The 144,179-nt window shown below is 32.8% G+C and overlaps 11 protein-coding genes, 1 long non-coding RNA gene, 1 other non-coding gene and 1 pseudogene across 39 annotated transcripts; 6 read left to right on the top strand and 8 right to left on the bottom strand.

Moving 5' to 3' along the window:
* Window positions 1-13,561: 13,561 nt before the first annotated feature.
* On the bottom strand, window positions 13,562-16,858 carry LOC123903840 (protein YELLOW LEAF 1, choloroplastic-like). The gene is made up of 5 exons (XM_045953492.1): window positions 16,715-16,858; window positions 16,095-16,186; window positions 15,823-15,971; window positions 15,040-15,103; window positions 13,562-14,140 (listed from the first exon to the last, which is right to left on the bottom strand). The coding sequence occupies exons 2-5, from the start codon at window positions 16,144-16,146 to the stop codon at window positions 13,932-13,934; spliced, it is 474 nt and encodes a 157-aa protein (XP_045809448.1). The 5' UTR covers window positions 16,147-16,186; window positions 16,715-16,858; the 3' UTR covers window positions 13,562-13,931.
* Window positions 16,859-18,809: 1,951 nt separating this feature from the next.
* Window positions 18,810-22,090, bottom strand: LOC123903838 (protein DETOXIFICATION 27-like). Its single transcript, XM_045953491.1, has 8 exons — window positions 21,815-22,090; window positions 20,818-21,359; window positions 20,293-20,379; window positions 20,143-20,199; window positions 19,713-19,951; window positions 19,348-19,466; window positions 18,996-19,085; window positions 18,810-18,916 (listed from the first exon to the last, which is right to left on the bottom strand). Exons 1-8 carry the CDS (start codon window positions 22,088-22,090, stop codon window positions 18,857-18,859), a joined length of 1,470 nt encoding a protein of 489 aa, XP_045809447.1. The 3' UTR covers window positions 18,810-18,856.
* Window positions 22,091-29,920: 7,830 nt separating this feature from the next.
* Window positions 29,921-36,168, bottom strand: LOC123903837 (protein DETOXIFICATION 27-like). The gene is made up of 8 exons (XM_045953490.1): window positions 35,708-36,168; window positions 34,410-34,951; window positions 34,119-34,205; window positions 33,812-33,868; window positions 30,930-31,168; window positions 30,644-30,762; window positions 30,459-30,548; window positions 29,921-30,253 (listed from the first exon to the last, which is right to left on the bottom strand). Exons 1-8 carry the CDS (start codon window positions 35,987-35,989, stop codon window positions 30,194-30,196), a joined length of 1,476 nt encoding a protein of 491 aa, XP_045809446.1. The 5' UTR covers window positions 35,990-36,168; the 3' UTR covers window positions 29,921-30,193.
* Window positions 36,169-44,632: 8,464 nt separating this feature from the next.
* Window positions 44,633-47,309, bottom strand: LOC123904320 (annotated as a pseudogene).
* A 2,456-nt stretch (window positions 47,310-49,765) lies between these two features.
* LOC123903836 lies at window positions 49,766-50,893 on the top strand. The gene has a single exon (XM_045953489.1). The coding sequence runs from the start codon at window positions 50,038-50,040 to the stop codon at window positions 50,884-50,886; it is 849 nt and encodes a 282-aa protein (XP_045809445.1). The 5' UTR covers window positions 49,766-50,037; the 3' UTR covers window positions 50,887-50,893.
* Window positions 50,894-56,183: 5,290 nt separating this feature from the next.
* LOC123903835 (classical arabinogalactan protein 4-like) lies at window positions 56,184-57,245 on the bottom strand. The gene has a single exon (XM_045953487.1). The coding sequence runs from the start codon at window positions 56,978-56,980 to the stop codon at window positions 56,534-56,536; it is 447 nt and encodes a 148-aa protein (XP_045809443.1). The 5' UTR covers window positions 56,981-57,245; the 3' UTR covers window positions 56,184-56,533.
* Window positions 57,246-77,663: 20,418 nt separating this feature from the next.
* LOC123903829 (esterase CG5412-like) lies at window positions 77,664-80,067 on the top strand. Its single transcript, XM_045953473.1, has 6 exons — window positions 77,664-77,910; window positions 78,004-78,102; window positions 78,195-78,236; window positions 79,195-79,339; window positions 79,439-79,540; window positions 79,641-80,067. Exons 1-6 carry the CDS (start codon window positions 77,695-77,697, stop codon window positions 79,724-79,726), a joined length of 690 nt encoding a protein of 229 aa, XP_045809429.1. The 5' UTR covers window positions 77,664-77,694; the 3' UTR covers window positions 79,727-80,067.
* Window positions 80,068-82,638: 2,571 nt separating this feature from the next.
* Window positions 82,639-135,830, top strand: LOC123903830 (esterase OVCA2-like). 7 transcript variants are annotated; one of them, XM_045953480.1, is made up of 6 exons: window positions 82,639-82,865; window positions 82,957-83,055; window positions 83,320-83,361; window positions 85,393-85,537; window positions 85,672-85,765; window positions 127,346-127,735. In XM_045953480.1, exons 1-5 carry the CDS (start codon window positions 82,653-82,655, stop codon window positions 85,749-85,751), a joined length of 579 nt encoding a protein of 192 aa, XP_045809436.1. In that variant the 5' UTR covers window positions 82,639-82,652; the 3' UTR covers window positions 85,752-85,765; window positions 127,346-127,735. The 7 variants fall into 7 exon arrangements, with proteins under 7 accessions (XP_045809436.1, XP_045809434.1, XP_045809437.1 ...); XM_045953478.1 differs by having other exon boundaries at window positions 85,664-85,765; XM_045953481.1 differs by lacking the exon at window positions 127,346-127,735 and adding an exon at window positions 85,895-86,941 and having other exon boundaries at window positions 85,708-85,765.
* On the top strand, window positions 87,368-96,928 carry LOC123903826. Of its 5 annotated transcripts, XM_045953470.1 has the most exons (3): window positions 87,368-87,676; window positions 87,750-88,041; window positions 88,998-96,928. In XM_045953470.1, the coding sequence occupies exon 3, from the start codon at window positions 89,042-89,044 to the stop codon at window positions 94,349-94,351; it is 5,310 nt and encodes a 1,769-aa protein (XP_045809426.1). In that variant the 5' UTR covers window positions 87,368-87,676; window positions 87,750-88,041; window positions 88,998-89,041; the 3' UTR covers window positions 94,352-96,928. The 5 variants fall into 5 exon arrangements, 4 of the variants coding, with proteins under 4 accessions (XP_045809426.1, XP_045809424.1, XP_045809425.1 ...); XR_006808187.1 differs by having other exon boundaries at window positions 87,368-96,213; window positions 96,287-96,928; XM_045953468.1 differs by having other exon boundaries at window positions 87,750-96,928.
* LOC123911995 lies at window positions 89,420-89,526 on the bottom strand. Its single transcript, XR_006810850.1, has one exon. It is a non-coding gene; the product is annotated as a small nucleolar RNA R71 (small nucleolar RNA).
* On the bottom strand, window positions 109,852-116,601 carry LOC123903834. Of its 15 annotated transcripts, XR_006808201.1 has the most exons (16): window positions 116,236-116,601; window positions 116,113-116,157; window positions 115,953-116,000; window positions 115,723-115,773; window positions 115,363-115,404; window positions 115,216-115,265; window positions 115,066-115,118; window positions 113,367-113,479; window positions 113,201-113,251; window positions 112,450-112,526; window positions 112,286-112,337; window positions 111,373-111,422; window positions 111,090-111,170; window positions 110,759-110,829; window positions 110,254-110,374; window positions 109,930-110,147 (listed from the first exon to the last, which is right to left on the bottom strand). It is a non-coding gene; the product is annotated as an uncharacterized LOC123903834 (long non-coding RNA). The 15 variants fall into 15 exon arrangements; XR_006808188.1 differs by lacking the exon at window positions 113,201-113,251 and having other exon boundaries at window positions 114,894-115,118; window positions 116,236-116,590; XR_006808192.1 differs by lacking the exon at window positions 113,201-113,251 and having other exon boundaries at window positions 115,066-115,093; window positions 116,236-116,578.
* Window positions 116,700-119,816, top strand: LOC123903832. Its single transcript, XM_045953485.1, has 2 exons — window positions 116,700-117,092; window positions 119,009-119,816. The coding sequence occupies exons 1-2, from the start codon at window positions 116,760-116,762 to the stop codon at window positions 119,243-119,245; spliced, it is 570 nt and encodes a 189-aa protein (XP_045809441.1). The 5' UTR covers window positions 116,700-116,759; the 3' UTR covers window positions 119,246-119,816.
* Window positions 121,438-123,812, bottom strand: LOC123903831. Of its 3 annotated transcripts, none has more exons than XM_045953484.1 (3): window positions 123,481-123,812; window positions 123,141-123,226; window positions 121,438-123,001 (listed from the first exon to the last, which is right to left on the bottom strand). In XM_045953484.1, exon 3 carries the CDS (start codon window positions 122,604-122,606, stop codon window positions 122,034-122,036), a length of 573 nt encoding a protein of 190 aa, XP_045809440.1. In that variant the 5' UTR covers window positions 122,607-123,001; window positions 123,141-123,226; window positions 123,481-123,812; the 3' UTR covers window positions 121,438-122,033. The 3 variants fall into 3 exon arrangements, with proteins under 3 accessions (XP_045809440.1, XP_045809438.1, XP_045809439.1); XM_045953482.1 differs by having other exon boundaries at window positions 121,459-123,001; window positions 123,141-123,163; window positions 123,481-123,696; XM_045953483.1 differs by having other exon boundaries at window positions 121,459-123,001; window positions 123,598-123,613.
* LOC123903828 lies at window positions 130,573-132,422 on the top strand. The gene is made up of 2 exons (XM_045953472.1): window positions 130,573-131,885; window positions 132,167-132,422. The coding sequence occupies exons 1-2, from the start codon at window positions 131,021-131,023 to the stop codon at window positions 132,199-132,201; spliced, it is 900 nt and encodes a 299-aa protein (XP_045809428.1). The 5' UTR covers window positions 130,573-131,020; the 3' UTR covers window positions 132,202-132,422.
* Window positions 135,831-144,179: the final 8,349 nt, after the last annotated feature.

Here is a 144,179-nt window from a genome sequence, read left to right as displayed (position 1 = left end):
AAAGAAAAATAATGTCTCAACCAAATATGAAGAAAAAAAGGATCAATAAACAAGAATTGAGACATTTCAAGTCATATTGTTGTACCCTACAAACTATTTAGTTTTAGTTTGTTTTTCATATATTATATATATTTGCCATTAAAAAAAATGTAGGAAGAGGAAGAAGAATTATCCATGGTCTTTTCGATCATAAAAAAAACGAGTGATATTATATATATGTTTGATATTTTACAGGGGTTTTAGTTTTTATACCCCATGATTTTTTTTATTACTATGAATACTATTATATATAAATAAACACCATTTTATACTTGCCAGAATGAATATTTTCTTTTTTTTGTTACATTTTTTTTTTGTTACAGAATGAATATTTTCTGTTACAGTAGTATTATTTTCTCATAATTAAATTAAGTTAAATGTATTTGTCTTTCTTACAAAAGAAAACATTTTCATGTAAATCTAAAAAATAAAGGTGCTAATAAAAATTATATTAAAAATCGTCTATAAGTGATGGTTCATAAATTCAAAAATACAATTTGAAAATTTAGATCAAAAAATAGATTTAAGACAAATTAACGCGTCATTAGAAAATATTGGAAGTATCTATTTTTTATATTTTAAACATTTTATTTTTTTATTTACATGATGATTTGTAATAGATTTAAATCTTTATAAATATATTTTATCAAACAACTTTTAACTAAGAAATAGCTTTAGAACAAAAAAAAAATAAATTACCAAATAACTTTAACTTTTGTTTTAAAGCACTTACTTTCAACTTTATTTTAAAAGTAACTTTTACACGGTAAAAAAGTCCGGCCAAACGGACCCTACATATACAAATATGCTATATTCCCACCTCTACTAAACAGTGAGACATGACTAAATTAAAATTGCACAATTACGATATTGAAAACTAAAAGTGAGAGCCCATTAAATGCAACAAATAAAAAATAATATACATGGTCAAAATGTGACACTTATTTCGAAATGAAGTACTGGAGATTAAAATAATATGTGGCAAGCAATAAATCTTTGATGCAAGCCTAGTATTATGATTTGCAAATTGGATAATTTCCATCTCTTTTCTCTACATCTTTCTCCTTCCTCTCTATCTCTCTCTTAATTTCAATCTCTCTCCTCATTAAAAAAATGATAAACAAAGTAAGAGAGATGGTGAAATTAAGAGAGAAATAAAGAGGATGAGAGAGATGTAGAGAAAAGAGATGAAGAGGATCGAAGTCTATGATTTGTGTGACAAATGTTTGCAATAGAAAAGACAACTTGTATTATCAATACCGTTACCAATCAGGCAAGTAAGTAACTAAACAAAAAATCAAATTAAACCCATCTGACAGAATCAAAAGCTTGAACATAAAATCAAGGACAAGACGATACTATTGACAACAATGTTATTGGTTTGGTACGTGGGCACTTGGATTTATTATGAGAAAAAGAGTTAGTGCTTAAACTCCACAGTACTTGTGCTCTCCAAAAAAAACATAAGTGGTCATACAACACTACAAAACGACACACTAGGATGGTATTGTTACAATCAATGTCTTGTTGATATCCATACTTTAGGATGTGTTGGCTCGATCAATGGTTCGTGTGTGTTTTTAATTTAGGTAAAGAAATGGGTCAAAAATAATATTGATAAGGATGAGTGGGAAATAAAGTTTGTACATATTTATGTAAAAGAAAATGTTTGATTAAAGATATATGTGGGGATGAGAAATGTGAACCATAGAAGCTATTGTTAAGGTGTCTTTCTCAATATGTTACATTATAATGCATCAACCCGACAATGTGGGACCTTGTATTCTTTCCCTTTCATCCTATAGCTTTGGGGACCTTCTACCACTTCAACTCAATCCGTAGAAATTGGAGTGGGATCCAACAATATCATGCAATTATGGATTCACCGTTATTAATAAATGAGACGGTTTTACACCAATTGATTATGACCGTTAATTTGAGATCGCACGATTTATATGTATGAAATTGAAGTGAGATTATTAGACTAGTCGTTTCTAATATGAAATTTTAAGATGAATCATCTCAAATATGAAATTTTAGAGTTTTTTATTTTTAATTCATACATACTAATATACTCTATGTTCCAACAAATTCTTTTGAAGCTTTTTTTGTTTTGTTTAGAAGTATCAAACGATCAAAATAGATAATTGTCTAGCATTGTTATTAGTTGCAGCCAGCTCAAAACGGATTTTTGAGCATTTATAACGAATATGGATTCCCTGCAAATTAAATAGTGACTATAGGTGAATCACAACCATTGGATCAAATTAATACATTTTAATTTAATTTATTTTATAGTGTTATTATTTTCTAACAAGACAAAATGAGATATATTAACATAAAATAGTCTCCCAGCACAAGACGTACAAAGATAGCCTACAAAAATTTACAAAGGATCAAGTAATCCAAAAATAAAACGGTGTTAAATTTAAATCAAATGATTTCAATTAAATGGTACATAATGAAGTTAATTGCATGACTACACCATTTTATGATTACATAGAATTCATATCCATTTATAACACACAATAACCATCGCACCAATCCACCATATCACATTAGAATTATGTAGTTAAACCTATTTTGAACTAGACTAATGTATATTACAATTGTTGATCTCGTGAAAATACATAAACTTTAGAAAAAGAGACCCTTAAACTCCCCGTTCATTACCCTTTACCCTAGATGTGATTGTGTGACGCAATCCATTGACAATACATTCAGAGAGAGATACTAATATAGTTTGACATAAGTGGTAAATATATATTTGAATCTCTTAACTATTTGATCTAGAGTTTAATCTATGATAAGTTTGTATAGAAAAATACTTTATGAGATTTGTCAATCTCTTAAACAAATATCATTTACCTCAAAAAAATTAATTTTCACAGTTGAATGTGGATGATACTTTAGTTTGAAATTTGAAAATAAAAATAAAAATTAGACAGACTGTATGTTACCAAACAAATTTGGTTCATGTCCCCTTTATGGCTCATAGGCTATGGAGATAGAAATTTCTCTTAATTATTGGATAGATGAGATGATTTCCAATGGGTTATGGGTCCAGAAGAGAAACAAAATTTCTAGCTAATTTGAGATTTGGATTGGCATAATTGCATGAATAAAATGTATTTTCAATTTGACGATTTTTGTGTGATCTATAAATTATTTTGAATAGCATTGTGAAAATAAGTTGAAAAAATTTGGTATATAAATTAAATAATGCATGTCTAAAGTTTTTTTCTTTTTACGAAATATAAATAGTCTACTATTTTAATTTCATACATTCTTGTTATAACATGCAATAGATAAACTTAAATTAACAATTCAAACAAATACATTCAGAGTTGGGCCCAGAATTCTCCCCACTTATAAACACATGGTCATCTTGTAACTGATGTGTGACTTCTTAAGACAGTCGCTCATGTCTAGCACTATTAGGCACGTATGGATTATAGGGTTTGATGCATAGATATAAACAATGGGTGGCCCGATAGCGAAAACCTGATAATAGTGGCCGGGAAGATGCTCTGATATCATCTTAGAATTGAAAGTTGGGTCTAACTGAACTCTACAAAATCGGCTTATAACTTGTAAGGTGAAGATTATCCTCACTTATAAACATACATTCAGGCTATCTTACAACCAATGTGAGACTTATTAACAGTGTTATCATCAACACTAAAAAATAACAAAGCACAATATAATCAATTATTCAATCTGTTTAATTAAAGGATATAACAGATATATTTTATGTTAAGAAAAATATAAAAGATATTTTCATGCATCTAAAGGATAAACTATCGAAAATTTTAAGGGAGAGAATGAGAGATCAATCAGTTAGGAAAGGGCGTCTAATAATCGACGAAAGTGACAGTGCGATCGTGCAAATTGCATTATTTAACAAGACAATATTTTTGCATTATTGCATTCAATCAAAACAAATGAGGTTGAAAAGTCTTGGATTCATAGGACCATGCAACCAACAATTGGCAACAAAGCTTGAAAAATTATAAATTTTTACAACTTTTTTAGGTGTTGAAATTTGACAAATTTGTTTAATTCCCTTAATGGGTAGTTGAATAATTTGTTAGACACCAAAAATTGAAATGACTTGGGTAGTTAATTGTTGAAATTTGGGGGAATTTAGGTGAAAGAATAGGAGAAAATAATAAGTAACAATAAATATTATTGATACTTGTCAATAACCCTAATTACAATATTTACATTACTATTTACATTAATAAAATAGTATGACTACCTTGGTATTTATAACCAAGTGAATAAACTTAAATCTAAACTAAATCCCTTTATTATAGGGCTAAGAATAAACAAACCAAATCATAGAGATATTTTCTCAACAAATAATATAATATTTTCTATATTCTAACACTCCCCCTCAAGCTAAAGCTTACTAAGCTTTAAGCTTGTTACAAAATTAACCCTAAAAATAAATTAAATCCATTGATAGCAAGCCATAAAGAGCAGCAATCAAAGAAGTAGTAAAGCAGCGACCGAAGAGATGAATCCATATCAAATTAAGTAAAAATGTCCGCAGATTAAAGTATCACAAACGGGGTATGCCCGCGGATTAACGTATCACAAACGGGGTATGCCCGCGGATTAAGGGAAAACAAACGGGGTATGCCCGCGGATTAAGGGATCACAAACGGGGTATGCCCGCGGATTAAGGGATAACAAACGGGGTATGCCCGCAAATTAAGGGATCACAAACGGGGTATGCCCGCGGATTAAGGGATAACAAACGGGGTATGCCCGCAAATTAAGGGATCACAAACGGGTAACAAAATAAAAAAAAATTCAATGACGGCTAGGGTTTATATGAAAAAAGGTTAAGTAAAGCATATATGAACAAAAAGGTAAGTAAAACGAAGAATAATCGAGAGTTAAATCTCGGGGAAAATTGCAGCGGAATTATGTTTCAAGGTGGATACCATGACTCTGATACCATGTTGAAATTTGGGGGATTTGGGTGAAAGAATAGGAGAAAATAATAAGTAACAATAAATATTATTGATACTTGTCAATAACCCTAATTACAATATTTACATTACTATTTACATTAATAAAATAGTATGACTACCTTGGTATTTATAACCAAGTGAATAAACTTAAATCTAAACTAAATCCCTTTATTATAGGGCTAAGAATAAACAAACCAAATCATAGAGATATTTTCTCAACAAATAATATAATATTTTCTATATTCTAACATTAATTATCTTGTCCACGAACGAATTATGATGTTACACCCGACATAAACATGTCTAGCTAATTACCATCTCTAATTGAAGTTATCAATTAATGTTAAAAACACAAGTCATGGAATGAAGGAAATCGGGAATCCCTTCACTGATTGTACATATCACATGATAAATAGCGTATTTTGGTTCAGAAGTTGATTCCATATTTCGTAAATACGTGGGTTCAGTTTCTATTATAATTGTTATAACATTTTTTTTATGTAAATCAGATATTCTTTATGTACAATTTCACAGAGCCCAGTGTTATCTCATCTGAATGCTCTTAGATTAAGCATTAGGACTTTGTCAGTGGACAGTAAATAAGTACATTTATATTCACTCTTTAAACCTTGTGACTTTTCGTGGTGAATCATGTGTTGGACTGTAGAGGGGGGAGCCTCACTAGACTGGGTCGGTACATTGGACATTGTGCAACCATACAAGTGACTTTGACACCATACTTTCACTCAAAACCTTAAGGTATTAGGTTTATGGTCGTCTCACTCATAAAGTGATCAACCTCAACTCTTCAAACCAATGTGAGACTTAACTCACATTTGATAGATCTCATCATCTCCCCTCAAGTGTGAGTCTCTCTGTATGCACGATCATTCACCACTCATTTATTGCTCCCCAACCGAGCTCTGATACCACTTTTAGAGTGTAGAGGGGCGAGCCTCACTGAACTATTGATACATTGGACATCGAGCAACCACACAAGTGACTTTGACACTACACTTTCACTCAAAACCTTAAAACATTATATTTATAGGTCATCTTACTTAGAAAATGATCAACTTTAACTCTTCTAATTAATGTGAGACTTAACTCGCACTTATGGAGACTCGTCTCAACTTAAGACATATCACATGGTGCCCAAAGCATATACTGTTGTCAATATATTGATGCACCTTCTTTGAGTTATCACTGTTGTAGAACCCCTCTATGTGACACTTCAATTTTGTGTGCATGCATGATACATACTTACAAATCCTACAAAGCTAAAAGAAACAGTCAATAGTGCATATGGCACGGTTGGCTAGAAGGTGCATATGGACATATATTGTGGTATCTTAGTTGTGCTAATCAAGGGCAACAAGGCAACAACTTTGTTTCTCTATGAGCTGTATCATTCCAATTCCAATGTCACATTATAGAGGACCAGCTCCTGGTCAAATGATATTGGCCATTGATACATTTGCTAGGGTTGTAATACCAATTAAAGAGGTTCATTCATCTTTCTACCAACGTTGGTTGGACTAATTAATTTTTTTTAATTTCTCATCTAGATGAGTCTTGACTATTAGATATATTTCATTCATCTAGATATTTAATTGGTTTAAACTAGTCAAAATGTCACACTTTATAAATTAATTTTAGATATTATTTTTTTTTTAAAAAAAAAAGGCTCAAAATTTTAACTACAAACTGTATATAGAGTTGTTGACTGTGACAATGTAGGGGATATTATACAGTGTTTTGAAAATTTTATCGGCCATCCGTCCGATAAGAATGTCGGGCACTAATAGTACAACATGAAAGAACCGAATTAAATTGATTGACTTTTGGTTAGATCATTTGGTCTATAGTATAAATTAAACTTGTCTTTATATTAAATCGGATGACTCTGATTTTCACCAAATTTGACCGGTTCAAATTCGGTCTAATAGCATAATTGATCAAATATATGGTTTGAATTAATTACCACCCCACCGGTTCTCGATTCTGACCTGCTGGTCCGAGTCGGTTTTTAGGATAATGAGCTCATATCTCATATATAGAATATATTTTGGTGATATGTGTTAAAAAATTATATTAAAGAAGACACACATCTGCAAAACTAAAAAACCCACCACCAACTACAACAAGAGTTTAGTCAATTCGAATTCACCGCAATCAATTTTTGTTATTACATTCATGCATTCAAAACAACTGTAGTCGTTATATTCAGAGCAAATGATATAAACTTCTACAATATAGAGATTTTAATTTTTTAAAATAAAAAAATACAGAACTTAAAATTTAAACAGTTAAATCTCGATTCAACAATCACAATTGTTCCCAAGTTTAGTTTCAATAAATTTTTCCAATAGAGCAAAAAAAATCAAACTTAATTAAGTGACACTTGACTTAATAGAAGGATCTCAACCACATGTCTTGACCCAATTTGGTTATGGAATCTTATACAGTGCCAACATAAATCATCTATCTTTACCATCTTTTTAATCTTGTAGGGTCTCTATGTCTCCTATGGCTGTAGACAAATACTTACAAGAAATTGAAAAGGGAAAAACACATCAGCCGCAGCAAGTGGAAGAGCTTCAATCTAATCTAATCTAACCTTAACAATTTCAATGGCAATTAGCTGCAGTCACTAACTTGCTCTGGCTTGACTGCTCCTTAATTTGTTTTCTTCTTTCTTTTTTAAGTTCTTGTTTCTTAGTGAAATTATACTATTCTTTTTGCTTCTTTCTATGGGCATCGATCATAATCACTTTTTCTTTTTAAAGAGAATCGGGTGTCCTTTGTGTTTGTCTACAGTATATTTAACAATTTCACACATTCATCAATGGGTTATTCCCTTCTCATTACTATTTCTCCTCTTTTAATATTAAAATCTTTATCGTGGATGATGAAGATTTCACTAGACCTCTCATGTCACCGGAGAGGATCCGGTCATTATTCTCTATAGAGACATCACACAAAAATACATATAGCATATTTTTATTTAGGCTTAATTAGTAAAATAGTTTTTTAAAAATATTTTTGGTTTTACATTGGTCCCATAAAGAAAAAGAAGTCTGAATAGGCCCTTTAAAGAAAAAAAATGTCCGAATAGGTCCTTAAAGACATCTCCGTTAATCAGTTTGGTCTTTTCCGTCATTTTTTTTGAGGACCAAACTGATTAACAGAGATGTCTTTAAGGGACCAAACTGATTAATGAAGATGTCTTTAAGGGACATATTCAGACCTTTTTTTTTTTCTTTAAGGGATCTATTCGGTTCTTTTTTTCTTTAAGGGACCAATGTGAAACCAAAAAATATCTTTAAATGACTATTTTACTAATTAAGCCTTTTATTTAACAAAAGAAAAAATTATGGTCAAGGTTCGAATTCGAACCCCGACTCCCTCAGTTGTTTGTATGAATTTATACCGACTTTGTTATTTTGTCTATTTACAAAAAAAAAAAATCTATATATGATAAGATGTGTCAATATATTATTGGTAGTTTTTTTTTTTGAAAACTTTGTATCTGGCCTTGGGACCGACTAATCCAAGGGTACCAATCCCATCTCCCACTTGTGGAGATCCCACCAAAATTGACATCAGGAAGAATCGAACATGTGACCTTGAGATGAGCATAATCCGAGGACCCAAGTCAACATCATTAGACCAACCCCGAGTGGGTTAATATATTATTGGTAGATGACGGCTATCTACAACACAGGGCTTAACAAATAAGGCTCCTCAAATTTTGGATTGTTTAGATATTTCTAAAATATTTATTGACAATATTTAAATATCGATTAATTGAAAAAAAAATTATACACAATGCAACATTAGCCTATTGGTTGTGTCATTTGTGTGAAATCATATGTGTATTTGTGGGTTTGAGTCCTACATATATATGACTTAATTATTAATTGAAAAAATTTAAATGAAATCAATTATATTAATTTTCTGATAAATTATTTGTATTATAAAAGTATGAAAACTAAAATGGAACTAATTTTTCTCAGAGAGATAAGATTACCTTATCTCTAAGTTTTTTCTTCTTTGTCAACCAGAAAGAGGAAGAAGTTGGGTCACTTGTTGACATGATATTATCCATGTCTATCTTTTTCCTCTTTATTTAATATATAAATAGTTTTCACACAGATAATATCTTTCTTTCATATTTTAGTTTATTCGTAGAATTATCATTTTTGTTTTTTTTAACCGTTAAATTTATGTTTGTATTTGATATACTTTATCAATTTACATTAATAAATACTTTTTTTAGTAAAAAAAAATACAAAATTTTAGATATTTTACTAAAATTCAATTACAGGCCTTAGATAGAAAAGTTCTAATATGAATCACCTCTATAAATGGTCCATTGACAATATCATGGACCACTATTTAAAAAATACTTAAATTTTTAACAATGTAGGTATGTACCATGTTCTTTTGAAGTATAAATTATGGTGTTCTTCATAATTATAATTGAAATAAGGAGAAAGCTAACATGTGCCCTAAGAGCACATGCTAAGAAACTAAATATTGGTATTCTTCGTCTAAAAATCCGTGCATTTAATTTTATAAGAGTCAAAATAATATTTTTTTTCAATGCAAATTTTTCACTTATGAGTTTCTTAACATAGACACATGTTAGCAAGATCCTTGAAATAATAACTAATTACATACTTTACCAATTTATTTAATTAAAACAAGAGAAATTAAATATGTAATTCGTATTAAATTGAACTTAACCATGCCGTTAAATCTCTATGTCTTAGAACGGCGGCTATGTTTGTTTATGAAATTGCTTCTTCTGATTATTTTACTAAGGTTAATGACATTGCTACCATGGTCTATAATCGTATAATTTCATAATAGGTAGTTAATTAATTGTTAATTCCTACCCTACCATGCTAATTTTCGTCACAAAATTAATTATTTAAATTGGTAATAAAAAAGTTGTGTTCCTCTTTATAATAGCATTGAACTTGACATTGTTAAAAGAAAAATATGGAAGTTTCTGCTAGCCAGTTCATATATCGTTCCAGTTAATTAGCACTATATTATATTTGAGGTTGATGAAAAGCAAAACTCCTTATTCAATATATTTTAATCATATGGTGTTCACCTTTTATTAGCCCCCAAAGGCCAATGGGCCATACAAAGCAGAAACTAAAACATCACTATTTATCCCAACAACAAAAAATTGTCAAAACGAAAAAAATAAAACTTAACTAAACAATTGATTATGGGATTAATCAGGACGACAACATACATATGTATCCCTGGCCAAATGATCATACCTCTGTATATATTATTTTTAGAGTATTCGTGCATACAAGTCTAACTAAGAATTATTCTCACCAGAAATAGAATCTAGATTCTTTCGAATGATTCGTTTTAAAAGTAGTTTATTAACCAATTGAATTTAATATCTAAATTTACGTCTTAAATCTTTTAGTCCACTATAAAACTAAAATATGTTACGAATGAATTTATATTCTTTTACTGAAGAGAGTCGTATTATAGTGCTATATTTGCATCAGCCTCATATTAACTACTTGAAGTTTAACTATTAATTTGAAGTTAGGAAGAACAACATGATCAATTTAGTGTATAACCCTACATTTGATATATAATCAAATGATTTAATGCTACCTTAGTTACAATCTCGATCCACCGTAATTTCTCAAAAACTTCAAATATTAACTTCAATTTACCTTGCGGTCACACTGCAACTTTTTAAGAATATATAATGATGGAAGGAGGTATTATTAAAAGGTGTTATCTTACCTTTAAAAAAAACAAGGTGTTATCTTACTTTAAAAACTTTCTTCCTAATTGATCATAATATGTTTTGATAATCATTAACTTTCATTGTAACCTCAAAAAAAAAAATTGTAGACTACAATACCATGAATGTTTTGGTCCCTCTCTAGTCTCTACCATGTCCCATTAGGGTGGGCTAGCTAGTACAATTACAAAACAAAACCTAAAATTAAAGATCTTTTAATTAATTGTAGTTGGTAAATTATGAAAAATATGTAAAACTAGGTTCCACAAGTAGTCACACCTTAATCCAAATAAAAAGTTAGTCACCCCCACCATTGATGTGTCCATTGACAAAGATTGGCGTGCATCGCATGGATTAAGCACTATGAATTTGACACGACAAAATATGTTTCAACTTTAGCTCATTATTGACTGAAAAAATACAAAAGGTGATATGCGGATTTTTTATGTGCTTGATTGTATGATTAGTACACTAATCCAATTGATTATCATGTTCCACTTTTTGAAATAAAAAACTGTTGTTTGATTAGAAAATTTGTGTATACCTCAGCTGTCATCATATAACCTACCATTTTGGTGGGCTTGAAATTTATGTATACCTCAGCTGTCATCATATAATCAACAGTAAAAAGTTACAAAGATTTGGAAACGTGTTCCTCAAAAACATCAAGTGCCTACTTGATTTTTGTGTTTTGGAAATCTCAAATTAGTTTAAATAAAAATTTGTCATTTATTGTCTTACTTTTGTCCTAACCATGAAAGAAGTAGATGAAAAGATTGTGAATGTTTTGAAATCATAATTTTGAATACTTTATTTGAAATTCAATTACTATGTATTGAAAAAAAATATCAAAGTCCACATCGCATAAATATAAGGTTTTATTGAAGTTTATAAAAAGTGACACTCATGACATTAGTAGTTTTTGTTCTGCCGCAAATAAAATTAGATAATTTTGATAGCGAAACTTAAGATAGTTACGGTGGAAATAAAGTTCAGGTATGGTGAATCACGGTAAAAAAATACCTACAAAACATGTTAACATTTCAATGTTTAAGCCAATGTGTGCGAGAGAGAGAGAGAGAGGAGAGAGAAAGTAACTAACAAAAGTTTGTCTTTATATAGGGGAAGACGGTTATAACCGTTTGTGTCAGTTGACAACAATCGACACTTGAGATGACAAGGGTTGTTGAGATAGATTCATTGATCCCTTGAGTGTGTAAGGTGCATATTTGCTGCAGATAGTGTAACTAACTAAAGTGTCTACCATTGTTGACGTATAAGAGAAGTTTCCGCAAGGGATTACTTAAATTATTCATATCTTCTTATATATTAAAAAATATGATATCACTTTAGAAGAAAATATATTGCACTTCAATCCATTTTAACGTAAACAAATATTTTATTAGTGATATTCTAATGAGATTGATCTGATTTTATTTTTCACTTTATTCTTCTCGTCCAACCCTTTCCCTTTAGGCTTTATTTACAAGTCAGCAGAGAAGAGGAGGAAGAGGCTTTATTCATATCTTCTTTTTTTCGGTACAGCTTTAAACAGTTTTCTAATTGCCTCTAGTAATTTTTCAATCTTCTATTTACCTTTTACTGCTTCATAATTGACAGTAGGAATTCTAAAATATATGCCAACAATAATATTGTGCATGAATAAAAAAGAGAAGCAAAATGGTTAGCATATTCCAATAGGTAGGTTTTAGAGATTGGGCTCCATATGACAGTAGTAAGGAAAGGCTTTTGTAGTTCATAGAAAACCAAATAGTTGTACAGATTCCAGATGGTTAATGTATGGACAAGACTAGAAAAAACACTGGACCCAACCTAAACAAATGATGAGAAATGGTGGCTTTCTTTCTCAACAAACACACAGACCCACCCATCATGTGAAAATTGTCACTCAGCATTCTCAATATTGGTTTTCTTTAACCATACACATACACTCAACAAATACAAACAAGAAGAGAACCTATTGGTGACACAACAAAACAATGACAAAACATCCTACCAAGAATCTTTTATGCCACACGTGAGGTTTGCCAGGTTCATGCACGATGGTTTGTAATTATATGTTAGATATGGTCCCTTAACTAAAAATTGTTTTTATGTAGTGAACACTAGAATCAATTTTATGTGGACTACGAAACCATGAGGAATAATTAATACAACCAGTTGCTTATTAGAATGGGAGCCACAGATGAATTTGGAATAATGATAGATTTCTAATGATGTAGTAATTCAATTATAGAAAGATGAAATTGTTGATTTCCAAGAGGTCTATGCAAAATCAATTTCTTTCGGAGGAACAGAAGATTTCTAGGAAAGAAATGACATACATGCATGTATGGAGATAAGCTAAAACTAATAGAGTATAAAATTTAAGACCGCTTAAATGAAATGGCGTTGGTCTCTTCTAGATTAACCAAGGTTCTAGGCTCGACTTTTGACTTGGACATGTAGCAACATCTTATGGAGGGTTTGCAGTCCATTTGAGTCCCACAAAACTCAAGGAATTAGCCTTTGCAGTCGCGCGTAAAGGATACATAATTTACGCCAAAAAATAATATTTGAAAATTGCTCTTTAGGCCTCTCATATACTCACATGCCTCCCAAAATTGCTCTTTATATTTGAGGACCTGTAAGCATATGAGGAGGTCTAAAGAGCAATTTCCCCGATATTATTAACCTCGGACCACTGATCAACATGTAATTCAAAAAAAATTGAAACATGTAATTCAAAAAATGCATGGGCATTGTGCTCAACATGAAAACTGAACACTTTTATGACACACTTGCTCTAATATCAACTGCCTCTGCTACAACTTTTTGTGGGTTCTAACAGCCACGTGAATGAATACAAAATTTCACCACAAGAATTAGTATGTCTATTATAAAGTTCATTACATATAACACTAAGAATAAGTGTATGCTTTAAGATATCTCATTATTTAGAACCATATATCACACCCCATTTGGCTTCTATTGAATGCGGTAGAGAAAGGATCAACCCAATTTTCCTGACATTGATAACTAGGTTTGATTGTCCATATTTTGATAAAATATAAGGGATCAAGTAATTTCACTGCCATATGTAAGACCAACTTTCAAGCTTGGTGAAATTTCCAATCTTTGACTTTGTTTTGCACTTCACCCTCTATGTCTTTAAGCATGTCTAGGATACCAAGAATACCCAAAAGGATTAATCCAGCTGAAAAATTACCGCCGCCTCCTCCTCCATTACCACCGTTGCCATCATCTTTGCGAGGTGGCAATCCAGGCCCGTTGTCATCAAGTCTAGGGCTCCTCACTTTTTCTGACATTTCAGAAAAATGATAACAAATTATATTTGTGCAACAAAGACATGGAACATATAACTATTCACAACATAATTAAAGACTAAAAATGCATTAAGGGCGAACAACATTTACATGTACATATTTTGCCAAATACTAATGTTATATATTATTTATTTAAAAGAAACCCAAACATTAAGGGCAAACAACATTTACATGTACATATTTTGCCAAACACTAATGTTATATAATATTTATTTAAAAGAAAGTCAAGTTGCATAATTTTTGTTACATGTTTCCGGCCAAAACATGCATGAGCATGAGAATATAAAATGGACTACAAAACACCATCTACAAAAGGTAACAAGAACAACAAAAAACAACTCCCTTTCTAGTTAAGACTTAAGACATATTTGAAGCTAAAAAGAATAAATTAGTTATTTAAGCCTTCTAATATAATCCTTTATAAATTTACTGTTGTTGCTAATCACCGAAGTTCCTTTTCTCGCTTCTTTGCATTGCAGGTATTAAGCGAGAAACTATCTCTATCTCCTTACCCAACTATATAAACATTCGAGTGTGCATTACCTTAATTATCAAATATTCATATCAGTTTCTCTCATAAAAAACCTACACTTCCACACTGATTTAATTATTATTTTAATAAAGTACGCTGATGTAATGGGAGGAGCGAATAATGAAATTTAAATACATAAACTGTTGACTATTGAATATGAATATGGACATGATGACAAGTATAGAAAATGGAAGAGGCCAACACATTGGGAAGTGCTAAACTGTTTCAGTTTGTCCCAGTGTAAAACAAATAATGGAATTTATTTAGCAATCTAAGCACAATATATATTTTATCTAACAGAATTATTTGGCATAAGTAAATTCTTTGAGTTCGAATTATTACCAGGAGTAATTGTAACTGTCTGAGGCTTGCGGGTTACAGTCTGGGTTGCAACACATGTAGCATTCTGTAGAAAGGAGCACCATTAAGATATCAGAATATTGTACAATGTAGATCAACAAACATTTTTGGATAATTTTTTCTGTTATTGTCAATGATTCACCAATAAAATCCAAAATTTCCATGATTTGGATTGAAAGTTAGGACAGTGTCAAGTTGTCAACACAACATTTACTTACATACTACATCCTATAAGAAATGCCTAGATAAAAATCATTAGAAAATGCAGGGAATCACTCAACAGTCAACATAAAATATAAAACCTCTCTACTTAAAACAAATAACTCAACCTGATGAGCCCTTGTGCATGAGAAGGAGAAGAGGGAGGAATAGTAGACTCAAGAGTGAAGGGCTTAATGAGAAGCTTCATAATTTTCGGCTGTCTGGTGGCCATTGGTTGCAGACTGACTGCTTGTTACAGCAGTCTCTAGGTATCAATCTTTTTTTCCATCTATTTTCCTAATCTATTGGTATTTTCGATCAGGTCTCTTCTATCATATGGTCCCTTCTATCATATGGAGTTGAGTTCCCTTTGCTAGTTAAATAATACTATTCATTATTCAATTAAATTTTTCTTTTGAATCTTCCTTAACTTTTCAAAAAAGACTCATTTGATGTTGCAAATTGCAATAACACAAAACACCGTTTGCAATTTCCAACAAGGATATCATAGCACCAAGAAATCAAACAATCAACATATAACAAATGCCAAGAGAAAAACCTTACCAAAGCACCAGCATATTTGAATCGAGATGACGAACTTCGAAAAGTTCCAGTTTGAAGTTCTCCTTTTTTGATGTTATATGGTGAGCGTTGCATCCTAACAATGTTCGGTCTTGAATACTTAACAAACGCTTTAGGCTGATTTATACTACCTGAATACAAGAAAATAACAAAAAATAAATATCTCCATGAATTATGTAACTTCAAATACCCATCTTTCAAAACCTTATGTTGCTAAACCATCAAAACTACTGTGATGCATAAAATCATCGTACCTGGATATAGTAGAGGTGAAGAGCCAACACAACTTTGCATTGATGTCAACATCTTAATCTTCTTTATTATGAGCAAATGTTAACAATGCTAGCTGTTAGCATAACAAGAAAAACAAAAAATTATGAGTTTCAAAAACAGTTACTTAATCCAATTTACATTTAGGCCACTCTTGCAACAGATTCATTGCAAGAGTACAGTTTAATTCATGACTTGATTGCAATTTTGGTCCCCTATTTTCACCATTATGCGGATTTGGTCCCATATTATAAAATTTCACCGTAATTTAGACCAAATAATTGATGGAGGATCAAAACCGTCAAATTAAAATGACCAATTAAGCCTTACTCCTACTTCTTTATTGAATTATAATTGAATTCTTGAATTTTAACTTAATTTCCTTTGTTAAGATGATTTAAATTCAATATCTGCATACACAACAAATTAAATTGATAAAATTCTACCTAATTAAAAACATTATATGTAAACAATCCCCTCTTTAGGGCGCAATTGCGGAATCGTAACCGCGCAATCGGAGAATAGTTGAATTCCACGGTGGCGGCGATAGGAGAGGCGAAGAAAAATCCGAAAAAAAAAATAATAATGAAAAAAGAAAGAAAACCTGAATTGAATTCGTCGATGTTTCTGGCGAACGACGACACCAACACTGTTGCCTTTTACGGCGGCGAATTGAGTTTGAGTGCAACTCCGACCGACTTGTTTTTTATACGATGCTAAAATTGTGTGTATTGTTAATAGAGTTGGGTATGCGTGCTAGCCCGTCCCATTTAACTCATCCCGTTTAACCCGCCTCGCATAAACTTGCATATTAAACGGGGTGAACAAGCCCGTCAATAAATATAAACGAGTTATAATATTAAGTCTGAGTCTGGTTTGCATAAACCAGCGGGTTAAACGGTTAACTCGCGGACTATTACCAAAAAAATAAAAGATCACTTTTTTCAAAAAAAAAAATTAAATTAGTAAAATATTGATATAATGAAAGCTTAAAAAAATATATTATTAATAATTTTATGTTATAACACATAAATTGTAACTAACAAATATAAAAATAAATAAAGTTTGTGATATCATTGAGTTTATCTATCTTCTCTTTGTAAGTAATGTAACTAAAATGAAATTCAACTGATTCTTATCGTCATTTTTGTACCGTTTATTTTAGTGAGAAAAACTTTCTACATGTACCCAAAAAAGCATAAAAAGATTAACAGATTCAACTTAACTAAATCATATCAAGGTAACCAAATTATTCAAAACATAATAGTGGAAAATACCCCCAAGAAAAATAAATACTCATTTAGACATGTATCTTTTAAATACTAGCAAATGTATATACAGCTAAGACAAAGTAAAAGATATTAAAAAAGAACAAAAGATTATAAGTAAAAGAACATGTCAGAAACCTAATGTTTTGTGTTGTTGTCTACTTGATTAAAATTGGAGTGTATTGTTGCTTTTTATAATTAGGGTTTAGACTAAGTTTTGTTTTTTTTTTTTTTTGTGGTTAAAAAAGTTGAATTTGGACATCGACCAAGTTATTTATATCTGATAAATTTTGTAATTAATTATATAAAAAAAGACGGCGGGCCACGGGCTAGCCCGCGAACCCGCATAACCCGCGATTTTAACGATCCAACTCACACGGGCAAAAATGTAAACGGGCCAAAAAAATTTGGTCTTAAGTCCGTGTGGGATGCGGGTTAAAAGGGTCGGGGCGTGGACCTTGGTCCGTATACCCGGCTCTAATTGATAAGATATTTTCTCTCCCCACCCCGTGAATCTTTTATCCTTGAATTTTCAATTTTGCCCTTGAAAAAATTTTGGTTTTTTGAAAATAAATTTTGATTTCTAAAAACCGAAATTTACTCTGAATTTGCAATAGTAAAAATTCGGTTTCTACGAACCGAATTTTTCTGCAAGGGCAAAATTGAAATATTGGGGATATAAAAGATTCACGGGAGATGGGGAGAGAAAACATCGTTTTTATCTCTAGTGAATGATCAAAATGGGCCTCTTCAAAAGGAATTGGATTGGGCTTGTATTTGGAAGTTTTTTTTTTCTCTGAGAAATTCTTTTCGTGTCCCCGGCTTTTCTCGCGCGCCTCTGAAATTTTTAAAATACCTCCTTGCTACTTAAGTAACGAGTGTTAAAGAGGCCAACAATATGAAAAAATACGATTCATTCATTAAGTAGCAAACTTAGAGGGTGCAAAATCTGAAAAATTACAGTTTGCTACTTAAGTAGCAAATCTAATATTTTTGTCCCCCTTACTCTTTTATCACCCTCTATGAAAATGTTTTTTTAAGATTCGTTGTTCGGTACTTATGTTTTGAACTGTGTCTTTCCAAATATTGCAGACTTCAACGCACGCTACCTAATTAGCGAGGAGAGTAAAATTGGCAACTTATAGGGCGCGAAAAGAAAAAACCTTTTCTAAAAACTTGTTTGTTTTAACATTTTTTTTCATATAACAATACACAACTCTCCAAGTACAAAGAGTGTAAAGACGAAGTTCTTTAACAATTAAAAAATAATAATAAAACTATGATGTATTTAATGAAAATAGATTTAACAGAAAATTGCATAAATTGAATATATGTAGGTATAAAATCTTATAGTCAATAGTAATTTGGCTGTATTTAAAAAAATTACATATTTGTAATAGTTTGCCGATGAAAAAAATACTCATAAGCCCACTTGTTCTTCTCTTGTCCACCTCAACTATTTGTATGTTCAAAATGCGTCAATTTGGTACATGATTTGGTCCTCCCCATTTACTCAAATGCAATTTTGCTGTTTCAGCCTGTAAATTGTTAACAATTAAATTAGACTTATATAACTTAAATGCAAAGATATAAAAACAAGAATGAATTTTTATTTACCTCTTTATTCCAATCACAACGAATGGTAACCCAAGCTAGGATCAAAGTTTGAAGTGCTGGTCCGCCACAAATTAACCCCGCCCAGAGTCCCTAATGACAAATTTATATGACTAATTAACATCACCATTATGTTCGAAAACAAAACAAATCCAAGTGTTGAACTTATTATAATGTAATATCTCAAAGTTTGAATGTACTATGTACACATCAAAGTTTTTTTTTTTTTTTTTTTTTTTTGACGAATTAAAGAATGTTATATCATCTAAAATTGTATTTCTAAAAACATGGGAGAATTTTTCAGAAATGTGAGTTGAAAAGTAGCACATAAGATAAAGAAATGTACACAACATACCTGAACTCCAAGCTGATACACAAAGGCCAGCAAAAACCCAAGAGGAATCCCAATAAGATAGTAGCAACCCAAGTCCACATAGGCCACATATTTCTGCCACCCAGCTCCAATAGCCACCCCTATTTGATATATCATTGAAAGATATAAACATTCATTACTAAAGTCAAATAATTGAAGCCTGTAAGACTTAGTTCAACAGACAATAGTCGATATATTAGCTTGAACACCTTCATCAGGATTTGAACCTATGATCTCACAGTTGTTGTGTGTGTAAATTTTTAGGGTAATTGTTATCTTATCTACGAACTAAATAAATAAAAATCAAATGACTTAAAATTGATAGTAAAATTTGGATTATATAGTACCTGAGAGAACAGGTTGAACACTATTGAGAAGAACAGTGAAGCCTAAGAGAGGTGACAACTTATTTACTTCTTCAATGACAAGTTCACTTGAAGTAAACATATAGCCCAATTGACTACGAAAGATCATAATCAATAGCCAAAAGAAAACACTAATTATAATTGATGTCACCACTGAAACTTGTGAAGCAAACTTGGCTGCTTCACCATTGCCTGCTCCTAGCTCATTTGCTACCCTTACTCTGCACCATCAAACATTGTTCAACAAGGTCAATACACAAATGTTAAATCTTCTTTGTTAGGCCGGACGCCATAATCGGAGTTCGAACCCTGATTCACTCACTTGTGTATGTGAGTTTATGATGATTTTGCAATTTCATCTATGTACCAACAAAAAAAAAAGCAACGAGGGAAAGTTATGAAGCATTGTTACCCGGTTGCAGCAAGGAATGCCAAGGGAAACATCATCTCCCAATTATTTATGGTCAAGCTGCCACATCAAACAAAGCAACAATGAAAAACAACAGAAAATCGGAACAAGAATAGTCCATATGAATTGTTATATAATCTCACTATTGCTTACCATACTGTTAAAGCCTCTACAACAGTTTTTGCATTATGTAGATTTCCAGTCATCATCACGAGTACTTTGTCATACCAAACTTCCAAGCTGTAAAAGAATTTCCAGGAACTCGTGAGGAAAATTCAATTAAAAAAGAGACCATATAATAATTTAATCAATTATGTAAAGTACTAAAGTTGCAAAACATGAAACTATACTTGAGGCCCTTAAATTAAGTGGTTGGACTCAATCAAAGGGTAAATGAATTAGGAGTACTCGAAATCAAAATCTGGCTAAAAAAATAATTAGTTGGATTTTTTTACCTTCGATCGAATTCTGAGTTATTAGGACATCTTTCCTCTAAGAGGGTTAAGATAAAAAAAAATAAAATGTTTGAGGCCGTAAACATATATATTTTTCTTTGTGAGCGCAATGTAATAGAAATTGAGCCCGATCAGTCATATTTGACTATAATTCTCCGCAATATCAAAAATCATGATACGGTTGCAAATTAAAATCTCAATGAGAAGATGCGAAATTGCTTACCATAGCATAACCCCGGAAGCAGCAGAGAGTTTAGCAAATCCCCAAAGATCAGAGAAAGCCCTCATAGAAAAACCAGTCCAAGTGTAGGGACAACCACCCAAAACAACATACCCAAAAAAACCAAACACCAAAACAAACCAAGCCACATTTCCAGAAGCAACAAGAGCAATAACACCAAGCTTAAGCTTGACAACAACCAACCAACAAAGAAAAGAATGGACCAATAAAGAAACAAGAGTAACCCAACTAATGATGTTATTCTTGAGTTGACTTTGCAAGAAGAAATGAAAAGGAAAATAAAATGCATAAGCTATGTGAGTTGGTATTAGCCACATTGAAATCACTCCAGCTAGCTCAGATATCTCTTGTGGTTGTCCTAAAAATTTTAAGATTGGTGTTGCAAAGATGAAAATAGGTAAAAGAAGAATTCCTGTGATGAAAAGAACAATCCATGAACGTTGCATGTAAATTCCTAACATGTTGTATTGTTTGGCTCCAAATGCTTGTCCACATAGTGTTTCCAATGCGCTTGACATGCCCAGCTGATGCAATGCAAAAACAAAATTAAATGATTATAATCAATAATCAACATCATTACCAATAGAAGAAATATATGAAATTAAATGAGTAACATGTACAAAACTAAAAACATTTTGTATTAATTGTGTGTTTGGTTTTTTAGAGAAAACAGTGATAAAATTTGTCAAACCAAGAAATTTCCGCGTAAATGCAAAAAATTAATACACCAAGATAGCTGAGATTTATCTAAGAGGTTAACTTCTACTAACATATATTTTTTTCATATACATTGGCTAGAAATCGAACTTCTAACCAAATGGTTAAACGGCTTAAGCATCTACTATCACTTATGTAGTTGTGTCAGACCCTGTTAGACATCCTTTTTAAGTTGTGACGATATATCAACTAAATAGCACAAAGTTAAAAAAAAATGTTGAGATTCATCTATTTCTCTTGAAAATTAAAACATTAAACTTACCATAATGCCCAAGTCAAGGCCAAGAATGACATTCATAGCAATGGAAGTAGCAGCCAATTCCATGTCACCAAGATGGCCAGCAAAGACTTGAGTCATAACAAACATGCTAGTATTTCCAACACGGTTGAAGATTGCAGGCCCTGCTACCTGCCAAAGCTTCTTTGACTCAATCCATACTCTTCTTACTAAATGCTCATTTTCATCTTCATCAATATTATTTTCCAACAATGGTATTTTTTCTTCCTCTAATCCTGTTGATGCCTCCATGTTTAACATTTTTTTGGACAGGTCTAGTTGAGTGATCATTTTCTTGGGATCAAGACAAAAAATACAGTGTCAATTGTCAATATATATAATGGATTAACTCTATCAATATTTTTGTTTTTATTTTGTCTGCAGACAAAATGAAAAATATTATATATTAAAACTCACACAACTATAAATTTTTAAGTTCGAACTCAAGTGAGAAGATAGTCAGCCTAGTAATATATCAACATTATTAGTTGAGCTAGAACTTATGAACGGACAACCCTATCAATATTTTAGTTGTCTAAATTTTGATTAGTACAATATTTTTCTGAAAATATTAAACATAACCCACGCAAGTAATGAAATGAAAGGATAATTTATTAATTTACCTGTGTCTCTATGGTGTTTTCCCTTCAGTCTCTAAGAAATTTTGTTACGCTCTTCTACTTGTATAACTCACAAACAACAATAACACAATCTTATAGTCTTCTTGTTCTCTGAATCACTCTTGATGAGGTTGTATTTGCAAACAGTTAATTGCTCGTTATATTTTAATCGAGGGCTTAAATATACATATTATTAAATACATTCCTATTTGATTCTTTTTATTTTTTAGTCAAAATTCCTATTAAATAGATTTCTATTACTAAGTATTATATTTGACCCGGCCCGTTGACTAAATTACAAAAATTAAGAAAGTTGATTGTAATAATAAATTTATTGATAGTGAATGTTGTTTTTATTCGTTATCTCTCAAGAGAGAGTTTATTTACATTATTATCATAGCATTTGTTTTACATTGTAGAAAAAAAATAAAAATAATTAAGTGTATGTCTTACAAAAGCGAAAATAAGAACTCGTGAACTTAGCTCATTTGGGACGTCGCATTATATATATGCAGAGATTGATGTTCAAACTCCAAACATCCTACATATTCACCTAAAGGGTGAGATTTCTAGCCACTGAACTACTTGACAAAAAAAAAAATTATAAAAGGTTCTTATATTTACGAATGGGGTAGTATCTAATAATTGTAGACATATTAGAAAAATTAGTCAACATATTCAATTTTTTTATTATTTATTTTTTAATAAAAAAAATTATAGAAAATAAATACAAGAAAATTAGGAAATAAATACAAAAACTTTACTCATTTTTCGTCAAAAAAAAAAAATTACTCATTTAAAATACCATTTTTAATGTACCAAAAAAATACCATTTTTCCCCTTCCAAATCGGTTTAGTATGCATATGCATGTAGTACTTAAGTATACATGCATGTATTATTAAAAAAAAAAAAAGTATACATGCATGTATATATACAATATTTTATACAAATAAAAAGAATAATTATAAATTAATTTCTTACCTATAATATCATTATTGCTGTAAATGTAATGATTAAATTATCATTTATTTTGACCAAAACATTTTTTATCATCTCTTATAAATTGTGTTCATTGAACCGATATAAATGTTCATGGTGTATTCAGCTCGGTGGTAAGAGGTTGACATTATAATTTTAAAAACAAAATTCAAATTCTATTGAAAACAATTGTAAAATAATTAATAATATCACTTTAATTTATTAATAATAATTTTTTTTATGCATCTATTACTAATATATTAAAATTGATTACCACCAAATTTCCTAAATTATCCTTATGACTTTTAACCACGTTGCAAATTTTATATCCTTCGTTGTAATTTCACTAAAAAAATAAAAAAAAAATATATAGAAAGAATATAAGATAAATACAAAAAAAAAATAGAAAAATATAAGATAAATACAAATATATATATATAATTAAGATAAATACAAAAAAAAGGATATGCTTAAAAATATGAAAAAAAATTATTGATAGAAACAAAACAGAAAAAATCTATACGCATAAAAATAGGAAGAAAAAAAAATCATTATAGAAAGTTTAGTGACGGTGGTTCTGCAAGTGCACAGAATCGCTACCAAGTAATAAAGTGATAAGTGTATCGTTCTCCACATGGATTGTGTCAAGGTTACTAGTTTCACTTAGGAATATAGTAGTTGTCTTCGCTTCGTTTGTTTGAAAAGGTATCTTTGCGGGTAATTTAGTAAAATGCAGGAAATAAAATACTGAATTTAAATGATAGAAAATAAAAGGTGTGTGTGACCACACAGGGTGGTTAAGTGTGGTCGGATCCCTCCCTTACTCCTGCTTGGTTGTTCAATTTTTTCCCTCTATTAGGATTTAGACTGTTAAAAATAGGTTTGAAGCAATATATGTTCCTATTTCTATTACAAGCTGTACAGAGCCTAGTTAAAGGTTACCCTTACTTTATTTAAGCATCATCGCCCCAAAGTTCCACTTTTTCGTATAAACTTTGGTAACATTACCCCGGTGACTCTGTGTGTCATAAGCTGTCATGTGTGCCTAAAACTAACCACTTACCCAGAAGCAACTCTGTATGGTAGAAATTATCGTGCGTTCCAATCATATATTAAGACCTCATATACTGAATTTAATGGTCTCATGTTGGCCCTAGCATACCGTCCTTCGTTCCGGATTACTAGCTTCGTTTCCTATGCGATATTCACTAGGTCCTTAGATTTTATTCTAATGTGAACAAATATTAAAATAAATATAATATCAGACGATAAAAGAGTTAGCAATAAGAAAGCAATTGAATTATACCCAAATTGTATAAATTACAAAACCAAGCATTCGTAAGGGAGTTCCTCGACTCCACCTAACCTAGGAAAAATAAATTACAAAAGCAGAAAGAAAAGAACCTTGTTGGCCTTGAAGTTCCTTGGCCTCCTTGCCTTCTCCTTAGAGTTCTCCTACTTTAGAGTGAATATTGAACAAGTCTCAATATTTCTGAATGAATAATAGTGGAGGAATGAAGCTCTATTTATAGTTTTTCAGCTGAGTTTGAGCTTTTTCTGCGCATCAATCGCACCCATCGTGGTGGCGTGTATTTTCGCCTCATCGTGGCCACGATGGATCTTATCGTGGTGCGATGGAAGATCTTCCCAGGATTTTCTGCGTATTTTTCAAGTCATCATCGTGCCACGATGACAAGCCATCGTGCCACGATGAAAAAGATTTTCTGCAGATTTTCTTCAATTAAACCGCCTTCTCATTGCGCCACGCCGAGACTCATCGTGGGTACGATGGTTGCGCTGCCTTATTACATTTTTGCCCTTTTTTGCTGCTTTTTCCACTTTTCTTGCTTCTGGGTCTTGTGATTTCACTTTTCCCGGTATTTGCTTGCTTTTGGGCTTCAATTACTATTAAAACTACTCTAATTTACTAGTAAAAACATCATATAATTGGCTATCATCATTTAGTAAAAAAAATTTATAGAAACAATATAGAAAAAATTACACACGGGGTCATTATTTATTTACAAAAAAAAAACACAATAATTCCACTTATATTTTTTTGGTACATAACTCTAAATAAATATTCTACCTTAATATAATAACAAACTTAAATATCAAATAAAAATAAATGGACTCATGCGAATGCACGGGTCTTTAAACTAGTTTTATGTAAAAAAAAAAGGATTAATAATAAATACTTTCTCCGTTTCAAATGACTTGACTTTTTAGAAAAAAAACAAGAAATTAAGAAAGTTTATTTTTGCACATTCTTTTCCTATTATACCCTTATTTTAATTCATCAATATATTTTTTTTTGCACACACTTTCTCTTTCCAATAAATTTAATATTTTATGTATCAATTTTTTTTAAACAAATTATACAAAGAAGTTTAGTAAAAAAAAACAGATGCAATAAAAAGATTTAAAGTAAGGAGGATATAATGGACAAAATATAACATAAATTATCAAAAAGACAAGTAATTTGAAAAAAAAAAAAAAGTTTCTAAAAAGTCAAGTAATTTGAAACGGAAAGAGTAATAGAATAAAGGGTGCATTAAATTTAGGGTGAAGTATATTTTTAGTCCTTATAAATATCTTCAATTTTATTTTTAGTCCCTATAAAAAATTTCAGCAAGGTTTGGTCCCACAAATTTTTTTGTCTCTACTTTTCATCAACTTGTATATATCATTTGAATTTTTTTTTTAAAAAAATCACGATTATGTTTAGTACATCATATGAATCTTTTTTGCAAAAGTTTAATATTTTGTGACAAAGGCTTAATTAAATATGAACATTTTAGTTTTTTGTGCTTAAAAATTAATAAATAATTCATTTTATGTTAAAAAAATTCTAAATATTTGTTGCAGAGGTTTCTTATAATGTTATATACATGAATACAAAAAAATCATTCAAAAATGTGAAAATACACAAGAGTTGATTTAAAAGTATGGACCAAAAGCTGTGATAGAAAATATTTGAGGGACCAAAAGTGGCTAAAAAACTTTATAGGGACTAAAAACAGAACTTAAGATATGTATAGGGACTAAAAATTTATTTAACCCTTAAATTTAATTACCATTTATTTAATTAATTATGCTTAGTTATTTAATAAGTTGTGGATAATGAATTGATTCAAATGATAATGAACTTGGGCTCTAGAGAGGAGAGAACTAGAGTTGAGTAAGCGGGTTAGGCAATGGGCTCTCTGTTTAACTCGCTCTGCATAAACTCCCATGTTAAATGGTCTGAATTGGTCTGTTCACAAATAAAAATGAGTTATGATACGTTTCAAGTAGAAAGATTTTTCACAAGAAAGAGTTTACCTTTTATACACAACTCTGCACCATTTAAAATTATCTCTATCCCCGTCTCCAATCCTCGCTTCGAAGAGTATTCTTCCCCCATCCCCATCCGCACGGATCCCCACAGTTCTCGCAGGGATCCATCAACATTAAAAAAAGTTATCAAATTTCTATTAATTTCAATCAAGTTAGTTGCGAAAAAAGTTTATAATCATAAAACAAATAGAAAATTAAAACACTATTGTGAGTGTTGTGAATTTTGATAATAATAATAAACATCACATAAAAATAAATTTATGCAGACATTGTGTGAAAATATAAATAAATAAATATAACATATAAAGTATTTAAATATATACATATAAATGTTATTTTAATAAAGTATTCGGGTACGGAGGCTTTGTGGGAAAGGGGATAAAATTCCATCACCATCTATCGACATATCTGCTGAAAAAAAATTCACGTCTTCGATCCCCAAACGGGGAAATCCCCATGGGAATCTCCATTTATAGATCAAATTGACATCCCTAGATCCATTAAAGATATATGTTCAAGCTTGATCCATCCGATGACCTTTGATGAAATCGCGGCTTGCATGGTTGAACCCTAGGATGACAAGGATGAAGTCGAAGTATTTAATTTATAAGATCCTTAGTTTCATTTGTTAAATTGTTACAACGTAAAAGCAAATTAATTTTATAAATTAGATAGAAAAATCACATCAGCTTATACACTTTGTCAAGTGTTTCAACTTCAAAATTAAATTAATATAAGAACGGGGACAGTGAATGAAATCTTCCTGAGGAAAATTAGACATTAGATATTAGACAAAAAAATTACATCAAATTTAATTAAATTAACAATAAGGACCATAAAGGGGAGCACGTTTCTCCTGCCAACGTTTATCAACGTCCTGCTCAGCATTCTCTACAGGTTTTGTTTTTGGTCCTTTAGGTGGCCACTTAGCTACTACCACATATCAGTTTAGCAGCACGGGACAGTCTCATTTGTGCGTGGGAAGACACTATTTGAATAGTCTTTGTTTCAATTAGTCATATTGTTCCCACTTTGGACACAAAAACTCCTTCGTCGATTACCATATCGCTCTCATCCATGCGACTAAAGAACACCGATGAAAGCAATATGACTAACCGACGATGGACTATGCGGCCATTTACACACGAAATGATAAAAACTAACAAAAACTAAACTAACTAAAATGGAAAAACAAAAGAAAGAAGGGAAGAGGAGTGAATGACAGATTATAAGAGAAAGGGATAGGTTTTTTGTTTTTAATAGAAATTTAGATTGTCTCCCATTGAGTATTGACCAATGCTATGGACACACAAATGGCTAATTAAAATTGGCCACCGACTGATCCGCTACTTAAGTAGTATACGACAGTTGCAAAATTTCTTAGAATTTCTCATATTTTAATGACCTTTATTTAAGTAGCAGAATGGTAAAATTAGAAACAAGCATAACGCATGAGAAGCACATGACACCAAAATAAATTCTCACATAATAGTACAGGTTTACTCAAGCTCCAACAGATTATAAAAAAAAAATAAAAATACTCACGCTCCAACAAGTTCATTTAAGAATGGCCTTGCTTTTTTTTTTTTTGAAGGAAAGAATGGCCTTGCTTAATTACCCATTAAATCTTATATTGGATTAAAAGTTTGATAGTCGCTATTCTTTTCTGCCTTGTTCACACTGGAAGAAACAATATATCTCCAGACATTGTGAAAATATATAATTTGGTATTATTTATACTATATTTTTCAGTAAAATTTAAACAATAGAAAATATCTCCCAATAATTTTTGCACACCATCAGAAAATTCTCCCGATTAATTGGAAAATACTATATATATAAGGAGATTATGATTAAGTTAAGTGGAATAGAGAGCAAACTATCCAAAAATTTAAATGAACTAGGTTGCATACGCTCGCTAAAAAATCAGAATAAACTCCAATGTTAATAGAACACCTACAAGATTAAGACAAAAAAAAAAAAAATTATAGTGGAAAGAGATGAAAGAGGATTTGATGCAGCTATTGCGTCGATGCACTAATTGCTTCTGACCATTTATTTAATTAAAAATAATGATTAAAATTAAATTTTATAGAAAATTATCCAAATTAATTAAATAAATCAGAAACGTTTGATTTTTTTTGTGCGATTGAGATCGTCTACTTCGTGAAACAGTTACAACTGATTATTTAGGAAAAAAATGGTTATTATTACGTGAAATTCAGTTATAAATTAACTATGTCTTGTATTATACATAGTGACAAGTATCATGTGACTGATAATCGAAATGGTATATGGAAAGTTGAAGCCTCGCACAAAGCATGCCATTTACTTTGGCGTTTACGTAGATAGGGATGACAATTTGACTCATACCAAGAGGGTACGTACCCGCAAAAATTACCCACATCGGGTAGGGTAAAAACCCGCATTTTGGGTACGGGCACGTGTATGAGTAATTACCCGCAAAAATGAACGGGTATGGGTGCGGATACGGGTACCTTAGTACTCATCCCGCCCCATACCCACATAATATATATTTATTTATTTTATTTATATTAGTATATTATAATATATGTAAATCAATTTAAAACAATACAACTCTACTAAACTATTACATATTTTTAATAAAAATGTTTATGTATAACATAATATAAAAATAATGTGAATATTTAACATAAATATGAACTTTAACATAAGGTTAGTAATAATTTTGTTTATAATTTTCATTAGTCAATATTAAAATCTTAAAAAAAATTTTAATTCTATTAAAATTATATGATATTTTATAATTGATCAATTTATTTTTAGTAAAAATGCGGGTAACGGGTATGGGTATGGGTACCTAGGTACCCATAGGGTATGGGGACGGGGGAAAAAATTGTTACCCACGCGGGTATGGGGATGGGTACGAGTATTTTTTCAATCCGCGGATATGGGGATGAGTACTATAGTAGGGGTATGAACCAATACCTCATATTGGATTTAAATAAACAACAATATAATGAGGCTAAGACGACATTTTTTTTTTTATAGTGGAACTCAAAATCAAACTCATAAACTTTAGTATATTACTCGTTTTTTTTTTACGCAACTTTAGTATATTACTTAAACTCCTCATCATTAAGCCAAATCTAATGGCTTTAAGACAATAAATTTAAGAGAATTATATAATTTATTGAAGAATGAATAATCATAATTATATACTAATTTGGATGAATATAGCCCCAGTGTACAAATAGTAATAATAAAAAGCCCGGTACAAATTAATACCAATTCCTATCAATTTTGGTTACCAAGAGACAAGCCCATAAAAGAATTGACGAACCAAGAAGTTCTTCAACTTTTATCTCTTCTATTTTTTACCAAAAACTTTTATCTCTTAAATAAAAGGTACAAATTAATTTTACACTGATATTCAATATTTATCTATCTAAGTTGTTGTTTTCGATCCGACCACTTTGTTATGTGCAGTTTTGCTTTCTCTGCCTGCAATTTCAGCCAACACAATAATGAAATCAAAATTATATTTATCAAAAGTCAAAACCAATACCACTAGCTAGTAAAGTGTCGAAGAAACGATACTAATCAATTTTACACTAACATCTAATAATATAACAATGTTGTAAGTTTTGATCATACGTTAGATGTCAGTATAAAACTCATTTATATCGATGATCAGTTAGGTAATTACCTCTTTGTCCCAATCGCACCGAAGTGTAATCCAACACAATATCAATGTTTGAGTGGCTGTTCCTCCAAAAATCATCCCTGCCCAGATTCCCTGATTGGTCAATTTCATTACCATTAGTTCACATTTTAAATTCATAGAAGTTTAGAAACTAAGACAATAAAAAAAGTAAAAAATATTAAACATACCATAACTCCTTGATTAAAGACCCAACCCATTATAAATCCAAGAGGAACCCCAATAATATAGTAGCAACCCAAATTTATGTAAGCAACATATGATTGCCACCCCGATCCGACAGCCACTCCTGTTAATATTATCGGTCAATAATAATCGTCAGATCATTGAATATAGTTACTTCCAAAGTCACGGTTATGAGTTGATTGTAATATGTTGACGGTGTAAATTTTATTATACCGACAGTGTATCAAAATTAAACTATATATTATATGTATATATTTGAGATTTAAATACCTGATAGAACTGGTTGAACACTGTTGAGAAGAATTGTGAAGGCTAATAGAAGAGAAAGCTTGCCTACTTCATCAAGAACAGCTTTACTAGTGGTGAATATGTAGCCAAATTTATTGTGCAATATCAAAATCAACATCCAGAAGAAAAGTCCTATTATTAATGATGTTATCACAGAAACTATAGTAGCAAATTTTGCTGCTTTCCCATTTCCAGCTCCAAGTTCATTTGCAACCCTCACTCTGCATATTGCATTGTAACTTTCATTGTTACTACTTGTATTTTCACCACATGAATATCATATGATATCAGTGATAAGAAATAAAAATAAAACAATTTTTTTCTTTAACGACATTCTTAAATGTTACTCTTCCACAATGATTGAACGCTTCTTAACCATGTGAATCACACTTAATGTGTAACACTAGTATTAGGTACAAAATATTATCTATAACGATATATAAAAAAGATAATATATAAAAAGCATAAGTGAGTTTGGGTTGGATTTTTTATATTGTCCAAATTACCCTTCATTTTAAATTCAAATTTTAAATTCAAATAACACAATGATTCTTTCGTATTAAGGTCTTCCAACTATCACAATTCTTACAGAAATTTAAATAAGGTACATTTTTTAATTGAAAAATTTTATTAATCTCTGATTTTTAATTTCATAACATAAGAGTTTTTTTTTGACATAAGTTAAACACAGGCAGGCGCGGAACGCGCCTGTCTGGCCCGCTAGTATAAGATAAGCTGGCTGATAGCTTATGGTTAATGGCTGATAGCTCCTAGTTGATAACCTGATTGAAGTGTTTGGTAAAATTAGCGGTTCAACTGACTGATAAATGTAAAATGACATAAAAGGATATTTTTAATTCAATAATTTTTTTTATTAAATTAATACTATTTAAGATACTTAGAATTTAATATTTCAAGTTTATTTTATTTTTTTTAACAATATTTTTAAGTTTATTAATTCAATAAATATATCTTTCAAATATTATTATTAAACTAATTTTTATATGCTGAATTTTTTTAAAAAAAAATATTTTCCTTTCAGTTGATATACTTTATGAAAAAATAACAGAATATATTCACAATATAGTATAATGGATAATTATACTAAGATACGTTGTTTCAAAAAGATTATAGAACCTATGAATTGATAAAAAAAATAATATGCTTTAGCCTTCATATTTGAAAATAGATAATAAGGCAACGTTAAAACATACTATATACATGTGATTTTAAAAGAAGTAACGTTAAAACATGCATTTACTTATTTTATTTTAAATTCTAATGATAATAAATTATAAAGGGTAAATATGAATTTTAGTTAAAATAATAAGGGTAAAAGAGGAAGAAAAAATGAAAAGCTATAGAAGCTATAAGCTCAGAAGCTACTTGAAATTATAAATCAGTAAAATAAGTTAAAAACTCTTTCTAAAAAGATTGTCTCAAACATGTCTTTTAACTTATAAGTCATAAGACAAAAGCTAAAACCTAATTTCTTTTTATCTTGCAAAATATTCAGGTAATTGATTGAGGGGTACCTGGAAAAGGGGTACATGGAAAATCCTTTAAATAATTAAGGAAAATGCTAAACAATGCCCGAGACACTGTTTAAGGAACCAAATATAGTAATATGACATTAAAGTTTGTGCAGTCAACGTCTCGAAAGTGTAAACAATGTTATTTTTAATTTTAAAATTTCCTTTTTTAGTTTTCTTAACCAGTGTCCTGGGGGCACCGGTTAGCATGACCCAATAATTAATTATTTAATTTAAATCAACTATTGATATTGTATGACGTGATTTGGAGAGGAAAAACAGAGAAGCACAATATTGAATGGGCCATGTCTCTCTCTGTATAATTATAGTAAAGTCAGTTAGTTGTCTTTATTTCTAGTACTATTTTATGGTAATAACATTGAATGTCAAATTAATAACAAAATTATTGATGGCATCATGAAAACATAGACGTAGCCATCAAGTATACAGATTATAGTGACCAAACCAAACATTTGTTCTTAGTCTTCCCATATGATTCACTGAATTTATATTTGAGCCATCAAAATACAATAATATAGTATAAATTTGTCCTAGTCACAAAAAGTAGCCTAGAGTATTTAAAGAGTGAAGATTCTCTTCCAATTTTCTCTACATTTAATTTAATCTCTAATAAAAAATAATATTTAAATTAATCTCTCAAATTTTTATACTCAGACAAATTAGTTCTTGTATTATAATAAATCAAATATTAATTTGTTCTATATAAAGATGATATATAGATTAATGTTCACTCTCCCTTTTTTTTGTACAAAGTATAAATAATCTATGGAATTCAAACACGCAAGAAATATTTGTCGTATTTTATTTGTATTATTATGAGGCTATGATAGTGCCTTTACAGCCAAAATCTAGAGACAACAATACTAATTCATATTTCATACAAGCTCTATGTTTAAGCTCCACGACAAATTTCATTAGCATAATGCAAAATCTTGTTTGACTAGGAACCAATTGTTTTCTATGGCTACTATATTATGTTTTTTTTTAGTGGTAAATAGTATACATTAACATTGTCATAGATTACGTGTGTTATTTTTATTTTTCTTCATAACGTCTAAAGAACTCAATCACTCACCACCGCAATTTAATTTTGGCCTATAGTAGTATTTTATTTGTTAGATAATTATTGGGTATGTCATGTTAATCATCTAACCCAATAAGATTTTGCTTTGGCCTCATCATGTTTTAATATTAGCCCTGAGTTTTATGAGGCCTTCGTTTTTCTCTTGTGAAGAAAAACTAAAATAAAACAAGAAGTGTACAAATTTTGGAATCAAGCATGTGAAAATTAAAATAAGACAAGTATGTTACCCTGTGGCTGCAAAGAATGCCAGTGGAATCATCATCTCCATACCATTTATTGTCATACTGCCAAAACAAAACAAATATATAGTGTGGATCAGCATAAAAACAATCATAACAAAACAAGAAAAAATTTAAAAATATATAATATAATTCTTTTTGAGTTTTTTGAGGTAACTATAAATATATTGTCAGTATAAAAAATTAACATCTTAATATAAAATTAAGTATAGTATTCATATCATTAATACCTTAATTGACTCGAATAAAATAAATAATATTGTTGTACCCAATAAATAAATAAATAAATAATTACCATATGGACAAAGCATCTACTGCAATCTCTGCATTTGGTAGGTTTCCAGTCATCAATATCAAAATTCTGTAATACCAATTCTCCAAACTGCAAACACAAAAATTTAAAACAAAAAAAATCCCAAAACCAAAACAAACATGACAAAATACAAAGAAAATTCATTTTTTAGGTTGATTGCATAATTAATGTATTTGATCTATAATGAACTTTAAAATGTGAATTTTTGCTTATATTTCATCACAAAGAGAGTAAAATCTAAAAATATGAACAACAATAAAAAGTTATGATTACCATAGCATAACTCCAGAAGCAGCAGAGAGTTTAACAAATTCCCAAAGTCCGGAAAAAGCCTCCATGGAAAAGCCTTTCCATGTTAAAGGACACCCACCCCAAACAGTGTAACCAAAAAGCCCAAAAGTAAGAGCCCACCAAGAAAAATTGAGAGTAGCAGCAGTTCCAATAACACCAAACTGAAACTTAAACACAAACAACCAACTAACAAAAACATGCACCAATAATGAAAAGAGAGAAACCCAAGCTATAGCACCGGTTTTAAGTTGACTCTGTAAGAATCTATTGAGAGGAAATTGAAACGCAAATGCAAAGTGCAATGGTATCATCCAGATTGAAACTTGTCCTGATAATACTGCTAAATCTTCTGGTTGTCCCAATAGTCTTAAAACTGGTGTTGCGAAAAGGTATATTGGGAGAAGGAAAATACAGCATATGAAAAGTACTATCCATGATCTTTGCATGTACACTCCTAACATGTAATATTGTTTTGCACCAAATGCTTGTCCACATAGTGTTTCTAATGCACTTGCCATTCCCAACTGAAAAATTACACAACAAAAATGATTAATTCATTACTAGAAAAAAAAAATATTAAATCATTAATACAAATTAAAAATTTGAGGCAAAATTTTCCGTGAATAAAACTCAGTTGATACAGATATCATATTATATATAATATATCCAGAGGTCGAAGTTTGAATCTGAGATTCTTCACTTATTCACTTCAAAGAATAAATTTTTAACCACTAAACTCAAAAAATAAAATGAGGCACAAAAATATTGATCTTCAATTACAATCTCTCTTAGCACTTATGGTGGAAACTTTGGACAAATTTTGTGTGTGTCAAATTGAACATTTTTATGTAGTACAATAAGTTAATTAAAATAAAACATAAACAAGATGTTGTTTTGCCAACTCATGATTAGTTTCATAACAAACTAGTGTAAGCCACAAGGATACCTCGAGGCGCTAGCTAATAGTGAGTTAAAGACAAATTATGACTGCCTGTAGTCACTAATTTCCCCATTTACGCAAGAACATATCAGTGGTTATTAGATGTAATCAGACCAGACAAGATTCCAAGCTCGTTATTTGATTTTGAACTTAAAAATCAAAATTAAAATCTTGACCGTCCAATTTTAATCCAACAATCACCGATATATCAATTGTGTGAATGTGGAGATTGTCGACTCTAGACAATCAAAATTTGTCAAAGACTCTAATTACGGTGGAATAGGAAAAACAAATTATACGAAAACGAAGCACGAAAGAGAATAGTGTTATGTAAATGTACCAAGAGGCCAAAATCAAAGCCAACAACAACATTATTGGCAATGGAGATAGCTGCAAGTTCAAGATCACCAAGATGACCAGCAAAAGCTTGAGTGATGACCAACATAGAATAGGATGCAATACGGCTGAAAATTGCAGGACCTACAATATGCCATAGTTTCTTTGATTCAATCCAAACCTTTCTTGTAAGATCTTGTTCTTCTTCATCTTCATTTGTTGTTGGTGGTAATAATAATGGAACCTTTGCTTCTCCTAATGGTGAAGTTAGCTCCTTGTTGGACATAGCTAGCTAGCTATTGGTGCTTTGAGGCACAAAGGGTGAAGTTTGTTTGGTTTATGAAAAAACCAAAATTGAAAGAAAAAATAAAGATGAGAATTGTGAAGAGATGTTTGAGAGGTTCAAGTTGAATTGTGTGAAGTGGCTTTTAAACAAAAGTGGTATTTGTCGGATTCTTTTAATTTAGTTTTTCGTAAATTAAAATAAGGATTTTATTTATTTTTTAATAAGATAAGTACAGTATCATTCATTTGATTGTTCAGTTTCATTTTTATTACTCAAAATTTTTAGAAAAAAGAACCATAATAATTTAAAGTTTCATCGGAAAGTAAAAGTAAAATCGACAAAATAATTAATTATTCTACCTTATTTTTAAGAAAATTAACTATTCTACTTGAAAGTCAATGATAATATGTACGTATAATTATTTCCTCTTTTTTTACTAAAATAAAATATTCATTCATTTAAATTGATAGATACATCAGATACAAACACAAATTCAATGTTGCTAAAAACGTAAAGGATGAATCTGCGAACAAACTCACAGTATCCAAGTTAATAGCATAAAACGACATGTTTAAGCCTACAAATAATGTGACAAAATAAAAGTAACCGAAATACCCATGTCTTCAGATCTTCATCGTTGATGACCTTGTCATTGATTGAATCAGTAGTTGATCAAAGTTGATCTGACAATCTGAACCAAACGAACGCCGCAAAAAACAAGAAAGCAAAGAAGCACCGCACGAAGACGGAGATCAAACAAACACCGCACGAAGACGGGACGCACTGAGGCAAAGAAATCACAAAATAAAACAGGAAACTCTAATCTATGTGAAATTTCACTTATTTAAATAAAAGCAAATATAAAACGATCAAGAGGGGTGATTTTGGATCAAAATTGACCCTAAACCACCCATCTTTAGAAGATAAACAGGAAGAGAAGGCAAGAAGAATTGTTGTTGTGCGGCGGCGGCGGCTAAAATTATAATTAATTATTTCCTCTTATTCTACTTGTTATTTGCCAATTTGGGTGGACTAATTTACCTTTTTTTAAAAAAAAATATAAATAAATATTCATTTTTTAGATTCATTGAATAACTGATTTATTTCAATTATATTATGAACTCGGTACATCAGATATTCAATGAATCTAAAAAAATGAATATTTATTTATATTTTTTTTTAAAAAAAAAGTAAATTAGTCCACCCAAATTGGCAAATAACTGGTAGAATAAGAGGAAATAATTATACGTACATATTATCATTGACTTTCAAATAGAATAGTTAATTTATTATGAACTCAGTACATCAGATATTCAATGAATCTAAAAAAATATATTTATTTATATGAAATCAGAGGAAGTATACTATAAACAATAATTTCAGCATCGTGCAATGAATTGATTATGTCTCTTAAATAAAAGGTCATAAATTTAACTCTTGACTTTTGATCCTCGATGGTCAGAAATTTGATTTATGACCCCTAAATATAAAAAGAATTCAGTTGAAAGAAAAAAAATCTATGTATTTCACAAATTCTTCAATGAAAACTAATTATTACTAAATGCAGTAAAAACTTAGCTTTTATTTCATAATAACAAAAAAATAAAATCTCAAGCAAAAGATAAGAACTTTAAATTTTACATTTGTCTATAGTAAAAAGTTCAATAATGATAGGGTTGAGCCCTTGCGGAACTAAGTATAAGGTTGAGGAGAGTCGCGGTCCATACCAAATTTTTATTTTAAATTGGTATATATACATATTTTTGTTAACTATTATGGTATATATACATGTAACTATTAGTTTTTATCATAACATTGCATATGCCCTGGTGGTAAGGTAGTGTTGCCAATAACTTAGATAATTTATGTCATATAGATGATAGATAATTTATGTACAATTTATGTACCCAAAAAAAAATGATGCACAATTTTAAAGAAATATAAAATAATTTAATGTTATTAAAATCCGTCAAAAGATTAACAATTTTATGCATTTTTAGTCTCAAATAAAAAAATTAAAGTTCCGTTGCAGCCCATCCTGACATTTTAGTCTAACTCCACTACTGGGTAACTTACTTTAAATTTTTAGTAGTTAAAAATTAGTTGTAACTTGTACCAAAAAAAAAAAATAGTTACAACTAATTAAGAATAATGATTAATGGTGGCTTGTTAAAAAAAAATACTACGTACAAATGTAGTATCATGATAACTGACGAGTGGTTCTGCAAGTACACAGAATCGAATCCACTTGGATTGGTGCATTGGTATTGACTTGGGACCTGAGAGTGTGCTCTTCTTGAGGTCTGAGGTTCGATTATCTCTGTGCCAATTTGGGTGGGCTAATTTAACTTATTCAAAAAAAAAAAGTGCACAGAATCCCTACCAAATAATAAAGTGATAAGTTTATCGTTCCCACAGGGATTGTGCCAAAGTTACTAGTTTCGCTTATGAATTAGATAGATTTGCATTTGCTTTGTTCGTTTAGAGATAGTTGTGTGGTAAGAGTAAATTTCAGGAAAGTAAATGACAGGAAAGTAAATAAAAATAAATGACAGTGTGTGTGTGTCCACGCGAGGTGGTTAAGTGTGGTCGAATCTCTCCCTTACTCCTGCTTGGTGGTTAATAATTCCTTGTTCCCCTCTATCAGGATTAGTCTTCTAAAATAGGTTCGGAAGCACTCGTTCCCTATTTCTATTACAAACTGTTCAGAGCCTAGTTTAGATATTCTTACTCTGCTTAAATATCATAACACCAGCCGGCTCCACTTACTCGTTTAAACTTTGGTATCATAACTTTTAAGGCTCAATGTGTCACAAGCTGTCATGTGTGCCTAAACTAGTCCTAACTCTGTCTCAGGTAGACTTTATCGTTCTTAACTAAGCTTTTAATCCAATACTAAGACCTCAGATACTGAATTTAATGGTCTCATGTTGGACTTTAGCACATCGTCCTTCGTTCGGGATAACTAGCTTCGTTTCCTATCCGATATCCACTAGCTCCTTAGATTTTATTCTAATGTGATCAGTATTAAAATAAATATATAACAAGACGATAAAAGAGTTTGAAAGTAGAAACAATTGAATTTATACTCAAATTATACAAAACCAAACATTCGTAATGGAGTTCAATGACTCCACCTAACCTAGGAAAAATAAATTACAAAGGCAGGAAAGAAACAAACCTTAATGGCCTTAGAGCTATAGTTGTCCATCCTTGTCTCCTCCTTAGAGTTCTCCTAACTCTAGACTGAATATTCAATATTTCTGAATATTTTGGAATGAATTAGAATGCATAATAGTGGAGAAGGGAGACTCTATTTATAGTTTTTCAGCTGGGTTTGGGCTTTTTCTGCGCGTCCATCGCACCCATCGTGGTCACGATGAATCATATCGTGGTACGATGGAAGATTTCCTCAAGATTTTCTGCGTGCTTTTGCCGTCATCGTCGTGCCACGATGACAAGTCATCGTGGTACGATGGAAAAGATTTGTTGCAGATTTTCTTCAATTTAAACCGCCTTCTCATCGCGCTACGCTGGATCTCATCATAGGTACGATGGCTTGCACTGTTTATGACGTTTTTGCCCTTTTTTTGATGTTTTTTCACTTTCCTTGCTTCTAGGCCAAATATCTTCACTTTTCCAGATATTTGCTTAGGCTTCAATTGCTATTAGAACTATCCTAATTTACTACTAAAAATATCATATAATTGACTGTCATCAATAACGAAAAAACTAATGCTAACAAATGTTTTTTAGACATTTTGTTAAGAATTTTATGTTAAGAATATATTTTTAAAAGTATTTTCTTAAAAATTGAATAAGCAACATCTTATTTATAAAAAAAAATAAAATAAGCAACATCTTAAAATTCAACTTTTTTTTAATACATAATTTTTCTTTTATTTATTTTTTATTAGCATGACTAACAAAAAATAATCACATTTTTTAGTCTACAAAATTACTCGTGTTTCTACTAGTATATGCTTAGGTCAGGTGGGACAAGGGAGGTTCTGTTGTCTTGTTCACATAACTCGAACGTAGTTGTAAACACCCATGAATAGGGAGTATTCAAGTGGGTCAAGGATCAGAAGTGTCACAAGAAAAGGCTGAGACTGTCACATTCTGTTGCCCACAAAGCCCTTTCCCATTGAGTCATTGCTTACGCACGTTCCTTTTACTATATGAATCAATAAATAATGGAGTAGTATTATCAAAAAAAAATAATAATGGAGTAGTAGTAGTACCAGTAGTATTTGACCTAGTGGACAAATATTTTTGAATTAAACACAGTAAGTTTTTGGGACCATGCTAATTTTTTTATTTTTTTGGGACCATGCTAATTTTTTTATTTTTTTATTATTTAACGAATTTTTTTGTACACAAAAGATAAATGTTTTATAGAAATATTATAATAACTTTAGCATTTTTAAAAATATTTATGAGTTTTTAAATTTTTATTATATCAATTTTATCGTATCAAGTCATAGAAATTTATTTTCCTTTATAATCACATAAAATCTGCAACGAACATAGTGCAAATATTTAACAGATTTAGTCTAAATGGGTTGTTTTAGAGAAGAAAATTTGAGACATTGAAATGTGTTTTTCTCAAGATTTTTGATTCAAATTATTTTGATATCATTTTTTATTGGGTTTAGTCAATATAAAAACAAAACTATGACTTTAAATGATCCCCGCTAATGGACAGTGGGATTGTTGTCGATTAAACTGGGATTGTTGTCGATTAAACTGGATAACAGGATGATAAAAGAACCGGAGCAGATCCTTACTCTATAATATTACTGTAATAAGTTACGGAGGGAGTATAAAATCAAGATGTTGATAGTGGACACCCTTTACTGATTTTTTGACGGAGACAATCCTCTCCCTACAAATATTGTGTTGGGACCATTCTTGCTTGCTTTTGTAAAACTGGAAACTGTGGTGTGACTAAATAAGAAGAATCACAAAAATTCACGTGCCATTTATGGAGGTGCAGGTACATTAGTTAGAACAAGCACATATGTGGTTTTTGGACCCCAAAGACACCCTCTTTGTAAGAGCACATGGATTCTTGAAAATAAAGATTCGCGGGCTGACTCGTTTAACACGCAGCCCGTACGGATTTAAGATTAATTTTTTTTATCTGTTTATATTTTTGTCCGTGTGGGTTGGACCGTTAAAACCGCGGATTATGCGGGCTAAATCTGCGGGTTAGCCCGTGACCCGCCTTATTTTGTTTTTTTTGTTTTCACCCTCTGGTTCCTAGGGTAAGGAGCTCTAGTAGTCCGGAGTTCGCGACGAGTTCTGGCATCAAGTGGTTACAACCCCCTCCCAAATGCAGTTGCGTTGCGGTGATCGAACCGTGGTCATCCCTACCAAGTTCAGCGCCAATCACCCGCCTTATTTTTATACATATAATTAATTACAAAGTTTATCACTTATAAATAACTTGGTCCATGTCCAAATCCAACATTTTTAACAAAAAAAAATAAAAACTTAATCTAAACATAATCTCTTATTCTCTTATATAGAGAAGATAGATAAACTTAATGATATCACAAATTTTAGCTATTTAACAAAATAAAAAAATTAGGAGCCTTAATTGATTAAATGATCAAATAAAATTAAAAGACTAATTAGATTTCTATTTAGAATTAATTAAGTAATTAATTTATTGGATATGAGGTCAATATATGAGTGGATGTCAGAATGTTCGGAATAATGGGAACCCTAATTGGCAATCACCTTATATATATATGCTATGGTCCCCAATATACCATATATGAGCAAATAATCTTTTCTCCCCATCTGAAGAGAATTCAAGGTATTAGGGTACCGGTTGAGGAAGAACCATACAAGCCGTCAAACTTTCCTTTGTGTTTCAGATTACTGTTGAGAGACTAGAATTAATTCTTGGATTCGAAACAAATGAACACTGCATCTAGACGAGAAAACAAAATACATCGTACCAAAATAAGAAACTAAGATGAGAAATCAAAATAAATATATAAAAATTACACTTATTTAACTAAATGACAAAGAAAAAAAATTGAAAGAATGATTCTAGACTAAAATTGACTTTAAATTGTCCATCTCTAATTTCTAATAGACTAAAAGAAGAGAAAAGTAATATGGTTAAATTAAAAAGGAAAAAAAAAATAAAAACTCATCAAGTCTCAAATATGATAACTCATCAAGTTGCCAATACTACAAAAATAAGTTTTGATAGCACTTTTTAAAAGCGCTATTAAAAGCTGACCCGGAGCCCATTTAATAGTACATTTTGGTGAAATCGCTATTAAAGGTGTGAATGTGGATCACTATTACAACACTTCTTGGAAAAACGCTATTAAAGCTAATACTAATAGCGCTTTTGACATAAGCGCTATAATAGGGAAAATGAATAAAAGAAATTTGTTGTTGTTGGGTATCGAACCTTTGATCCTTTGGTTGTTGAATAAAAAATTAAATTAAAAAAAAAATCAAATTTTAAAAAAAAATAGACCAATCCCTGATCTCTTACTTTCCTTCGTTTATATACTCTCCATCTTTTTCACTCTCAATCATTCCTCACCCTCCATCAAATTTAAAAGAAAAATAGATCAGTCCTTGTTTTTTTTTTTTTTTTTGTTGATAGTCGAAATGACAAAGTCATTGAAAACTCACACACACAAAGTGGAGTGACCGGGATTCGAACCACGGTCCTTACGTCCGACACTAGCCAAATTTAGTAATTAGTTATTAGTGTTAATTTTTTCACCTCACCAAGACTTGAACCCTAAATTTTTACTCCCTAACCCCTTTCACCCTTAGCTAAAACCAGTTGTTAATCTTCAACTTAATAGAAATGTTAATCAAATGGCTAAATAGTTGAATGAGAGAATAGTTTAAAGACTTTTAAATTAATTTTAAATAACTGTTTTAAGGACTAAATTGATAAGAGTAATATTGTTTAGGGAATAAGTTAAGTGTTTATTCAATATTATTGTATCTCTACTTGTAAACTGAGCAAAATGAGAAAGTCCTGGTGTTTTGGCACGGATGAACAAGGCCGGTATTTCTCGTGACATTTTCAACTATAGGATTTGTAGAAACTCTTACGCTGCAAGATCTGATCTTATCAATATGAAGAAATGGAACGGCAAAACCATGTATGATCAGATTGGCCAAAAATTGTTTTTGTTAGGAATCGAATGAATTGTTCTTATTAGGAATCAAATTCAGCCTCTTCCAAACTATTCGTTTCATTAGGAGTTCATTAACCACTTGAACCCAACATCTTAATTTATTTCAACCTATGTTTACGTGAAATTGATTCTGTTTGAAACGCAACTTATTCATGATAAAACCACCTCTGAGTAGTCCACTCTAAAATTTCGCTAATTTTGTACTTGGTCACTTTGAAAAAGTTGAAATTTGTCAAAAGAAAAGAAGTTGAAATTGATTAAATTTACATCTCCATATAGTTAAGTCATTTTAAGACTTTTTTTTTTTTTTTTTTGACAAAACAGAGTTAATTCAATATTATGAAGAACCACTTTTTTAAAATGAAAAGAAAGAATGCAAAGGCATCACAGAGGAAACAAATAATTTCAACTTAGATTGACACCCTATGTACAACAACTGCATTGATAATAATAAGCCAAATGTGTGTCAAAAAAAAATAAATAATAAGCCAAAAATGTTAAATATAACTACATACTGAAAAATTTAGGAACTTAATCTTAGGAAAACCACTCAACCAGACACAGTACAGTTCATTGGTCATAGCACACTTTCTATAGTAAAAAGGCCTTTAATGGTGAAAGCAATGGATCTTAGCCAAGAGTAGGCTGCATCCGGATCAAGGTATAGATCACGACCGATTCACAAAACATTTGTCATTCTTCCTCGACAAATTCCTTGCGCCACGCCAACCACCACAGCCGCACAAACTGCAATATGATGTGATAATAAAATCATTAAACAAAGAAACAAAAGCCAGACTTTGTTATGTAAATTAATATTCTTCGAAACTCCAATGCAGAACTGGTGCAAAGTTGAATAAAAAATTCAAAATGTAAACAGGTTAATAGGCTCATTTTATTCAAAAGGAACTTAATGAATAATTAACAAGTAAACCTGAAAACCGATATACCTGTAACAAACTGAATAGCTCGGTCGATGAGCATGTCATAGTGCTGCTGCTTGCGGGTTTTTCCAGCTTCTGTTTCTGGAACGCATAAATGAGGATGCACAGCAGCAGTTACAATTCGGCGGAATGCACTATTCAAATCACCTAACTTCACACTGATTGGTATAGGAGCCTCCACTCCCATGGCCTGACTAACCTATAAAACACATTGGCATGTCAACAGTTGATCCAGGAGGATAAAGCATTTGCTTGAAAATTGCTTGAAAGCTTAACAAAGCAACCACAGAGATAATCTCTAGAACTGCATCAAACTTCCAAAATCTCATTTACAAAAATAATCCAGAAAAATGTAAATGCGCAAAAAAATGTAACAAATCCAACAAGAAAAATTAAGGATAAGTTACCCTAGGGTAGATCAAGTATCATTTACCCTAGAAATATCATCAATAGCATTTCTAGGGATGATATTTCTAGGGTAAATGTATAATGAACTTTAGTATCAGTGGTCACCTATCATGAACAAAAACTGCAACATCACATGAGGCCAAAGACTCCTTATTGGCCAGCAGCTTTGTGACTCCATCTTTAGAAATCTCTTTCAACACAAGAAATTTTTTGTTTTCCTGCAAACACAATAATAAGCCATGAATTGGAAGATACAAATGCCAAGACAATACATCAAATGAAAACTTTGGTGCGGGAAAAGGCTAAAGAACTGAAATGTTTTTCTCTGTCACAGTAAGAAGCTATTAAAAAATGTCAATCAAGTATCATTTACCCTAGAAATATCATCAATAGCATTTACAGCATAGTGATCCTCGTCGGTTGGATTGTACGCATCAGAATATGACCTGCATTATGAATTCAACAACAATAAGATGATGCTCAATAATTAAAGGAAGGGAAACATTTTTAAGAGAGAACTCACAAATTGCTTGATGCCAAAATGCCAAGTACAAGAAGTTATTTATAGGTATAACTCTAGAATCATTTCTAGGATCTTCCTAATGAAAACCTACTTCTAGATTAAATGAAGTACTTTTAGAGTTTTACATAGAAATCACAAGTAGTTCAAGATTTCTCTAATTTCAAATTATTCATCTGAAGTTTTCTTCTTCATTCCAAGTTTTGATATCAATCTTTGAATGTCTTCAAACTTTTCAGTGGCTTTCTGAAAATGTCTGCAAAGTTATATTATATGTTACCAGGAATATTTAAGGTAACAATCAAAATACCTTCTGATGAAAGAATTCAATAATGCAGATTTTCCGGCCTTCCTAGGCCCAAAAATGAAGCACTGCAATACATTTCTTTCTGAATGTTGTTTCCTGCGATCCACATGTCGCCTCCTAGTCACACGGATAGCAGTTGACGGATCACCAGGGTAACCAATGTACATCAGGTTCTTCACACTAGAGGTTGGGTTTAGAAGTGTCATGAGTGCCCACTGTCCAGGAAACATATAATATATATTATAAAAATCAATGAAAAATCAATGGTAATGCAAATTAAATGTTATTCGCAATGAAAAGATACACAGACTAGACATACAGTCATACATCAGGTAAAACTTAGGCAACCTTGATTCTCAAAACAATTTCCAAATAAAACTATCCATAGAAGCCCACCACTCTTCTACAAACATTGTTCAATAAAATACAAGAGGGACTAGAGACAAAGATAAAAAGACTTGTGCACCTTTGACAAAAATGCATCAAGTGATACTCCTCCAAATGCATTCCTTTCTACAGCATCCTCCCATGGGACTTCAATTAAAAATCATAAAATATCAAATAACCTTGTAAAAAGCCTCATTGACATTCAGACTTAGACGAAATTCATGAAAACAATGCAAATAAATCTACGATTAAATGGGATAATATAGTGAACTTATCTAGGCACAAAATATGAGGAAAGCAGTCTACCTATCTGGGGCAGTAGAAAATAATTCTTCAAGTTCACAAGGTTGCAATATTCCATCCTGGAGGAAGGAAAAGATATGGTTAATTTGCAAATTGTATAACGATAAAGTCAGTTGAGAAAATGTCAAAAATTGAATAGAGAGCAGCATGAAAAAATGATTTGTTGACATACAAAATCACCATCAAATCTATCAAAAATTGCCTCCAAGAAATCAATTGCTTTATTTGTCAATTCAACGCTCTGCAAACATTAAATCCAATGTGAATAGAATAAGATATAAGTTTCCTATTGTCAACAAATTGAATACAAACAGATTTACAATTCATTTGGAAAAAATACCTGATCAGGTGCACGTTTCAAATGTAGAATTAAATCATCAGCAAGCTTGATATCATCATTATATCCAAACTTCCGGAGCACAGTCCATGTTGTCTCAAGAGGCCCTTCTTGTATGAAACGGATCGGACATGAAGAAATAGAAATCCTGGCAAAGTAACTCCCCGTTCATTCACACCGTCAGACAATACTTTTTGCAAAGCCTTCTTTAATCTGAAGATTTCATATGGTTGCAAAGGAGCATTGAAACATTTAATCTCGCAGAACTGTTGCGTTATTAGTGATGCCGCCTGTTCTTGGCTGACCAGCTGATTTTCATATCGAAGATCAACCATACAACCAACCACTATAACTGGAACTTTGACCTGTTCATGAAGTTCAAATATCTATGTCAATCACACATTCTCTGAAAATGAAAATACAAACATTAAACATATCGTGTGAATTCTATATTGATAAAGTGTCCAATTAACAAATGTACACAACTTACAAGCATGTGCATATGAATAAAAATTTTACACAAAAGATTAGCATAAGCAAAAACAAGAAAAGGAGAGATCAAAACCTCTAATTTGCGAAGACAGGGGAGCCAAAATGTACTTAGACTTTCAAATGTGTTAGGCCGATCACATGCATAAGTGAGGACAATTGCATCAGCTCGTAGTAGCTCATCGTAAACTCGATCTCTGTCCCCCTTACTGCAACAAGAATAACAATAACAAGCACAAGAAGAATAATGTAAAATGAAGGTATTCAAATTAGGTTAAACAATTTCCAAGAAATAGCATGGATAAAAACATAAGCATGATATCTCATTTCAAGGTAAGATTGCGGTCTGTAAACTTTTACATACTTTCTTATAGGCAAATTGGAAACATAAAATAAACTATAAAGCACACAAACATCGAACATACCAGTAATCATAATGATAACTTGAAAAAATGGAGGTTAAATTGCACTTTAGCCCCTTTTGCAAAAGGTCGGTTCCCACTGATTTTGGCCAAGTCAAACGTGGAGAGTGACTCGCATGTCACATCAGCAAATCAACGTACATGTGGGCATTGACTGACGTGGTGACATGGCACGTGAGCATTGACTCGGTCAAAATCGAGTCAACCTTTGGCAAAAGAGATTAGGGGACCAAGAATACTAGCTAGTATGAGAGTTGGGGGCCAAAATCGGTGACTTGGTCAAACTCGGTGGGGAGTCAACCTTTTGCAAAAGGGGTTAGAGACCAAAAATGCTATTATGAGAGTTAGGGGCCAAAATCGGGGGCCAAAAAAGCACATTAGTGAAAAATGGAAGAAATTGAAAGTAACTATACATGTCATTGTTGTGTCTGACACTTAAATGTGTCAAACGTGTCAGACACGAACAATAGAAGTGTGTCGCAACATCACATAAAAACATAATTTAACATAATGTAATTATACAGCTCAAATAAAACCCTAAGCATTCACGACAATCACACCAACAACCATAAAAAGTAACCTCAACTCTGAATTTTAAGCCTGCGAAAAATTAACACTAGCCAAAATGACTCGCGTGTGCATACATTATTCAAATTTTAAAACGCGGCTACTTAACTAAAAAATGAATTCGCCCTTTCTGTTTTTGGAATTGGATTTCCTGACACAGTTACGGTTTTCAGCCGTCCAATTTAAATCGATGGCTGAGACGATTTGACTGTGTGATTTGTCTTTGTGATTTAGACCGTCCGAAGTATAACAACAGGCAATAATGATCCGTGTTTTTTATTTTGGTAAACCAAATGTATCATCCGCGCATAACTGCAGAGACTAATGTAGTGATTCTATTGATGATGAAGGTGGCAATTGAGACATATAAGCAAGCCTATAATTAGAAACTTGGTCAAACCTAAAATGCCAAGGTGCATAAAAGGGAATCACAGAAGTTTGAATAACTACATTATTAATGGATTTAGACAAAGGTTGTGAGGTAGCTTGAGAAGCACGAAATGGTGCATATCTATATGCAATCTATATATAGAGACCTTCAACTTGATTACCCAAACCAATTATTTTCATGGTATTCGATCAAGTCCTATAACAAGCATTTCTTATCAGAAAATTAAATGGAACAATGCAAACTGTGACACAATTTTGAAGCTGATGTGGTTGGGATGAAAGTCTAAGTGAATATAACACATTATGGAGATATACTGAGGGTGGAAGAGAAACATTACTAGTGTAATTTTGCCTAAAATATATGTATCATGTATGTATTTTGCTTTAGTTTGGATCAATTTAGAAAAATCAATCCAAAATTTCATCAAATCTAGCAATTTTAACAAAATGACATTAAAAAATATTAATTTTGTGTGGTTTTCAATATTTTTAAAAATAAATTGAGATTTAAACATCCATACCTCAAAGTAATTTACTTTAACGATAAGTGATTAAGGCAGAATTTCTAGTGCAATTGAAAGGTTTTCCCCAAATTAAAACACATTGAAATATTTGTACGTTGGACCTCTAGCAAAGTAATTTACTTTGATGATAAGTGATTAAGGCAGAATTGTAAGGGTTGAGTACACTTTATATTTCTTATAATTCAATTTTGATTATAAAAAAAAAACCTATTATTACTTTTGATTAAAAAATTCTATAATTATTAATTTACTTAACCATAGTCATAGTACAGTATAAAAAATTACGCCGGTAACCACACGGAATCCACTTAATTAGTAAAGTTAATTGTAAGCAGGATAACTTATTGTTGATCAGATCCCAAATTGATTGCAATAATACAAATTCTTGTTGGGGGCATCTATTTGGCTATACTGGCTAGCTAGTACGTGCTTGCTGATTATATTTTTTAAAAAAATCTGATCTTAGATGTCAATTTGCCAAGGAATTGAATCTATTGTCATATCAAATTAAATAAAACTTCATATAATAGCATTCAAAAGAGAAGATGAGGGTACTCACTTTGACTATATTATTAAATTAGTCTAAATCATTTTCTGTTTTTAAAATAGTTTTGGGACTATTTCAATATCCCAAGTTAGTTTTTTTTTTTTTTTAACAGCCCAAGTTAGTTTATTGTCTCCGTTAAAATGAGTAGTAATTCACTTAACTTATTTGAGAACCAGTTATAAATATAGAGAACAATTTAGTGGCTTACTCTAAAGAATTATAATTTCATTTGATTCTTATAAAATGAGTAATTCACTTCAAATGAGTAATATCTATCATTAATTAAAAAAGTTAAATATATTAACAAATTAAAAAGCATAAAAATGAGCACAATGTATTGGTACCTTGGTCAACCTCTAAATTAAACAAAATAATCATCTCATAGAAGGGTTGAGAAGTAATTCAAATGAAATTAGATACTACTTCTGATCTTGTTAGACGGATATCTTGCAATTAATTGCATTATATCAAATAGCTGTAAATTAGCATACTACATGGAATTAATTTTGCAGATCATATCAATCTTCATTAAACCAATTAGCTGTAAATTAGCATGCACTAGGAATTGATTTTGCTGAACTCATGTATATATGTGTGTATTCTGCTTGTATCAGAGATATAGAAAAATACACTCTTCTTCACAAAGAGTTGTTTTTCGTGTTATGGTACCAGAGCACTTTCTGGGAACCTAAGATCAACACCCTTCTGCTGCCATGAGTCACGAAGGCGAAAAGAGTGTTGATGATGAGCAGAAAAACATTAACGAAGAAGGAAAGAAGAAAACTGTTGGTGATGTAAAAGGGACGAGACGGACCATCTCTCCCTATGATATTACTCCCAACGACAATCCTGGAAGCTTGCTAACGCAAGTGCAATTGAAAGGAGAGAACTATGACGAGTGGTCACGTTCTCTCAGAACCGCGTTACGAGCACGAAAAAAATTTGGGTTCGTCGACGGAACGATCGAACGCCCAGAGAAGGGATCGGCAGATCTCGAAGATTGGTGGACCAATAACTCATTGTTGGTGTCTTGGATAATGAATACAATAGAACCATCACTGCGTTCAACCATGTCTCATATGGAAGTTGCGCAAGAACTATGGGAGGATATTGAAGAGCGTTTTTCAGTGGTCAATGGACCAAGAATACAACAGTTAAAGGCTGAACTTGCTGAATGCAAGCAAAAAGGATTGACAATAGTTGCTTACTTTGGAAAGCTGAAGAAACTGTGGGAAGAGCTGGCCAATTATGAGCAATTTCCGGTGTGTAAATGTGGAAAATGCACCTGTAATCTTGGCGTAGCTTTTGAAAAGAAACGTGAAGAAGAAAAGGTTCATCAGTTCCTCATGGGACTTGATGACGTAGTGTATGGGATGGTAAGATCAAATCTTCTTGCTCAAGATCCGCTGCCAAATCTCAATAAAACTTATTCAACACTTGTGCAAGAAGAAAGGGTGCGGACAATGGTTCGAGGCAAAGAACAACAAAGCGAAGCTATGAGTTTTGCTGTGCAAGCTGTTAAATCTCGCAGCAAAATTGACGGAAAGGAAAAGAATGATTGATGTAACCACTGCAACCGCTCAGGCCATGATGTGAAAGATTGTTTTGAAGTAAATGGCTATCCAGAATGGTGGGGTGATCGACCTCGTAGAACTGGGCGAGGAGCTGCAAACGGAAAAGCAATACAACAAGGTTCTTCATTGAACAAGGGGAGCAGAGGATTCATCAAAGCAAATACTGCTCATGCTCTTGTCAACAAGAGTAACATGTCCTCAGAAGGAGAACAAAGTGAAGTTGCTGGCCTTAGTGATGAGCAATGGAAAACACTGTTGCATCTCTTGAATAGCGCCACAACAGGCTCCGCCGAAAAACTATCAGGTATGCAATGGATTATTGACACAGGTGCGTCACGTCACATGACCGGAAGATTGGATTGTCTCTCTGATTTGAAGAATATAGCTCACTGTCAAGTTGGACTTCCAAATGGAAATCAAATAGCAGCCACAAGAGAGGGAACTTTGGTTCTCAGTGAAAAATTAAAACTGGCCCAAGTTCTTTATGTGCCAAACTTACAGTGCAATTTGATTTCGGTGTCCCAATTAATTGATGAGTTCAATTACACTGTTCAGTTCACTAATAAATTTTGCATTATTCAGGACCTCACTTCGAAGATGGTGATTGGAGCGGGTGAACAACGAGAAGGGCTCTATTACTTCAAGCATGTGGCTGTAGCGGCAACAGCGACAACAATAAATACTCCAAATTATCTCACTTTGTGGCATCAACGTTTGGGACATGCATCATTTCAAGTCATGAAAAAGATTCCAAATCTCTGGAATGATAAACAAAATAATTCTTGTACTAAAACATGTGATGTCTGCCTTCGAGCAAAACAAATAAGAGATGTATTTCCCATTAGTAATAATAAAGCAATGCAAAATTTTCAATTGATCCATTGTGATGTGTGGGGTCCTTATCGAACTCTTGCAATGTGTGGTGCGAGATATTTTTTGACTATTGTTGATGATCACTCTAGGGCGGTCTGGGTTTACTTGTTAAATGATAAGAAAGAAGTCTCTGTACACTTACGTCAATTCCTTATCATGGTAGAACGTCAGTTTGATATGCGTGTCAAAACTATACGTAGTGACAACGGTACTGAATTTACCTGTCTCGGACATTATTTTCGTGAGCATGGAATTCTTCATGAGACATCTTGCCCAGGTACGCCGCAACAAAATGGGCGAGTTGAGCGAAAACATAGGCACATCCTCAATGTAGCGCGTGCATTGCGATTTCAAGCAAATCTTCCAATTGATTTTTGGGGAGAGTGCATCTTGGCTGCCGGATATTTGATCAATCGAACTCCATCCTCAATTTTGAATGGAAAGACACCATTTGAATTGTTGTATGGAAAATCTCCACCACTCACTCATCTAAGAGTGTTCGGATGTCTTTGTTATGTCCACAACCAAGACCGTCGAGGAGACAAATTTGAAAGTCGAAGTCGCAGGTGTATCTTCGTGGGATATCCTTATGGTAAGAAAGGTTGGCGTGTTTATGATCTAGAAACAAGCGCATTCTTAATTTCTCGAGATGTTGTGTTTTGTGAAGACACATTTCCCTTTCACAAGTCTCTTAACCACCCTATGTCACAACCTTCCACCGCTGATATGTGGACCTATGATTGTGATAATAATGAACATTTGATTGACGGAAATAACAGTTCAAATGAGACGCATTTGTTTGTAGATGGAGTTGGAGACTCGGTTAACACAGGGACTGAGTTGTCTGACGTAAATGATGGCCAAAATTCTGCAGCAACCAGTGCTGGAAGTAACATAAATAATGAAGACAAGGGGGGATCTGAAAATATAAACGGTGAAGAAAAATTGGGACGTGGTCACCGAATTAAGATGTCGTCAACTAAATTGAAAGGTTTTGTCACTCATGCCGTATGTAATTTGAGCCCTTCTACGAGTTCACTTCCTCCCTCACAATCTTCAGGTACACCTTATCCGATAGCTCATTTTGTGAATAGCAGTAATTTTTCTCCCAAATATCAGTATTTTTTGGCAGCTATAACTGCAGGAAATGAACCTCGTACTTTTGCTGAAGCGGTCAAATACAAACAATGGCGTACAGCCATGCAACTTGAAATACAAGCTTTGGAAAATAACAATACATGGACTGTTGAAACTCTTCCTCATGGAAAGAAATCGATCGGTTGCAAATGGGTTTATAAGATCAAATATCACTCTAATGGATCAATTGAAAGATACAAGGCTAGACTTGTGATCTTAGGAAACAATCAAGTTGAAGGGTTGGATTACAATGAAACATTTGCCCCTGTTGCAAAAATGGTCACAGTTCGCACCTTTCTTGCTGTTGCAGCTGCGCGCAAATGGGAACTTCATCAAATGGATGTTCACAACGCCTTCTTGCATGGTGATCTTGAGGAAGAAATTTACATGAAATTGCCGCCAGGATTTCACTCTTCAGCACCGAATCAGGCATGCCGCCTTCGCAAGTCATTGTATGGACTGAAGCAAGCACCTAGGTGTTGGTTTGCTAAATTATCTGCTGCCTTGAAAAAATATGGATTCAAACAATCCGGATCTGACTACTCTTTGTTTACTTTGCACAAAGGTCATGTGCAACTCAATGTTTTGGTTTATGTTGATGATTTAATAGTCTCTGGGAATGATACCAGTGCTATACAAAGCTTCAAAAATTATTTGAGCACATGTTTTTATATGAAAGATCTTGGCATGTTAAGGTATTTCTTGGGTATTGAAGTGGCACGAAACTCTACTGGCATTTTCTTGTGTCAGCGAAAATATGCCCTTGATATCATCTCAGAAGTTGGAATGTTAGGAGCTAAACCTGCTCAAATACCTATGGATCAGAACCATCATCTTTCACTAGTTGATGGACCTCTTCTATCTGAACCAGAAAAATACCGTAGATTGGTGGGACGCTTGATATATCTTTCTGTCACTCGACCTGAGCTATCTTACTGCGTCCATATGCTGGCACAATTTATGCAGCAACCTCGGTTGCCACATTGGGAAGCAGCTCTTCGTGTTGTGAAATACTTGAAAGGAAATCCGGGCCAAGGTATTTTTTTGCGTGCAGATTCTGATCTCCAATTGTACGCTTGGTGTGATTCTGACTGGGCTAGTTGTCCTTTAACTAGGCGTTCTCTTACTGGATGGTTAATCCTTCTTGGTAACTCTCCTATTTCTTGGAAAACCAAGAAACAACATACCGTATCTCGTTCATCTGCAGAAGCTGAATATAGGTCTTTGGCTACTACCACATGTGAACTTAAATGGCTTAAGGAATTGCTCTCCTTTCTTGGAGTTTCTCATCAACGTCCCATGAAGGTTTATTGTGACAGTCAAGCAGCCATGCATATTGCTGCAAATCCAGTTTTTCACGAACGTACAAAGCACATAGAAGTCGACTGCCATTTTGTGCGTGATGAGCTCTTGTGTGGGAACATCTCCACTCATTATGTGTCGACACGTACTCAGTTAGCTGACATCTTTACCAAAGCATTGGGCAAACAACAGTTTGATTACTTCCTTGGCAAGTTGGGCATTCAAAATTTACATGCTCCAACTTGAGGGGGGGTGTTAGACGGATATCTTGCAATTAATTGCATTATATCAAATAGCTGTAAATTAGCATACTACATGGAATTAATTTTGCAGATCATATCAATCTTCATTAAACCAATTAGCTGTAAATTAGCATGCACTAGGAATTGATTTTGCTGAACTCATGTATATATGTGTGTATTCTGCTTGTATCAGAGATATAGAAAAATACACTCTTCTTCACAAAGAGTTGTTTTTCGTGTTAGATCTAAATATAAAATAAAATTAGATAAACAAATATTAATATATATATTATTACAATTTTAGATACTTTCAATCCTAAACAATTTAAAGATTGATTAATTCGAAACAATTCAATTCGTTTTTCTCTTTTCCTTTTCATAAAACAAAAATCCTTTTAACCTTGTTGTATCGCCAAGATAGGAACTCAACTCAAAAATATTAAGTTAGAAAAAACCTGCAATGCGCTTTATCATCTAAACTCTCTTGGATAATTTTTTTTCTCTTAATAAAATCTCTATTTCTTAGTAAAATTGAAAAGATACCAACTCGTTAATTAATAGCCAATTAAGATATATTGCATGCACTATCATCTTCCTTTTTTGTTTGGTGGAATTACCCATATCTAATCTCGATCCCTTGTCACCATTTGTTCCACTTAGTCTAATTGCAATAACAAAATCACACATTTAAGCTACCCTCATTAGTCAACAACTATTAACTTGTGCCATAATTATGATCCCCTATTTTGATCGACTCATCCATCCAACCCCTATCACCATTTACCCACCACCATTGGACCACTGCCATCTTCTTATACTCTAGATGCAACATCAATGATAAATAAAAAATCAAGCTCTATCAATATCTAACTTTGTACGTAGAATATATATATAGCAAACATTTATAAATAAAAAAAAAAAAAAAACAGAGAGAGAGAGAGTATATTGTGAACAAAGTTAAATAATTGTGTATACACATTATTTGGGGTCGTGGTAGTCAGTAGTCACACCAACAATTATTATTGAATGATATGAGAACAACCGATTGAAACAGATTTTCACATCTAACTTTGACAATTCTTCAAACAAGATTGAGGATAATTGTAAGTTTGCCTAAAAGGCCACCTTAGTTGCTCAACAATGTCATGGTTTTTTTTCTTTCCTTTCTAAGTTTCCTCTACTAATGTTATCTTATTCGAAGCACTCTAAGACATTAAATATGAACATCCCGCTTAACAAAGAATTTGTATTTTAATGTCTCATTCCCTTGGACCCATATCCTCCTTGGCTAACTATGTCAATATTTTTAGAACCTTCAATTCTAGAGTAATTAGCAAGAAAAATTATAAATTTCACACTAAATCTAATTAATGACATAAATTCCAAAGAGATTTTATCTTGTTTTCTAAGTACCTATTTTTTGTAGAAATTTTTTCTAATACACACTTTAATGTGTTATTTCAATAGTAAGAACTAAACCTTATAATTTTAAAATCAAGTTCAAATCTCATCAGGAACCGTTGTAGAATGATGCCACTTGAAATAATAAAAAAGTCATTTTTTCTAACAGTGTTATGAGATCATATCCATGATTCAAAATTTTAAAACCTATACTATAAATTGATCTACTCCATATATAAAAAGCTATCTCCATTCATGTAATACAAAGTAATTTAGCATATCCAATAAATAATTCAGACTAAAAAAATAACATAATTTCATACAAAATTATAGTAAAAAGAATGACAAACAGTTTTATTCTATGAATTAATGGATGTACAATGAAATCATCATCACGGTCATATACATACACGTGTGAACACCAAAACAAATTAAATCACAAAATAAATCATCATCATAATCATGAAGATCAATCTCGTCCGTCGAATCAACAAACACATCAACGAAAAGTATAAATAGAGAAATAATAATAACACATCAAGACGAAAATTAACAAAAAATAAAATACTAACTCAAATTAAAATAAAAAACCAGAGGATAATAAATCAAATAGATCCCGTCCGTCCGTCCGTCAATGAAAAGTAAGATCAAGGGCCAAAAAGCCTCCACATGGACAAATCTTAGAAAGCGATGGCGAAAAGAGCTGCAGAGAGAGCAGTTGCAGCAATGATGGGTTTGCTGTAGGAAAATGCTGCAGAGGGAGAAGGTGGGGTATCAGCTCCGCTGGGTCCGGGTCCTAGAGAGTCAGGAGTGGGTGCAGGAGGAGAGCCAGCAGTGGAAGGAGTGGGTGCTGTAGATGGGGTAGAAGCTGGAGTTGGTGCTGGAGGGGAAGTTGCTGGAGAGGAAGCAGGTGCAGGTGGTGTTGCTGTAGGTGGTGTTGCTGCTGCAGGTGGTGTTGCTGTAGGTGGAGTTGCTGTTGGTGGTGTTGCTGCTGCAGGTGGTTGAGCTTTTGGTGCTGGGGTTGCTGTTGGTGGTTTTGTTGGTGCAGCAGTTGGGGCTTGTGCTAAACAAGAAGTGGCTAAAAGACCCAAGATGAGAAAAATTTGTACTGCTGCAGAGGAAGCCATTTTAGGATGGAGAGAGATTTAGAATTTAGAAAGGAAAGTGGTGTGTGTGAAGGAGAGAAAAGATTAGAAAGAGAGAGTAGTGAAAAATGAATGAAAAAGAAGAGAATATATAAAAAGAGGGGTAAGGTTTGGAAGTGGGGGACTTCAAACAAAGAAGTGGACGGACAGCTATGAATGCATCAAAATAATAATGGCTTAAGATTCCTTCTCATTTTGGGTTTTAAAAAATTGAAATGCTACCTATTTTTTTATGCTCCTATGGAAATGGTTAAAAGCATCTAGTAAGTATTATATTCTAGTTCTAGAAATAAAAGAAAGAAAAAGTATTCTAGTTCTAGAAATAAAAGCTTTTTATCTTTTTTACAATAATTGAAAGCTTTTCATTAAAAAAAAATACTATAGTATTGAGATAATTATATTCTTCCTTTTAGTTAGCCCTAAAAAAATTTCTTCTATGGTTGTTGATCCTCTCCATTAGAAAATTCTTCTAATTTTTTCTTCAATGATCTCTACAAATTAATTCAATCTTTTTGCTTATCAAAAAAATAATGTTGCGCTAAAAATACGACATGGTATTCTATTTACTCATAATACGGTTATCAAAACATACAAATAATATTAAAAAAAACTAAAAATGTACTTTTGTTGTATTTTTGTTAAAAAGATATGTTTAAATAACATTTTTCATATGTTTTGATGAAAGGTTTTAGAAAAGAGGGATGAGAGAATGATCATTTATTATATTATTTTTTGAATTTTTTTTAACTACTAAATATATTTTAAAATATAGATTTAATCCTCCGAAATTCTTTTACAACTTCTTTAAAGAATGACAACGCAAAAATTAAGTATTGAACATCTCATTTTACGGTGAAAAATGCATCGCATGCAAAAATTGTTTGCATTGACAAAAATTACATAGCTTTATTACAAAAATTTATGAAATTACAATGATTAGTTAATTTCATTGGAAATCTATCTGAACACACTTTGAATTTTGTTTTTGAGACAATATGAACTTCATTAAAGAATGCTGTTATAAGGGTTATGTCTTTCGGTGTCAATGTTACCCCATGACTTAAATTAATTGCTTCTATACGCGCATATGCAATTTATTACTATTTACTTGCCCAATAATTTGCCATATGCAAGCAAAACACTACCACTTAAATTATGTTGCCCCCACATGTGCGCCAACCTTCTTTGGTTCGTGGACTTACGCTGGCCGGTGTGATGTATAGGTCAACACCCAATACAAAATTTACAAATAGTACAATTTATTTTTTCTTCATTTCATTTTTTCTTAAATCTTCGATAAGTTGAATACATATATTAAAATTTGGGAGGCTTATACTCAATCGCAGAAGCTAGCTTAAAATTTGAAGTTTGCAACAACAACAGCTGGCCCAAATATGAGAGGTCTCCACAAAACAATAACTCGATCTAGGATAAGCTCTGATATCATATTAGAATTTGAAAGGCATATACTCAATCACAAAAATTAATTTGAGAGTTGAAGTTTGCATTACCCTTATAAATGTTATCTATTCCATATATCTAGCTAATATGGGACTTCTAACAATATATTTAGTTTATGTTCGGTATCATGGTGAATATATCAGAATTATGGTAAGTTATTATGATGGTGTTTATGTCAAAATCACCGTGAAACATACATTTATTTGGATAGAAATATGTTTCAAGACTCAAATAACCCTTACAAAATTATTTACATATCGTTATAACCGAATCATCGTGTGACATATCAATGTCTTTCCTAGGTGCAAAGGGACAAATTTATTTATTTACATTGCCATTACATTACAGCAATTACTAGCTGGCAGATGTTGAGTGGTGTCTAAATTGGGTATTTCATATTTTGGCAACGGGCATTATGGTTTTTATGAATGTACTTATTTGTCTCGTTGTTTATTTGTAGTTGTTGAATATTACCTGAACCACCCTTTGGATCACGGACATGTGTCGGTTCTAAGTTAAGGGTTAGTGAGCAGTCGTTGTCTTACGGCACTACTATTGTGTGCAGTAATTTTCCAGCCACTTTCCTAATCTTATTTTTATCAACAACGTTCCCCACATTGTCTTCTTCGTTAGTGTACGTTCTTTTAACTCAAATTTACTACTTTTTACATCACTTTAGCAACCTAAACCAACTATGGTCATGTTCTAAGAATTAAGATCTAGGCCTCACACGTGGTTGTCATGTTCTAGCAAACGTTTGATGTGTTTGTTCTTGTCATTGTCAATATTGCATAAGACAAGATAACGTCTCCTTTTCTAACACCTTTTACATCACTTTAGCTTAGGATACTTTTGCATTAGTGTGTTTAAGACGAATTAGGTTCCTAGTAATGAAGTGAGGTCTTCAACACATCATTTTATTTTTCTTGGATCAAGAACGGACGTCATCTATATCTCAAATGCATAAATGTATGATTCCTAAATTTGTTCATCAAGACAATTTTATTTTTTTTTTAGAAAACCCAAGAGAAATGTAGATAGCTAAAACGTAAAATTTATCTTTAGTTTATAGTAGTAAAACTTACCTCTAGTTTAGCAACATAGTGTGACACAAGTGGTAGATACTTGAGTCCCTTAATCATTTGATTTTGGGTTCTGTAACACCCTAACCCATACTATCCTTAAAAACGTAATTTTAAAAACTTTTCAACAAGTGTAAAGGCAGAGTGCCACGCGGTAATTAAAACACAAGCATACACACAGAGCATCATGAAATTTAACATGAAAAGCAACAGCGGATTCAAATCAAACCAAGCATGCATATATATACATATATACATACATAAGCCATATTCATCCCTAAGGATGTCACTTATACAAGAACTAGCATATCAAAAGGTAACACCGATATACGATGAAATCCAAGCGTAATCCCCGACTCGATGTTACATTACCAGAGCATTCACTATTTACAAACTCTAGTCAAAAGCTAGTACTAAGAGGAGTAACTTCAACACCACGCTAGAACAGCAGTCTAAACGTCGGCACAATCCTCAGCCTGAATATCTGAACCCCCAAAGGTCCAGCAAATAACACAAAGCAGAGAGTTAGAAAACATAATCGCATATCATACGAGTATAAGAAAAGCCTTACACTTTCGAACTATCATACATATTCTAACTCACGCCAAAACATTGTACTAAACAATTATCAATTAATAAGGTTCAACACATTTCAACCAACTGATGTCACATACCATTTACCAAATATATGCGCATTTACCCTAAGGTATCTAATGCCAATTAATTCACTGTCATGCCATCCCTAGACATAACTAAATGCATGTGGTACCAAGGTATCTCACCAACGGTGGATCAAGAACAGTTTTATATCATGCTGGATATGTCGGAACTTACCGAACCATCTTATCTCCCTTGGATAAGCCAAAACAGTTTTATATCCTGTTGGATAGCAGCTCCGGACTCATGGATTCATCTAATCCGATCCTCGGCTTCATTATGGACACATAATCCATTTTCGTTATTGGAACCCAAGTTTCCAATGTTCACATACAATCATGAATGCATGATTACTTTTAAACACATCAAATACATAACGCTATCTAGCTCGAAGCTATTCATTCACTGATGCGGAAACACAATTCCAACATCTAACGCATTAGGATAACACAATATCCTATCACTCAATTCATAATTATTCACATGATAATTAGCTGCATACTCATTTTTATACACACAAGGTTTCATTTACACTTATGTCATAAAACATACATCATTCTCTTATCATTGCAAATTAATGCCAAAACATATACATTGTTCACTTTAAGCTACAACTTATTGCATACACGTTTATCAATCATATAACGATTAACAATAAGCATTAACAGTATCAACATGTATCAACAATCATGTAAGGATACTCTTAAACCATGTTACAAGTGCCTAATCACACTTACAAACATTAACAAAAGTTGCAGGTTCAGTACTGTTCGCTAAGCGAATCCAAAGCGAACAGGTAGCGAACTTATTCGCTAAGCGAATCTCAATTCGCTGTAGCGAACTACATCAGAGGATTACAGGTACATGGCGAACAGGTAGCGAACTTGTAGCGAGCTTATTCGCTGTAGCGAACTCCTGTTCGCTAAGCGAACTACACCAGAAAGAAAATCTGTTCTTGAGTTATCTAAGGCGGTTTAACACTAAATCAACTCAAAAATTCATCCAAACATGTTATAAATTCATATAAACAGCCATTCCAAACATATATGGTATCAAGGAACATTAATCATCCCTTCCAAACATCCAAATACCTCTAATAATCAAAATCATGGCAATTTCTTGGGTTTTAAGTAACTTTCATAAACTTTCCAAAAATGATCCAAACACATACATATTCATCATGGAATCAAGCTAGTGATTAACACATACAAAGTGATGATGAAGAACATCACACTCACATACAAAAGCTTATCAAAAGTCTAAAAGAAATTGAGTGGGAGAGTTCGGGAACGGAGACATAGACAATCTCCCCTCTCCTTGCCACTCAAGAATCATGAATTCTAATCTCTTACCTTAAGCAAAGATGATGATCCAAGCCTTCTCTTGCTCAAGCTTTCTCTTAGCCAAAACCCTAGCTCTTGCTCTATCTTGCTTCTACTCACTCAACTCAAAGAAATGAATTTATGATACTATTCATATGTTTGACTTGCTACTTATACTACTTCTCATGTCATGAACCAAGCCCAAATGGCTTAGGCCCATGCCTCTCACGCCCCCTTTAAGCCCAAAACAAGGTTCTCGCGCCTAATAACTTACGATCGGCTAAATAATTATTCGTCGCTCACTAAAATAATAAAAGCCAATTAATAAATAAAATAACATTTAATAAAATATACGAATACGAAAAACGGGTCGTTACAATCCTACCCCCCTTAAAAGAATTTCGCCCTCGAAATTACCTAGAAACAGATCGGGATAAGAATCTCTCATCTTGCTTTCCAACTCCCACGTCGCATTCTCACCAGCCGGTCCTCCCCACACGACTTTCACGGATGCAATCTCTTTGTTTCTCAACCTCTTCACTTCTCTCCCTTCGATCCTCAAAGGCACAGTCTCAATGGTCAAGTCATCTCTCACTTGAACATCGTCCGATTCAATCACGTGTGTCGGATCAGACACATACTTGCGCAACTGTGATACATGGAAAACATCGTGCAAATTCGCCAATGATGGCGGTAATGCAATCCTATACGCAACTTTCCCAACTCGCTTCAAAATCTCAAACGGCCCAATAAACCTCGACGTCAACTTCCTTGACTTCAACGCACGTCCTACTCCAGTAGTCGATGTAACTCGTAGGAATACATGATCTCCCTCTTGGAATTCAATGTCCTTCCTCCTCTTATCATGATAACTCTTCTGTCGACTCTGAGATGTTTTCATCTTCTCACGAATCATCCGAATCTTCTCTGTTGTTTCTTGTACAATCTCTGGTCCAAGAATTGCACCTTCTCCAGTTTCATACCAACACAGAGGTGTCCTACACCTTCTCCCATACAAAGCCTCAAACGGTGCCATTCCGATACTAGAATGGTAACTGTTGTTGTATGTAAACTCTACCAACGGCAAACAAGAATCCCAATTCACGTTTTGCTCCAAAACACAAACCCTCAACAAATCCTCTAAGGATTGTATCGTTCTCTCCGACTGACCATCTGTCTGAGGATGATAAGCTGAACTCAACCTCAACTTCGTTCCTAAAGCTTCTTGCAAGCTTTCCCAAAATCTAGAAGTAAATCTCGGATCTCTATCCGAAATAATACTTGTTGGTATACCATGTAGTTTCACAATCTGCTCCACATAAATCTCGGCCAACTTAGGCACCAAAGTACCTTTCCTGATAGCAATGAAGTGAGCACACTTCGTCAGACGATCTACCACTACCCAAATCACCTCGTTACCTTTCTTGGTCTTTGGTAAACCTCCCACAAAATCCATTGCAATGCTATCCCATTTCCATTCGGGTATAAACATTGGTTGCAACAAACCAAACGGCTTCTGATGTTCAATCTTCGATTTCTGACAAGTTAAGCATGAATAAACAAATTCAGAAATTTGCCTCTTCATTCCCGGCCACCAAAACAACTTCCTCAAATCCTGATACATCTTGGTTACTCCAGGATGAATACTCAAACCACTTCTGTGACCTTCTTCCATGATCATTCTCTTTAATTCGGGTACATCCGGTACACAAACTCTTCCGTGAAATCTCATGACTCCACTTTCGTCAATCTTGATATTGGTCTCCTTGCCTTCATTGATGAGTACCATCTTCTCCATCAATCTCTTATCCGATTTCTGACGTTCTTTAATATCTTCAAGAAAAGGATTCGTCGGTCTTAACATTCCAAGCTTCACACTTGAAGAAGTAACCTCGCACACAAGACTCAAGTCTCGGAATTCTTCAATCAACTCTAACTCTTTCACCATCAATGATGACATATGCAAAGTTTTCCTACTTAATGCATCGGCCACTACATTGGCTTTTCCAGGGTGATAACTCAATTCAAAATCGTAGTCCTTTAAGAATTCGAGCCATCTTCGTTGCCTCATATTCAACTCCTTCTGGTCGAATAAGTATCTCAGACTCTTGTGATCACTAAACACTTCAAACTTCGATCCATACAAGTAGTGTCTCCACACTTTCAAAGTAAACACCACTGCGGCTAACTCCAAATCATGCGTTGGATAGTTCCTCTCGTGAACCTTCAGTTGCCTTGAAGCATATGCTACCACGTTACCCCCTTGCATAAGCACTCCACCAAGTCCTAACTTCGAAGCATCGCAATACACGATGAACGACTCTTTGGCATCAGGTAAAATCAACACGGGTGCAGTAGTCAATCTTCTCTTGAGCTCTTGGAAACTCTTCTCACAAATACCATCCCAAACAAACGCTTGATCTTTCCTCGTCAACTTGGTTAACGGTAAAGCCAACTTCGAAAAACCTTCGATGAATCTTCTATAATAACCGGCTAAACCAAGAAAACTTCTAATCTCTGAAACAGATTCCGGCGTTCCCCACTGTGACACAGCGTCAACCTTCGCAGGATCTACCGCGATTCCTCCACTTGAAATTATATGCCCTAAGAAACTCACCTCTTTCATCCAAAATTCACACTTCGACAACTTGGCATACAACTTCTTCTCCTTCAAGACTTGCAAAACAATCCTCAAGTGCTCTTCGTGCTCTTCCTCGGATTTTGAGTAAATCAAAATGTCGTCGATGAACACCACCACGAATCTATCCAAAAATGAATGGAAAATTCGGTTCATATACTCCATGAAAACTCCAGGTGCATTGGTCACACCAAACGGCATAACTGAATACTCGTAGTGCCCATACCTCGTCCTAAATGCAGTCTTAGGTATGTCTTCCGTCTTTACTCTAATCTGATGGTATCCAGATCTCAAATCGATCTTACTAAACACACAAGCTCCAACTAGTTGATCCATCAAATCATCTATCCTCGGAAGTGGATATTTATTCTTGATCGTCACTTTGTTCAACTGACGATAGTCTATACATAATCTCATGCTTCCATCTTTCTTCTTCACAAGCAATACTGGCGCTCCCCATGGCGAAACACTCGGTCGAACAAACCTCTTCTCAAGCAGCTCTTCAAGTTGCTTCTTCAACTCATTCAACTCTGACGCTGACATTCGATACGGCGCCATCGATATCGGACTAGTTCCAGGTACTAGGTCGATAGAAAACTCTACCTCTCGCTTTGGAGGCACGTCAGATATATCATCCGGAAACACATCTGGGAATTCACAAACGATTGGTAACTCTTCTATCTTAACTCCTCCTTCGAGTTTCAATGATGCAAACATCATGAACATCTCGGCATGTTCTTTCAACGCTTCCGATACTTCCTTCCCGTTCATCAAATGCAAGTTCTCCTCCGGCTTCGGAAAAACAACGGCCTTCTCACGACAGTTGATATGAATCCGATTAAAGATTAACCAATTCATACCAAAAATTACATCCATACCACTAAGTGGAATACATACTAAATCCATACCAAAATGCTTATCAAAAATGGTTACGGGGCAATTACGACATACTTGTCGAGTAATTACTGAACCATTAGCAGGAGTTTCTATTTCCATCCTACCCATCATATCCGTTAAAGGAATACTAAGACGCTTCGCACAATCCAAAGAAATAAAAGAATGCGTCGCTCCCGTATCTATAATCGCAATTAAAGGAGTGTTATAGATGAAACACGTACCTCTAATGAGATTGTCCTCAAGGCTAGCATCCTCTCCACTCAAAGCAAACACCTTGCCCATCACCTTCTTGGGCTTCTTACAAGTCGGACTCTTGTGGCCTTCCTCACCACAGTTGAAACACACCACTTTTGTCCTACACACTTCGGTCTTGTGGCCCAGCTTTCCACAATTCTTACACCTATCTCCTCTCTTCGGGCAATCATAAGACATATGACCCCTTTCTCCACAGTTGTAACAATTTCCATTATTTGGTTTCCTACTTCCACTTGTATTCCCCTTACCGCGGTTGTCATAAGGTTTTCCGCGCTCTTGCCCTTTCCCTTTTCGGTCATTCGCAGCCTTGTAGTAGTTCACCTTGGCCCTACCATCTTCATCACAAATCCTACTCTTGTTCACAAGGGTCGCAAAATCCCTTATCTGCGAAAATCCAATCATATGCTTAATGTCTGGACGTAGACCACTTTCAAACTTCACGCACTTGTCGTTCTCCGCTTCCATAGTGTTGTAATGCGGACTAAACGCACACAAAGTCTCAAACTTGACGGCATAGTCAGCCACCGTCATATTCCCCTGTTTCAGTTCCATGAATTCCACCACCTTCTTGTTCTTCACATCCACAGGAAAATACTTAACCAAAAATTCTCTTTTAAACATTGCCCATGGTATAGCCATACCACCGGGTCCTAGCCTCAACTTGGCGTTCTTCCACCACACGTTCGCTTCCTCACGCAACACATATGTCCCAAGGGTTGTCTTCCCTTCCTCGGAACAATCCATTGCTTCAAAGATTATTTCAAGTTCCTCCAGCCACTTGTGAGCTCCATCCGGGTTGTAACCTCCGGTAAATGTTGGCGGTTTCTGCTTCATGAACCTTTCCAACCTCATCTCTACCTCTCTTCCAGGTTGATGATCTCTAACCACAATGTTGGTGAGTGCGGCCAAAGCCTCCGCAATCTGAGCATTCGTTCTCGCAGCAGCCATGATTCCTGAACGAATCACAACTAGACGTTAGAAAGTACTAACAGTGTTCCCTACACATGTTCATACGGGGAAAAGAAAAGTCCTAATTGGTTCACACGAACCGACCTGCTCTGATACCACTATTGTAACACCCTAACCCATACTACCCTTAAAAACGTAATTTTAAAAACTTTTCAACAAGTGTAAAGGCAGAGTGCCACGCGGTAATTAAAACACAAGCATACACACAGAGCATCATGAAATTTAACATGAAAAGCAACAGCGGATTCAAATCAAACCAAGCATGCATATATATACATATATACATACATAAGCCATATTCATCCCTAAGGATGTCACTTATACAAGAACTAGCATATCAAAAGGTAACACCGATATACGATGAAATCCAAGCGTAATCCCCGACTCGATGTTACATTACCAGAGCATTCACTATTTACAAACTCTAGTCAAAAGCTAGTACTAAGAGGAGTAACTTCAACACCACGCTAGAACAGCAGTCTAAACGTCGGCACAATCCTCAGCCTGAATATCTGAACCCCCAAAGGTCCAGCAAATAACACAAAGCAGAGAGTTAGAAAACATAATCGCATATCATACGAGTATAAGAAAAGCCTTACACTTTCGAACTATCATACATATTCTAACTCACGCCAAAACATTGTACTAAACAATTATCAATTAATAAGGTTCAACACATTTCAACCAACTGATGTCACATACCATTTACCAAATATATGCGCATTTACCCTAAGGTATCTAATGCCAATTAATTCACTGTCATGCCATCCCTAGACATAACTAAATGCATGTGGTACCAAGGTATCTCACCAACGGTGGATCAAGAACAGTTTTATATCATGCTGGATATGTCGGAACTTACCGAACCATCTTATCTCCCTTGGATAAGCCAAAACAGTTTTATATCCTGTTGGATAGCAGCTCCGGACTCATGGATTCATCTAATCCGATCCTCGGCTTCATTATGGACACATAATCCATTTTCGTTATTGGAACCCAAGTTTCCAATGTTCACATACAATCATGAATGCATGATTACTTTTAAACACATCAAATACATAACGCTATCTAGCTCGAAGCTATTCATTCACTGATGCGGAAACACAATTCCAACATCTAACGCATTAGGATAACACAATATCCTATCACTCAATTCATAATTATTCACATGATAATTAGCTGCATACTCATTTTTATACACACAAGGTTTCATTTACACTTATGTCATAAAACATACATCATTCTCTTATCATTGCAAATTAATGCCAAAACATATACATTGTTCACTTTAAGCTACAACTTATTGCATACACGTTTATCAATCATATAACGATTAACAATAAGCATTAACAGTATCAACATGTATCAACAATCATGTAAGGATACTCTTAAACCATGTTACAAGTGCCTAATCACACTTACAAACATTAACAAAAGTTGCAGGTTCAGTACTGTTCGCTAAGCGAATCCAAAGCGAACAGGTAGCGAACTTATTCGCTAAGCGAATCTCAATTCGTTGTAGCGAACTACATCAGAGGATTACAGGTACATGGCAAACAGGTAGCGAACTTGTAGCGAGCTTATTCGCTGTAGCGAACTCCTGTTCGCTAAGCGAACTACACCAGAAAGAAAATCTGTTCTTGAGTTATCTAAGGCGGTTTAACACTAAATCAACTCAAAAATTCATCCAAACATGTTATAAATTCATATAAACAGCCATTCCAAACATATATGGTATCAAGGAACATTAATCATCCCTTCCAAACATCCAAATACCTCTAATAATCAAAATCATGGCAATTTTTTGGGTTTTAAGTAACTTTCATAAACTTTCCAAAAATGATCCAAACACATACATATTCATCATGGAATCAAGCTAGTGATTAACACATACAAAGTGATGATGAAGAACATCACACTCACATACAAAAGCTTATCAAAAGTCTAAAAGAAATTGAGTGGGAGAGTTCGGGAACGGAGACATAGACAATCTCCCCTCTCCTTGCCACTCAAGAATCATGAATTCTAATCTCTTACCTTAAGCAAAGATGATGATCCAAGCCTTCTCTTGCTCAAGCTTTCTCTTAGCCAAAACCCTAGCTCTTGCTCTATCTTGCTTCTACTCACTCAACTCAAAGAAATGAATTTATGATACTATTCATATGTTTGACTTGCTACTTATACTACTTCTCATGTCATGAACCAAGCCCAAATGGCTTAGGCCCATGCCTCTCACGCCCCCTTTAAGCCCAAAACAAGGTTCTCGCGCCTAATAACTTACGATCGGCTAAATAATTATTCGTCGCTCACTAAAATAATAAAAGCCAATTAATAAATAAAATAACATTTAATAAAATATACGAATACGAAAAACGGGTCGTTACAGGTTCGATCTCCGGCCGGTGCGTATGGAGAAACATTTGTTGGGAGAGGTCAACCCCTTAAATGGATCACAGTCACCTCGAGGGGATTAGTCTCTGCAGTTGTGCGCAGAGTATACATTTGATTTACCAAAAAAAAATTTACCTCTAGGTTGTAATTAGAGCAATTAATTGTGCTCTTTTAAATTATAAGAGTTTTTAAGAGTTGAGTACATTTTATTCTTCTTATAATTCAAATTTTATTTATTAAAAAAAAAATCAAGAGATCAATGTACGTAGATAGTTAGAACGTGAAATTTATCCTTAAGTTTGTCACAAAATTTTGTGATACAGAAATACAAAGTGTGACTTAATTTTATTGTTTTTCATTACAAATTTTGTTCAATAATTATTTCTAGTAGTGAATCAACATCGTCAATCACAAATTCCTTTGCGTATCTTCCTCCCCATGTTCATCAAGTCTTCCTAATATTGTTGACCCATAGGTGTTAAAAGGTTTATGATGGAGGATGATGTAGACAAGCCTTTATATTGGTTTATGTTTGGATTAGTACTCTCATTGTCATGTTGCCCTTGTCTATAGTGCCACACCTTTGTGACACTCCCTTCTTTTTTAGTACCGAACCTAGATTTGAGAAAGTTGGATCAATTCGAGTGACATTAAAAAGAATTGAGTTTATACTCGACCCAACTTGAAAAAAAAAGACAATTGATCAAGTGGTGGATCAATTTCATTATTTCCGAGTCGAGGAAGGAGAGGCCGAAAACAAGAACTTTAGTAGTTTTATCCTTTAGCCGGCCATGACAACTCTATTTTAGTATGAGTAGTTAATTTTGACTAGACCAAAATTTTATACTCCCTTCGGTTCTAAATATAAGAGAAAGTCTATTTTTTAGATTCATTAAAAATATAATGCATTTGATTCACAATATGGACTAGATACATTAGATTCTTAATGAATTTAAAAAGTAAACTTCCTCTTATATTTAGAATCGGGGGGAGTATTTGTATAAGAGTATTACCATAAACATGCATAATTCACTCAAAATAATTACATGGTGTGCTACTTTAACTCATATTAGGGTATTAGGGTAAACGTAGGATTGGTCGGGTTAACTTGAAGTACAAGTAAAATAAAATTATAAATATTTAGTACATGTCCAAAAATCATGCAAAGATTTTTGCATAAACAAATGTAGTAAATATAATATACAAATTAACATTCTTGAGAAGTGGCGTTTTACTTCATTATGATTTAGTAAAAAAAAAAACATTATATAATTTTACATATATGATTTTTTTATTTTTGGTCAAAAAATTAATTTATTTTTACAAACAAATTAAAATATAGTTGACAATTCGAGAAATACGTCTTTTTTTTTTTTGTCATAGCCTAATGACTATAATTTTACCGTTAAGATGAATAAGTAGTGGATTCCTACATTTTACATACAATATCTCTACTATTTGGATCGTATTCACAGGACAAAAAACGTTAAGATTTATGTTAAGTATTAGATTAAAAGAATGAAAAAATGTTAATTAAAATTATGCGCGCATAGGTGACGAACCACCTGACTTGAAAGTTAAGCTCAAGTTGTTCCCAACTCAATAATATGACTTTTTTTTTTGGCTTAAATGCAGTTTTGCCCCCCCTGTTTTGATTAAATCAGAATTTTACCCCCCTGTTTTAAAACGCGGACTTTTACCCCCCTGTTTTATAATTTTTTGGATTTTGCCCCCCTAAAATTCTGCTTTCGAGTCACAACTTCAAAGCTTCGCACACAACTCAATTTGAATCAATAATTCACCAAACGGATATCAAAATGACCGTAATCGAGTAATCTTTCCACAGAATCAAACCCCACTAAATTTGGAGTTACAAAAAGAGATTAATTACCGTTTTAGTGAAGGTATGTCCCCCAAATATTCTGCACAAAATCTGCTTTCGAGTCACAACTTCAAAACTTCGCACAGAATTCCATTTGGATCCATAATTCACCAAAATGGTACCGAAATGACCGCGATCGAGTTAGTTTTCCACAGAATCAAACTCCACTAAATTTAGAGTTACAGAGAGAGATTAATTATCATTTTAGTGAAGGTCTGTCCAAATCAACCAATGTATGGAACTACTACTGGTATTTTTGTCATGTCTCTCACCCTGTAGCTCATTTTTCAATATTATTTACATTTCCGGAAAGCTAATGAAATTACTCTTGTTTTCATTTAAATTTCGCCAAAGTTGGAGTTACGATGTGTTTGGTAGACGATGTTGAATTTGAAGGTCATAAGTAGATTTCTGCAAAATTAGTAATTGGACAGACCTTCACTAAAACTGTAATTAATCTCTCTTTGTAACTCCAAATTTAGTGGGGTTTGATCCTGTGGAAAGCTAACTCGATTATGGTCATATCGGTATCCGTTTGGTGAATTATTGATCCAAATTGAGTTGTGTGCGAAGCTTTGAAGTTGTGACTCGAAAGCAGATTTTGTGCAGAATTTTAGGGGACATACCTTCACTAAAACGGTAATTAATCTCTCTTTGTAACTCCAAATTTAGTGGGGTTTGATTCTGTGGAAAGATAACTCGATTACGGTCATTTCGATATCCGTTTGGTGAATTATTAATCCAAATTGAGTTGTGTGCAAAACTTTGAAGTTGTGACTCGAAAGCAGAATTTTAGGGGGGCAAAATCCAAAAAATTGTAAAACGGGAAGTAAAATTCCGATTTAATCAAAATAGGGAGGGCAAAACTGCATTTAAGCCTTTTTTTTTTTCATTTGGTATGATATAATATGACTTTTTCTTTTGTTATGTATATGAAAAGAATGTTAATCTAGGATAAAATAAAAATTAAACTCGTAACATCAGTCATATTATTGTTATTATATGAATAATAAATAATGATTACCCTTTCGTGAAATACTAACTTTCCGGCAAATGAAAAAGTCCTCTTCTTTATTTTGAAAATTTGACCTTTTCTCACAATTTTAATCGTCACATCATTTTATTAGGTGGTTTACATTTTTTTATCAACAAATTGGATTATTTATGTTATTATAATATTGGGGAAAGAAAGAGACAAATCATATTTAAATTAACAGTTGCTAGTGGAAAACAACTAACATGTTATATGTTCATCATCCAATTCAACCATATGAAATATATATAATCTAATACTTTAGGAGAAATTACTATTGTACATATGGTGGGTGCATAAGTTTTGTTGTCGTATTACAATGCTATTGTGAACAATTTAGTGTATACATCTCAAACTCAATTTTAATAAAGTAGAATGAAATATTTTGCCTATAAAATAGATTATAACTTGAAATTAGAATTTAATGACGAATAAACATTTTGCCTATAAAAATTTATTAATTTTTGTTAACACATACCTCTCAAATGTGACAACAAGACACGTTGTGATAGATGTCCATGTGAGAAAATAACTATTGTGGTTTTTTCTTCTTCTGAAAATTAAATTTTAATGATGAATAGGAGCTGGCAAAAGCTGGCAATTATTGAAAATCTTATAATAATGTAAGTTTGGCTGGATTTTTGAAATTCTTTATGTTTGTCCGATTCGTTGTAAAATGTGGAAAGGAGAAATGTGGAGTTAACAAGTCCAGTTTCAATGATCATGGGTTAAAGCACAAACATCTTGTGATTAGGCCAGCTACAGTTGAGGTGATTAATGTAACCAACAACACACTGCACTGGTATGTATTACGGAGGAAAACTGGATTATTAGGGAAAAAAATAAATTAAATAATATAATATAATATAATATAATATAATATAATATAATATAATATAATATAATATAATATAATATAATATAATATAATATAATATAATATAATATAATATAATACACCAAGAGTAGGGGCTGAAGTGAACAAGGTGTCTAGGTGGTTGAATGGGCTGAAATTTTACTCTAAACCTAGTTCTGACTTCTGAGGGTGAATAAGTTGTTCATAATCTTTAGTCTTATAATTTTAAAGTCTTTTTTCAAAAAAAAAAACCGTAAATCATGGGTGCAGAGGAATCACCTTCTACAATACCTTAAAATATTTAGTAAAAAAACACCTTAAAATATTAATAGAAATAAAAAAAATATAAAAAGAGGGGAGACATAACCAAAATTCTCGAGAAAAAAAAAACAGAAAATAAAAGATAAAAATATAAAAAAAAAACTTGATAAATGTAGGAGGAATAACTTCCCTCCAATTAACTAGCAGTTGAAAGCACTTACCTTAAACTCTTTACTAGTCTCAGCTTGTTGCCACTTATGCTTGTTCTATTTTTTTTAGCCCACCAATTGAAATTGTTGATTTGTGTTTCAAACCGAATCGGTAATCTCTTCATTTTGAGACATGTTAGCCCAAAAATTACTCAGAAAATCCATACTTTGTTGGGTTGCAGTAGGAGCAATTAGAAGCCCTAAAACCAGGGGCGACCCTGAGGGGGGGGGTGCAGGGTGCCCTAGCGCGCTAGGCCTCCAATTTTAAAGGCCTAAAAAAATTATGGGGTAGTAGTATTAGTAACATTAGGGGTGTAAAACTTAATATATTACTGCAACCCAATTGCCAGGCCCAAGTGACAATAAAAAAATACTGTTTTTTTTACAGCCCAATTGGAATGTATTTTATTGTTATTGACAGAATATGAATCTTTTTTGTGTTAATTATAAGACGATTATTTTCTATGTTATTTGCAATTTAAAATTGATAATGATTTTTTTAAAATTGTATTTATTTTTTATTATAAGAGCCAACTTTTAAAATTTGCATGTGGCCTCTAAAAACTCGGGACCGGACCTAAAACTTACATGTCATGAATAACATTTGCACTAAAGTTTGACAAATTAGATTATGGCACCGCTATGGACGTATCCTGGTTTTCCAAAGGAATTGAGTCTGCTACCACTTCCTCTTCCTCGTGCTCTTCACCAAACACTTTATTCTCAAGATTCATGACATCTCCAACAATAGGGGAAATCATGTCACTCAAAGATAAGGTATCTTGAACACAAACAGGAATTACTTCAACAAAAATAAAAGGAATATATTTCTCATGATTAAGACGTCTCCCACAATAATAGAAGTCGTGACCTCTTTAGACCTTATGATATCATCAACAAAATGGTCTACAACAATTTTACTACAATATGCAACAATATTTGGGACTAAACCTTCAAGTGGCTTCTCAACATTTGAATTTTGAAGTATTAGCAATAGGTCACGATTTGTGTTTGTTCATAGTTGTAGAACTTATAGTAGCTTTAAGAGTCTGATACTTGCAGTTCTTAAAAGAATGTCCAATAATTTGACATGAGTTACAAAAAAGGGAAAGCTTCTCATACTCAACGTCCACATAAAAATCAAAATCATTCATTTCAACAAGACTTCTTTCGCATAGATCAAAATTAATATCAACCTCAATTAAAACTTTGACAAAATGACTGAAAGTTCTCTTCATAGTTGTCTCATCAAGTGCCAAAGGAATGCCTAGAGCCCCTGCAATTTCAAACAATATTTTGGGTCGCCAATATTCACGAGCAAGACCATGAATGTGTATCCATGTTTGAGCGATGGTGTGCTGCACAATGTGAGGGTTGAAGTCAGCCGTCCAAGCAAAGGTTCGAATAAAATTGTGTGAATTTTGTAAAATTTGTATTCGTTATAAAGTTATTGACACGTGGTACATCATGCACCACTTGTCTAACTCTTTCATTTTAGCCAAAGCCCGAGTATTAACCTATTAATCCTTAATTCATGTATAAAAATATAACTCATTTATTTTAGAGTTTTCTTCTCCTTTAAGAGAAAAGCAGGCCAAACAATCTTTTCTAAAAGTTCTTAATAAAAAAAGCTTATATTTAACGTATAAAATTGAGAATTAAGGAACTTTGAAAGAAGGAGATATAATGAACTTTTTAAAGTATAGGGAGCTTATCGTGTTCCAGGCTACAAATTCCATCGGCAACATTTTGATGATTTATTTTATTCTATTATTTCACTTCTTTTTTTAATCTTTATTTGCTTTCTTCGTGAATCTATTTTTTTTTTCTTCTTTGAGATTTGGTGAATGTAAATTTTTTTTTGGTTACCATGATATTGGTACAAAGTTTTCATCGCCTTTAGGGATGACTGATCTCCGTTAGAAAACTTGTGAGGTATATAAGGTGAGTTATTCCCTTCCAATCAAAATTCTTTCATATGCATAAGCCAAGAATCGAACCCCCTGACCACATATTTATGGAGATTAAGATCCTTACCACTTAGACCAATTCATTAAATGCATTTTTTTTTCTTCTTCTTACGGAATTAGCATTTTTTTTTTCTTTTCAAACAAGCATATTTGTTAGTATTTATTTATTTATGCAGTTACAATGTTTTTCGATTTTATCATTTTTTTATTCAAAAAATATATTTATCATTTATTTAGGAAATGCCCGAGATCTTAGACTCTGGATACAACTTGTTGTGTAAAGAAGGTTTCTCAATTGTTATTTACACACCACAATACCTACTTATAGGCATTACACAAAGATATTTTCTCTCCCGACTCCTAGTGTTTCTTTTATACCCCTTGAATTTCCAATTTTGCCCTCGAAAAAACCTCGGTTTGTAGAAATCGAAGTTTTTTTTGCCTTGAAAACAAATTTCAGTTTCTAAAAACCGAAATTTACTTTGAATTTGCACTAGAAAAAATTCGATTTTTGCTAACCGAATTTTTCTGTAAGAGGAAAATTAAAAATATTCGGGATATAGAAGAATCACGGGGTGTCGGAAGAGAAAATATCTTACACAAATTCAGTACAATGGGCTAACAAACACAAGGCCCAAGACACAGATAAGGCCCAAAACTAACAAACTACTGACAATTTGTAAAAAAAAAAAACTACTATCATATACTACCTTCAAATATTTTAAAATTTTTATTTACGGAACACCAATAGTATTTTTACCCAACAAAATAAATAACAAATGAATATTATCCGTGTATGCGGATATCCTATATTAACATCTCTATTCTCTATTAGTATTCCCTCCTCTATCAATCGTATGATATCAATCTATCCCTATAAATTTGCAGAGATATTGCATGTAATATAGAGAGACATTATATTTTTTTTAAATGTAAGATCTTTTACTCACATTCATGCTTTAATAAAAGTAGCATTGCCAATAAAGAAATTTAAATGATTATCACTCCCAAAACCTAATTAAATAGATGAAGATGTTCAAAACTTTGTCAAACATGTTATTTGAGCACAAATTTAGCCAATATGTATTTGAAATCTTATACATACAATAGAGAATGAGGGTGCACGCAAATATAAAAGGAATATTATATTATTTAAAATTAAAGAAAAAAAGTGTATATTTGTCCGGTTTGTGTCTAAAAGTTGTGTTTATAAACCATTTTTGTTTGTCGATATATAAAACTTCAATACCGACAATCACATTAAACTATAGAACTTTTATATCTATCATCACGCTAAACTTAAATCATGAGTCTAATTTTCCTATTGTCAATTTTAATCTGCTCTGCTCTCACACCATATTAAATAAATTTGTATCTCACTTCAAAAGTCAGTCCAATAAATAAGATTAAGTATGGTTTCTTTGAGCTTAACTCAATTGTTTGGGACATTACATTATATATGTACTGGTTGAAGTTCGAACATCAGACATCCTACTTATTCATCTTAAGAGTGAAATTTCTATCTAATTTAAAAAAAATTAAGAATGACCAAACACCAAAAACATATACTCCCTCCGATCACTATTATAAGCAAATTAAATTTGACTTTTTTAGTACGTTGAAAAAGTAATGTATTTGGTTCATAATATGGACTATATACATCACTTTTCTAATGTACCCAAAAAGTAAAATTTACTTATAATAGTGACCAGAAAGAGCACTGTAATTAACTTTCTAAAAACATTAGCTACGTGAATCACGTGATACTTCAACTTCAATACAAGACCAATTTCCTTATTAGCCTCCAACTTTGATTCGAAGAAGTGACTTTCACTCTTGTAAATGGCCACATATGGACCAACATAGTGTGACATAGATATTTGGGTTTTTTAACTATTTGATACTGGGTTCGATCACCGACTGGTACATATGGAGAAACATTTGTTGAGAGAGGTCAATCCCCTAAACCTAAATGAATCTCAGTTACCTCGAGGAAATTATTCTCTACAGTTACGTGTGGATGATACTTTCGTTTAAAAAAAATGGCCACATGTGGAATTGAAATGAACACTGAATTCAACTACCTCATTTACATATACGATAAGAAGTTTATGTACTACCAGAGAAGAGTTTGTACAGACTGAGAAGTTAGTCTTCTAATAGTTGCCTCAAAGCAATGTTTGGCATTTAAATGTAAAAAGATTATTATACTAAGATTAGATAAGTTTGAATACCAAAAAAAAAAATTAGATAAGTTTACCCTTTTAATTCTATGCAAAAATATTTTTTAGAAAAAGAAACGCAAGGGAATCAATAAGAGATTTGCCATAATGTATTTTGGTTAAACATATTCATTTTCTTGACTCAACTTTATTTAGGATATTAATACAGTTGAAATATTTGCCATGTTTTGACTTTTAAAAATAAAAATAAAATATACTTTTTCCTGAATATTTTATAAGAAAAAATGCATTTGTTAGGTTCATTGTATATCTGATGTATCTGGTCTATATTATAAATAAAATGCACTAAATATACAATGAATCTAAAAAGTACTTTAGGTATACAATGAACCTAACAAATTCCGACCACAAATATAAGAAAAAATAAACTTTTTAGATTCATTGACATGCATCTGAACTATAATACAGAACAAATACATTTGTTATTTAATAAATCTAAAAAAAATACAATTTTACTTATATTTTTGGTTATAAAGTTTACTTGTGACGTGTCATGATTATGTTATGGTGGTAGGTAGAGTCAATAAAATAAAATCCAACACTGACTACTATGAAGCAAGTGACAACATCATGGAAAAACAAATCCAAAACAAACCCAGATTCCTCTGTCTCCATGGATTCAGGACCAGTGGACAAATCCTCAAAAAACAAGTCTTACGTTGGCCTGAATCTGTAAAACAAAAATTGGACCTCGTTTTCCTCGATGGTCAATTTCCAGCACAAGGAAAATCAGACGTTGAAGGCATTTTTGATCCTCCTTATTATGAATGGTTCCAAGCCAATCAGGTTATTAATATTAATACAATTAATCTTAATCTTCTTCATTTATTCATGTTGGTGATTAAATAATTGTATGGTATTTTATTTATTTGTGTGTAGGATTTCACTGAGTATAAGAACTTTGATGAATGCTTAGTATACATTGAAGATTATATGCTAAAAAATGGTCCTTTTGATGGTGTTCTTGGATTCTCTCAGGTATGTTTTTGATTATTTGGATGATGAAAAATGCAAATTTTTTTGTTTTGGTTTTTGGTTTTGATTTGTTATTATGAATTTATGTCACTCAGGGTGCATTTTTAGCGGCTGCAATGCCAGGAATGCAAGAACAGGTACTAATTAACAAAGAAACCCTATATCTTACTTTAATTTACTAGTACATTTTAGTGCATGTTAACCCATTGGGTTGACGTAGTGGTGGTGTTGGCTTAGACCTTTGGTGTCAGGTTCGATTACCCCGGTGTCAATTTTAGTGGTCTAGCCCATAGAGAGTTTTGCTCTGGTTTTAAATGGGTCTCCGCAAGTGAACAGTGGGATTGAACCCCTCAGATTAGTCGGTTCTTGGATCGGATATTGATTTTTTTTTTATTTTTTTTTTTTATAAAAAGTGCATGTTTGGACTTTGGATTCACTTTTTTGTGAAAGATATAAGGGTGTTCTAGAAATATGAAATTAACTTTGACATGTTTTACATGTTCTTGAGTAGAAATAATTTTGTGTCCAAAATAAATTCTAATCTAAAACTTGAATTTAAAACTACCTTTAAACATGAATATGATTATTAATCTATAATAACTATAGCCTATGTTTGGTTTGACGTCGGTGACAGATTTTCTTGCGTCCCAATGTAAACACACATTTTGTTTGGTTTGTGTACTGTAAATCCTAAACTTGAAATAATAGAAAGGAACTGCAGTTAGAGATATAAGCATAATAAGCCGAATTCTGTTACCAAACATCTTGTGTTTATTATTTGTGATTTCTGTATTTTTATCCTTTTGAACTAGGGTTGATGTTCTAACAAAATACATGTAGACGGCAGTCTACATGAATGCGAACACGCACATAAACTACATTCATTCAAAATCAATTTTCGTTACTGCAGAACCGAACACACACATACTCTTTTTGAATCAACAAGCTGACCATTTTTCCATCCGTTATCAGAAATTACAAAATACTCTTTTAGTAAAATAATGAATGATAAACTTATCTAAGATATTAATGTTAAGTTACAATTGATTTGAATGAACATTGAACTGATGATGATGATGATGATGATGATTTTAGGGACTAGCACTTCAAAAGATAAACAAGATCAAGTTCCTGATTCTGATATCAGGAGCCATGTTTGGTGGAATGAAGTATGGAACACCTAAACTAGCTTCCAATGCATTTTCAGAACCAATTAATTGTCCATCTCTTCACATTATAGGTAGTTTCAATAAACAATTTCTTCTAACTTTGTTTCAATCAATTATTATTTAGTGCACATTATACTTACCAATATACTTCATTCATATATGTGATTAAGGCGAGGCAGATTTTATGAAGCCAGAAAGCATTATTTTGCAAAAGGCTTTTGTTGATCCTGTTGTGATCAATCACCCAAAAGGGCATACAATACCAAGACTTGGTAAGTTATATAGCATTCCTTACTTCAATTGATGTTACTTGAACAATTTTTAATATTTGTTTTGTGTATGTAAAATTTATTTGGTGATTTTTTGTTCCAGATGAAAAGAGCCTTGCAACTATGCTTGGTTTTATTGACAAAATTCAAGGAATGCTATCAGATTCAGATGGTCACAGCAAGAATTGAATTTTCAAGTAGATTTTTTGTTCCCTTTCTATGAGACTATGAAACTTCATTTAATATATACAACAATTTTGTGGGAAAATGTCTTTAGTGTGTTATAGACTTATAGCTATTATTTATGTTGAATATATACATAGGGGGTCTAAGTCTCCCTGAATGATAGAGGAAACAATTAGAAATGGGAGAGTGAGATTGTTCATATTTCATAGTGAAATTTGTTGTTGCTATGGAAATAGTCCAACTTGAGAGCACCACCTAATTTTGATGTGTTTTGAGTCTTGACAAGCTATAAAGATGAATCTGATATAAGTAGCTATCATAAGATGTTAGCTACTTGTTAGTTAGTGATTGCAGTTGCAGTTAGTTGTTAATTTCCCGCATTTATCAAATTATTACATTGAGTTATGTTGTTTTCTTCTTCCTCTTCTTCTTTCTATAGTTTTTTATTCTCTCACATTGAGAGGAGTTTTCCACGTCAAAAATTGAGATGTCCTATTTATAGCTTATTTTGTCACAGTGGTGATAGTGAATCACAGAGAAATGTCATATAATTAAACTTTCTTTTTTACAACAAATAATTAAACTTGCTTTGGTACATTGTAAAAGTTGTATTGTATTGTTGTGTATCATATGAATACTTAAGGGATGTGATCCGAAGAGGTTAGTTGAGTTGTGGAACGAGTTCGACAACACTTCTCCTCCATAGGATGGGGGTAGTACCTGCAAATATTCTAACACATAAGTGAGTATAAGAATGAGTAAGAGTAGAGTAGAGTTAATGAGATAGAAATTGTGCCGGGGGGTGGGGGGGATTGGGGATTGATTTGGACAGACCAGTAACATATGTATTTCGTATTTGTGCCGGATCACGTGAGTCTTGGTTGCTTCTGACTGTTGGGGCCAAAGAATGATGAATACGGTACAAATTTAGAAGGTGCGAAGTCGTGGTCCTTAACCCAGTCAAGGACATAATGTATTAGATTTGTGTAAAATTTTACCTAAACAATCTATATATTACAAATTTTTAATTTAACGATAGATTTTGTAAAATTTATATTCGTTAAAATTTTATTAAGTGGTGTAACGTTATGTATCTTTTATATATGAACACACATCCAACGGTCCACAAATTTTGACAATCAATATAACTTCTTTTAATAGTAAACTCCAATATATAACTTCAATAAATGTTAGTCTTGGCAGCCGGATTGTGTTAATTAATTCGGTTCTAAACGCAATTCCTATTTTCTACTTATCCTTCATGAAGTTGCTGGCAGTGGTTACAAGGAAAATTATTAGAATCCAAAGAGAATTCTTGTGGGATGATGTTAAGGGAGGTAGGAAGATTAGTTGGGTGAGTTGGAAAGAGGTTTGTAAGCCTATAAGTCAAGGGGGACTAGGGGTGAGGGATGTTGGGAAGGTTAACCTAAGTCTCCTTATTAAATGATGGAGATGGAGGTTGCTTCAAAATGAAAATGCTTTGTGGAAAGAGGTTTTGGTTGCAAAATATTGAGTGCTCGGCTTAATACGTCCATAGTTGTGGTATTCTGAGTCGAGCCTCTTCGTGGTGGAGAGATATTTGCGGTATTGATTCAGGGGAATAGGGAAGTTGGTTTGCTCAAAATGTTAGCTGTAGAGTGGGAAATGGGAACTCAACAAGGTTTTGGAAGGACTGTTGGTTGGGAAATCTCCCTCTCTGTGTTCAGTTCCCGCCCTTTTCTCTATTTCTTTGCAACAAAATTTGATGGTAAGTAATATGTGGGTGGAGAGGGATGGTGTGCGCCGGTGGGAGTGGGGGTGGAGGCGGAGGTTGTTTGCGTGGGAAAAAGACATGTTTGGTGGTCTATTGGCAGTGCTTCCGGTGTTGGTGTTATCGAATGTCGAAGAAGATTGGCAGTGGGCTTTAGAAGATGGAGGGAGGTTTATGGCACGGTCGGTGTATTAGTTTCTTGGAAGTGTTTTTTCTCTGGTTTCGGCTTTTAGTGGGCAAGAGCTGCGTGTGTTTAATAATATTTGAAAAAGTCAAGAGAGGTTTTGCGTTGATTTACGGAGTGGATGATTTGAAATCGAGAAATGATGTTATTTTCTCTAACGGGGTGAAAGATCCGGGGAAGGTGGTAGATGATATAAAACTCTTATCTTGGCGGTGGGGTTTGAGTCGCCATAAGATCCCAATATGTTTGTCCTATGAATGGTGTCGGGATCCTGACTTTGTCTTCGGTTAATTTCCTGAATTTTAGACGCGGCAGTTGGAGAGGGTTGTGTGTCATCGGCAGTCCAGGCTCCTCTGGTGGCTGCCATCTGGTGTGTGTTTTGCTGCTGTTTTTTTGGCTTCTGATGTGTGTGTACCAGGTGCTCTTTGCTGCTGTTATTAGAGAACACACCTCATTGTCATTGTCTATTTTCATTTTATTCAAGGGCCCTCACATTTTTATTGCTATTTTTTTTCTTGTTTGAATATACTTAACTCAACAATCAACTACGTTACTATAAGTAGTTTTGGTGTTTGACTTTCATTTGATCCTAGATCCATCTCATAGCAACTATCATTTATGTTTTATAAATACTTTTTAATAAAATATTTGAGTATAATAATTCAAGTCAACCAATCGTTAGTTGATATAGTGGTGATCGACGTTGGATTTTATAGGGAGAACCATGATTCGATCCCCGCAACTACAATCAAGAGGGGAATAAAACCACTTAATACCAGATTAGGCGGTCCAGTGGACCAGATAGTGGTGAAAAAAAATTAATTGAAGTCAAACACCCATGAATTCAAGATAAACTTTTTTTTTTTACCGATGATAAAATAAATTTTACTAACTAAAATAATTGAATTTAAAGGGAAGATTGAGTATCTTAAATTATTTGAGTTAAATGAATTGAAAGTTTCACAAAAAAAAAAAAAAAAAAGATTGAAAACACAATGGAAAACCAGAAGAGACCAAGAATCCTCTGCCTCCATGGATACAGAACAAGTGGTCAAATCCTCAAGAAATCAATATTCTCACGTTGGCCTGAAACCGTAACACAAAAATTGGACCTTGTTTTTCTTGATGGTCAATGTCCAGCTCGGGGAAAATCACAAGTTGAAGGCATTTTCGATCCTCCTTATTATGAATGGTTCCAATCCAATGAGGTTATTATATTAATTAATACAAATAATCATATTAATCTTCTTCATTTATTTGTTGCGGTGCATAAATAAGATTTCATTTATTTGTGTGCAGGATTACACAGAGTATAGGAACTTTGAGGAATGCATAGAATACATTGAGGATTACATGCTAAAAAATGGTCCTTTTGATGGTGTTCTTGGATTCTCTCAGGTATGGTTTTGATTTATGAAGCACGGATAAAGACACTGACACTAGACACGACATAAACACTGATTCGTCGGCACCGATAGTAATTTTAAAAAATAACTTAATTCATTGTAATCATAAAGGTCGGTGTCTCAAAAAAAAGGTCGGTGTTGGTGTAAGACACTAATTCGAAGAGTTTGCATGCTTCATAAGTTTTGATTGTTTGATGCTGAAATATGCAGATATTTTTCTTTCGTTTTTGATTGATTAAGAATTAATGTCACTCAGGGAGCTATGTTGGCAGCTGTATTGCCAGGAATGCAAGCACAGGTACTAATTAGAAAAGCAACACCCTAACTTACTTTATTATTTACATTTTAGTGCATGTTTGGATTAATTGCTCTTTTGTGAAACATAAAGAGGATTATGGAGATATAAAATTAATTTTCACATGTTTCAAATGTTTTTAGTAGAATTGTTTTTGTCTTTGGAATTATCAGAGACGAGTTTGTTAATATGTTGTTAATAGGTAATTAAGAGTTAGTAAGATTAGTTATTTCCAACTCCTCTTGGTTCGAAAAAGTTATGAGAAACTTGGAATTGCCCCATATCTCGGATCCTGTCAATGTTGCCGTGCCATTCACTCACTATATTTGATAAGTCTTGTTGCTGCAGTGAGAACTTAGACTCTAAGATCATGCTCCTTTTCAACCATGACACATTCTACTGACTCGTGTGGCCTTGTATCACCCTTGACATTGCGTTTTGTAAATGTGTATTCACTCGTTGATCAACTTTTTCTCTCGTCTGCTCCGCTGGACAAGTTTTTTCTCACGCTTACTATGCGCGCGCGCGCGCACACATACACACACTTGTATCCGTGAGGTTGGAAGTCCTATTAGGTTCTGGTTGTTTTGTCGCCCGCTTCCAATCATCACTCTTGGTGTTACCACTATCCACATTTTCCTTTCCAGACCATGCTCAGCTAACCATGATCTTTTCTCCTTTAAGCAAAGACTCATGAAATCTTCAAATCGCTTTATCAGCTGAACTAAAGTTATCAAACCTGATAAAACCGAATCAGTTACTCGTATGTCTTCTATTATTTTTTGAGATGTAAGCATCACTCAACTCTCCTACATGTTGGAACGTGTCTTTCAAGTCCCTCACATCACAGGTGTATTGGGATGAATATTTTCTACACAAACAAAGAATACCATCTCTCTTCTGCTTGCTCTCTTTCTAATTTCGGCAGACTCCAATTATTTTTCTGTGTTTGGTGGTTTGCTAGCTCATTGTTTCCCTGGTTTGCCAATTGGGTGGCATGTTATCCACCATAATTGCTCTTTTTGGAGACCAACCTTTTCCAATGGCTCTCATTTCCCCTCCCTTTCTGATTTCAGAAGCGTCCATGCTCACTCTACGACACGTACCATCGTACTAGTTTGTCTGTTCTCATGTTCAAACTGTGTGAATTCTCTTTGTTGCTCCTTGTTAATGATAGCGAAATGAAGGACACGTCAGTTGCTTGTGAAACAAGTTAGTTTCCTTAACTAACTAATTTGTTAGGAGTTAGTTACATTGGTTTTTAGTTGATCATTAGTGTATCACATCATCTATACAAGGATGTTTTAATTTTGTTGTAAGTTTCAGATTTGTGATCAATACATTTTTAGCTTCACTTTTGCGCCTATCCTGAGCACAAGCTCTGTTGAGCTCATTTCTGCTCCTATTTTCTGTTTTGTGCATCAAGCTTATTTCCAGATTTCACACTTCTTGTACTCCATTGCACTGTCTTTTTCTGCCTTCTCAGATCAATCTCACACCTTTCACACCTACCTATGCATGATGTTTAGCATAGTTCTGATACTATGCATCCCCACAAGAGTATTTTCTCTTTTTGGTTCTGATGCATAGAACCAAGCTTAAACATTTTCTTTTTGAATCAATAAGTTGACCCTTCATCCCTATTCCCGAATGCACTTTTGGATTAACTTTTTGTGAGAGAGATAAAGGAGATTCTCGAAATATGAAATTAATTTTGACATGTTTCAGGTGTTCTTAAGTTGCAAATCACTCACAAGCACAAACATCTGACACGACACTAAAATGTTGACATGTCGATGTTGATAATATTTTTAAACTATGAAATAATTAAATGTAAAATCATGTACCAGTAGTACTGAGAAATTTTTGTGTCAGTGACATGCACGTGTCAGACATTAAACACATGTTCAATGCGAAATTTTTGTCCTTAGAAAAGATTATAACTTTTAACTGAGATTTGAAGTTTTTACTTTGAAACATGATTATTAATCTAAATTTGACTAGTGGTTGATGTTAAATTACAATTGATTTTAGAGAGTAGCACTTGAGAAGATAAGCAAGATCAAGTTCGTGATTCTCATATCAGGAGCCATATTTCGTGGGATGAAGTATGGAACACCTAAACTTGCTTTCCATGCATTTTCAAAACCAATTGATTGCCCCTCTCTTCACATTATAGGTAATTTCAAAAAACTAACTCTTCAATTTCTTTGTTCAGCAACTTTTCCTTTAGATTCTAAGAATTATATTTGAGGAAAAGTCATCAATATACTTACTTATACTTCATTCATATAATGTGATTAAGGTGAGAAGGATTTCTTGAAGCCAGAAAGCATTATTCTGCTAGAGGCTTTTGTCAACCCTGTTTTGATTCATCACCCAAAAGGACATGAAATCCCAAGACTTGGTAAGTTATATAGCACCCTTTACTTAATCAATAATTTTTTGCACTTTTAACAATGAATTTTTTTAGGGTGCATTTGAATATTTGTTATATCTATCCAAAATTTGTTAATTTGGTGCTTGTTTATTCCAGATGAAAAGAATCTTGGAACTATGCTTAGTTTTATTGACACAATTCAAGGGACGCCATCATATGGTCACTGCCGGCTATGAAACTTGAGATTTACTTTTACTACCGGTTACTCGCGCGCTCTACGCCTTTCCCATTTTACCCTTCTGCTACTTAAGTAGCGGACGTTATAAAGGTATGGTGTTTTTGGAGGGTGTCCGCTACCTAAATATCGGATGGGGGTATTTTGATAATTTCGTAGGGCATGCGAGGAAGACAGTAGGGTGGCAAAAGTAATTCTCATGAAACTTTAGCACTAATTGTAATACCTACATGGGTTAGTAGAGCAGTGAACTTTGTGTTTTATTTTTCATATGGGTAGAGAAAGCCCTATGTACTTGAAACAGTTAGAAATGAGAGAGTGAGATTGTTCATATTTCATAGTGAAATTTGTTGTTGCCTATGGAAATAGACGTCCAACTTGAGAGCACCACCTAATTTTGATGTGTTGAGTTTTGACTCTTGAGAAGCTAATGAGACAAGGCAGGGAAGACCTTAGGGCTTAAAGAGCACTTACAAAGGACATTTACCTCCCTCCAAAAATATCAATGGAGCTCGAATCATATAATACAAACTTTTAATTAATTAAAATGTTATTATTGAATAGTATAACGTTACTTATACTATTCAAAAGTGTTGGAACGATAAATTACCGACGAATTTTGAAGTTAGTAGAAGAGCTACGGAGTCACTTAACGACTGGTTGAAAGCGACAAATATGAGAACAACACACCGAAGTCCGGCTGTACATGAGACTGAACTACACTGGTGCAAACCCCAACCAGGAACACTTAAATGTAATGTCGACGCGGCGTGCTATGAGGAAGCTAACCAGTACTGCATTGGAGCTTGTTTGAGAGATGCAGAAGGCAAAGTCATACGTGCCTATATGAAGAAATTTGAAGGCAAACCGGAGGTTAAAGAAGCTGAAGCAGTAGCATTATTGGAAGCTCTCAATTGGCTACAACAGTACAACAGTGTGTTGGAGGAAAGGCTGGAAGCAATATGGAGTTTGGAGGCATTATTGATAAATGTAAAAGTTTTTATGTCATTTTCAAAACTTTACTGTCCAAAATTTATATTATTGGACGCATGTGTAAAATAACTTTATACCTGACCGTATATATAAATTAAATTCTAAAATTTTTTACTTTTAAATTGATAATAATAATTACAAAAATGCCTTCTTCAGCCAACTTCTCCCTCACCACCGAATGCAGAACACCGCACCTCCGACCCACCACCTCGTCTATGTAGTCGCAGACGCTGCCATTACAGAACGCTACCGCCTCTCACCACTGTAAATTGTGTTTTTAATCTCCTTCGAATTCCCCTTTCCATTTCAATTTTTGAATCTCCACTGTGTTGGTTTGTTATTGTTGTTTGCTAATGAATTTGGTTTTTTGATTTGATTTACCCATAACCCTACTGATAAACTCCAATTTAGTGTATTTTATGTAAATATTTTTTGTGTTAATTTAGAGTAATTATTTATTATTATATAAATAACTCACTTGATTTGCACTATATTATACAAAAGAGAAGAAAAGCTAAAAAAATGCAAATCTACTTTTTGAATCACTTAAAGATAAACATTATATATTTTATACTATTTATTATTATTATTATTATTATTATTATTATTATTATTATTATGTGAAAATGAAATTAAAACAATGTTACAGGTCCAAAAGAAATCAAACACGAAGGAATATTAAAGGAAAGTAACATGTGCCTTCTCAAGGGGTAATTAGAGTCAAAAGTGGTGATTAAAAGTGGAGTCTTAACAATAACAAAATTGATTTGTCTTCCTTCTCAGTAAGAGAGGCGGCAGCAACACAATGAAAAGGATGGCAAGTTGAAAAAGGTCTGACAAAGCTTAAAATCAAGTGGAGCTTAAAATCAAGTGGATTAGCGGTGATACAAGACTTAATATTGAAGATTTGCGAAGGCGGCTAAGCAATTGGAAGGCAAGGAGTATAAATAGAGCTCTTTGGTAAACACTGGGGGTATGCTTTCTTATGTTCTGTAACACAGCTGGGAGAGGAAAATTGGAAAAGCTTTGGATTGAAGATTAAAACTTTGGAGCAACATATTTTCTTCATTCTAGGGTTATTTCTTACTCTTAATTTCATGAATTCAACTTTTATGTTGGTGTTCTTTTTGATTATGGATAGCTAAATACTATTCTAGGGTTTATGGTGAATCTTGCAATTAAAATTCCTTTTGCTATGTCTTAGCTTATATGTTCTAGTTTCTAATTTAAATTTCGATATTTTGTTCAATTAATGTTATCCTATTGATTTTATCACATGATTAGGAATGATCAACCTATGAATGTTTACAATCAATTGATTGATCAGCGACCGTACTGCAGTTAATTGGTGGACCTATAGGATAAATGAGACTTAGATTATTGCATGACCAAACCTTAATCTTAGTCTTCCAATCATTCAACCTTTTTTTGCTTTATGCTTTTCTTAAATTTCAACTCTTTGCATGACCAAACAAAGGTTAATTTAGGAAAAAGAATATTAATCACGAATGACCAAACGGATTAATAGTTTTAGTAAAGGGATTGGTAATTGAATTAAAATAAAGGAATTCAAATGGAACTAGACATAGGGAACCGAATATTGCAAGTGAAACCATGACCCTAGACCTCTCTCTATTGGTTTACAACTTCACGTTTTTATTCTTGTTCTTATTCTTACTAGTCATTATTTTCTCTTTAGTTTTCATGACAATTCAACTACTCGTTAGTTTAAATAATAAATAATCTTAACTAGTTTGGTGTTTGTTAATTAATCCCTGTGGATACGATAATCTTTTATACTACTTCTGCGCTAGAGTACACTTGCTCTAAGTGTGTTTTTAACGCAACAAGTTTTTGGCGCCGTTGCCGGGGATTAATATAGCAATATTGGACGAAAGAGATTTTTATTACTTTAGACATTTTCTTTTTCTTTGTTCTTATTTTTTGTTTTTCTGTTGTTTTTATTTTAGTGTTATTATTACTCGTGCATGCTCACCCGCTCTAAGGAGCCTGTTTTGCTTTTTGATTCAGAAATTGAAAGAACTGCTCGTAGAAACAGAGCAAAGAGTAGAGCAATGGCTGAAATTCCTAGAAGAACGCTTCGGGACTACTTCACTCCCTCAACAAATATCACTACCAGCATAGTCAATCCACCTGTGCAAGCCAACAATTTTGAGCTGAAACCGGGGTTAATTCAAATGATCCAGAATTCAACATTTAGGGGCTCGCCAACTGAAGATCCGAATGCCCATCTTAAGAACTTTATAAGAGTGGCAGACTCGGTAAAATGCAATGGGGTCACACCTGAAGCCATTAGAATGCGACTATTTCCATGGTCATTGGCTGACAAAGCAACTACATGGCTAGATTCTATGCCTAATGATTCTATCACTACATGGGAGCAATTGTCACAAAAGTTTTTGAACAAATACTTTCCTCCGGGAAAGGCCGCCAAGATTCGGGCTGAAATCACAAACTTCTCTCAATATGAAGAAGAATCATTACATGAAGCATGGGAAAGACTTCAAGACAAGCTCCGAAGTTGCCCTCACCATGGATTCGAGAAGTGCCGAATACTTGAAATTTTGTACAATGGATTGTCAACTCAGAATCGGGGAATTATCGATTTAGCTTGTGGAGGTTCTATGCTAAATAAAGAGGCCGATGAAGTGTATAATTTAGTTGCAGAGATAACTGCTGACAGTGCTCAGTGGGCCACAAATGATAGACACTCAAAGAAGCCGGCTGGGATGTACAAAGTCAATGCTGAAACCAACTTTGACATAAAGCTAGATGCCATTTCTAAACAAATTGAGGCATTGAAGATGGAACAAGCGCAGCCAGCTCCCACATTCCACTCAATTGATGACAACACAGGAAACCCATGGGCCAGCCTAACTGAGGAAGCCAATTTTCTCGGCCATAAGAAAAGTGACCTGAGGCCCGGCATGCAAGATTCCTTGATCAGATACATGGAGAAGGTCGGACATCCATGCATGGGTGTATTGGCCAACTATATGAATAAAACTGATGAAAGACTTCAATCCATTGAAGACTTGATAAAAGCACAAGGTCAACGCGCTCCCGCAACCGAAGAGGCCAATTATATTCACAATTCCAACCGAAACCAAAATGATCCTTATTCAAACACATACAACCAAGGTTGGAGAAATCACCCCAATTTGTCATGGGGTGGACAACAGAAATGGCAAAATTCTAATTTCTATAAGCCACCACATGTTCAAATGCAAGAGGAAAAGAAGCTGGAAGCCAATGATGTCTTGGTCAAGTTTATGGAGCAGACAAATGAAAAATTTGGAACCATGGAAGGTCATATCTCAAGTATCCTTACCTTGTTATCACAAAGGACTCAAGGATCACTACCTACTCAAACCGAGCCTAATCCAAAGGAGAAGAATGAACATTGCAAGGCTGTCACACTTAGAAGCGGCAAAGAGCTAAATCAAGGAAACAACCAAGATAGGTGCGTGCCTGAGAAAAAAGAAGAAGCTCTTACTGAAGAGAGCACTTTTGAGGATCACAACAAAGCAAAAGAGAAAGATGAGCCAGTAAAGGTAAGTGTTCCTTTTCCTCAAAGACTTAGAAATAAACATCATGATAAACAATTTGCTAGGTTTCTTGAAATATTTAAGAAATTGCATATTAACATTCCTTTTGCTGAAGCTATTGCTCAAATGCCTAAATATGCTAAATTTTTAAAAGAAATTATTTCCAACAAAAAGAAGCTAGAAGGCTTTGAGACAGTTGAACTTACTGAGGAATGTTCTGCTATAGTTTTGAAAAAATTACCACCTAAGCTTAAGGATCCCGGTAGTTTTAATATCCCTTGTACAATTGGTAACTCTCATTTTGATAAGGCATTGTGTGATCTAGGGGCAAGTATAAATTTAATGCCTTTGTCTGTGTTTAGAAAACTTGGCTTGCAGGAACCAACACCTACAAACATCTCTTTACAATTAGCTGACAGATCCATAGCTCACCCTCGCGGGATAGTGGAAGATGTTTTGGTAAAAGTAGATAAATTTATTTTTCCTGCAGATTTTGTAGTGTTAGACATGGAAGAGGATGAGGACGTTCCAATAATTTTGGGACGACCCTTTTTAGCAACCGGAGATGCCATAATTGAAGTTAAAAAGGGGAAATTGACCTTGAAATTAGGAGAAGAAGAAGTTGTATTTCAAGTTTTTAATTCATTGAAAAATCCTTCTTCATTTGCTTCATGTAATTTTATTCAAACCATTGATATTAATGATATGATTACTTCTGACGTGTTTGATGACTTTAGGGAGCAAGATCCTCTAGAAAAAGTACTTACCGTGCAGGGCCTTGGTATGATAGAGGGTGGTGAAGAAGAAGAGTTTTTAAAGTTTTTGCAGGCTCACCACCCTCAAAAGAATTGGAGTAATCATAGATTTGAGGACTTGGAATTGGGAAATACTCCAAAGCCTAAACCGTCAATTGAAGAGGCACCTGAGCTTGAATTAAAGCCTCTTCCCTCGAACATGAAATATGTTTTTTTGAATCCCCCTTCCTCTTTGCCTGTGATAATTTCTGCAGATTTGACAGATACGATGGAGGAACAACTTTTAAGAGTATTGAGGGAAAACAAAGAGGCCTTTGGATGGTCAATTCATGATATAAAAGGCATTAGTCCCTCAATTTGCACTCATCGGATATACATGGAGGATGATTACCAACCTCGTGCACTACCACAACGCCGATTGAATCCTAACATGAAAGAGGTTGTAAAAAATGAAGTGATTAAGCTTCTTGATGCAGGTATTATCTATCCTATTTCAGATAGTAAATGGGTAAGTCCTGTACAATGTGTTCCTAAAAAGGGAGGTACTACTGTAATGGAAAATGATAAAAATCAATTGATTGCAGTTAGAAAAACTATTGGGTGGCGTATGTGTATTGACTTTAGAAAATTAAACGATGCCACCCGAAAAGATCATTTCCCCCTTCCTTTTATTGATCAAATGCTTGAGAGAGTGGCAGGGCATGAATATTATTGTTGTTTGGATGGTTATTCCGGTTATTTGCAAATACCAGTGGCTTTACAAGATCAAGAAAAAACCACTTTTACTTGCCCATATGGTACTTTTGCATATAAAAGAATGCCATTCGGTTTATGTAATGCCCCTGCCACTTTCCAAAGATGCATGATGGCTATTTTCTCTGATTTAATTGAAAAATGCATTGAGATATTTATGGATGATTTTACTGTATTTGGATCCTCTTATGAAAATTGTTTGCATAACTTGAATCTAGTGTTGCAGAAATGCAGGGAGACTAATTTAGTACTTAATTGGGAGAAGTGTCAGTTTATGGTGCAAGAATGCATTATTTTGGGACACAAAGTGTCCAATAAAGGCATCGAGGTGGATCCTGCAAAGGTTGAGGTAATTTCTAAATTACCACCTCCGAGTTCTGTTAAGGGGGTGCGTAGCTTTTTAGGCCATGTTGGCTTTTATAGGAGGTTTGTCAAAGATTTCTCAAAAATTTCAAAACCCATGACTAATCTCTTACTTAAAGAGGCTACTTTTAATTTTTCTGACAGTTGTTTGAAAGCTTTTAATTGTTTAAAAGAAAAATTAATTAGTGCCCCTATTGTTGTTGCCCCTGATTGGTCACTCCCCTTTGAGATCATGTGTGATGCAAGTGATAGCGCTGTAGGGGCAGTTTTGGGGCAAAGAAAGAATAAGGTATTTTACACTATTTACTATGCTAGTCGCACTCTTGATGATGCTCAAAGAAATTACACTACCACAGAAAAAGAGTTACTAGCGGTGGTTTTTGCATTTGATAAATTTCGTCATTACCTCATTCTTTCTAAAGTAATTGTTTACACTGACCATGCTGCTATTAGATATTTGCTTGGTAAACAGGATGCAAAGCCTAGGCTGATTCGGTGGATTTTGTTGTTACAAGAATTTGATTTAGAAATTAGAGATAAGAAAGGCTCGGAGAACTTTGTAGCTGACCACCTCTCACGGCTTGACCATACCGTGATGCAACCTTCAAATGACGGGGAGATCAAGGAGATGTTCCCTGATGAGAGGCTTTTAGCTATTTCAAACTATCCATGGTTTGCAGATATTGTTAACTACTTGGTCGGTAAGGCAGTCCCGCCCCACTTTTCATATCAGCAAAAGAATAAATTAATTTCTGATGCTAGGCAGTACTTATGGGATGATCCTTACCTATTTAAAGTATGTGGAGACCAGGTAATTAGGCGTTGTGTGCCTATGGAAGAGGTAACTTCTATCCTTGAGCATTGTCATTCTAAAGAGGCAGGTGGCCATTTTGGGCCAAATAGGACTGCATATAAAGTTTTGCAGTCTGGTTTTTATTGGCCTACTATTTTTAAAGATGCTCATGAGTTTGTTAAATCATGTGATAACTGCCAGAGAAGTGGTAATATTTCTAAGCGTCATGAGATGCCATTGAATAATATTTTGATTTGTGAACTTTTTGATGTTTGGGGTATTGATTTTATGGGTCCCTTTCCTAAATCATTTTCAAATCAATATATTCTTGTTGCTGTAGATTATGTGTCTAAGTGGGTGGAAGCTTCAGCCTTACCCACTAATGATGCTCGGGTTGTAGTGAAATTTTTAAAGAAAAATATTTTTACTCGTTTTGGCACTCCCCGAGCTATTATTAGTGACGGTGGCACTCATTTTTGCAATAAACAATTTGAATCACTCTTAAACAAATATGGTGTCACCCATAAGGTATCAACTCCATACCATCCACAAACTAGTGGACAAGTTGAAATTTCAAATAGAGAATTGAAAAGAATTTTAGAGAAGACTGTTAATGCATCTAGAAAAGATTGGTCTTTAAAATTGGATGATGCATTATGGGCATATAGGACTGCATTTAAAACTCCTATTGGAATGTCTCCTTACCGCCTTGTTTTTGGTAAATCATGTCATTTGCCTGTTGAATTAGAGCATAAAGCACTTTGGGCTTTAAAATTTCTTAACTTTGATGCTCAGCTTACAGGTGAAAACAGGTTGCTGCAGTTGGATGAATTGGATGAACTCCGTCTCGGAGCATATGAAAATGCAAAGTTATACAAAGAGCGCACTAAAAAGTGGCACGACAAGCGTATTCAGTTGCGTGAGTTTCAAATTGGTGACAAAGTATTAATCTATAACTCACGGCTGCGTCTTTTTCCTGGAAAGTTGCGCTCAAGATGGTTTGGACCTTACACTGTCACTCAAGTTTTTCCACATGGAGCACTTGAGGTCTCTAGAGAAGATGGAACCACTTTCAAAGTCAACGGACAGCGTGCAAAGCATTACGAGGAAGGGTTGCTCCAAGTGAGCTATGCCACTCTCCTCAGTGATTGAAAGCTTTTTTCAGGGAAGTTTTTTTGATACCCTCTCACACTTATTTATGTTAGTTTGTCCATTTACATACTTTTTTTTTTTTTCTTGCATTGAGGACCATGCTTATTGCTAGTGTGGGGGAGGTATTATTAGGTACTATATTTAGGTATTATTAGGTACTATATTTTGACAGTGCCTTTTATTAGTTTTGTTGATGGCATTTTTCTGGCTTGTTTTGATTAAAATTATGTTTAAAAATAGAGATCATGCCTTTGAGGGACCCTAAAAAAAAAAAAAAATTATTTGACAGACTGGTTCAATGTTATATTGGGGTTGTCTTTTGAAAGCTAATAATTAGCATAATGTGCTATGTGGACTATCTTTTTGTGAACCAAACTTCTATATGTGAGATTTGAGCCTTTATAAGGGGATTACTTGTTAAAGTATAAATTCTAACCCCTTCTTTTTGTGTGAGTGTGAGTGTGTTTCCCATTTTGTCACATTCTAGAACTTGTCTTGTGACCGTGCTAAAGCGAAAATTGATCTGCATCATGTGAAAAATGTTGGGGCATTTGTAGGTATTTTTTTCTGGCCTTTAATTTTATTGTTTTGAAATCATCCTTAGTTGCCCACTTTGAGCCTATTTATTATGCATTTCCTTGGTACCTTGATATGATTAAATATTTTTCTTTTTTTTTTGGTAACCACTTGGAATTGAAAATGGAGCAAACTATTGAAAATAAAAGAGAATTGTCATATATTTGAGATGTTCATGTATTTTGTTGAGCTGAAAATAAAAATTCCAAATTTGAGCTGCTCATGTGTACTCTATGTATAACTAGAAAAAAAATGGCTCTGGTGTTTGTAATGAAAAAAAAAAAAAAAAAAAAAAAAAAAAAGAGAAAAAAGGGATGATGATAGTAAAAGAAGAAAAGAAGTAGCTTGTGTGGATTATTGTGAATACTTCCTTCTAAAGAAAGAAAGAAAAAAAAAAAATTGCAAAATGAGAAATTAAGAAAAAAAGTTTTAGGACCACACTCTGTCTGAAAGAAAAAATGAAAGAAGTAATAGTTTTGGAGTTGAGCAAAATTGTGAAAATATATAGGAGCTCCATTTTTGTTTCAAAGGTTACTATTTGTTTCTTGTTTTCTTACCCCTTTGATTATCCATTTCTTCTTATATCCCACCTTACACAACTTAACCATGGCCCCGTTACAACCCGTAAGACCTCAACTTTTGCATGCATGTAGACTATTTAGTGGAGATATCGGTCAAATTACAAGCTTATGGTAATGTGCATTTTGTGGAAACTTGAGTGCTTATTTGCCTAGTCCCTAAACACTTTAGAGAGATTGTGAGAATGTCCTTGTTCATTTAAAGATAGTTTTCATGGACATTAAAAGTCTCTAATTGGGCAAATTTTTGACATCTCATATATCATATATTGTCTGTCATTGTTGATTATAATTTTTGGTCTCTCATTTGGCTATCTCTGTCTTCCTTTTTGAAAATGTAGTAAGCCAGGAAATTTGCTTGAGGACAAGCAAAGGTTAAGTGTGGGGGAGTTGATAAACTCCAATTTAGTGTATTTTATGTAAATATTTTTTGTGTTAATTTAGAGTAATTATTTATTATTATATAAATAACTCACTTGATTTGCACTATATTATACAAAAGAGAAGAAAAGCTAAAAAAATGCAAATCTACTTTTTGAATCACTTAAAGATAAACATTATATATTTTATACTATTTATTATTATTATTATTATTATTATTATTATTATTATTATTATGTGAAAATGAAATTAAAACAATGTTACAGGTCCAAAAGAAATCAAACACGAAGGAATATTAAAGGAAAGTAACATGTGCCTTCTCAAGGGGTAATTAGAGTCAAAAGTGGTGATTAAAAGTGGAGTCTTAACAATAACAAAATTGATTTGTCTTCCTTCTCAGTAAGAGAGGCGGCAGCAACACAATGAAAAGGATGGCAAGTTGAAAAAGGTCTGACAAAGCTTAAAATCAAGTGGAGCTTAAAATCAAGTGGATTAGCGGTGATACAAGACTTAATATTGAAGATTTGCGAAGGCGGCTAAGCAATTGGAAGGCAAGGAGTATAAATAGAGCTCTTTGGTAAACACTGGGGGTATGCTTTCTTATGTTCTGTAACACAGCTGGGAGAGGAAAATTGGAAAAGCTTTGGATTGAAGATTAAAACTTTGGAGCAACATATTTTCTTCATTCTAGGGTTATTTCTTACTCTTAATTTCATGAATTCAACTTTTATGTTGGTGTTCTTTTTGATTATGGATAGCTAAATACTATTCTAGGGTTTATGGTGAATCTTGCAATTAAAATTCCTTTTGCTATGTCTTAGCTTATATGTTCTAGTTTCTAATTTAAATTTCGATATTTTGTTCAATTAATGTTATCCTATTGATTTTATCACATGATTAGGAATGATCAACCTATGAATGTTTACAATCAATTGATTGATCAGCGACCGTACTGCAGTTAATTGGTGGACCTATAGGATAAATGAGACTTAGATTATTGCATGACCAAACCTTAATCTTAGTCTTCCAATCATTCAACCTTTTTTTGCTTTATGCTTTTCTTAAATTTCAACTCTTTGCATGACCAAACAAAGGTTAATTTAGGAAAAAGAATATTAATCACGAATGACCAAACGGATTAATAGTTTTAGTAAAGGGATTGGTAATTGAATTAAAATAAAGGAATTCAAATGGAACTAGACATAGGGAACCGAATATTGCAAGTGAAACCATGACCCTAGACCTCTCTCTATTGGTTTACAACTTCACGTTTTTATTCTTGTTCTTATTCTTACTAGTCATTATTTTCTCTTTAGTTTTCATGACAATTCAACTACTCGTTAGTTTAAATAATAAATAATCTTAACTAGTTTGGTGTTTGTTAATTAATCCCTGTGGATACGATAATCTTTTATACTACTTCTGCGCTAGAGTACACTTGCTCTAAGTGTGTTTTTAACGCAACACCTACCCTAATCAAACTTTGATTTTGTTTTTGAAACAGTGTTTAGGGGATGAAACTCTCTTCAATATATGTTGTTCAACTAGTATACGTACCCGTGCAATGCACGGGGCGACTATAGCTGATATGATTGAATAATGACATAGCTTTTTTAATATAATATTTAGACCTATGTTAATTACCCTAACAGAACCAATAAATATAATTGTTTATATATTTAAAACTTTAACTGAAAACCAAAAAACAACATTAGACAACAATACAAAGCATTGTTTAAATCAAAGGTCTAACTTAATAACATAATCAACTACAACACATTAGCCATGATAAGTTCATTTGACATAATACAATTACTGTTGTTGATCCATGACAACAACATTCAAGACTTGAGGTGGATCTGCTAAAGTGAAACGAAATCTTGAGGCAGCTTGTATGTTAGCAAGATTAAAATACAATTTTAGGTAACATAAGCAATTTAAACTTATAGCAAGAATATTAAAAAACAAACTATATTCTTACCAAGACGGTTCTCTGATTTGCATGATGTTGACTGATGTTCATCTCCCAAGACCTATCGGGTTCAACGCCTTCTTGTTGAATCATAATCATCTGGTATACAATATGGGAGACATATACTTATTCTATGATATTCATAATATGAAAATGTATGGTGTTCAAAAGTATTGTGAAATTTCCGTAAACAATATGCTCAGTGTTATAACCTACAAATACTCATAAAACACTCCAATTAAGTATTTTCTAAGCATGGTGATATAATCTAAAGAGTTATACATTTAATTCAGCAGCCATTATGCTTAAATAATGACATAAGTTTTTTAAATATAACAATTAGACAAATGTTATAAAAAAATTATATTATTACCAAGATATTTCTCCCATTTTACATGACCATCAGTGATGTGTATTTCCAAAAACCTTTCGGTCTAAACATCTTCTTCAAGAATAAAATTCATCCGGTACAAAATATGGGATAAATATACCGATTATATGATAGAATATTGGGTGTCAAGCTACAATGTTATAGTATATTGATGTTTATAGTACTTGATGTTAAGCTACATTATTTTTGGGTGTTTAGTCATCGAATAACTGAAGTACTGAAAACACGGTTATGGTAAGCTCCCGCGTTTTTGGGAGACGGATTGAGAAATTATCCTAAACATATTGTGCAAAACAAAATAAATTTGTAGAGTAATGTAGAAAGTACAATGAACCTATTAACAAAAAGGTAAAGTAGAAAAAAAAAACACCAGATAAAAAAAACCCAAAATAAGATTCAAAAGTCAAAATCGTACAGCCTCTCGTGTGTGTATAATAAATGTTACATAAAATCGTATAGCCCTGTCGAGCCCCCCGCGTGTTTTTTAGAGATATAAAATTTGGAATTTATTGATGCTAAAACTTAAATTATATTACTCTGTTGTATTATGAAGTTAGAATTTCTAAGTGAACATTAATGTAATTAGATGAGATATCACCTGGAGTTAGAAAAAAAAAACACCTGATAAAAAAAAACCCCAAAATAAGATTCAAAAGTCAAAATCGTACAACCTCTCATGTGTATAATAAAAGCTACATAAAATCGCATAGCCCTGCCGAGCCCCCCGCATGTTTTTAGAGATATAAAATTTGGAATTTATTGATCTAAAACTTAAATTATATTACTCTATTGTATTATGAAGTTAGAATTTCTAAGTGAAAATTAATGTAATTAGATGAGATATCACCTGGAGTTTGAAAATAAAAAACCACCTAATAATAAAAACCCCAAAATAAGATTCAAAAGTCAAAATCGTACAGCCTCTCGTGTGTATAATGAAAGCTACATAAAATCGTATAGCCCTGCCGAGCCCCCCGCGTGTTTTTTAGAGATATAAAATTTGGAATTTATTGATGCTAAAACTTAAATTTTATTACTCTGTTGTATTATGAAGTTAAAATTTTTAAGTGAAAATTAATGTAATTAGATGAGATATCACCTGGAGTAAGATAATAAAAAATCACCTGATAAAAAAAACCCCAAAATAAGATTCAAAAATCAAAATCGTACAACATCTCGTGTGTATAATAAAAGCTACATAAAATCGTATAGCCCTATCGAGCCCCCCGCATGTTTTTTAGAGATATAAAATTTGGAATTTATTGATGCTAAAACTTAAATTATATTACTCTGTTGAATTATGAAGTTAGAATTTCTAAGTGAAAAATTAATGTAATTAGATGAGATATCACCTGGAGTTAGAAAATAAAAAACCACCTGATAAAAAAAAAACTCAAAATAAGATTTAAAAGTCAAAATTATACAGCCTCTCGTGTGTATAAAAAAGCTACATAAAATCGTATAGCCCTGCCAAGCCCACTGCATGTTTTTTAGAGATATAAAATTTGGAATTTATCGATGCTAAAACTTAAATTATATTACTCCGTTGTATTATGAAGTTAGAATTTCTAAGTGAAAATTAATATAATTAGATGTGATATCGCATCGAGTTAGAAAATAAAAAACCACCTGATAAAAAAAAACCCAAAATAAGATTTAAAAGTCAAAATTATACAGCCTCTCGTGTGTATAAAAAAAGCTACTTAAAATCGTATAGCCCTGCCAAGCCCACTGCATGTTTTTTTGGAGATATAAAATTTGGAATTTATTGATGCTAAAACTTAAATTATATTACTCCGTTGTATTATGAAGTTAGAATTTCTAAGTGAAAATTAATATAATTAGATGAGATATCGCATCGAGTTAGAAAATAAAAAACCACCTAATAAAAAAAACTCCAAAATAAGATTCAAAAGTCAAAATCGTATAACCTCTCATGTGTCTAATAAAGTCTACATAAAATCGCATAGCCCTGCCGAGCCCCCCGCATGTTTTTAGAGATATAAAATTTGGAATTTATTGATCTAAAACTTAAATTATATTACTCTATTGTATTATGAAGTTAGAATTTCTAAGTGAAAATTAATGTAATTAGATGAGATATCACCTGGAGTTAGAAAATAAAAAACCACCTAATAATAAAAACCCCAAAATAAGATTCAAAAGTCAAAATCGTATAACCTCTCATGTGTCTAATAAAGTCTACATAAAATCGCATAGCCCTGCCGAGCCCCCCGCATGTTTTTAGAGATATAAAATTTGGAATTTATTGATCTAAAACTTAAATTATATTACTCTATTGTATTATGAAGTTAGAATTTCTAAGTGAAAATTAATGTAATTAGATGAGATATCACCTGGAGTAAGATAATAAAAAATCACCTGATAAAAAAAACCCCAAAATAAGATTCAAAAGTCAAAATCGTACAACATCTCGTGTGTATAATAAAAGCTACATAAAATCGTATAGCCCTGTCGAGCCCCCCGCGTGTTTTTTAGAGATATAAAATTTGGAATTTATTGATGCTAAAACTTAAATTATATTACTCTGTTGTATTATGAAGTTAGAATTTCTAAGTGAACATTAATGTAATTAGATGAGATATCACCTGGAGTTAGAAAAAAAAAAACACCTGATAAAAAAAAACCCCAAAATAAGATTCAAAAGTCAAAATCGTACAACCTCTCATGTGTATAATAAAAGCTACATAAAATCGCATAGCCCTGCCGAGCCCCCCGCATGTTTTTAGAGATATAAAATTTGGAATTTATTGATCTAAAACTTAAATTATATTACTCTATTGTATTATGAAGTTAGAATTTCTAAGTGAAAATTAATGTAATTAGATGAGATATCACCTGGAGTTTGAAAATAAAAAACCACCTAATAATAAAAACCCCAAAATAAGATTCAAAAGTCAAAATCGTACAGCCTCTCGTGTGTATAATGAAAGCTACATAAAATCGTATAGCCCTGCCGAGCCCCCCGCGTGTTTTTTAGAGATATAAAATTTGGAATTTATTGATGCTAAAACTTAAATTTTATTACTCTGTTGTATTATGAAGTTAAAATTTTTAAGTGAAAATTAATGTAATTAGATGAGATATCACCTCGAGTAAGATAATAAAAAATCACCTGATAAGAAAAACCCCAAAATAAGATTCAAAAATCAAAATCGTACAACATCTCGTGTGTATAATAAAAGCTACATAAAATCGTATAGCCCTATCGAGCCCCCCGCATGTTTTTTAGAGATATAAAATTTGGAATTTATTGATGCTAAAACTTAAATTATATTACTCTGTTGAATTATGAAGTTAGAATTTCTAAGTGAAAAATTAATGTAATTAGATGAGATATCACCTGGAGTTAGAAAATAAAAAACCACCTGATAAAAAAAAAAACTCAAAATAAGATTTAAAAGTCAAAATTATACAGCCTCTCGTGTGTATAAAAAAGCTACATAAAATCGTATAGCCCTGCCAAGCCCACTGCATGTTTTTTAGAGATATAAAATTTGGAATTTATCGATGCTAAAACTTAAATTATATTACTCCGTTGTATTATGAAGTTAGAATTTCTAAGTGAAAATTAATATAATTAGATGTGATATCGCATCGAGTTAGAAAATAAAAAACCACCTGATAAAAAAAAACCCAAAATAAGATTTAAAAGTCAAAATTATACAGCCTCTCGTGTGTATAAAAAAAGCTACATAAAATCGTATAGCCCTGCCAAGCCCACTGCATGTTTTTTTAGAGATATAAAATTTGGAATTTATTGATGCTAAAACTTAAATTATATTACTCCGTTGTATTATGAAGTTAGAATTTCTAAGTGAAAATTAATATAATTAGATGAGATATCGCATCGAGTTAGAAAATAAAAAACCACCTAATAAAAAAAACTCCAAAATAAGATTGAAAAGTCAAAATCGTAAAGTCTACATAAAATCGCATAGCCCTGCCGAGCCCCCCGCATGTTTTTAGAGATATAAAATTTGGAATTTATTGATCTAAAACTTAAATTATATTACTCTATTGTATTATGAAGTTAGAATTTCTAAGTGAAAATTAATGTAATTAGATGAGATATCACCTGGAGTTAGAAAATAAAAAACCACCTAATAATAAAAACCCCAAAATAAGATTCAAAAGTCAAAATCGTATAACCTCTCATGTGTCTAATAAAGTCTACATAAAATCGCATAGCCCTGCCGAGCCCCCCGCATGTTTTTAGAGATATAAAATTTGGAATTTATTGATCTAAAACTTAAATTATATTACTCTATTGTATTATGAAGTTAGAATTTCTAAGTGAAAATTAATGTAATTAGATGAGATATCACCTGGAGTAAGATAATAAAAAATCACCTGATAAAAAAAACCCCAAAATAAGATTCAAAAGTCAAAATCGTACAACATCTCGTGTGTATAATAAAAGCTACATAAAATCGTATAGCCCTGTCGAGCCCCCCGCATGTTTTTTAGAGATATAAAATTTGGAATTTATTGATGCTAAAACTTAAATTATATTACTCTGTTGTATTATGAAGTTAGAATTTCTAAGTGAAAAATTAATGTAATTAGATGAGATATCACCCTGGAGTTAGAAAATAAAAAACCACCTGATAAAAAAAAAAACTCAAAATAAGATTTAAAAGTCAAAATTATACAGCCTCTCGTGTGTATAAAAAAGCTACATAAAATCGTATAGCCCTGCCAAGCCCACTGCATGTTTTTTAGAGATATAAAATTTGGAATTTATCGATGCTAAAACTTAAATTATATTACTCCGTTGTATTATGATGTTAGAATTTCTAAGTGAAAATTAATATAATTAGATGTGATATCGCATCGAGTTAGAAAATAAAAAACCACCTGATAAAAAAAAAGCCAAAATAAGATTTAAAAGTCAAAATTATACAGCCTCTCGTGTGTATAAAAAAAGCTACATAAAATCGTATAGCCCTGCCAAGCCCACTGCATGTTTTTTGGAGATATAAAATTTGGAATTTATCGATGCTAAAACTTAAATTATATTACTCCGTTGTATTATGAAGTTAGAATTTCTAAGTGAAAATTAATATAATTAGATGTGATATCGCATCGAGTTAGAAAATAAAAAACCACCTGATAAAAAAAAACCCAAAATAAGATTTAAAAGTCAAAATTATACAGCCTCTCGTGTGTATAAAAAAAGCTACATAAAATCGTATAGCCCTGCCAAGCCCACTGCATGTTTTTTTGGAGATATAAAATTTGGAATTTATCGATGCTAAAACTTAAATTATATTACTCCGTTGTATTATGAAGTTAGAATTTCTAAGTGAAAATTAATATAATTAGATGAGATATCGCATCGAGTTAGAAAATAAAAAACCACCTAATAAAAAAAACTCCAAAATAAGATTCAAAAGTCAAAATCGTATAACCTCTCATGTGTCTAATAAAGTCTACATAAAATCGCATAGCCCTGCCGAGCCCCCCGCATGTTTTTAGAGATATAAAATTTGGAATTTATTGATCTAAAACTTAAATTATATTACTCTATTGTATTATGAAGTTAGAATTTCTAAGTGAAAATTAATGTAATTAGATGAGATATCACCTGGAGTTAGAAAATAAAAAACCACCTAATAATAAAAACCCCAAAATAAGATTCAAAAGTCAAAATCGTATAACCTCTCATGTGTCTAATAAAGTCTACATAAAATCGCATAGCCCTGCCGAGCCCCCCGCATGTTTTTAGAGATATAAAATTTGGAATTTATTGATCTAAAACTTAAATTATATTACTCTATTGTATTATGAAGTTAGAATTTCTAAGTGAAAATTAATGTAATTAGATGAGATATCACCTGGAGTAAGATAATAAAAAATCACCTGATAAAAAAAACCCCAAAATAAGATTCAAAAGTCAAAATCGTACAACATCTCGTGTGTATAATAAAAGCTACATAAAATCGTATAGCCCTGTCGAGCCCCCCGCATGTTTTTTAGAGATATAAAATTTGGAATTTATTGATGCTAAAACTTAAATTATATTACTCTGTTGTATTATGAAGTTAGAATTTCTAAGTGAAAAATTAATGTAATTAGATCAGATATCACCCTGGAGTTAGAAAATAAAAAACCACCTGATAAAAAAAAAACTCAAAATAAGATTTAAAAGTCAAAATTATACAGCCTCTCGTGTGTATAAAAAAGCTACATAAAATCGTATAGCCCTGCCAAGCCCACTGCATGTTTTTTAGAGATATAAAATTTGGAATTTATCGATGCTAAAACTTAAATTATATTACTCCGTTGTATTATGATGTTAGAATTTCTAAGTGAAAATTATTATAATTAGATGTGATATCGCATTGAGTTAGAAAATAAAAAACCACCTGATAAAAAAAAACCCAAAATAAGATTTAAAAATCAAAATTATACAGCCTCTCGTGTGTATAAAAAAAGCTACATAAAATCGTATAGCCCTGCCAAGCCCACTGCATGTTTTTTGGAGATATAAAATTTGGAATTTATCGATGCTAAAACTTAAATTATATTACTCCGTTGTATTATGAAGTTAGAATTTCTAAGTGAAAATTAATATAATTAGATGTGATATCACATCGAGTTAGAAAATAAAAAACCACCTGATAAAAAAAAACCCAAAATAAGATTTAAAAGTCAAAATTATACAGCCTCTCGTGTGTATAAAAAAAGCTACATAAAATCGTATAGCCCTGCCAAGCCCACTGCATGTTTTTTTGGAGATATAAAATTTGGAATTTATCGATGCTAAAACTTAAATTATATTACTCCGTTGTATTATGAAGTTAGAATTTCTAAGTGAAAATTAATATAATTAGATGAGATATCGCATCGAGTTAGAAAATAAAAAACCACCTAATAAAAAAAACTCCAAAATAAGATTCAAAAGTCAAAATCGTATAACCTCTCATGTGTCTAATAAAGTCTACATAAAATCGCGTAGCCCTGCCGAGCCCCCCGCATGTTTTTAGAGATATAAAATTTGGAATTTATTGATCTAAAACTTAAATTATATTACTCTATTGTATTATGAAGTTAGAATTTCTAAGTGAAAATTAATGTAATTAGATGAGATATCACCTGGAGTTAGAAAATAAAAAACCACCTAATAATAAAAACCCCAAAATAAGATTCAAAAGTCAAAATCGTATAACCTCTCATGTGTCTAATAAAGTCTACATAAAATCGCATAGCCCTGCCGAGCCCCCCGCATGTTTTTAGAGATATAAAATTTGGAATTTATTGATCTAAAACTTAAATTATATTACTCTATTGTATTATGAAGTTAGAATTTCTAAGTGAAAATTAATGTAATTAGATGAGATATCACCTGGAGTAAGATAATAAAAAATCACCTGATAAAAAAAACCCCAAAATAAGATTCAAAAGTCAAAATCGTACAACATCTCGTGTGTATAATAAAAGCTACATAAAATCGTATAGCCCTGTCGAGCCCCCCGCATGTTTTTTAGAGATATAAAATTTGGAATTTATTGATGCTAAAACTTAAATTATATTACTCTGTTGTATTATGAAGTTAGAATTTCTAAGTGAAAAATTAATGTAATTAGATGAGATATCACCCTGGAGTTAGAAAATAAAAAACCACCTGATAAAAAAAAAAACTCAAAATAAGATTTAAAAGTCAAAATTATACAGCCTCTCGTGTGTACAAAAAAGCTACATAAAATCGTATAGCCCTGCCAAGCCCACTGCATGTTTTTTAGAGATATAAAATTTGGAATTTATCGATGCTAAAACTTAAATTATATTACTCCGTTGTATTATGATGTTAGAATTTCTAAGTGAAAATTAATATAATTAGATGTGATATCGCATCGAGTTAGAAAATAAAAAACCACCTGATAAAAAAAAACCCAAAATAAGATTTAAAAGTCAAAATTATACAGCCTCTCGTGTGTATAAAAAAAACTACATAAAATCGTATAGCCCTGCCAAGCCCACTGCATGTTTTTTGGAGATATAAAATTTGGAATTTATCGATGCTAAAACTTAAATTATATTACTCCGTTGTATTATGAAGTTAGAATTTCTAAGTGAAAATTAATATAATTAGATGAGATATCGCATCGAGTTAGAAAATAAAAAACCACCTAATAAAAAAAACTCCAAAATAAGATTCAAAAGTCAAAATCGTATAACCTCTCATGTGTCTAATAAAGTCTACATAAAATCGCATAGCCCTGCCGAGCCCCCCGCATGTTTTTAGAGATATAAAATTTGGAATTTATTGATCTAAAACTTAAATTATATTACTCTATTGTAATATGAAGTTATAATTTCTAAGTGAAAATTAATGTAATTAGATGAGATATCACCTGGAGTTAGAAAATAAAAAACCACCTAATAATAAAAACCCCAAAATAAGATTCAAAAGTCAAAATCGTATAACCTCTCATGTGTCTAATAAAGTCTACATAAAATCGCATAGCCCTGCCGAGCCCCCCGCATGTTTTTAGAGATATAAAATTTGGAATTTATTGATCTAAAACTTAAATTATATTACTCTATTGTATTATGAAGTTAGAATTTCTAAGTGAAAATTAATGTAATTAGATGAGATATCACCTGGAGTAAGATAATAAAAAATCACCTGATAAAAAAAACCCCAAAATAAGATTCAAAAGTCAAAATCGTACAACATCTCGTGTGTATAATAAAAGCTACATAAAATCGTATAGCCCTGTCGAGCCCCCCGCATGTTTTTTAGAGATATAAAATTTGGAATTTATTGATGCTAAAACTTAAATTATATTACTCTGTTGTATTATGAAGTTAGAATTTCTAAGTGAAAAATTAATGTAATTAGATGAGATATCACCCTGGAGTTAGAAAATAAAAAACCACCTGATAAAAAAAAAACTCAAAATAAGATTTAAAAGTCAAAATTATACAGCCTCTCGTGTGTATAAAAAAGCTACATAAAATCGTATAGCCCTGCCAAGCCCACTGCATGTTTTTTAGAGATATAAAATTTGGAATTTATCGATGCTAAAACTTAAATTATATTACTCCGTTGTATTATGATGTTAGAATTTCTAAGTGAAAATTAATATAATTAGATGTGATATCGCATCGAGTTAGAAAATAAAAAACCACCTGATAAAAAAAAACCCAAAATAAGATTTAAAAGTCAAAATTATACAGCCTCTCGTGTGTATAAAAAAAGCTACATAAAATCGTATAGCCCTGCCAAGCCCACTGCATGTTTTTTGGAGATATAAAATTTGGAATTTATCGATGCTAAAACTTAAATTATATTACTCCGTTGTATTATGAAGTTAGAATTTCTAAGTGAAAATTAATATAATTAGATGAGATATCGCATCGAGTTAGAAAATAAAAAACCACCTAATAAAAAAAACTCCAAAATAAGATTCAAAAGTCAAAATCGTATAACCTCTCATGTGTCTAATAAAGTCTACATAAAATCGCATAGCCCTGCCGAGCCCCCCGCATGTTTTTAGAGATATAAAATTTGGAATTTATTGATCTAAAACTTAAATTATATTACTCTATTGTAATATGAAGTTAGAATTTCTAAGTGAAAATTAATGTAATTAGATGAGATATCACCTGGAGTTAGAAAATAAAAAACCACCTAATAATAAAAACCCCAAAATAAGATTCAAAAGTCAAAATCGTACAGCCTCTCGTGTGTATAATGAAAGCTACATAAAATCGTATAGCCCTGCCGAGCCCCCCGCGTGTTTTTTAGAGATATAAAATTTGGAATTTATTGATGCTAAAACTTAAATTATATTACTCTGTTGTATTATGAAGTTAAAATTTCTAAGTGAAAATTAATGTAATTAGATGAGATATCACCTGGAGTAAGATAATAAAAAATCACCTGATAAAAAAAACCCCAAAATAAGATTCAAAAGTCAAAATCGTACAACATCTCGTGTGTATAATAAAAGCTACATAAAATCGTATAGCCCTGTCGAGCCCCCCGCATGTTTTTTAGGGATATAAAATTTGGAAATTATTGATGCTAAAACTTAATTATATTACTCTGTTGTATTATGAAGTTAGAATTTCTAAGTGTAAATTAATGTAATTAGATGAGATATCACCTGGAGTTAGAAAATAAAAAACCACCTGATAAAAAAAAACCCAAAATAAGATTTAAAAGTCAAAATTATACAGTCTCTCGTGTGTATAAAAAAAGCTACATAAAATCGTATAGCCCTGCCAAGCCCACTGCATGTTTTTTGGAGATATAAAATTTGTAATTTATCGATGCTAAAACTTAAATTATATTACTCCGTTGTATTATGAAGTTAGAATTTCTAAGTGAAAATTAATATAATTAGATGAGATATCGCATCGAGTTAGAAAATAAAAAACCACCTAATAAAAAAACTCCAAAATAAGATTCAAAAGTCAAAATCGTATAACCTCTCATGTGTCTAATAAAGTCTACATAAAATCGTATAGCCCTGCCGAGCCTACCACGCGTTTTTTAGAGATATAAAATTTTGAATTTATTGATGCTAAAACTAAAATTATATTACTCTGTTGTATTATGAAGTTTGAATTTCTAAGTGAAAATTAATGTAATTAGATGATATTGAATCATTTTATCATTAAAATTAGAATTCTTAAGTCGCAATTAATCTAATTGGATAAGAATGAATCGATAATACATAGAAGTTAGAATTACTAAATAGTAGTTAGTCTAATTAAGTGAGAAATATTACTCCATTTACATGTAACATGGAATTCATGCTCTAATATTCTTGGAAAATATAAAACTAAAATAAATTTCATTAAAGACTAATTTATCAAAACAATACATTAGATAAAAACTTAAAATAAATTTCATTGAAGACCAATTCATCAAATTAATGTATTAGTAAAAAATAAAACTATGCGTAAATATTTCAAGCCTATTGAATACGCATAATTATAAAAAAAGGAAATTTCATTAACCTCCTTGAGTTAGGTTAAAATGTCACTCACCCCCTCAATTTTTTAACATTACTTTCACATTACCCTATTTAATATTTCACTTACTCTTGAATATCTAATTGTTCCAAAACTTCATATGTAGTTGCTCTTAAGATTTAAAAGAAGTATGTAGTACAAATAACTATATTCAATCGTAGATATTCTTGTGTGGTCATGAGACCAAAAAATTCTATTTGGTCACACACAAGAAAAAGTGAATGTAAAAAAAATTATATTATATGTTGTATTTTGTGTGTGCGACCAAATGAAATTTTTTCGTGCCATGACCACCCAAGAATATCTCATTCAATCAAATGATAAAAAATATTTCTTAAAAATATTTCTTAGTTAAAAATTACTTTAGAGGCATATTTCTAATGACAAAATAATATTTTTTTACTTTCTTCTCCTCAATTAAGATGACATATTTCTTAGTGTAATTTACATACCTATTTCAATGTGCAAGTACTTTGTTTTAAAGAAAACTTTTATATCATTGAAACATGTTTAGATTTACATAATCATAACTACTTTAGTTATGCTACAAAACATATATAAAAAAAATTAGAAGTAGATCACATGCTTAAAAAAGTTTCAAGGCCTGATTCCCATATACTCTATATCATTACAGTCGGAGTAATAATAACTAATAAGCTAGTGGTACGCTGTTAATTGCATATAATTATAATTCTTGCAAGTAGTAGTTTGGAAACGAATCAAAATAATAATATGTATCCATAAAATCTTGAGGTTCTTATTTTTAACCTCTTCTTCCAAATTTAAATAGTGATCCCCAATGACAAAATATAAAAGATGCATACAAAAAAAAATTGTTTGCTCATGCTCCTCCTAGTTTCCATTATAGTAAATATTTTGAAGCTGCAACCACAATCATGTTTGAAGAAACATGTTAATTCAAAATTTGAAGAACAATAAAATATCATTGGTAATGTAAAGTAAATATTCAATGATATCATATTAATACCTTAAGATTACTCAAATCTTTAAATTTACTGCAAGGGGTCAAAATCTTTGGATTCCCTTCACACAATTTAACTTGAATCTTGAACCACCGTTTTGCGATTTCATTTGGAATTGATAGAGTTCTACAAATTTTAAAAATATTCATCATTAGTTATTAATCAAATGGAAATAGAAAAGAACATATTCAATCAAACGACAGAAAGCAAGTAAATAAAAAGACATCTCAATATAAACGAACTCAAACTGCCTTTCAAGTTAAAGACCACAAAATATAATCCAACACATAATAAAACAAACTCAAATTCTATTTTCTAAAATTTTGAATCAGAGAAAAAGAAGTCCAACACATCAACTTGATTTGTTATATTTGAAACTATTAGGTTGAAGACATAAAGTAAATAGCTTGAAGAGACACATGAGACATACCTTAAATAATATGTAAAAAAGAAAATGTGAAAGCCCATACACAGAAAATACATGAGAGCAAGGAAAAATAAGTTACTTACCATTCAAACAAACTTGTTCTCTTTTCTCCTTTAAGCAAATGAGCACTCCAATAATGTGACTTTACAAACATCTTGTTTGCATAAGCAAAAGCAACACCACCGAATTAGAAAACAGATATAAATTACCTTAATCATATTGTTGAATCAAAATATAACCAAGAATAAAGAAGTAGTAGTCAGGTAAAGTTTTCAATTCAATTATCCAAGTTCAAAGTCAAATCATACACATAAGACATGTAATGGTGAGGAGGAGAAGGAAAGAACTACTAAATGTAGTGTGCTTCATAACATCAGAATCAAACAACAACATAATCCAAAGGCCATGACATACCATGACACTATTTTGTTATTGCATTCCTGACAGGAGCAGGGCTCTATGCAGTAAACACCGGCAGAAAAACACTCACAATAACTGGAAAAAAAATAATAATATAGTTAAGGTGCTTGGCAAAAGTCATTTAAACATAGATAAAGCATAGCTTATTTGGTTTTCAAGGTTTTGATCCAAGAGAGAAAATGAATAAATAGAAGATAAAAAGCAGGAAACAAATAGAGTCTTTGAAATGTGATCGAAGAAAATTAGGGATTTGGAAAAGGAACGAAACTGAAATTACCTGCGGGATGGATCTTGAAACAGGTCGGAGGATTCGATTGAGAAGACAACCTACTTTGCAAACATAGACAGAAAATTAAACATTTCACATAAATTAGATGATGAAATTAAATCATGAAATAACAGATGAAGAAGCAATTTGAAACATTTGGAGATTTTAGCTTGTGCCATCCAAGATGGTTGATTCCTGGAGAGACGTTCGAAGGAATAAAGAAAAAATGGAGTGAGATGAGTAAGAAAGTGAGGAGAAGGAAAGAACTACTAAATGTAGTGTGCTTCATAACACCAGAATCAAACAAATCAAACATATTGTAGTTGAGAAAACCATCTAAATCTCACTAACAACTCCTAAAAGGTAGGGATTATTAACTAAAAGATAGAAACAAATAGATTGAGTCAAGACTTAAACCATTAGCTTTAAGAGGCTTTGAATATGTTATATACTTAGAAAAACCTTTTTTTAATATACTTAAATGTCCTTTTTTATCATGACAGTTAGAGCAATAATAAGCTAGTGGTATGCTCTTAATGTCATATAATTATAATTCGTGCAAGTAGTAGTAATAATAAAATGAAATTAAGTAATGGAAACGGAAATTAAAATATTAATATGTAGTTTAAACTAAAGATAGGTACCAAACCATGTAGTTTAAACATTTATTCTAATTAGATTCGGATTCTTCTGCTCCTACTTGAATAAAATGTTTTAAAAATTAGAAATTGGTTATCACATATCACTAAATGAAACATAAAACGAAACCTAGAGGAGAAAGAAAACGAAAGAGTGAGAGAAAGTATCATCAAATTCTAGACAACAACTCGAGCTTAAATATATCACCAGCAAACAGCCCAAGAATCATTTAAATACAAAAAGAAATCGAAAGAAAAGAGATCTAGAAAATCAAGAGTGATACCTACACTTTTGGGAGAACACGATTCGGATTTCAGGAATGAAAATTTTACCTCCTAATAAAAGAATGTGAAAACCAAAATAAAAAGAAGGATTACAAAATCCAGGATTATAAATTAGATTGATGAAAAATAGGGATTTCAAAAACGAAGAAATAAATGAACATACCTTGAGGGAGGGAGGAGCTCAGTTTTCAATATCCATGGGTTTCTTCTTTGGAAGGAAAATGGAGCTCATGATGCTTCCTGAAATTTTTAAACTAAGTTAATTGAGAATGAAGAGCTGCATTGAATTTATAGTTTCTACAACCAACAACATTAAAAATGGTAATTGCAAAGTATAGTTATCTGCAAAACACAAGTAGGTTATCAAAAGAGGTAAATCTAAGAAAATAGAACAAAATTCCCACAAACCCCAAAATCTATCTGCAAAACACAATTCATATCATGATGAGTTATTAAAAGGGTTATAGAATTTGCATACACCAAAATTTTATTGGCAGATCTGTACATGGTACACCCATCACATATAAACTAATGGAACTCTAATCCAACTTCAACAAATATTATAGAATTTGGAAGAATTTTATATCAACAAAAGATGTGTTATCAAAAGGAGTTACCAACCAAAAGAAGAATAAATTTGATAACATGTTTAAAAGAAAGTGTTGCATGTATTTAGTAGCACAAAGTATTATTTCAGACTATATATACCAAAACAAACAAACAAAAAGAAGAGAAAAATCACCAACACATTCAGGTTAGCCTTCATAATTCATAATTCTATCAACAACATCCATGGCTTCATCTTTTTTGTAAAAATCACCTACACATTCTGGTTCAAGCCTTCATAATTGGTTTTAAAGTTTTTCGAGCTTTTGCCAGAATACAAATGTTGTACAAAAGGGTTTTTGGTTAACCTTTATGTTAGCCTTCATGTTACTTACTCGATGCTAGCGATCATTCGTACACTTCAAACTCAGTAGATCGGAAAATAAAAACAAATACATTTATAGGATAATGAACAAATATAAAAGATATATAGCAATAATAAAATAATTTATGGAAGATAGCTTAATGTACTACCTCGTTCTTCATCAATGAAAAGGAAGTAAGAAACTTAATGTAAATATCATCTTCTGGCACTACTCCTTTCCTTTTTACAGCAGCCACACATTTCATTGAGTCCAAGGCATGAACTGGGATTCCAAATTGGTAATGTAAATGATTAGACAAATTTCTTAACCATCTGTTACAAATGAAATTGAAAGTGAACATAAGGCTATAGAATATTGGTAAAAAGCTAGCAACCCATTGCACTATCCAATGTGCTCTAACCACAAAAAAGATTAATAATGAAAAGTTAACTGCTGAATTGAAAATCCAAAAAAGAAATAGATCAGATATTTGCATTATTTAAAAACAAAAATGAAAAGCATTCAAAGAGACTGGTTCTAAAACCTTCAACAATGTTGATATAGAAAAAGGTTAATAATTCCTTTTCTCCATGAAGTGCACAATAAGTAATATGCCAAAGTTTAACAAAGCTAAAAGAAATAAGTATGTTCATAAAACTTACTCATAGTCAAAACAAACTCATGAAAATTATCCTAATTAAAAATGAAAATGGGCTTCATATTAGTAGCAACAGTTACTAATTTGAATAGACAAACTCATGCAAATTAGTAGCTGCATATTGTTTAGATTCTTTCAATAGACAAACTCATAGTCACCCACATTGGCTAGAGTAAATAATTTCTGATTTCAAAGAAAAAATAGACAAAACAATTACAAACTTAAAGCCAATTCAAGAATTGAAATCTTAAAGCCAATCTTTTTGAATTCATGCCTCTTAAAGCCAATCTTATTGAATTGAAACCTATGTGTTCTTTAATTTGTGAAAACATTTTCGAAGCTAATTCAAGAATATTACTTTCATCAAAGAGAATGCAATAATGGTAACAATCTTTGTCATATCCCTGTCATCAACAATCTTTTCAAAAACCTCTTTTCCAAAATCGATATAAAAAGAATAAATACAAAAAATAGTAACTAAAAAGAGGTAAACACCAATTGATAGGATATTTTATATTAGTTAATAACTTGAAATCAAACTAAAAAGAGGTTGCTATCAACATGGGTAACTTGAGGAAAAATAGCAACTGGTTTCTCCAATAATCCAAACTAATTTACCAAAACAAAAAAAAAAAAGTCGTCTTTGATCCCAAACTATTCAAATTAGCATCTCACAATTAAATAATAGTGTGCTCAATACATATAAACTGATCAAAAAGATAAACAAATAAACATTAGATCTACTAATTTGTAATCAATAAAATATCAAAACCTATTTTTTTTTGGAGGATGCAACCAATCCTCTTCACTATTTCATGTATAACAATAGTTATTGGTGTAGCAAAACCAATTGATAAACTCTACCAATTGATAAACTACAAAGCAACATATCAGTTACAATCAAAATTAAAATAATAAATATAGACTGTAAAAGTTCAATTAGTATATCACCAAAAAAAAAAAAAAGTTCAATTAGTATATTCAGAACCAGAGCTAAAAGTGGAGACCAAACATATATTCACCAAAAAACATGTTTACCTTAAGTATATGTAGTCAAGAATTTTTCACCTCTCATACCAACTTTCTACCATTATTTCTTGTTGTGAAAGATAAAAACAGAGAGAAAGAGAACAATAAATGAGGCGAGAAAAAACCAGAAAGCATGAGAAGATAAAAGCAAGAAAGCGAAAATATATTGGATCTCTCTCACCTGATTGTGTCATGCGAGAGCGTGATTCCTTCAATTAGGTATGAAAATTTTACCTCCAATGAGAGAATGAAAAGAAAAAACGAAACAGAAAAAGATTAGAAATGCAACTGAAGAAAATTAGGGATTTGGAAAAGAACAAACTGAAATTACCTGCGGGATGGATCTTGAAACAGGTTGGAGGATTCGATTGAGAAGAAAACCTAATTTGCAAACATTGACAAAAAATTAAACATGTCACATAAAAATCAGATGATGAAATTAAATCATAAAATAATAGATGGAGAAGCAATTTGAAACCTTTTGGAGATTGTGGCTTGTGCCATCCAAGATGGTTGATTCCTTGAGAGAGAGAAGTTCGAAGGAATCAAGAGAAAATGAAGAGAGATAAGTAAGAAAATGAGTTTACATATATTGAAGTGATAACTAAGCAATGTTGTGACATTCATGTAGTTCCTTATATTTCACCATCTAAATCCCACTAACAATTACTAAAAAGTAGGGATTATTAACTAAAAGATAGAAACAAATCCTAATAAATATGACAACTGGGCAACAATATTTTCAAACAAAGAAAGAAAAAAAAAAGTAAGAGGATTATAAAATCAGATATAATAAACACTATTGAAGAATTAGGGATTTCAAAGAAGAAAGACATACCTTTTTCCTCAAATTCTGATAATTGAATTCTGAAACACTTTAGTTCATTTTCTGATAATCAAAACAAACCCTAATTTAAAAAATTGAATTCTGAAACAAAAATACATAACTACTCAAATCTCAAACATCAACTGAATACTACTCAAATACAATCAATTAAAGTTCATGAATCGTTTAAATACAAACAGAAAACAAAGAAATAGATCCAGAAAATAAAAAATGATACCTACACTTATGGGAGAACATGATTCAGGTTTCAGGAATGAAAAGTTTACCTCCTGATAAAAGAATGAGAGAAACAAAATAAAAAGAGGGATTAGAAAAGTATGGATTATAAATTAGATATAAGAAAATTAGGGATTTCAAAAACGCAGAAATAAATGAACATACCTTGAGGGAGGGAGGAGCTCAGTTTTCAATATCCATGTGAAGAACCTAAGCAGCAAAAACGAATCAAACACGATCGATAACAGTAATAACAGAATGATAATCGAAAAATGGAAGACAACTTACTTTGAGGCCATCGACGGAGAGAAGACCACTGAGAATGCATTCCTTAAGACCAGTACCTAAAACGATGACATCATACTCTTCATCCATCGTGTTCGATCTCCGATCAGAGTCTCAAAAGCTTTGGGGTTTAGAGAGAGAGGAGGAAGAGAGTTTGAAATTTGAATTTGAAAGTGGTAGAGCTTTGACTGCTTTTTCTCTAGGCTGGTACCTAAAACGATAACAATCAGATTTTTTTGTTGGTGATGAAAGTGACGTTACACTGTTCTTCTGCCAGCAATTTTGTTTTTTCTTCTGCTTGGGCTTCTTGGTACCAAACAATGATGAAGATGAAGTTTCATGAATCAGTAATTGTGTTATTTGTTTATAAATTTGAAGAAAATTGAACAGCATAAGGTTAGCCAAAAATGGTAGTCAAAGACTGATGCATCAGACAGAATGAAAGGGACGGCTGCTACACGCTTCTGATCCCTCTGTTCCGGGTCCGGTTACTGTGCATAAGCCATACTTATGCACGGTGCATAAGTATGCTTCATACACCCCCTCCTTTGTCATACACCCCCAATTCCAAAACTCATCTCCACAGCCCAACTCCTTTGCGGCCCTCTCCAAACGAAAACGAAAACGAACATCACCCTCGCCATTTTCATCACCATCGCATAAACGGAAACCATTTTCATCATCACCGTCGCCATCAACATCACCCTCGCCGGAAATCATCAAAACCCATCAAAGCTCAACATCATCACCATCGCCATCATCATCAACGCATAAATCATCTTTCATCGCCATCATCCTCGCCGGAAATCAAAGTCCAACATCACTGTATCATCATTATCATCAAAATGAAACGAAATCAGGTTTGTGCTTACTGCAGTAATTGCTCTTAATTTTGTTGTTGAGTTTGAAAAATGCTTTCAAGTAATTGCAATTAGTTGGTTGGAAATGGTTTTGTTGTTGCATGATTTTCTAACTAGATGTGTATGTGATTTTTAGATGCTTAATTGCAGTTAGTTAGTTGCTTAATTTTTGGAAATGGTTTGAAAAATGCTTTCAAGTAATTGCAGTTAGTTAGTTGCTTAATTTTTTTTTTAAGATGAGATATGAGTTTCTAACTAGATGTGTATGTGATTTTTAGAACTGTTGTGACTTCAAGTTTGTTTACTTATGCATTGTTATGACTTTGAATCCAAGATGAATAATATTGGAATGGTTTTAGATAGTTTTACTGTAAAACCTTTAGATGTACTTAATGGTTTTGCCTTTGAATCCAAGATGCATAATGTTATATATAATTTACAGCACGCTCAAAATGTTATTTCAGAAACTATCTTGTTGAATATGTGCTTTTGGACTGTGATTATGAGATGTAAGATTAGTGTTAGGGTAGTTTTCTGTGTAATTTGTAGTAGTTACTTATCACTCAATCACATAGAATGATTCATTAAAATGTCATGTCCGTGATATTGTATTTTGTGGAGCTGGTACAGAATTGGTCTGCAATATACCTTATTTCGAATTTAAGCTAAAATGTTAATTTGTGCCACACTCTAGCTTGGTTGTTCTGTTTTCATTGCTATGTCACTTGAATGTTTGTTTACGTTTAGAATAAGATAGCAAACATACCAATCACTTGACTTGAGTATGCGAGGTAGAAAGTATGACTGACTAGAATTAAGAAATTTAGTTGCATGATTGTGCTTATTATTTTATTTATTGTGTTTCAAAATTTTAGTGTGTAGATTAACATTTTGGTGAATAATTTCTGCTTGAGTTACTGATGATCTTTTGCATAATTTTATTTATCAAGGTTATATACTAAGCAGTTTTAACATTCCTTGAGGCGACAGGTTCTAACAGCCATTCATCGTATTAAAGAATTGTGTTTAAAACTTCTAGAAAAATAACTGTAACATTTGTGATTATTCTGCACTTGTTTTCCATTTAAATTAACTACTCTATCATTACATTCATAATAAGATAAAGATCTATGGTGTTCTAATTACAAAGGCATGTCTTTTAGTTCCTTTAACTACTCTGTTTTTCATAAACTTTACTTAGTGATTGTTTCATTCTATGTATTTAAGCTTTGTTGATGGTTTTGTAAATTATGTATGAATGGTTTGAGTCCATGAGGCCACAATAGTTTTTAATGCTTTAGGCACATTACCGTTTGCTGCGAATTCAAAAATGGTCTAGTCTGATTTTCTTTCTTTTTAGGTTTGTAATGTGCTAAGAATTTTGTAATCTGGTTCCCATAGTGTTTATTACGACTCAATTTGCTAGCTTTTGAATTGTTTCTGAGTTTTGTCATAGAGTAGTATACTTTAGCATCACTCTTTTTGCGGCAACTATATTTAGTACTCATGGCAGTGGAATAGCTTAATTAATAATTCTTTAGAACTAAATAAATATTAGAGCATCAAGTAACTGCTTCATCTTGAATGTTTCCCCAAAACTTGTTAGTCTTGAAGTCTATGGTTTCAATAGTTTATACACTGAAACCATTAGTCTTAATAAATGGTTTCAGTGTATAACTTACTGAAACCATAAAACCATACTTATGGTTTCAATGTTACATTTCTCTTTTTGTTATCTTCTTTTTGATAAATTGTGGTAGTTTAACTGCTAGATGGTACCTTTTCACCTGTTCTGCAAGTTTGTTGAATGGTTTCAATGTCTTATGGTTAATTAGGTTTTACTCTATTGACTTTGTATCATAATTTGTGTTTGTCTGCTCACTTCTGTTCCTTTTTTTATATGTGCTTTGAAACAGATCATGACACCAGCACTCATTGGTAATCCAGGAAGTCACTATGTGTGCTTTGTTGTTAATTTCAAAAGCTGCACATTCCAATTCTTGAATAGCATTAATGGAGAGAGGTTCCTTGTGAAGTCAGGAGAACCAACCACTTACAAGAAGATGTTTGATGTCTGGTTTAAGGAAGTCGAGGCATTTGTCATAGAATTGTCACTATGTCTGGTTTTAGAGTTGTACTCTAAAACCATTTAACCATTTAGCTGGTAGAATGGTTTCAGAGAGATGTACTCTGAAACCATTTTGCTGGTAGAATGGTTTCAGGTAGTTGATGTTTAATTGTTGCTTCCTAAACCATTTTGCTGGTAGAATGGTTTCAAATGATTATGTACCAGTTACATCCTTAGTTTAGGCCATTTGGAGGAACTACAAAATTAACATCAGTTCATTTACCATTTGGTAGAATGGTAGAATGGTGTCATGGACAATGCTTCTTAATAATGCACTTCTTCTTAAAGTATGATTTATTTTTGACAATTTTGCGCAAAGGGATTGATATATGTTGTTTTTACTTGTAGGCTTGATGCTACTTGCATCTCTTGGAAGCGAATGCGAGGAAACTATGTTAAAACAATTGATGTTGTTGGAGTTTGGCAAGAGAACAATGTTGTTGAAACTGAAAAGACCATTGAAGCTCTTAAAAGAGTTGCATAGTAAATTTAGAAAAGTTCCCAGAATTGATGTTATTCTTGTTGTATAAATTGTTGTAGACCTTTGGATGTATTTATATATTTTAAGTTATTTTATGTGTCATCTTGGGTAGAAATTGTAATATCATCACATACATATTGTAAAGAATTTAGACCTATGTTTGTGTACTATCGATTAATGCAATTAGATTTCTAATGATTTTGCAATATCATTTTTCTGGTTTCAATATCCTTCCGATAGTTTCTACTAGTTATGCAATTCTTCTGGTCCATTATTATGATTATATTTAGCCATTTGTTACTTTCCTCTTGCACTTTTAACAAGACTGATGGAAGACTAATGGAAGTTTCAACTAATGGAAGTTCCTGAATCTTTTATCAAAAGTGTATATGTAACTGAAACCATTTAACAAGACTAATGGTTTCAGTGTATAACGTACTGAAACCATTTATCAAGCATAATGGTTTCAGTGTAAAACTTACTGAAACCATTTAACAAGAATAATGGTTTCAGTGTACAAATCCATCATGGGTTAATAATATTCAAAATCAAGGTTATAATATTGAAAATCATAAGTATGAAAACCAAAATCAAGAGTTTTTTCAAAATTGAGATAATTTTCAAATGGGTCTGCTTAATAGTTAATGTCGTTCAAATGCATTTATAATTAAGTTGAGAAAGATTAAAATGTAACTGAAACCATTTATCAATATAAATGGTTTCAGTGTATAACTATATGAAACAATTTAACCAGCATAATGGTTTCCAGGATTTTTAAAACCATAAAAACACAATATTGATTTCAATAAACACATAAAACCATTCTATAATACAAATGGTTTCACTGTTTAACTCTCTGAAACCATTTAACCAGCATAATGGTTTCCAGAATAATTGTAACGAAAATTCATACTTATGGTTTTACTGTTGTAACGAAAATTCATATTCTCGAGGAAAACATACAACCAGAGAAAGTGACTGGCCTCAAAGGATCTCAAAATATTCAAATAATTTTGTATAAAATTCTGCGAATTTTTCAAGAAATAATAAGTGTGGTATAATGGTTTTGATAGTTTTCTATGTGAAACCAAAATAATTGTCTAATGGTTTTATAATAAAATTAATAAAATTGGATTAAAAAGGGGACCAGCGGGTTTACATCCGCTCATTCGAGGGATGAATATTATTTATGCAATATTATTCTAGAAACCATTATGCTGGTTAAATGGTTTCAGAGAGTTAAACAGTGAAACCATTTATATTGTAAAATGGTTTTCATTTTGTGGGCGAATTCTGCCCATTTTTACATCTAGGATTTACATATACAACATATAACACTGTCAAGGTCAAGAGTAAATTTATTATTTAGATTAAAAAATTCTATTTAAAAATTCCAAAAAAAAAAAAATAAGAGACTCGAAATTTGAAAAAACAAAAAGATTGGGTTGCGCCATACATATGAAAGAGTATAGAATAATGATGGATTTGCCAAATCAAATACCATGGTTAAATTGAACAATGAAACCAATATTGTGTTTTTATGGTTTTAAAAATCCTGGAAACATTGTTTCAAAAAAAAATAAAAAAATCCTGGAAACATGTGTCAAAAAAAAAATCCTGGAAACCATTTTACTGGTTAAATGGTTTCAGAGAGTTAAACGATAAAACCATTTATATTGTAAAATGGTTTTCGTTTCCACAAATGATTTTCCATTAATCCAGATGTAAATAACATGTACAAAGGAAATAATCAGTGATTTTCCATTAATAACAAGTAAATAACATGTACAAATTAATAATTAAATAATTATGATGCCCTACTACCAATTCTAATACAGATGTAACAGTAGTACAGATACAGAATAATCATGAAATCAAAGAAATATTAGACAACTGAATTTTCATCAATTTGTATACAATATACAAGGCATCAGCAACATTTTTTGCCTACTACCTACTGATCATAATCAATTGTCAGGCAGCATTTATTATGGCTCAATCTCCGGGGAGGGCGGCAGCAGTGGCAGTGGAGATTGCTGCCCAGAGTCAGTCATTTCGAAAAGATGGCAAGTCGTTAAGTTATTTTATGCAAACTCTTTGATTCAGGACCGACTTGTGCAAAGTTGGCTTTCTGTCACGTTTATTTGAGTCTTTAAGGATCAAAATTCAGCATCCAACAGGGGCTGAAAATTCCACCAGTCCAATTCCAGTTGAAACTTCCAAACCAAGACACAAATGAGACTTCATAGTTGCAAGGCTAGGTCTGATTGCTGTGAATCAACAACACCAGAGGATTGCTTTGCAGGTGACCCTAGAGATTGACAATCAATATTCAAGTCAGGCGGAAGGGTTTGCTGTTTCTGCCTCGGTTGGCTTTGAGGACTGAGGCCTCGCCAAGGGGACTGCATTTGAAATCTAGGATGGTCTGCGGATGTTGATTGAGGGAAACCATAGGTCGGTTGGGAAACTGTGAAACAGAACTTGTGTGAATAGGTCGAGGTCTAGGTGAATTAAATGGAAAATTGTTCTTATTAGACTGGACCGACATTCCGCCAGAAGGAAACTCACCCTGAATTTGTGAAATATGCTGATGGAACTCCCTCGTTGAGTTATGAAGAGGATCTGCAGAAACCTGATTTTTGGATGAAGCAGTATTCTCAGGTCCTAGTTTAAAACCTCCTGCGCCTGCAGACATCCATGCTTCAGCAGCTGCCGCAGAAGCATTGCCCGAGGCATCTCTTTGTCCAGATGGAGCTGATGGCATTTCTGGCAGAGTGTCAACTGGTGAAGGGTTAGAAGAAGTCTGGGTCTTTTGAGCCTCTTCTGTGAACATTCTCGTCGACTGAACTGGGTCAGTGAGACCCTGCTCTTGTCCATGGAAAACAAAAGGACATGTTCTAACCATTACTGCTGCTCTTGCATTTCTCCTGCTGCACTTTTTTTCTTTAAAGCTTTCCTCATCTTCTCTCTTTTGTTTCTTCCGTTCTATAATGAATTTCTGTCTTTCTCTAGCTTTTTCATAATCACTTTTAAGTCGCTTCTTTGACTTAATTGGATTTGGTCTTTCTTTGAACTTTGGTGCAGTGGACTTCCCGGAAGATGGTTCACCAACAACAACAATTGCATTTGAAGACTTAGACGGCGTCACCAAATTCACATAACACCAGTTCACATAACACCTCTACCATAGTTGAAACCAGATGTATAGAATCACCAAATTACCAATCTAATGATATTGATAATGATGGTACACCACTTAGTAATGCCTCCGTAGCTCCAATAACAACCCCCGAGTAGAACCTGGAGTATTTTGAACCATGAGATACATACATAGATACACAACTTGAAATAAAATCAACGCATACATAACATTAAAATGTGTCGTACGTAACTCATAAGTCCTATATAACTTATCTCTAACCATAAGTCAGCAACTTACGTATGATTGCCGCAGCTTGATCCCTGATTAATCCCAGCAACTTACACAACTAGCTAGCTATGTATGGTAGGGGATATACAAAACACCTAGAAAAAGAGAAATATAACATTGAAACCATAAGTATGGTTTTATGGTTTCAGCAATTATTCAATTCCTAAATTATTCAATTCAACATAATCTTCTTCTGTCAATGTGAAATCAAAATTCAATTTAGTTTAACCTAATTCTCAAAATCAAAATCAAAATCAATAGTGATGAATGATGAAACCTAATTCTCAAATCAAAACAACATTCAGTTCAGACAAAATCAAAATGAATATCAAAATCAGAAGAAGCTTACTCTAGTACTACAATGAACAGACGATGGAGAGAATGGAGAAGACGACGGAGAAGAAGCTTTGAAACGGAGAAGACGATGGAGAAGAAGCTTTGAAACGGCGACGGAGAAGAAGCTTACTCTAGTACTACAATGAACAGATGATGGAGAGAACGGAGAAGACGACGAAGAAGAAGCTTTGAAACGGAGAAGACGATGGAGAAGAAGCTTTGAAACGGCGACGGCGTAGACGAGCGATTTCTTAGCTCTGTGATCTGAGTGTGATCCTGTGTGACAAGGCTCACAGTGTCACACATTCAGATCGTAACATGTGGCAACACAATTCCATGATCAAATGGCTATAATTGACTTATGTACTGTGCATAAAAACATCCTTATGCATATTAACTTTTGCCCTCTGTTCCTACTTCAATTCAATTTTTTTTTTTGGCCCTAAAGGAAATGTTTCAGTTGGGTCGGACTATGTTGGGCCTATTGCAATGGATCCAATGTTTTGTAGCCCGTTTGCTGAGACAATTGAAGGAGGGAAACCAAATTCAAATTCATACCCAAAGAAGTAAAAAATTTGTCATTTATGCCAGCTAGGATTTTTCCAAGGTTGCTTGTGAGCTTGACACTTGTCAAATTTTGCCATTTAGATGTGTTGGATGTGTGTAGTTGGAAGGATACACATTTTCATCAAATATGAGACTTCTTGCATATTTAGTATCCTCCAACATTGATCCATTCCAATTTTATCGGATATCCTGAATTTCCCTTTAGCACATGCCCACAAGTGGAATTTAAACTGAATATCCTCAATCAACTAGGTACTATAAGTAGTTTTGGTGTTTGACTTTTTATTTTCACCACCAGTATCCGACCCATTAGACTACCTAATCTTGTTTGAGGGTCAGTTCTGACATCAAGTGGTTTCAGCCCCTCTCAATCACATTTGCGGAGGATCGAACCGTTGTCCTCCCTATCAAGTCCAACATCAATCATCACTGACCAACTAATGATTAGTAGTTTTGGTGTTTGACTTTCATTTGATACTTGATCCATCTCATAGTATCATTTAAGTTTTATAAATACTTTTTAATAAAATATTTGAGTATAATAACTGTCATGAAGTGGTGATAAATTTTCTTCTTTTGACCAATGATAAAATAAGTTTTATTGAATAAAATAATTGAAGTTAAATGGAAAGTTGAGTAGCTTAAATTATTTGAGTTAAATAAGAGTTGAAAGAGTTGATGGATTGAGAAGAGAAAAGTGAAAACATGATGGAAAACCAGAAGAGACCAAGAATCCTCTGCCTCCATGGATTCAGAACTAGCGGTCAAATCCTCAAGAAATCAATATTCTCTCGTTGGCCTGAAACTGTAATACAAAAATTGGACTTTGTTTTTCTTGATGGTCAATGTCCAGCTCAGGGAAAATCAGAAGTTGAAGGCATTTTCGATCCTCCTTATTATGAATGGTTCCAAGTCAATGAGGTTATTATATTAATTAAGACAATTAATCATATCAATCTTCTTCATTTATTCGTGTTGGTGCTTAAATAATATTTTATTTATTTTTGTGCAGGATTACACAGAGTACAGTAACTTTGAGGAATGCATAGCATACATTGAGGATTACATGTTAAAAAATGGTCCTTTTGATGGTGTACTTGGATTCTCTCAGGTATGGTTTTGTTCTATGAAGCACAAATACAGACATGAACACTTGACACGACACATTGACACTTATAATAAACATCATGTCGTGTTGGTGTTAGATACTGACGCATGTCCATCACCGGAACACGCTTAATCTGAAGAGTGTACGTGCTTCATAAATTTTGATTGTTTGATGCTAAAATATGCAGATATTTTTCTTTCGTTTTTGATTGATTAAGAATTAGTGTCACTCAGGGAGCTATTTTAGCAGCTGCATTGCCAGGAATGCAAGCACAGGTACTAATTAGCAAAGAAACACTATAACTTACTTTATTATTTACATTTTAGTGAATGTTTGGTTTACTCGCTTTTTTGTGAAACATAAAGAGGATTCTGGAGATATAAAATTAATTTTCACCTGTTTTAAATGTTTTTAGTAGATTTTTTTGTCTTCAGAACTATTAGAGAGAAGTTTGTTAATAAGTTGTTAATAGGTAGTTAAGAGTTAGTAACATTAGTTATTTCCGACTCCTCTTGGGTCGAAAAAGTTACGGGAAGCTTGAATTGTCCCATATCTCAGATCCTCTCAATGTTGTCGTGCCATTCACTCACTATATTTGATAAGTCTTCTTGCTGCAGTGAGAACATAGACTCAAAGATCATGCTCCTTTTCCACCATTACACATTCGCCTGACTCATGTGGCCCCTTGTATCACCCTTGACACTGGGTTTTGTAAATGTGTATTCATTCTTTGATCAACTTCTTCTCGTCTGCTCTGCTGGACATGTTCTTTCTCACGCTTACTATGCGCGCGCGCACACACACACACACTTGTATCTGTGAGGTTGGAAGTCCTATTAGGTTCTGGTTGTTTTGTCGCCCGCTTCCAATCATCACTCTTGGTGTTACCACTATCCATATTTTCCTTTCCAAACCATGCTCAGCTAACCATGATTTTTTCTCATTTAAGCGAAGACTCATTAAATTTTCAAATCGCTTTATCAGCTGAACTAAAGTTATCAAACCTGATAAAACCGAATCGCTTACTTGTATGTCTTCTATTCTTTTTTTAGATGTAGGCATCACTCACCTCTCCTACTTGTTGGAAGGTGTCTTTCAAGCCCCTCACAGGTGTATTGGGATAAATATTGTCTATACAAACAAAGAATACCATCTCTCTTCTGCTAGCTCTCTTTCTAATTTTGATGGACTCCAATTATTTTTCTGTGTTTGGTGGTTTGCTAGCTCATTCTTCTGCTAGCACTTTTGGATTAACTTTTTGTGAGAGATAAAGGAGATTCTCGAAATATGACATTAATTTTGACATGTTACATGTGTTCTTAAGTTGTAAAGCAGTCACAAGGAACAAACATCTGAGACGACACTAATATGTTGACATGTCAATACTGATAATAATTTTAAAAAATGAAATAATTAAATGTAAAATGCATGTGCCGGTGTCGTGTCAGTGACATACACGTTCCGGGCACTAAACACACATTCAGTACAAAAAATTTGTCTTTAGAAAAGATTATAACTTTTAACTGAGATTTAAAGCTTTTACTTTCAAACATGATTATATTAATCTATGAATGTATTCAATTTTACAATTTACATAATCTATTTATTCAAAACCAATGTTTCATAAAATGTTTTTGGATAAAATAATGAATGCTAAATTTGACTAAGTGGTTGATGTTAACTTACAATTGATTTTAGAGAGTAGCACTTGAGAAGATAAGCAAGATCAAGTTTGTGATTCTCATATCCGGAGCCATATTACGTGGTGTGAAGTATGGAAGACCTAAACTTGCTTCCCATGCATTTTCAAAACCAATTGATTGCCCCTCTCTTCACATTATAGGTAATTTCAAAAAACTAACTCTTCAATTTCTTTGTTCAGCAACTTTTCCTTTAGATTCTAAGAATTATATTTGATGAAAAGTCATCAATATACTTACTTATACTTCATTCATATAATGTGATTAAGGTGAGAAGGATTTCTTGAAGCCAGAAAGCATTATTTTGCTAGAGGCTTTTGTCAACCCTGTTTTGATTCATCACCCAAAAGGACACGAAATCCCAAGACTTGGTAAGTCATATAGCATCCTATACTTAACTTGATAATTTTGTGCACTTTAACAATGAGTTTTTTTAGGATGTACTAGTTGAATATTTGTTTTATCTATACAAAATTTGTTAATTTGGTGCTTGTTTATTCCAGATGAAAAGAATCTTGGAACTATGCTTAGTTTTATTGATGCAATTCAAGGGATGCCATCATATGGTCACTGCCGGCTATGAAACTTGAGATATATTAGTGTTCGAAAACCAGATGTCAATTGTTGGAACATAGAGTATATTAGTGTTTGTAAATTGAAAATAAAAACTTAGAGTCCATCATTGGATAATATAGCATATTAGTGTATGTGATTTGAAATTTGTTCCTCTGTTGTTTAAGAGATGTCATATTATCAATGTCTTTTTGGTTTTAGTATAATATTAGAGTAGTTTAAGTAACATATTTGAGGGTGTATTTTCTAGAACGGATTTTACAGTGTAGTAGGACTCCGATACAATTATATCTAAATTGTTTTATTTTAGAGACATCCTATTTGATAGTCTCCTTGCATAATTCTGAGCAGTGCCATCAAACATATTGAAAAAAGAGACCTATTAAACAACTCATCCCGATAACGTTTCGATTGCTGAAATTTATTTTGGGTAAACCATTATTTTGGTCTTTGGAAGTATATCTCGTTGTCATATTCGTTCTTGAATGTATAGAAATTGCAATTAGATCCACAAGTGTTTCTTTTATTAGTCATTTTGATCCTCAAATATATTTTTAGGTAGTCAATTTGATCCTCAAATGTGTTTTTAGTTATTAAATTTAGTCCATAAAATTACACAAAAGAGACATTAGAGATATATTTACAATTTTGATACATTTAAAGACTAAAATAGTAGTTTGCCCAATTTATTTTGATACTAAAATAGTATTCGCACATTGATTCATTTCGATCCTCCTTATTATGAATGGTTCCGATCCAATCAGGTTATTATATTAATTAATACAATTAATCATATTAATCTTCTTTGTTTATTTGCGTTGGTGCCTAAATAAGATTTCATTTATTTGTGTGCAGGATAACACAGAGTATAGGAACTTTGAGGAATGCATAGCATACATTGAGGATTACATGTTAAAAAATGGTCCTTTTGATGGTTTACTTGGATTCTCTCAGGTATTGTTTTAATCTACGAAGCATGGATACAGATATGAACACTTGACACAACACAGACGACACTTATAATAAATGTTACGTCGTGTCAGTGTCAGACATTGATGCGTATCCAACACCGGAACACGCTTAATCCTATGAGTGTGCGTGCTTCGTAAGTTTTGATTGTTTGATGCTGAAATATGCAGATATTTTTCTTTCGGTTTTAATTGATTAAGAATTAATGTCACTCAGGGAGCTATGTTGGCAGCTGCATTGCCAGGAATGCAAGCACAGGTACTAATTAGCAAAGAAACACTATAACTTACTTTATTATTTACATTTTAGTCCATGTTTGGATTAATCGTTTATTCTGAAACATAGAGGATTATAGAAATATAAAATTAATTTTCACATGTTTTAAATGTTTTAGTAGAAATGTTTTTGTCTTTGGAATTATCAGAGACGAGTTTGTTAATAAGTTGTTAATAGGTAGTTAAGAGTTAGTAAGATTAGTTATTTCCAACTCCTCTTGGGTCGAAAAAGTTACGAGAAACTTGAATTACCCCATATCTCAGATCCTTGTCAATGTTGTTGTGCCATTCAGTCACTATATCTGATAAGTCTTCTTGCTGCAGTGGGCACTTAGACTCTAAGATCATGCTCCTTTTCATATATGACACAATCTCCTGACTCATGTGGCCTCCTATCACTCCTGACTCTAAGATCATGTCCACTTTTTGGTTTAAGAGTGGTCATAGTATCATATTTGAGTGGTTTTAGTATAATATTAGAGTGATTTTTTCTCCTTTAAGCAAAGACTCATGAAACCTTCGAATAGCTTTATCAGATGAACTAAAGTTATCAAACCTGATAAAACCGAATTGCTTACTCGTTTTCTATTCTCTTTTGAGATGTAGGTATCGCTAGCTTCTCCTACTCTGTGTAAGCTGTCTTTCAAGTCCCTCACAGGTGTATTGGGATCAATATTGTCTATACAAACAAAGAATACCATCTCCCTTCTGCTTTCTCTCTTTCTAATTTCGATGTACTCCAATTATTTTTCTGTGTTTGGTGGTTTGCTAGCTCATTGTTTCCATAATTGCCCTTTTTGGAGACCAACCTTTTCCATGGCCCTCTTTTCCCTTCCCTCTCTGATTTCAGAAGCGTCCATGCTTAATCTACCATCGCAATAGTTCTGTTTGTTCTCATCTCCAAACTGTGTAAATTCTCTTTGTTGCTCCTTGTTAATGATATAGCACAATGAAGGACAAGTCAGTTGCTTGTGAAACAAGTTAGTTAGTGTTAGTTGCGTTAGCTAACTAATTTGTTAAGAGTTAGTTACATTGGGTTTTACTTGCATTAGTGTATCACATCATCTATATAAGGATGTGTGATTGTGTTTTAAGTTTCAGATTTGTGATCAATACATTTTTAGCTTCACTTTTGCGCCTATCCTGAGCACTGTTGAGCTCATTTCTGTGCCTATTTTCTGTTTTGTGCATCAAGCTTATTTCGAGCTTTCACACTCCTTGTCAGATCACTCTCTTTGCATGATCACTCTCACACCTTTCACACCTATGCATGATGTTTAGCATAGTTCTGATACTTTGTCTTCTGATGCATACTCACAAGAGTATTTTCTCTTTTTGGTTCTGATGCATAGAACCAAACTTACACATTCTCTTTTTGAATCAACAAGTTGACCCTTCATCCCTATTCCCTAGTGCACTTTTGGATTAACTTTTTGTGAGAGATAAAAGGAGATTCTTGAAATATGAAATTAATTTTGACATGTTTCATGTTCTTAAGTTTTAAAAAACTCACAGGCACAAACATCTGACACGACACTAACATGTTCTTTTTTAATGGCCACGACACTAACATGTTGACTAAGTGGTTGATGTTAAATTACATCTGACACGACACTAACATGTTCTTTTTTTATAGGTAATTTCAAGAAACTTTTCCTTTAGCTTTTGTCTTAAAATGATGCATATGAAGCATGAATACATACTACGGATGCGGATGTGTTATGATACAGATATGCAGATAAATAAAAATTTTGAAATTCAAAATACGATACAGCTAAGATATGTTAATAATTTGTTATTAAATATTAAATGGCCAGAAGTAATATTAGCATAATATTAGGAAACTTATGACAGAAAGTCAAACTGTAATTGCTGTCATTTACTGTCATCAAAGTGTAGTTATTTGCTTTCAATTCTATTTTCCAATTTAGTTGATTTGCAAAGATTTGTTGTAATTACCCTATGTAGAGCAAGCTGTATGTATTGTATATAAATTAGCCTTTGAGCATCAATACAATAACAACGAATTCTGCCTCATCCTATTTCATTATGGCATCAGAGCGTGGTCTTGAGGATCAGGCGATGAAAAAGGATGATGGCAATAAGACAAATGAAAAATTCAACAAAGATGGAAGTGGGTCTCATTTGAAGAAACAGACATCTCCCTATGATCTGTATTCAAATGATAACCCAGGAAATATCATTACCCAAGTACAATTGAAGGGTGAAAATTATGATGAATGGGCTCGTGCAGTCCGAGGCTCGTTGAGGGCACGACGAAAGTTTGGATTCGTAGATGGATCGATTTAAAAACCTGATGAAACTGCTCTTGAAATCGATGATTGGTGGACTGTTAATTCCATGATTGTTTCATGGATTTTCAATACGATTGAACCGAAACTTCGATCGACCATCACATACAGAGAAAACGCAAAAGAATTGTGGGATGATATTAAACAGAGGTTTGATATCTCAAATGGACCTCGCATCCAACAACTGAAATCTGAATTGGCAAATTGCAAACAGAATGGAGACCCGATTGTGACATATTTTGGACGGATTAAGAAGCTGTGGGATGAATTGAACGACTATGACCAGATACCCGTGTGCACATGCAATGGGTGTAAGTGCGGCATATCTGCGGCGCTAAATAAGAAGAGAGAAGAGGAGAAGCTTCACCAATTTTTGATGGGCCTTGATGAGTCTCAATTCAGGACTGTGCGGTCTAATGTCTTGAGTCTAGACCCGCTGCCGAATTTGAACAGAGCATACCAGATGGTGGTGCAAGAGGAAAGAGTCGGAGTAATGACGCGAGGCAAGGAAGAACGTGGAGATCCAATTGCTTTTGCTGTCAAGAGTGGCAGAACATCGAGTTGGGAAAAGAAACCTCACACGGGGTCAGAGAAACCATGCTCACATTGCAAACGTGAGGGGCATGATATCGACTCATGTTTTGAGATAGTGGGTTACCCAGAATGGTGGGGAGATAGACCACAATCTGACGGTCGTGTGAATGGACGCGGAAAGCATGTGCATCGATCATTGAGTGGTGCGGGAAAAGGAAGAGGGAATAATGCAAAAGTTAATATGGCTCAAGTTGTTGATGACACTGAAGCAATGGCAAATGAAGATGATCAGGTGCTGCCGGGATTGAGTTCAAAGCAGTGGAATGCTATTCTCAAAGCGGTTAACGCACAAAAAGGTGGGACAAGTACAAGATTGACAGGTGAGAATCCATGGATTATTGACACGGGTGCCTCTCATCATATGACTAGCACACTTGCGTGCATGAATGATGTCCGAGATATAGAGCCTTGTCCTGTTGGATTGCCCAATGGGACACGGACGTATGCAACTAAAGAAGGAATGGTCACTATTGGTGACAAGCTAATATTGAAGCGTGTTCTTTTTGTCCCTAATTTGAATTGCAAACTCATCTCAATATCTCAACTTTTACATGATGATGATTATATTGTTCACTTTACTAAAACAATATGTGTTATACAGGACCGCATTTCGAGGATGATGATTGGAGCGGGTGAAGAATCAGAGGGGCTTTATGTGCTTAGTGTGGCGACACCAGTCCGTGCATACCGAGCAAATGTCATTGGATTTTGTGAGTTGTGGCATAGAAGAATGGGGCACCCATCATCTAAGATAACTAGTATGTTACCTGATGTAATTCAAAAGAATATTGATACTAGAATAAAGACGTGTGATGTTTGTTTTAGAGCCAAACAAATAAAAGAATCATTTTTGTTGAGTGAAAATAATGCAAAGAATTGTTTTGATTTGATTCATTGTGATTTGTGGGGACCTTATAAAACATACGCCTCTTGTGGCGCTGTTTATTTTTTGACTATAGTTGATGATTGTTCGCGTGCGATATGGGTGTACTTGTTGAAAACAAAAGATGAAGTTTCGCGTATCATCAAACAATTTTTTGCTATGATACATAGGCAACATAACAAACAAATTAAAGTTTTAAGAAGTGATAATGAGACGGAATTTAGAGGACTACAAAGTTATTTTCAAGAAAATGGTGTCCTTCATCAGACTTCAATTCGCTATACACCACAACAAAATGGAAGGGTAGAAAGAAAACACCGACATATATTGAATGTGGCGAGGGCATTGAGGTTTCAAGCCAATTTGCCTTTAAAATTTTGGGGAGAGTGTATTCTTACTGCCGCTTATTTGATTAACCGAACTCCTTCTGCGCTACTTGATGGGAAAACTCCTTATGAAGTGTTGTTTGATGCTAAGCCAGCATATACACAAATTCGGACATTTGGATGTTTGTGTTATGCTCTTAATGAAAATAGGGGGCGAGATAAATTTGATAGTAGGAGTCGGAAGTGTATTTTTGTAGGCTACCCTTATGGAAAAAAAGGGTGGGAAGTGTATGATATTGAGACTGAAGAGTATTTTGTATCTCGAAATGTGAAATTTGTGGAAGAAGTATTCCCTTTCTCTAGCAATGACCAAACGAGTGAAACACACATTGAAGAATGGGGATGGCCGCTTGATCCAATTAATGAATGTGAGGAAAGGAATGATACAAGAAATGTAGTGACAACTAATGACATAGGAGCTGTGGGTGTGGTAAGTGATATTGAGGACAATGAAAATCATGAGGAAGTACAAGGTATAGGGCAGCAACCTGATACAACAGAAGTTGTAGACCAAGGTGGGAGATTGGATTGTCAACAAAGTGTTCAAAATGATGAACTTCTTGGCCGGGGACATAGAATCAAGAAGCCCTCTACACGTCTGAAGGATCATGTCATACACACTACAACTATAAGCCCCTCGACCAGTTCACCGCTTCATTCAAAATCCTCAGGTACGCGTTATCCAATTGCAAATTTTGTTAATTGTGACAAATTTTCTGTACAACATTGTGCCTTCTTGGCGGCAGTTACTGCAGGGCATGAGCCAAATTCTTTTGCCGAGGCTGTTAAAGATGAGAAATGGAGAGATGCCATGAAGGAAGAAATTCGAGCTTTGGAGGACAATGGTACATGGATAACTGAAAATTTACCACCGGGAAAGAAAGCTATAGGATGCAAATGGATCTATAAGATCAAATATAATTCAGATGGGTCTATTGAGCGGTACAAAGCAAGATTGGTTGTCCATGGCAACAGACAAGTTGAAGGTGTTGACTATAATGAGACGTTTGCTCCCACCGCAAAAATGGTGACAGTTCGGACATTTTTAGCCGTTGCGGCGGCCAAGAACTTCCAACTACATCAAATGGATGTTCGCAATGCATTTTTGCACGGAGACTTGGAAGAAGAAGTATATATGAAATTGCCCCCTGGTTTTGAAAAACAATCTCCCGGTAAGGTGTGTCGCCTTCGAAAATCTTTGTATGGTTTGAAACAGGCCCCTAGATGTTGGTTTGCTAAATTGTCGGATGCATTAAGAACTTATGGCTTTGAACAATCATACTCTGATTATTCTCTTTTCATGTTGCGCCGCCATAACGCCGAGTTGTATGTTTTGGTGTATGTTGATGATATAGTTATATCAGGAAATCAAAGTGATGCTATACATAAATTCAAGGATTACTTGGGTCGCTGTTTTCACATGAAAGACCTTGGAAAGTTGAAATATTTCCTTGGTATTGAGGTTGCACGGAATGCTACAGGTATCTTTCTCTCGCAAAGAAAATATGCATTGGATTTGATTTCTGATTGTGGACTGTTGGGAGCAAAACCGGCGACCATTCCTATCGAACAAAACCATCAATTGGCCCTTGTTGAAGGGAAAGACCTCAAAGACCCAACTGAATATAGGAGTCTCATTGGACGACTCATCTATTTGACTATTACTCATCCTGAGTTGTCATATTGTGTTCACATTCTTGCTCAATTTATGCAGACTCCAAAGATTGAGCATTGGAATGCAGCTCTTCGGGTTGTTCGGTACCTAAAAGGCAATCCTGGTCAAGGAATTGTTCTCAAAGCTGATTGTGATTTGCGCTTGTATGGCTACTGCGACGCAGACTGGGCAGGTTGTCCCATTACTAGAAGATCTTTGACAGCTTATTTTGTGATGTTGGGTAGTTCCCCCATCTCTTGGAAGACTAAGAAGCAAACTACAGTGTCTCGATCTTCAGCTGAAGCTGAGTACCGCTCTATGGCTGCAGCTACTTGCGAACTCAAGTGGTTGAAAGGATTGTTGAGCTCTCTAGGTGTTGAGCATGCTGATCCTATGCATCTTCATTGTGACAGTCAATCTGCCCTTCATATTGCCAATAATCCGGTCTTCCATGAGCGTACAAAACACATTGAGGTTGATTGCCATTTTGTGCGAGATGAAATTGTCAAAGGTAGCATCCAACCTTTGTATGTTCACACTTCAAAACAATTAGCTGATATCTTGACGAAAGCACTAGGGAAACGTCAATTTGACTCTTTGTTGTCCAAGTTGGGCGTTCTTCATCTCCACGCTCCAACTTGAGGGGGGATATTAGCATAATATTAGGAAACTTATGACAGAAAGTCAAACTGTAATTGCTGTCATTTACTGTCATCAAAGTGTAGTTATTTGCTTTCAATTCTATTTTCCAATTTAGTTGATTTGCAAAGATTTGTTGTAATTACCCTATGTAGAGCAAGCTGTATGTATTGTATATAAATTAGCCTTTGAGCATCAATACAATAACAACGAATTCTGCCTCATCCTATTTCATTAAGTAAACTAAAACTTAACTAAAAAGACTCTAAAAATTATATTTGACGAGAAGTCATCAATATACTTATACTTCATTCATATAATGTGATTAAGGTGAGAAGGATTTCTTGAAGCCAGAAAGCATTATTCTGCTAGAGGCTTTTGTCAACCCTGTTTTGATTCATCACCCAAAAGGACATGAAATCCCAAGACTTGGTAAGTCATATAGCATCCTATACTTAAATTGATAATTTTGTGCACTTTAACAATGAATTTTTTTAAGGATGTATTTGAATATTTGTTTTATCTATACAAAATTTGTTAATTTGGTGCTTGTTTATTCCAGATGAAAAGAGTCTTGGAACTATGCTTAGTTTTATTGATACAATTCAAGGGACGCCACCATCATATGGTCACTGCAGGCTATGAAACTTTAGCACTAATCCTAATACCTACATGGGTTAGTGGTTAGTGGAGCATATGATGTAATTGAAACCCCAAAAAAAAGGGAAGGCAACATAGTTGTCCATTTGTTTGGCAACCTGTTGAGTCCTATAGGGTTTGGTTTAGAGAACAAGCTCCCTTATCATTTTTTTAGGAGTTTCTTTTTCCGCCCTACTCTTAAATACCACCAGCTACTTAAGTAGCGGACAATGTTTTTTCTTCAAAATTTTCATTTTATAACATCCTCTACTTAAGTAGCGGATGAGTAAAATAGGGTGCGCGAAAAACTTGTAGACCGGCTAAAGATACCTTTTGCTTTTTTTTTTTTATTCAAGTTCCCCTGAACATTTTTATTGGTGATTTTTTTTAGATTGGGCCTAAGCCCATTATTGATGTTTGTTTTACTAAGTTATTTTTTTACCAACCAGATAAACTTAGGAGTTTAATAATTATAGGATAATCCTACGATAAACTTAGGAGTTTATTGCTAATTATGTGATAATTATTGGATTAAATTTGAATTTTAATAAAATGATTTTGATAAAAAAAAATAGTTTTGATGGGTAACCTCAAAATTCACTTAAGTTAGCACCATTTAGACATTTAATGATATGATGGAATGCGATGGAATGAAATGGAACGGGATGGAGCATAAAAATAAGATATATGAAACTATTTTCGTATACTCTTTTTAAATATTTATACAGGATTTTATCATTGATAATTAAGCTCAAATAAACTCTTCCAATCAACTCCTAATGCAAGAACTTTGAAAGTGCTCATGTAGGTTAAATATGTTGATGTACCTTTATTATCTTTTTTTCACAGAGGACCTTTATTATGATATTATTTTAGAAAAAAGAATGTTTAAGAAGGATACATTCACTGTAAAAATTAAAAAGAACCTCCTCTTTTTTCCTAGTGGGTCAGTGATTTATCATTACAAACTTATACTAATATTAATCCAATTATACTTTTTTTATCTTCCTACACGTTTCTTGTTTAAAACTTTTTTATTAATTAAATGAATAAGTATAGTAGTACCTTGTGGCAAGAAATCATTTGCTATTAATTTATGAATTCTTCCTATATGTGGAAAAAAGAAAAACCACATAAACTAGGGCGGTGTTTAGGGCCTGACACTGGCCTAAACAAATTAAAGAGCAATTTCATAATGACTCCTTCTTCTTGTGTCCTCTGAATATCACACGTGTCCTCCGACCTTCCAATATCACTCTCCTCATAATGCATGATACGAGTGTGTAAATAGCAAAAACTGAGAAAAAATAGTTCGCTTTCTAGAATATTTCCATTCTAGAATGCGAACTTTATAAAATCTAATATTTTTATATTTCTCATCTTTTCTTCGCCCCAATTTTTCAAGGTTCGTGTTTTAGGAAACGAACATTTTTTTTCTTTCAGATTTGGCGTCCTTTGAGTTCGATACTTAAATAGTGATGAGGAGGGTATTTTTAAAATTTACAGAGGCGAACGAGGACTTCTAAGAAATACGAAAATTCTTTTATAATTTGGAGAATGTTTGGGTCGTGGCCTATAGTGGAGGTGGACCATAATACATTAATCAATAGGCCCAAAATGGTTTTAGTTCAACCATTCTCTCTGACATTCCACGAAGTGGGAGCATTATGATCCTAATTTTGTACTTTTAGCATCTAAGTAAATGCTTTGCACTAATAATCTTTAGATTGCTATGATTATTTAACATGTAATGTCTTAATCAAGGAATCCAATTAACTGTACATAAAGTATGATTAGATGACCCACTTATGCACGCGGGAATGTCATTTCTTAAGATTTTGCATTTCATCACTTTATAGTTTATAGTTTCATCTTTAAGTTAAAATTAAAGCTGCAAGTAAAAAGTGAATCCAAAGCAAAACAAGCATGCAATGGTATGTATAACCATTTAAAGCTATTGTTCAACTACAAAACCATGATTTAGTTTAAAGTCAATCTTATTTATGCATTTTATTTCTAATGGGACTATGAATGGTTACCTTTTAACCATGTTCCTTCGAACTAGGTTTAAGTTCATACAATCATACTATATAATTAGATTAGATGTATATATGGTTGCTTTTCACTTCCCTTAAATTGATCAAAATTCTTCTATCCTCATGTCCTCTCCATCTTTCGATAGTGTTTTGATTCATCTAGTGGTTATAGAGGTCTATTGAACCGCCTAATTTTGTTCGAGTTCAGTTCTGTCATTAAATGGTTTCAGCCCCCTCTCGATTGCAGTTGGGGGGAATTGACGTAGTCCTTCCTACCAAATTCAGCGTCAATCACCACTTGTATATATATTTTTTGGTACATTAAATTTATACTTTTAAAATAGTTCACAATAGAATTCAGCTATTTTTTTTTGAGATAAAGGTAAATCAATTCATTTCATCACAAATAATAGTATCAATACAATGAGGAGGATAATAAAAGATATTGGGGCTAGACTGAAATATAGACGTTCTAGCTAAGATTATGAGTGACTCTATTAGCTTGTCTTCTAATAAAAGCTAGATTGTAGCTAGCATTTGATGAAATAAGGGACCTGCAACTTGTCAAAATAACGCCTAATTCATTAACATAAGCATCACTGTTTGTTATAGCAATAACCACGGCTTGACAGTCACTCTCAAAGTTGACCTGAGCATAACCACTTTCCACTACAATTTGAAGAGCAACAAGAAGGGCCGAAACCTCATATTCAACAGCATGAGCAACGTGAGGGAAACATAAGGTACAAGCTTGCACCAAAGTGTTTGAACTATCACAGAAACAAACACCTATGCCAAATGACATGTCAGCTGAAAAGATGGCACAATCAACATTACACTTTAACCAACCGTTACTTAGCTTCACCTAAGTGACATCTTTAGCTGAAACATGAGGTTCTTCAAGGGCCATATTGCACCAATTGTAGTAATGGATGGTGTCCTGTGCGAGTAAACAAACTTTAGAAACGTCAAAAGGTTTGTGATCCCACAAAAGAGCATTACGGCCGCACCAAATACTCTAGAGAGTGGCTAAAACACTGTTCTAGAATATGTAATATTGGATAATTCTATATCCACTAGAAAGATGGTGTTCTACCATGGAAAAGATTATTTTTTACTATGATCATCATATTTTTTATTTAATTCAATGAATTATTACTTTAAAGTTTTCATAGTACAATATTTTTTTTTTGTACATTTCATAGTACAATATTAATCACACTTGTGCATGGTTAGCCCGTAAAATTACTAAAAATGTGTAATTTTTATAAAGAAAAAAGTAGTGATAAAGTATACTCTTTATTTCATTTCATGTATGTATTTACATGGTCCCTTACCTTTTTTGCTTTTCTTATTACTTTGTCCTAGTAGGAATAGATACTAGATAGAGTAATTAAGCATGGTTAGGGAATATGAGTATGTTTACCAACAATCCCATTTTTGTGTGGAACAGTGTCATAGTGTTTTTATTGTACCACAACAGTGACCTCAACCATTTAAACAAGTTTATAGTATATGGTATTATCACACACCAAAAGTATGCAATTCAACTATTCCACTAAATCATTGTTCTTTCACTAATGATGATGATTTGGTAGTTTTGCTTCCCTATTAATCCAACAAACAAATATCGTTGTAAGTTATGTCGGTGTGCTTTATATATGTGACCTTTGTCTTGACTTTGTGAAAATATATTAATATTATTATGTTTCAACATCAGTGTGTGTTTAAACTTTCTATTTTATACAATATTAAGATCACTTTGGAGTGTAACCTAGGATTTGTTCTCATTGCCTCTTTAATTAATTTTTTATTGCATTATAGGTGGGAGGGACAACTTAGGTAGATATGCCGCCTTAAATTTATTTGTTGGTGTATTCATTTTAAAAGGATTTTTTTCTTATAAAAGTCACTTGGCACTCTATCAATATTTTTATTTGATACCAAAATGTCTTATGATATTTAATTATAAAAAAAATGCAACCTTAAGAGAATATTGAAATGTATCAAGTGTGTGTTAAAGTCTTATATTAAATAAAAGAGCGGATGTTAAGCAAGACTAAATTTGCTCCTCCAACAAGACCAAGATAAGTAGATATGTAGTGCATCTCTTTATGGCAATATAGAAGTCCAAAATTTATGGAGGATTTGTGAGACCTAAAAGAGAAGATAAAAATATTCAAGAATACTCCTTCTATAAATGTGGTTAGTCATGTTAATGATTTTTTTTTTCTTTGAGTATAAAGTTGATAACAAAGTGAAGAAATATCTGACTTTGTATGAAGCGGTGATATTTTGTGTTAAAAGGAATATTCATCCAAGTTCCACATCGAATTAGTCTAAGTAGAAAATTATTATAATTAGAGATCCCAAAAACTCTAGTCTTTTAAGTATATTGAAGAATTATAGTTACGAGAAATTCCAATTTTATCTTTGCAAAAATTGTAAATTGAGTAATAATATTTTTTAGTTGTATTTTTATTTCTTTTTAATTTGTTGGTATGCTTCCGTCTAGGGATTTACTCGTGTTCCTTTCCTAACAACAAATATCAAAGTCCCGATTCGACTAAGTGGTGTACTAGAGAAGTGCAAGTGGTTTTTTGATATTGGATCAAAGACGCAGAGAGATTCACACTAAATGGAGAGAATGTTGTGATATATGTCAAGTATAAAGTAAAATTATATATTTTGACTACAAGAATAAACGTTGAATAATATCTAAATAAGAGTATTTATACATCTCATATCTTAAATTTTTTTAGTAAAAGTATAATGTTAAAACTTACTTTTTTTCCATTATTGGTATCCGGCCTATATGACCGTCTAATTTGGTCGAGAGTCAATTATGGCATCAAGTGGTTTCAATCTCCTCTCGATCGCAACTGCGGAAGATCGAACCGTGATCCTTAATTACTACTAAATTCAGCACCAATCACCACTAGACCAACTCGGTTAGTTGTTTTAGCTCAAGGCAAACTAGCCATGAATAAATATGTAAGATTTGAGGGGCTTGACAATGCAAATGTCATAAATTTACACATGGTGCACTTTCATACGATGCAAGGGATAGGGATGGGTGTGGGAGGGTGAGAAATTTGATTACACGCAAGAAATGAATAGTCACTCACTTGTTAGTGAGAATAACTTACCATTTAGATGTAAGCTGAATGCCAGTGGAACGAGCATTTGACTTTGTCACCACAAATACAGTAACATATCATTAGTTTTTACTTTTAAATTTTTTGGTAAATAATATCAATATCATATTCCTTCTCAAAAACCAATGTTACATTGATGCCAGCTGAATTCAACTTACATTCCTCTAAATCTAATGGATGAAAATAATATGATAAAGATTAATAAATATTTCACACCGATAAACATTTGATTCTAACAAAATTCAACTTAGATTTCTTAAATTTTCTTCTTCAAGTATGATGATGATTGAAAAAAACTCACATGGTGTGATACGGTGAAGGTTTGAGATTTTAAAGTACTCATAATTTTATGATAGCAATTGAGTTAGCTTCTAAAAAAGGTTGGATATCTCTTTGGATGGAAACAGATTCTCAATTGGTTACCATGGTTTTTAAGAATCATGGTCTTGTTTTTTTGGAAGTTAAGAAATAGGTGGCTAATTTGTGTGAAGTTAACCAAGAACATGTGATTTATTATTTCTCATATCTTTAGAGAAGGTGATGACAGTCAATTATATGATGTTTTTAGTAGTAATTTAGGGTAGTTCTAATAGCAATTGAAGCCCAAAAGCAAACAAATACCTGAAAAAGTGAAGTTACTTGGCCCAGAAGCAAGAAAAGTGGAAAAAACAGCAAAAAAGGACAAAAACGTAATAAACAGCACAACCATCGTACCTATGATGAGATCCCAGCGTGGCGCGATGAGAAGGCGGTTTAAATTGAAGAAAATCTGCAACAAATTTTTACCATCGTACCACGATTACTTGTCATCGTGGCACGATGAAGGCGGCTGAAGAACGCATAAAATCTGGAGAAGATCTTCCATCGTACCACGATATGATCCATCGTGGCCACAATGAGGCAAAATTACACGTCATCGTGACCACGATGGGTGTGATGGACGCGCAGAAAAAGCTCAAACCCAGGTGAAAAACTATAAATAGAGTCTTCCTCCTCCACTATTATTCATTCCAAAATATTCAGAGACATTGAATATTTACTCTAGAGTTAGGAGAACTCTAAGGAGAAGGCAAGGAGGCCAAGGAACTTCAAGGCCAATAAGGTTCTTTTCTTTTCTGTCTCTGTTATTTATTTTCCTAGGTTAGGTGGAGTCGTTGAACTCCCTTACGAATGTTTGGTTTTGTATAATTTGGGTATAAATTTAGTTGTTCCTATTGAAACTATTTTATTGTCTGGTTTTTACATTTATTTTAATACTGATCACATTAGAATAAAATCTAAGGAGCTAGTGGATATCGGATAGGAAACGAAGCTAGTTATCCCGAACGAAGGACGGTGTTCTAAGGTCCAACATGAGACCATTAAACTCAGTATCTGAGGTCTTAGTATAAGATTAAAAGCTTAGTCTAGAACGATAAATTATACCTGAGACAGAGTTAGGACTACTTTGAGGAACACGTGACAACTTGTGACAAATTGAGCCTTAAGGGTAATGATACCAAAGTTTAAACAAGTAAGTGGAACCTACTGGGGCGAGGATATTTAAGCAGAGTAAGGCAACCCTAACTAGGCTCTAATCAGTTTGTAATAGAAATAGGGAACGAGTGTTTCCGAACCTATTTTAGAAGACTAGTCCTGATAGATGGGAACAAGGAAATTAACCACCCCGGGTGGACACACACGCACCTTTCATTTATTCTTCCAGACATTTATTTTCCTGCAATTTATTTTATTAGCACAACTATCTCCAAACACCAAAACGAATGCAAAACTATCCAATTTCTAAGCGAAACTAGTAATTTTGGCACAATACTTGTGAAGAACGATAACTTATCACTTTATTACTTGGTTGCGGTTATGTGCACTTGCAGAGCCACCATAAGAAGACAATAGTTGTGCACACAAAATCACATCGATTGCCCTCTATGGTAATGGTTTTATTTGGTGGGATTCTATCCCTCTTAGTGTTTCAAATTTATTTAACCGTAATAGGTTAGGTCTTCCTGACTATCGTTTTTGTTGATGTTCTTCAAGGGCTCGTTTTTTTGTTTGCTCTGTACTCTTTTTGTTCTTCAACGCAATTAGTTCATATCAAGGTGAGATGGAATCGCCACAGGAAGATCGGAACCCTGTTGGATATGAGTTTGGGGTTCCACATTTCATACTCGTTGAGAATTGAGACGAGTTTGGGAAAACCCGGACTTTATGGATTTGAGTTTGGAAAAGACAATATTCGCCCCCTCCCTGCTCTATTACGATGTCTACTAAAAATCGAGTCTTAAAAAATGATTAAAAGAGACGATCTTACTAAAAATGATCAATCAAATTTTTCGATAAAAACTAATTATCGATAAAATATGTACTATATTAGATTATTAGTGAATGTCCATCCTGCAGCATTGTTTGAGTAAGAAAACAAACTTGCAGAGATATAGAAATTAAGATAGCCACACCTTTCCTTCCCTACACAAATCCCAATTTAATAAATTTAATATCGATTTTTTTATAAGGAATATTCTAGAATTTATTTTATTGTTCTTTTCATAAAAAACAATCTTTAAATTTATTTTTTATTTATTTTTAAATGAAATTTATCCAATATTAAACATACAATTTCATTCATATCCTTATTAAGTAAAATAAAATAATTCATTACAATATTATTGCATTAATTAGAGAGACTTATTTTTCATGTTATTCTAAGGTTAGTTTAATTTCGAATAAAATATAAAATTTTAGAATTATATTAATGAGAAAAATTAATTTTCTTAATCTGTATCATTTTTTCAAAATATTACTTATAAAAACGATCGAGTGAGTATTTATTAAACTTTGTTGTTCCATTCCACTACCATTTCGCTCCCTCTCAAGTATTATATCCATAGGCAAATTCTATGATGCACAAGTTTCTTAAGTTGTGCACCGTGCACAAGTCACCGAAAACACTATAACGAATACGAATTTTACAAAATTCACCATTAAATTGAAAGTTTATATCGTAATTCCTAATTTTCAAATAGTTTAATATCTTATACACAATGTACCAAAAGATAGAAGAACTAAATGAAAAAATAAAGAGGGTGAAATGTTATTACTTTGTTTTAAATTTGTAGATCTAAAAACAATAAATCAAATAGAAGAAAAATATAAATTTCTAAAATATATTTAGTCCATTCTATTTAAAAACTAGTTTGGCATGGCCTTGATCGAAGTTAGACA

Source organism: Trifolium pratense, linkage group LG2 (genome assembly GCF_020283565.1).
Source record: "Trifolium pratense cultivar HEN17-A07 linkage group LG2, ARS_RC_1.1, whole genome shotgun sequence".
Taxonomy (NCBI): domain Eukaryota; kingdom Viridiplantae; phylum Streptophyta; class Magnoliopsida; order Fabales; family Fabaceae; genus Trifolium; species Trifolium pratense.
This window is presented reverse-complemented; position numbering and strand designations above follow the sequence as displayed.

What these genes read in the sequence shown, in the direction of transcription:
- LOC123903832 (XM_045953485.1), top strand. Translation starts at nt 116,760, where the DNA reads ATGCTTCATACACCCCCTCCTTTGTCATACACCCCCAATTCCAAAACT. An exon ending in TCAAAATGAAACGAAATCAG is followed by an intron (nt 117,093 to 119,008) that starts GTTTGTGCTTAC and finishes GCTTTGAAACAG; the next exon opens with ATCATGACACCAGCACTCAT.
- LOC123903835 (XM_045953487.1), bottom strand. Translation starts at nt 56,980, where the DNA reads ATGGCTTCCTCTGCAGCAGTACAAATTTTTCTCATCTTGGGTCTTTTA.
- LOC123903831 (XM_045953484.1), bottom strand. Translation starts at nt 122,606, where the DNA reads ATGGTTAGAACATGTCCTTTTGTTTTCCATGGACAAGAGCAGGGTCTC.
- LOC123903838 (XM_045953491.1), bottom strand. Translation starts at nt 22,090, where the DNA reads ATGTTAAACATGGAGGCATCAACAGGATTAGAGGAAGAAAAAATACCA. An exon ending in GCTTCCGGGGTTATGCTATG is followed by an intron (nt 20,380 to 20,817) that starts GTAAGCAATTTC and finishes ATTCTTTTACAG; the next exon opens with CTTGGAAGTTTGGTATGACA. An exon ending in TGTTCAACCTGTTCTCTCAG is followed by an intron (nt 19,467 to 19,712) that starts GTACTATATAAT and finishes TATATCAAATAG; the next exon opens with GGGTGGCTATTGGAGCTGGG.
- LOC123903829 (XM_045953473.1), top strand. Translation starts at nt 77,695, where the DNA reads ATGGAAAAACAAATCCAAAACAAACCCAGATTCCTCTGTCTCCATGGA. An exon ending in GTGTTCTTGGATTCTCTCAG is followed by an intron (nt 78,103 to 78,194) that starts GTATGTTTTTGA and finishes TATGTCACTCAG; the next exon opens with GGTGCATTTTTAGCGGCTGC. An exon ending in TGCCAGGAATGCAAGAACAG is followed by an intron (nt 78,237 to 79,194) that starts GTACTAATTAAC and finishes TGATGATTTTAG; the next exon opens with GGACTAGCACTTCAAAAGAT.
- LOC123903837 (XM_045953490.1), bottom strand. Translation starts at nt 35,989, where the DNA reads ATGTCCAACAAGGAGCTAACTTCACCATTAGGAGAAGCAAAGGTTCCA. An exon ending in GCTTCTGGAGTTATGCTATG is followed by an intron (nt 34,206 to 34,409) that starts GTAATCATAACT and finishes TTGTGTTTGCAG; the next exon opens with TTTGGAGAATTGGTATTACA. An exon ending in GCATTCTTTGCAGCCACAGG is followed by an intron (nt 31,169 to 33,811) that starts GTAACATACTTG and finishes TGCAATATGCAG; the next exon opens with AGTGAGGGTTGCAAATGAAC.
- LOC123903840 (XM_045953492.1), bottom strand. Translation starts at nt 16,146, where the DNA reads ATGTTGACATCAATGCAAAGTTGTGTTGGCTCTTCACCTCTACTATAT. An exon ending in TTCACCTCTACTATATCCAG is followed by an intron (nt 15,972 to 16,094) that starts GTACGATGATTT and finishes TCTTGTATTCAG; the next exon opens with GTAGTATAAATCAGCCTAAA. An exon ending in TCAAATATGCTGGTGCTTTG is followed by an intron (nt 15,104 to 15,822) that starts GTAAGGTTTTTC and finishes TCCTTTCTACAG; the next exon opens with AATGCTACATGTGTTGCAAC.
- LOC123903830 (XM_045953474.1), top strand. Translation starts at nt 124,740, where the DNA reads ATGATGGAAAACCAGAAGAGACCAAGAATCCTCTGCCTCCATGGATTC. An exon ending in GTGTACTTGGATTCTCTCAG is followed by an intron (nt 125,146 to 125,375) that starts GTATGGTTTTGT and finishes AGTGTCACTCAG; the next exon opens with GGAGCTATTTTAGCAGCTGC. An exon ending in TGCCAGGAATGCAAGCACAG is followed by an intron (nt 125,418 to 126,840) that starts GTACTAATTAGC and finishes AATTGATTTTAG; the next exon opens with AGAGTAGCACTTGAGAAGAT.
- LOC123903828 (XM_045953472.1), top strand. Translation starts at nt 131,021, where the DNA reads ATGATTGTTTCATGGATTTTCAATACGATTGAACCGAAACTTCGATCG. An exon ending in GACAAGTACAAGATTGACAG is followed by an intron (nt 131,886 to 132,166) that starts GTGAGAATCCAT and finishes TGTGTTATACAG; the next exon opens with GACCGCATTTCGAGGATGAT.
- LOC123903836 (XM_045953489.1), top strand. Translation starts at nt 50,038, where the DNA reads ATGAGTCACGAAGGCGAAAAGAGTGTTGATGATGAGCAGAAAAACATT.
- LOC123903826 (XM_045953468.1), top strand. Translation starts at nt 88,955, where the DNA reads ATGCTCACCCGCTCTAAGGAGCCTGTTTTGCTTTTTGATTCAGAAATT.